A 144,179-nucleotide genomic window follows, 5' to 3' on the forward strand; every position below is an offset into this window, starting at 1 on the left:
CTGATGCAGCCTCGCCAGTGCTGGGTCTCAGATGTGAGCCACCTGTCTTTCACAGGCTGGGTAAGGACACCAGCTGCCAAGCCTGACAATCTCAGTTTGGTCTCCAGGCCCCAGATGGTAGGGAGAACTGAAAAGGGGGGCTAGTTAAGTACGATTGTATATTTTGGTCAGCATCACACCTATCAGATGTGTTTCTGTTTTGTGTGCTGTCACTTCCTGCTCTGCAAATTCTCTAATGCAGTTTCCATTTTGTTTTATGTTTGTTTGAGTCAGGGTGTCACTATGTAGCCCTGCCTGTCCCGGAACTCACTATGTAGACTAGGCTATCCTGGAATTCACTCTGTAGATCAGGTTGGCTTCAAACTCAGAGATCCACTTGCCTCTGCCTCCCTAGTGCTGGGATTACAGGTGTGTGCCACTATGCCCAGCTCTGTTTTTTGAGGCAGGGCCTCTTGCAACCCAGGCTAGCCTTGAACTCCTAATCTTCCTGCCTCCACCTCTCAAAGTGTATTTTTGTCTTCCTATACCTTGGGTGTTTTATCTCTGGGTCCCTTGCCCATTCGGATTCCTACTAGGAGGGAAGCTGGGTTTTCCTAAGCTGGCAATATGCAGTCAGCAGGTGGGCTCAACGGCTTCTGCTGACACTTGGTTTGCACATGGTATTGAGGAAGGGGTCTTGGATGACACCTTGTAAAGAAATACCTACCAAAACCAAGTGCAGAGCAGCCTGAGCAGCCCCAGTGAGGTGAGAGCTACCTGACTTGCAGGCTGAAGGTGCTGGAGCAGCTGTGGTGAGGGGAGCAGAGGGAGTTAGAAGCAATTACAGGGATCTAGACGTGCTGGGGAGAGGACGACTTCCTGCCTGATTGCTGGGACCAAGTACCTTACAGGCAGCCAATTGATCCTCACTGGAAACTACTTCACGGATTCCCTGGGCTCAAGACACAAGCCCACAACTCCATTGCTGCAGGGTAAACACATGCAGTAGGACACACACCTGACTGATGAGCTGCACCCCACCCCAAATATTTTAAAAGTGCAAATAAAAAATTGCAAACAATCCAAAAGAAAAATCAAGTGGGTGGTCCAAATCTTCTGCCTAGCACGACTCCCATTGGGGGTCACGGCTGTTGGGGAAGAGTGCGCCTACCCATGGCAAAGACAGGGAAGGACTTCACTTATGCAATAGTAATTATTATTTAGTTCTAATAACATCCAGTCATTATCACTGAGTCTGTAGATCAGACTAGCCTCAAACTTGCAATTCTTTTGCCTCAGGCCTGTGCCATCCTCAGCGGCTGGAGCTGTTACTTTTGGGTGATGGGATTACAGATGAGTTTTATTCATTTTCTTAATCTAAAAATGAGGCAAGAAGCTGGCTGGCCTTACCACTCTGTCCATCCTTGGGCAGACCTGTGCTGGCAGGTGCTGCAGCTGTCTCTGATGTGTGGTTCCTGCTGAGAACACTGTTGGACAGGGAAGGACAATGGCTTATGAGTGATGTGTGAAGCAGGAGGCTGGACAAAAAATCAGACCAGCAAACCCCACACCAAAAGAATGCTTCAGTCACTACTGCAGCGGGCTTGGATAGGAACTCACAATAACTTCCCAGCTCATTTGGAAATCGGCATTAGCTACCAAATGTAAAGTATTAGTTTTATTAAAATGCAAATCTATCAACTAATCTGCCTTTCTAGTAACAGCTGAATTGCAGGATCCGTGTCAATTAAAATAGTTTCCAATTTATTCCTGGCTGGAAGGAGGGTGGTCTTCTGCATTTTAAAATGCACATCTCCCTTTTAGTGAGAATTCTCTCCCTTCTTGTTCCATCTCTCCTGTCTGTCTAACTCACTTTAATTGAACTTGCTGGGCTCCAGATATTTTGATCTGTCTAAGCCTTCTTCCTTTCTGGGTTCCATCAGTTGCCCACGAGCTAATGCCCACACTGTTCATTGAGCAGTGGCTATGGTCCTAGGATGGACTGCCTGGGCTACCTCGTATTTTAAAAAGTGACCATTTGGGAAAAGGCCTGTGCATGTGATTACTGATGACTTACCTTTTGAATTTCTGGGGACAGCCTAAATTTATGCATTTCCTTGACAGCCAAGCTTAAGGTGCCTTGGGATCGGTGTGCAGAGGCACCATGAGGAAGAGATGGAAAGCCCTGCCCTCTAGCAGCTCCGTCCACAGCGTAACTGTGGCACACACTCCCCAACACTCTCTGCTTGGAGCTTGGCCCATTAGTACCAGGCAGCAGTCCCAAAACACATGTGGGATCCTGTACAAGAAACTTTGTCACTGGGCTACACTATCCAAACCTGACTTTAAAGATGCCTGGTTATTAACTGAACCTGAACCCTGGTTTGCAGCCATTATCTCTTCTGGTCAATAAATCCCCCTCATGGGGATTTAATTTCCAGTGTTTGACCTGTGGATGGAAAACAAGTGAACCACCTCCTCCTGCCGGATTACACCAGCTAAGTCCAATGGGGACAGAAGGGCCTGAGGGATTTTTCATTTGGGGGGTAGGAAGGCCTATCTAAAAAGCCCTGGCTATCTTAGAACTCCCTCTGTAGATCAGGCTAGCCTTGAAATCAGAGATCTCCCTGCTTCTTCCTGCTGAGTGCTGGGAAGAGGCAACAAGAGAAAAGTCAGGATTGTCTCCCTGCTCCCTAGCAGGAAACTTGTCAAGTAGGGATCCTCAGGGGCCGGCTGTGGGCGTAGGGACCCTGTACTCTCAGGGTTTGACAAGCCAGTGCTCATCTACCCAAAGCAGCACAGGTATTTCTTTCACGGATTTAATAATTAACATTTTGCATTTGGTACTAGAGATGGAACCTAGGGCCTCTATGCTGGGCAAGTGCTCTACCAATGAACTACACCGTGTCCCAAATTGTTATTTTTCACTGAAAAATCCTGTGTTGGAGTAAAATTATCATACACGGGATAGGGATGACAGGTTAACTTTATTGGGGAGAAATCACTTACATGAGAAACCAATAACCCAGGGTCAGCGCTCCAAGCATCCAATCTCAACTGCCCTCCAAGACCCGACTGGAACCCCAAGAGTGAGCCTGTCCTCCCCTCAGGCCTAAATCCCACATGCCATGTATGCACTGTGGCCATACCCAAATGGGTGTGATCAGCACCACAGGTACCTAGTAAGATCTCTCCCTACATATATATTCATGGTCTAAAGCATGACATTCTAGATGTACACAGCATGAAGTGGCTGAACTGAGCCCTGGACAGATCCAGTGCCACACTGATCACATTTTTGTGATGAGACATCTAGAATTTATTCCCATTATTCTGGTCCTCAAAGCTCACTCCACCAGCCTACACAACTCCTTATACCCCATGACCAGCAACTCCCTATCCTCATCCGTCCCCCCCTGGCTGCTGGCAGCCACCATCCTACTCTTCATCTGGGAGGTAATTGTGTCAGACTTTACTTACAGCTGAGATCTTTGTCTTTCTCTTTCTGGCTTACTTCACTCACCTGTCCTCCAGGCTTATCCATGCTGTCACTGAGGAGAGACTCCTTTCTTGGCTTACAGTTGGACAGAATTCCTCTGTGCACACATGCATCCATCCATGCAAAGAACAAACATCCACACTGAAAGACTTCTCAAAAGAAGATATGTAAATGGCCAAGAGGTTCACTAGAGAATGCTGTACGCAATTGCTTATTAGGCAAGCGCAAATAAAAACCACACTGAGGCATCACCTGGTAAAATGGCTTTTACCAAAGGTAAGTAGTGACAAATGTTGGCAAAGCAACCAAGTGAGCCTTGAATACCATTTGGAGGTGAAAGTTAGAGGAGCCATTATGAAGCACAGCATGGAAGCCCCTTCAGGGGCTGGAGCTAGAGATGGCTCAGCAGTTATGAGCAAAGGCTGCTTTTCCAAGACCCAGTTCAATTCCAAGCACCCACATGACAACTCACAACAGTCTGCACTCCATTTCCAGGTGACATGACACCTTCACACAGACATACATGCAGGCTAACACCAAAGCACAGAAGGAGGATCAGGAGGAAGGAGAAAGGAGGAGGAGGGAAGAAGAGGAGGAGGCAGCAGTAGCAGCTCTTCCAAACACCGAGAAGGGGCTGGAAAGCAGAACACAGAGCATGTGAAGTCCTAGGTACTGAGCACTGCACGAGCACACAAACACACATGGACACACAAAACAGAACCACCATCTGCCTCAGAAGTCTGTTTTGCCAGTATCAAAGGGAGTGGAAATCAGCAGTGAAAGTCAGTACAGTGAGAGTCAGAACAGTGAGGGTCAGGACAGTGAGGGTCAGGACAGTGAGGGTCAGAGAACAGTGAGAGTCAGAGAACAGTGAGGGTCAGAACAGTGAGGGTCAGAACAGTGAGGGTCAGGACAGTGAGGGTCAGAACAGTGAGGGTCAGGACAGTGAGGATCAGAGAACAGTGAGGGTCAGGACAGTGAGAGTCAGGACAGTGAGGGTCAGAACAGTGAGGGTCAGGACAGTGAGGGTCAGGACAGTGAGGGTCAGAACAGTGAGGGTCAGGACAGTGAGGGTCAGAGAACACTGAGGGTCAGAGAACAGTGAGGGTCAGGACAGTGAGGGTCAGGACAGTGAGGGTCAGGACAGTGAGGGTCAGGACAGTGAGGGTCAGGACAGTGAGGGTCAGAACAGTGAGGGTCAGGACAGTGAGGGTCAGAGAACAGTGAGAGTCAGAGAACAGTGAGAGTCAGAGAACAGTGAGGGTCAGAACAGTGAGGGTCAGGACAGTGAGGATCAGAGAACAGTGAGGGTCAGGACAGTGAGAGTCAGAACAGTGAGGGTCAGGACAGTGAGGGTCAGGACAGTGAGGGTCAGAACAGTGAGGGTCAGGACAGTGAGGGTCAGAGAACACTGAGGGTCAGAGAACAGTGAGGGTCAGGACAGTGAGGGTCAGAACAGTGAGGGTCAGAACAGTGAGGGTCAGGACAGTGAGGGTCAGTCAGAGAACAGTGAGAGTCAGAGAACAGTGAGGGTCAGAACAGTAAAGGTCAGGACAGTGAGGGTCAGGACAGTGAGGGTCAGAGAACAGTGAGGGTCAGGACAGTGAGGGTCAGAACAGTGAGGGTCAGAACAGTGAGGGTCAGAACAGTGAGGGTCAGGACAGTGAGGGTCAGAACAGTAAGGGTCAGATGATCCAACAGTTACCACAGCACCATTTACAACAGTCCAGATATAGAAATAACCTGAGTGTCCATTCAAGGATGAATGGACAAGAAATAGAAGGCTTTTGTTTTTGTTTTTTGAGACAGGGTTTCCACATAGTCCTGGCTGTTCTGGAACTCGCTCTTTAGACCAGGGTAGCCTCAAACTCACAGAGTTCCTCCTGCCTCTGATTAAATCATGCATCACCACCGCCCAGCAAGAAATGGAGTTATATACTGTATGAGTAGATCATTTAACTAGAAAAATACAAACCCTTTCAACAGGCGTGTCACTGTGCAGTTTAACTCTAAACCACTTCTTCTAGCAGAACTCACAACATATTTCTTTTAAAAGGTCTCTTAGTTTTAATTGCATGACTGAGTGGGGTGTGTACACACCTGAGTGCTGGAGATTACAGAGTTAACAAGATGGCACTGAATCCCCACCCCCAGGAACTGGGTCAGAGGCTGTTGTGAGATCCTGGATGTGGGTGCTGGGAACTGAACCTGGGTCCTCTGCAAGAGCAGTCAGTACTCTTGAGCCCCGAGGACGGCTCCATCCCTGCCAGTGTCTGTGATGTTAATTGATGCAGAGGCTGAGCTTTGTACACAGGTATGTGCTCCCAAAGAACACCCTCCCAGGGACGCTGGGTGCTGCATTCTGAAGTCATCTATCCTTGAAGCAGCCACGTGGGTCCTGGTGGGGTCAGTAGTCTGGAGTGAGAGGATGATGACATCAGTCCCCATGGTCTATGTCAGGAGGGTTGAGCTGGCCGAAAAGAGATCGATACAACTCGGTCCTAGGAAATAAAGCAAACTGGTTAACACAGTGCTTAACTTTTCAAGGTTAAAGAGAAACCAAGAAGCTGGGAAATACCTTTATCTGTTTCTTCAATTGAAAACACGGCTATGTAATTAAGAACCACATCTCGGAGCACTTACTCACAAATACAAGGGAAAGAAGAAACCCAGAAGCAGCCAATCACATAGTGAAATATGTAAATAGTCCAGTGTGGCTGGATACCCTGTCTCCAGGGAATGAGTTTTCTATAAGTTTGCCCTTTACAGACAGGCTCTTCAAGTAAGAAAACAAGATTGAATATTTTAATAGGATATATGAGTCTGGCATGCAATGAGAGGATTCAATCAGACATGGGATGTAGGGGATATAATTTAGTTTTCATACATTTTCTAGGACTTGGCAGTACTTGAAAAACAATGAAAACGACCCAGCAACAAGATTCCAATTATGATTATATGTGCAGAGGTTCAGAACAGAACCAGGGTTCTTCCCCTCCCCCAGCCCCCTTTCTCTAATCTCAGTATAAGAAATAATTTAGTTGGCTAATTTATTTTTAAAGTTGGATTTTAAAAATTAACATTATTGGGTGAGGAGGTGGCTCACTAAGTAAAATGCTTGCTGTATAAGTCTGAGTTCAGATCTCCAGTGCCCATGTAAAAAGCTACATTTAGACTTGCACTCAGTGACCTCTGTGTTGGGGGCCGAGAGAGGAAACAGGAGGGTCACTGGGACTTGCGGGCTATCCAGGCTAGCTAGAAAAACTGCAATCGAGGTTCAGCAAGATGAAGATGGCTGGCTCCTCCTGTGACCTCTGTAAGGGCCTGAATACATACATGTGCACATGTATATGATACATACCAACAAAATAAAACCAGCTGCCTGTGTGTGCACGTGTGTGGGTGTGCTAGAGACTTTCTTTAGGAGTGTCCGGCTGTGTGCTGAGACAGGGCTTCCTTCTCTGGCCTGTGGCTGACTGGGCAATATGCTCTAGGGATCCCCCTGTCTCACCTCCCCATGCTGGCTTCTTATGTGGGTGCTGAGATCAAACACAGGTCCTCATTTATACGGAAGGTGTTTTACCAACTGGGCCATGCCTTAGCCCATTACAGTTCTGAGACAGGGTCCTAGTGCCTCTGCCCTTCAAGTGCTGGGATCACAGGTATGTGCTGCTACGCCCAACTGTAAAGCTGAATCTACACATTAAAAATATGGTGCTGGGGCTGGAGAGATGACTCGGAGGTTAAGAGCACTTGCTGCTCTTCAAAAGATCAGTGTTGTTTCCCTGTACCATGTCAGGCAGCTAACTATTACCTGTAATTCCAGCTCCAGGCAACCTGATGCCCTCCTCAGACAAACATAAAAACTCACATACACATAAAGTTCAAAATAAACCTTTAAAAAAAGAGCAAACGACCATTGCAACTTCTATTGTTGTTATATGCACCACACCTGGGTCAGCAGGGAAATGGCAGCGTGCAAGTTGGGTGGGAGCCTTGTGGAGCACTTTCCTCTGTGCATGGGGAGAGAGCTGCCCTGCAGGAGGAGGCTCACAGCCCCAACGGGCCAGACCCACAAGATGTGAGCTCCTGAGACCCAGGAGGCAGCCCTAGGGGTCACACCTAACTGAGGCAAGGGTCCATATCTGCTTTTGTCCACAGAACAGTGACTGCCCAGAAACAGAGCAGCCAGACAGGGGAAAACCACACCAGACTGACACCTTCAGATCTAGCCCTCAACAGCCTGCCGTCATGTTAAGAAAATGGTTTTTGTTGTCTGATGCAATAGAAGCCATCTTTGCAACTGTTCTTGGTCTGTCTAATACGGTTCTGTCTGGCTCTAGTTTGTGGCCCGTCTCCTCTGCCACCAGTGCTGGGATTACAGGCGTGTACCATGATGCCAGCTCAGCTTTTCAGCACTTGCTGTAAGAGACACTTACATGGAAACCCCAGCAGTTAGAACTTATCAGTGTGGAGGAGGGAGAAAAAACCTGAAAGGAGAAGCCAGATGTAGACCAGCTCTGTCATGAGGGGACCACTCAACAGGCAGAGAAACTGTGGACAGAAAATGACAGAGGGTCCCCAACTCTATCACAGGCATTTTATAGTCACAAGAATTTGCTGGAAGCCTCATCCTAAAGTGCCAACCAGACCTGAGCCCCACACACTCCTGCTGCTCTCTAGCTCTAGGCATCTGTCCAACCGTACAAAGGTGAAAGGCCTCACCTCAAATGCGAACAAGCACCCGCGTGCTGCCCCTGCAGATTCCCAGCAGCCTTATCCAGCCTTCAGTCCTTGTACTGTGGCCTGAATATCTGCCCACACACAAGCCTCTCTAGCCATTTCAACCAAGAGAATTAAACACCAAGGAGAGAGCTGAATGACAAAAAGGACAGCATGACTTCAAGGCGACGATGGCTGAGGAGAGAAACAGGCACAGTGGTCTTTTACTCTTTTACTCCCTCTCAGCCTCGCCCTGCTGGCCTAGGCTGAGAGCAATCACTGTCCTTCGAATGGACTTTGCAAAACTTCACCCACTGCCCTTGGCTGCTTCAGATGAAACGATCTCTTACCAAGGATACAGAATGACCCCTGTCTTTCCATCCCTTCCAATTCAGCTCTAGACACCCAGCAGAACCCTTCCCTGCAGTCCCAAAGCACCACAGGGTCAGGCCCCTCCTTGGCCAGAGCTGTTGGGCTCTGCCTTACCCTTTCTATACCCCACCCCAAAAAAAACCCAGGGCTTCAGCTATACTGGACTTTGAACACATAAGTGACTCTGGCAAAGCCAGAGCTCAGCACTGCAGAAAGAATAAAAAATTCTGCACCCCATCGCATATTTTAAATAGCCATTAACGGATTTTTGGGTGGTATTTTTGTTTGATTTTGTGTGTGTAGGGGGGGTGCACATTCCTGGTTACATGTGGAGGTCAGAGGACAACTTGTGGGAGTTGGTTCTCTCCCACCATCACGTGGGTTTAGGGTATTGAATTCAGGTTGTAAGGGTTGGCAGTAAGTGCCTATACCCCATGAGCCACCTTGGCAACCCTATTTAAAGGTTTCTCAGTAAATTTAAACAGTCCCACCTTCAAGCAGGTGTGAGATCTGCTGTCAGCGGAGGGAGAGGTAGAAAAATCTGAAAAGAGGCAACACACCCACATCTTTTACCCACCTCGAAGAAAACACGAGAAATGAGACTGCTGAAGTGGCCACAAGGCAGCCCCAAGGCCTCTGTTGCCTTCCCTGCAGTGTCCTTCCTAGCCAGAGCTGTCTGTGCAGACAGATCCACGATTAACGCTGCAGATTAACCCTGTGTGTTTCTCCCTGTACATGCAGAATTGAGACTGAGGTCCCTGTTGGGCTCTGCACAATGAACTTGGTGAGCTATTGTTGCAAAAACAGAATCCTGCTCCTGATCACCATCAGGAATAAAGATGAGCGTCTCTGATGTGAAACGCTTCTCTTCTTTGTTTCTATACCCTGCTCTGGGTGGCCAGTGGTAATGTCCACTGTAGAACACATATGAATGCTGGAATTACACAGGAGAACAGGCAACAGAGTAATTACTAGGACTTGGACCCCGGGTGGAAGGGTCGATGGCAGGGGCTCTTCCTGGAATTAAAATTTAACTCACCCTTTATTACAACCCACAAAAGCAAGTAATGAGCACGAACATTTTTATTTCTTTTAAACTGTCATTTAGGCTGCAGAGGGGATAATTACCTATCTCTAGTGTAGTAAGGTTTTATAACCCTTAGTGAGGCATTTTCTAATTTAATATTTTTACTATATTATCATAAAACCTGTTTCTGGAAAAAAATTATCCTGCAGTAGCAGCCTTTTTCCATAAAGACAGAGTGCACGTGCGTGTGTGAGCAAGGACGTGGCTTTGGCTGAGAAGCACACGCAGAACACTGGTGGGTGAGATTTACACGGCCCTTAGTGCACGAGTGTGTGTGCACAACACACCCCCAGCTCCATGTGTGCACTCCTCACAGGACTGCAACTCAGATCACTGTCTGCCATGATGCTATTTGGGTAAACAGTAGAAAGCAGCGCAGTAAACCTGCAGACGGCCTGTGCAGGGCTTTCAATTTGCTAGGTCAGTAGCTTGCAGCATCCAGCTATGAACTCTTTATCTGCTTTCTGGAAGACCATGTTTTTCCTACTCTGGCCTGGATACCCCAAACTCCAAGATATACCCAGCTCCCACATGCTGTACCTGGCTGCTTTTGTGGGCAGCACAAAGAAAACAGCTGACCCATGGTTCCCTGAAAGAATCTGTCCACGCTTTAAAACTAGATCATGGTCTCTAAATGAGTCACACATGTTTCAAAGGCACACTGGACCTTATTATGCCCTTAATCTGAACCAGGCATGGTGGTACATGCCTGCAATCTCAGCACTTGGGAGGCTGAGACAAGTGGGTCCCAAGTTCAAGGTTAGCCTGAGCTACATAGCAAGAACCTGTCTAAAGTTAGGAGGGATGGGGGAGGGGAGGAAGGGAGGGAAAGACAGCTCCAAACATACATACTTGTCTTTGATTAATCTGGAATTGTTCATTTATTGCTTTCTCAGGGGCCAGGCAACCCTAAATACCATGGTGTACTTAGAAGGCACTGGATTGCCTTTCCTTTCTGCTCTCCTCCTCCCCTGAACACTGCAGACCTTAACTACACACTACAGGGCAGCAGCCTGAACACGGCCCTCTATGTACTTTTGAGAAGCAGGGACAATGACAACGCACACAGGCAGAAGACTAAATATTCCACCAGTGTCATGCTGAGCACAGTCCAGAACAAGTTTAAAACCTTGCAGGAAGGCTCCAAGTAGACATGTGGAGACTGCTTGTATAAACAAGCACACTGGTGCCTACAGTACCCTGACCAAACAGTGTTACTGACAATACCTTTTCCTATTTGTATTTTGACAACAATTTTACTTTGCAGATTTTTGTTTGTTTGCATTTGTGTATGAGACAGGGTTTCTCTGTTCAGCCCTGGTTGTCCTGGAACTCATTCTGTAGAACAGGCTGGTCTCAAATTCACAGAGATTCTCCTGCCTCTGCCTCCCAAGTGCTGGGACTAAAAGCATGCGCCACCACCAATTGGCTACTTAGCACTTTTGGAAGCTTATAAACACATACTAGATATGCATATTCCTTGTCCTCAAATACAACACACAATGTGATAAATTAATAAATGTTTGAATGCCAACCTGAACTTCACTAACTATTGTGGAGGATAACAAAGAAATTATAGGAGGCCGGAGAAAAGCCTCGGCTATTAAGAGTTCATATTGCTCTTGCAGAGGGTCCAACTTTGGTTCCCAGCACCCACTTAGGTGGTTCCCAACTGCCTACAAATCCGGATTCAGAGGATCTGAAGCCTTCTTCCGACCTTTGCAGGCACCTGCACCAATATGCAGATCTACACATATACATACACATTTTTAAAAATCTAAAACCAAAAAACAAACACCCCATAAAAAAACAACAAAAACTGAACAACAAATCCAAACAAAAATATGACAAAAAAAAAATACCCAAAGGGACAGCAGAAGTCAGATCAGAAGGGTGGCTATTTTCAGTTACCTGCTCTGACAACTACTCCACTTAAAAGGATCCCACAGACAGAACTCTGCCATTCAATGACTAACGACTAACCCACTGGCCCTCATCCCCAGAGCCAGGACAGAAGCAAGGTGGATGGCTGTGGCTTACAGAAGGCTACTCTGTTTCAGACCCTCAGCTCTCTCCACTGATGCTGTCAATCCTCCTAGTAGAGTGTCTGAACCCTAAGGCCCAATCTGCCTTTCTAGGTAAGGCCCTCAGACCCTTTTGTCAATCCCAGGATTGTGTCAACTGTAGCATTGCTGATGGAGTCCAGATAGGTCAGTGTGAACAGAGGACTCTCTGTCTCTGTCTCTCCTTCCCCCCCCCCTGTGTGTGTGTGTGTGTGTGTGTGTGTGTGTGTGTGTGTGTGTGTGTGTGCTGGGAGCATATCCAGGGCCTTCTATATTGCAGGCAAGAACTGTAACACTGAGCCACATCCCGGGCCAGCCTCCTACATTTTGAACACTTATATCCCGTGCCTTTAGAATTCTACTCTCTTCTGCTCTGTCAACCAATAGGCTCAGGCATTCTAAATAGCTAGTGAAAGGTGTCTTCCAATTAACACTTGGCACGTGACAATGGCAGTAAATAAAGGGTCCTCTTCCAGTAAAATGCCTGCATTCTAACTGCCAGATTGTCCCAGAGGACAATGGTTGTGTACTGCTTTTTCTTTTTAAAGAGATACATTAGACCAAGGGACAACTGCTCACTGTCTTAAATATCTAAACAGGAAAAGTGAGCATAGCAATAGCCTATAGCACAGTATGAAATGGTGTTCGGGACTGCAACCTGCTGTCATAGCTGGTTCCCACCTTGCCTGAATAACATGTAGCTTCTTGAGCAGTAAGACTACAGCATCCTCCATAAAATGCTGTCTCTGGAACACAAAGCAGTGTCTCCTTCACACATGTATGAGGAGCAACTGGCTGCCTTGACACCTCACAGTTGGTTCACAATAACAGTGAAGTCATGAGGGAGAAAGTTTTTGACTCCTGTGTACAGCAAAGGAGGTCAAAGAAGACTCCATTATTCTCCTACCACCACCAAAAGTGGCTCACAGACTTCCTTCCTGATCTCATGCTTGACACCAAACCCAACCCAACCCAGAAATGAAGCCCCCCCCCAAGGGAGAGCAACAAAACAAAGTGGCAACTTCCCCACAGAAGACCCACTTCTCTGTGTCTTTATCCTTACAAATATTCCTGGGAACTATTCGATGGAATCAAAGCTAGCAAAGTAGAATGTGACCCAGAGAATCTCTCTTATATCACTCATCACCAGGTCTGGATGCAAAGTAATCTTAATTTGTCCCTGCTTCCCAAATAGCAAATCGCAGATTTGCCAATCCACCACAAGGTGGCAGTACACGACTCAGTTCAAAGGGGACCGGGAGACCAGGAGGTTTGGAGCCCATAAATTACCCAGGCTGTCAGCTCTCATCACCATCCTCCCAGAGCTTGAAGGAGACTTGAGGAGGGCTATTCCAATGTACTCTTTCGCTCAGGTCAGAACTAGGTCCTTCAAACCCCTGCAGATGCTTTTAGTCCTACAACTCTAAATTACAGCTGGTGACATGTGGCCTCTGGCCTGTCTCCTAAAGATCAGACAGACTCGAGATTTATAAATGTTTAAAGAAACAGGTTCAGGTCCCAAACAAAGGACCTGAAAAGATGGGGAGAAGGAAGACGGGAAGGACAGTGGTAGGAATCTGTAAAAGCTTTCTCCTTACATGTCAGTTATAAATGCACTGCACAGTAACAAAGATGAAAACACCCAAACTCCTACCAGGAGCTTGAAGTCTTTCATATTCTTTTAGAGAAAATTAATTTACTTTATTGGACTTGCTGGGGTGGGGGTGGGGGTGTCTCCGGACAAAAGGAGCCCTGCTCCTTGCTGCTCTTGTGTGTTAATATTCCATATTCCTGGGATGATCTCTACTTTCACAGTTTGACTGTTTTATAACAGATTTGATGTGAGGGAAGGCAAATGGCCTCACAAAAGAAAGACGACAAATCACCTCATTGTTTTTACCAGGTTTTCCCTATTTTTATTCTGGAGTTGGGCACAAGGCACTTTGCCTTGCTGGAGATGTTAATATTAACATTAGTCCACCACGATCCTGGCAATAGAGTCGGCTGTTGTGTTTATGGTTTCATGACTGGGGCTTCAGGAAGACGAAGCTCCCTGTTCAAACAGGCGCCCCTCCAACGGCTCCTGTTAAAAGCCCGGAGATAGTTCGCTGGTTAGACGCAAACCACTTCCTTTCAGGCAGAGAAGGCGGAGCTGGTGCCCAGGCACACTGGCATTCACATCAGGACTGTGGCCCAGGGAGACACAAGGCCTGGGGCTGCACAGGATGTAGCTATCACTCCACGGAACCTCAACTTCTAAGCAGTGAGAACACGTAGAAACTGGCCAGGAAGTTCATGTCAGCCAGAGGTCTGAGTCAGGCCCAGTTCTTCCCTTTGGAAGAGCCAGCACGCTGGCCGCCATCACGAAGCCCAGGGCCCAGCTGGCCTGGCTGCACGAGCCCCTTGCCCTGCCTGTCTTTCAGCTCCCCTGCACCTCCACCCTCAGCTTCCCTTTTGCATCTGGATACTTTACCTGCTCTCAATCTCAGGTCTCTTCTGTGTGCAGGACACTGAGTCTCCAGAGCTGCTAACCTGCATGGAATCAACCGCACTCCCCTTTGCCCTGCAAGGCCATTCTGTCACCCGAACCCATCACTGTTTACAGTGGCAAAAATTCTTTTATTCATATTCCACACTAAACTGCTTACTGGCAGCAAGCTGTAGTTGAATTTCAGATATCGGTGCCATCTTTTAAAACAATAATAGAGAAGACTCTAACTTCAGATAGGGCCACCACTGCATAGTCCAGGGTGGCCTTGAGTTTACAGTGATCTTCCTGCCTCAGCCTCTAGAGTATGGAGATTATGGGCTGCCATGCCTGGTTTTCTACAATAACTGAAAAGATACAGGGTCTCTGCTAGGTACACTTCCTGTCAGGACACACCCAAAGAACCCTCAGCCCCTACAGCAGGGCACCTTCCCACTCCAGCTGGACCAAACAGCTCCTGCAGTCAGCAGTGTGATTACCTCAGCCAGGGTTATGACTGGCTTTTTAGGGAGCTTACTGCAAAGAGAATGAGGAGTTGTCCTGCCTCCCCTGGAAGCTGGTATAGCCTGCTGGCTTGCATAGCTGTGCCTCCCCCTGCAGGATCGAGCTGTGGGAGAGGTGGAGGGTTGCCATGTGTGTGTATGAGAAAATGTGTATTGATTTCTGCTTTCTTAGAAAGGAGCACAAAGCATTGAAGAACAATTGCTCGTCTTTGCAGCATTTCACACTCCACACAAAGGCCCAGCCCCCACTGCCCAAAGAAACAAAAAGGAAAACTGCCCGGGACGACAGCACAGCCCCATCTAGACCCCACCTAGCTAGCCTGTGCTCAAGCCATTTCTTTCCCTGGCTGGTGTTCCTCATCTGTATTGGAGAAGAAAGAGCCTTCAGTCTTATTTACCTTTTAAGTAGAAGTGCCCAGAGGGTAAAACGAGTTAATGTTTATAAAGTGCACTGCTTCCCAGAGGGAGCCGTGGACAGAATACATGGTGTGGCTGCTGCTCACTCAAAAACTCATCCCAGGAGGGTTAGTGACATGGCCCTGGACATGGATGTCCCCTTTCTATCCTTTCTTTTCATACCAGCACCAAAATAACAGAGGTAACCAGATTTATGATGCACAAACAGGATCTGCTCTACTACTTTTTTCTTCTTAAATGGACAATTCTAAAAGCAGTCTATATCTCCCACTAGTCATCCAGAGTCTCTCTGGAGCTCATCACGTCTCCACAATAACCAGTAATTTGGAGGAGGTCACCAGAAACTCAATCTGGTATAAAAATCATAGTCAAGATGGTCAGGAGAAAAAAAAATCAAAAGTAGAATACAAAATTCAAGAAGATGTGGAAAAATGAGTGTTTCTGGAGATCTTTCCCATAGTAAAATGACCTCAAACATTCTCTAAACAAAGGCTAGGTGTCAGAGATCCCCAATATTGGACCCCCATCTCAGGTTTTTCCAACATGGCTGTAAGACATGAATAAAGTAATCAGGTGGTGGCAAGCAGTACAATGTTCTAGAATGGAGACATAATTAGAAGGCGACATGGTGGTGATGGATCTGAAATACAGATGTGGGGAGTGATACAGGAGAGGACAACCAGTGAAGGAGTCAGACACTTCAGAGGAGCTTCAATAATGGAGTCCATCTTACAGTGCTACTCTCACAAATGATCTTACTGGCCGCCGTGCACAGAAATGTAAGAGCAGCCTTCACAGGCACTCTGCAGAGGAAGCCCAAACTATTCGAAGTTGGCACAGAGATGGAAACGGCTGTGCCTAGGCAAAGCAACAAGGGCACACACAGATGTGTAAAAACTTCATTTATTTAAATATTACCTATAAAGAGTGCATTTTAAATAGTCCTCTCTAGAAAGAAACTAATTTTAAAAAGGCATTTCATTCTTTAAAAAGGGGGTGGGGCTGGAGAGATGGCTCAGAGGTTAAGAGTACTGGCTGTTGTTCCAGAGGTCCTGAGCTCAATTCCCAGCAACCACATGGTGGTTCACAACCATCTGTAATGAGATCTGGTGCCCTCTTCTGGCTTGCAGGGATACATGCAGACAGAACACTGCATAACAAACAAACATATAAATGAACAAATCCGACTGTTTTCTCTTTATAAAGAAAAAACACTAAGACACACAGAGAAACTATCTCAGGGCCACACCACACATGAGTGCTATAATGGACATACTCCCCTCCAGTCAGTCCTCTGGCTTTGATAGCACCGAGAGTGACTCAGAAAGCCTTAAATAAATAGTCTTCCAAATAATACATGAGCCACAAAAATGCTTTCAAATAGACAGAATAAAATTAGAATTAAAACATACTATTCTGGGCCAACACCTTGACAATACCTACTCTCCTGTGAGTTAATGTTCTTAGCAATAAATACTACAAGACAGTAGCCAACAAGATGGGGAATGGCTGGGAGAGAGAGTCGCTCCCTCAGAAGGGATAAGGGAAGGCAAATGCTTGAATCTCATGACTGGACACTCCCACAGGGCAAAGTGTGAGAATGTGTTTTGGGAGGCAGTCCCACATTGGATGGTGGTGTGGAATAATCTTTTGAACACTGTGAAGAATTGTGGCTCAAATTGGCTTAATAAAAAGCTGAACAGTCAATAGCTAGGAAGAATTTTCTGTGTAGAGAGAATGCTGGGAAGAAGGCAGAGTTGCCGGTCAGACAAAGAACAAACAAAATATGAAGGAGGGGAGGTAATAGCCACGAGCCATGTGGCAGCACAAAGATTATTAGAAATGTGTTAATTTAATTTATAAGTTAGAAACAAGCCTATGCTTTTGGTCAAGCTTTCCTAATTAGTAGTAAGTCTCAGTGTGATTTTTTTGGGAGCTGGCTGGTGGGATAGAGAGAGAGCATGCTACTTCAATATAGGACAAGGACACAGGAAAGGAGACAAGGCAGACTAAAGTTCATTCTACAGGTAAAGAAGAGTATATTGCTTCCAGGGAATCAAGGAAGGTTGAGTGTAGAGCCATGCAAAGCTGGTACAACTACTGTGACAGTTACATGGTCATATGATGGGCACCTGAACTCAAAAAAGCCAGAGCCAAGAACTGGAGAGAGAGCACTGAGCAACATTCTATATTAAACAAAGCTCTGAGTGTGAGCAGAGGTCAGAGAGAACCAGAGGACATGGGGACAACTCCTGAGATGAAGGGAGGACAAAGAAACAAAACTGGCCAATACAGTTTCACAATCTGATGTCAGCTGGGGATCACTGAGGAAACATTAGTAACATGTGTGGATGGCAGATCCAGACAAAGGGGGAAAGCTCAGCTACATACTTGGAAGCCACTTTAGTTATGGTTAATACAGTACCTGCAAAATGCTACATTTAGAATCTCATAATTTTAAAACAAATCTTTAAGAAAAAAACATCTAGAACCACTTTAAAGAAATGCAATACCCTTTGAGGGAAAAAAGGGAATTTAAAATTGTGAGGAAATGCTGAAAACATGGCTACAGATGAGAACTGCACCCTGGAAGCCCCATGTTGAAGGATTTATCTGTTTGTGTCCACAGTTCGATTAAGAAGATGCACTTTTATCACTCTCTATGCTGCTTGGAACCAAACTTCAATTCGACAGTTCAAATTCTCTACAGTGAGAGGCCAAATAGTAGCTAACAGGAAAAGCAAAGACACAACAGTAGAATTTTCTTTTCAAGCCAGCTTTGAGAGTCTGGACCAAGTCTTGAACTTTAGAGTGTTCCTTTCGTACTTTCTGCTGTTACTGGAGGAAGGCCTGGATCTCCTGCCTGTGCTGGGTGCCATCTTTAATGATGATATATGAGGGTCCTTTCCCTTCAGCACTGCTGGGGGAGGTCAGGCACGTGGCAATGAACGCCTGGGTATCAACAAGTGAATTACAAACTATGTCAATCGGAGTTAATGCAAAGCTGTAATCCTCTTTAACAGAGATCAAATCACTGCCGTGAGTTATGTTTGCTCTGCAATCTGATAAGGAAGAGAGGGAGCGACTAATAAAAGAGTAATGGGAGCCTTTAATGACACTGGTAAAAGGTAGCACCAGTTAGAGCAGGCTCTTGTTCTGCTGATTAGATCAATGTTGCATATCTGCCCAGACTTGCTTCACCTGTCAGAATAACCCATGTCTTCTTAGGAGATAAGCAGCCTCGGAGAAAACATCTGTATTTTAACCATTCTTGCCTGAAATTCTTACCCAACAGAAAATTCTGTGTCTCCTGGGGTCATGAGCAGATGAGCTCTCAATGCCAGGCAAGCTATAGCACAAAAGCTCACCAAGCCCGCTCTATCGAATGAAAGCAGCATAGGAGGTAGGAGTGCTTTAAGAAAGCCAGGACTACGGGCTGGGGACAGGACTGAAGAGTGGTAGAACATGCCTGCATGTAAGTTGCAGACCCATACACAAAAATGACAAGCCAAAGACAAATTGCCTGTAGGAATTCTATTATATCATGGAACCTCAGGAGCAACATGGTCATGATGTTGACAAAGCACTTTACAAGACAGGCTTACATTTGTACACTTCTTAAACTCCAGATGTAAAACAATAATGTGCTCAGTACACAGTACTTATCAGGATCCTTCCTCTCCTTGTTCTTTTTAAGGCCAGCAGCTTTATACAAGTGGGAAAGGTGATGTTTTATTGAGGGGGAGAGGATGAGGCTGCTGTTCCTACTAAGAATTTGGGTTTCTTGTTTGTTTTGTTGCAAGGAACCTAGCAATGTTAAATGTTGATGCTGCCATTATGTTTGTAATAAGAGAAAGTTACACAGAAAAATGCCATAACCTGCATTTATAAGGGTCAGTGCCAGAATCAATATGGTGGGAGAACCGTCTTAGAAGTGGCAGTAAATGCAGCCATGCCACTTCTCTCTGGCCTGTTCCCAGCTGACTGACATTGCTTAGCCCACTGTCCCTGCCAAGAACAGAAACCAGAGTCAGTGCAGCTTGGCCATGGACCCCTTCTCAGCAAGTCTTAGGGTCTTGCCAAGTGCACATGACTGACCTCTACCTACACCATAGACAGCAATATGCAGCTGATCTCCCCATCTCCCAGTGTCTTGCCATCAGCAGTGGCAGAGGAAGGTCATGAAGTTTAATGACCATGGTAAATTCCCTGGGGTCAGTACTCACATAAGGTGAGGTGCACTCTGCTTCGCAAAATCCTTGACCAGCTTGCAAAGACCTCTTCTGCCCATAAGTCAGAAGGGAAATGAGAACTTGCAAAGAGTGGCAGCACATGCCTGTTCTCCTAGGCCCGCAGCTAGCTGTCTTTAAAGACCCACAGGACTTTTTGCCTCTGGCAGACAAACCAGAGTTGCTCAGTGCAGAGTGTGGAGAAGCCAGGCTTGTTTTCAGACTCATGGTAACCCTTTTGTAAACACACAAAAATTATTTCAATTCTGGATATGTATGCTAGACACATGAGTCTCCCTCAGAGTTGGGGTGCACACCGATTGGACTTTAACTAATAGAAGTGCCCTGAAAGCACTTAAACCAGGATCCAAAGTGAGCCTCTCCTAAAGGGCATGGCGACACAAGAACTCAGTGGGGCTACTTTGCATTTAAAAAGGGTTTGTTGTTGTTTTAAATAGATCACTTGAAGACAAATATTCTTAATGTGAGAAAAGAATTTGTATCAGCAAGAATTAACTAAAAGAACACTCCACAGGGGACAAGATGGGGATGCCACACTGCCCTTCCAGAAGCCACTAGGATATTCAACTCCCTGTCTTGTATTCCCATTCAGTCCAATCTACCCATACAAATGTACTGAGCTCACACTGGACAGGGACATGGAAAAGTCAAGGAGGAACACTCAGAGCCCCCAAATCTACTGGGTATGAATCTAATTTAGGCTTATTTGCAAACAATAACCTGGAGTCACAGCACACCTGCAGAGAGATGAAGACAGCCCCCAGACCTGGACCAACTCAGAACTGTGGGGGAGCTGCTTCTGGGAACAACACATCAAGAGCTCAGGGAATTCTGAGTTGCCTATCTACATTATACCACAACTGGGGAGGGGCGCTTGAAAAGAAGTAGCTAGGTGCCACAAAATCAGGGTTTGGTAGAAACCACCAGGGAGAGACCATCTTTCACTTTGCACACTCCAACAGAGGAATATCAGAACCTTCCCACTGTATCCATAGTTCATATATGTCATTTCAAAAATGAAAATAGCTTTTGTTGTTGTTACAATGCAATACAAGCTTATTGTAGAAAATTCAAACACTACAAGACACACAATAGAGGAAAAGTATCATTTAGTTCATCCCCAGACCCCAGCAATAAACACCAAAGGCTTCTCACCTCTTAATAAGATACAGCTTGAGTTCTCTCCTAGAGTAGGTTAGGAATGGCCTAGAGGCAGGAGAAATGTAGCACCGCTGGTCTCTTCACTCCTAGTCATCCTGTCCCATCCCCACTAGTAAACACTGCAGAGACTCTCTTCATACTTCACACACCAGGATACCATATGCCTGCTTACCGGTTTAACTTTTACAATTTAACTTATTCATTTTATTTTATGTGTGTTTTGCCTGCATGTATGTATGTATGTACACTATGTGAAAGTTCACACTGCATGTCTGGTATTGGTGGGGTTCAGAAGAAGGCATTGGATACCCTGGAAATGGAATTTCAAATAGTTGTGAACCACCATGTGGGTGCTGAACCTAGGTCTTGTACAAGAGCAGAGTGCTCTGAACTACTGAATCGTCTCTATAGCTCCTTAGTTTTTATTTTAAAAGTAGAAGGAGTGCTATAAGTACCTTCATCACTATCCTGGAGAGCTTTTGTATGGCAGTAAAACTGGTTCAGTCTTGAGTTTCTTGTTTCTTTTTTTTTTTTTTGCTACTTTATAAATGTTGGATATCACCAATATGAAAATCTTTCTATTCATCCATTCATTTATTTGGTTTTCTGAGACAGGGTTTCTCTGTGTAGCTTTGGAGCCTGTCCTGAAACTCTCTCTGTAGACCAGGCTGACCTCGAACTCACAGAGATCTACTTGTCTCTGCCTCCCAAGTGCTGGAATTAAAGGTGTGTACCACCAAGGCCCAGCTCAATATGAAAGTTTTAAACTTGTGCTTTGTTCTGTTTTCAAAGTGCTATGAATGGAACTTTTAGGAATGCTACGCAAGGGCTGTACCATTAGATGCATCCTAGCCCCTGAAATCTGAAACTTTGAGTACCAACATGCTGCTCAAATAGCTGAACATTGCACCACCTTTTCAATTTCAGATTTTCTTATTTGGGAGGCAATTGGTAAAGTCTATGCAAATATCCAAAAACCTGGAAAACGGAATCTTCCAGTTCTGAGCATTTTGAGTAGAGATGCTTGAGTCCAATGGTTGGCAGAAGTTTATGCAAATGCTACACTGTTTACACAGAACTGAAGCCTCTGTATTGGTGCCTTCCCCATGGATGCTTAGGGAGACAGTTGTCATTGCAGTGGTGGGTTCTGGTGTCTTACGGGAAGGGTAGGCGTCCTGAAGCCAGTCTGCCATATGTACTGAGGGACCACTGGACTGTGCATTCATCCAGTAGCATTCTGCCTTGGGTCTTGTTTGAATGCCACTGTCTCCTCACACTACCTTTCCTCAAGTGAACAGTTTAGGTTTTGCTAACTTACAAATAAAATCAGTCTTGCCAGAGTATGAAAGAACAGAGATTTAAACAATAACTTTTCTTGTTTGGCTGCTTGCTTGCTGTTTGTTGTTGTTGTTGTTCTTTTTTCTAATGATTTTGAGTTAGAGAAGGACTTTATAAGCATGGTTCAGGGACCAGAAATCCTAAGGGGAAATGTTAATAAACCTGAGCACATGGGTCCTGCTGAGAAAGACATCAGAAACAAGGTCCATTGGCAAATGACAAACTAGAACAAGTCAGACAGTGCTCTGCTGTGACTAGAGTATCTGCAACTTCCTCATATCCCAGTAATCATGGGGAGCATGTGTCAGCATGAAGGGCTGAAAATTATACAGTAAAAATGTAAAGAAATGCAAATTAAGATAAAGAGGTATCAGTTTTTCCTTTTGCTGAAAACATTAAAAGGGTTGGTAACCTGCAATGATGGTGTGAGAAGTGAACTTTCATTGAATGTGAGACTAGCAAATCCTTTTGGATGTTTATCAGTTAATGTTTAAGTGTGGGTGTAAGGAGCTTTTGTTCTAGGATCTCTATTGCAATATTGCCTATAATGTTGAAAAATAGACAACCATTCATAGGGAACTGGTTAAATAAAACTTTTGATGAAATTATAAGCAATTGTTGAGAAAGAAGTAGAGTTGTATAACATAATAGTGGGAAAGGTAGTCTACAAAACACTTCTATTATAAATCTATTTTGCGTTAAAAAGGTAACAAGTTGAGTCTCCATTATCCAAAACAACAGCAAAATATAAATGTTCAGTTCTCCAGCCATAAGACCATTGTCAGCTTCCTTACCACAAAGCTAACTGACTGGAGAAGGATGCTAGTAACCATAATCTAACAAAAACAACAAAACATCTTTATTCTCCTATAAATAGAGAATGTTACAGGCCTGCTGCCCAAGCAACATGATCCTAACCCTTCTCCTTTGCTGTTCTATCTGAAGTAGCAATGCATCACAGACCTGGTTAAGGGAATACAAGGGAAGATTGCAGCAACAGATTCTGGGGACACTTTTACTCAAAACAAGAGCTCAGAGATATGGCTGGCACCATTCTTTCCTCCTCTTCCTGTCTCAAGCAGATGTCAGCTCTAGCATTACTGATTGTGGTAAGAACCCAGACTGATTTGCTCTGCAATCACTTCCTATGCTTCTTAGGAATCCAATATCAAATGATTCTTAATGGTAGCACTTGCTCTCAAACACTTATTTGTTTGTTTTAGTTTAAGATGAGGGTCTCGCTGTAAGGGACAGACTGGCCTTAAATTCTTGATCTTTCTGGTTCAACTTCCTAAGAGCTAGGATAATGGGTAAGTACCACCATGCCTTGACTTTTCAAATAATTTGTAAGTGTATCATGTAATACATCATCAAAAATGATAAGTATAGAAAAGGTTCTGAAAAATAAAGAACCTCTGAAGTACTAGATAATAAAAGAAAAATCCAGGGCTAGAAATTCAGCTCAGAGGTTAAGAGCACTGGATGCTCAAGGTCCTGAGTTTAATTCCCAGCAACCACATGGTGGCTCTCAGCCATCTATAATGAGACCTGATGCCCTCTTCTGGCATGCAGGCATATATGTAGGCAGAACAGTATGCACATAATAAATAAATAAATCTTTAAGAAAGAAGGAAGGAAGGAAGGAAGGAAGGAAGGAAGGAAGGAAGGAAAGAAGGAAGGAAGGAAGGAAGGAATTCAGCTCAGTTGGTATGGTACTTGCCTAGCATGAATGAAACCCTGGGTTCAATCTCCAGCACTGAACAAAAAATGCATGGTGGTACACACCTGTAATTCCAGCACTCAGTTAAGTGGAGGCAGGAGGATCTGAAGTTCTAGGTCATTCTCTGCCATATATCAAGTTTGAAGTTAGTGTGTGATGCGTAAGAACTTGGAAAGAAAGCAAAAGAAAAGGAAGAAAGGAGGAAGGTAGTCGGGAGGGAGGAGGGGGAGAAAAGGGAGCTCCTAAGAAGTGGAAAACTGGACTCTAAATGGTTTCATAGTAATATATTCAAAATAATTCATTACTATTTATTCATTTACTGCCTGAGCTAATGATATAACCCCAAGCTGGCACAGTGGGACATCATTGTAATGCTGGTATTTAGGAGGTAGAAGCAGGATACTTTTAAGTTCAAGCTACTCACAGGAAGCCTGATTCCAAAATAACACCTAGCTTTCTTAATTTCTGTATTATTCAGACAGGTCAACAAATACACAATTTACTTTGCAACTTTTGAGACATGGTCTCCATGTAACTCAGGCTGGCCTCCAACTCACTATGTAGTTGAGAATGGCCTTGAATTGTTTTTTGTTTTTTTAAGATTTGTTATTTTACTTTTTTAAGTGCGTGCGTGTGCGTGCATGCACCTGAGTGCAGATGCTTTTAGAGGTCAGAGGCATCAGAACCACTAGAGCTAGAGTTAGCATTACAGATGGTTGTGAGCCACCTGATGTAGGTGCTGAAAACTGAACTTCAGTTCTCTGCAAGAGTAGTATGTGTTCTTAACTGCTGAGCCATCTCTCTAGCCCTCTTTTTTTTTTTTTTTTTTTTTTTTTTTTTTTTTTGGTTGTTTTTGAAACAGGGCTTCTCTGGCTGTCCAGAAACTCACTTTGTGGACCAGGCTGGCCTCAAACTCACAGAGATCTGCCTGCCTCTGCCTCCCAAGTGCTGGGATTAAAGGCATGCACCACCACTGCCTGGCTCCTTTCTAAATCTTTCTTTCCTTCTTTCTTTCTCTCTGTATTTATTTATTGTGCATGTAGGGTTATTGACAATTTGGAATGGTTGCAATCCATCCATGTTTTAAAATAAGATTTATTTATTTATTATGTATACAGTGTTCTGCCTGCATGTGTGCCTGCAGGCCAGAAAAGGGCACCAGATCTCATTACAGATGGTAGTGAACCACCATGTGGTTGCTGGGAATCGAACTCAGGACCTCTGGAACAGCATCCAGTGCTCTTAACCTCTGAGCCATCATCCCTCCAGCCCAATTTACTTGTGTTTTGTTTTTTGTTTTCGGAGACAGGGTTTCTCTGTGACTTTGGAGGCTGTCCTGGAACTAGCCCTTGTAGACCAGGCTGGTCTCGAAATCACAAAGATTCTCCTGTCTCTGCCTCCCGAGTGCTGGGATTAAAGACGTGTGCCATCACCACCCGGCTTAACAAGTGTTTTGCCTGCATATATATATGTGTATCACATACGTATCTGTGTCCACAGAGGCAACAAGAGGGTGTCAAATCCCCTGGAAAAGTTTTAAGTCATGTGTGGGAATCTAACCGGGACCTCTAAAGCACTGAGCCATCTAGTCCAAAGATTTACCTTCATATTAAAAAATTATGTGTATGTGTGTGTGTTGTGTGTAGGTATGGGCATGTGAGTGCAGATGCCTGAGGGGGCTGGAAGAATTGGATGCCCTTTGAGGGGGAAGTTCAGGCAATTGCCATCCATCTGACGAAGTTGCTGGGAATTTAACTCAGATCTTCTGGAAGAGCAGTACATGCTTCCAACCACTAAGCCATCCATCTCATCACTGGTTATCCCATCCCCCTGAATTGTTGATCCTTTCACCACCACCTCTCAGGAGCTGGGATTACAAGTGTGAATAACAACACTCAGTTTTCACTTAGGAACTTTCAAATGACTAGATCCAAAACCACAAAAAATGACTTAGCTAGGCAGCCACTCCCAAAGCACTTGAGAAAAATGTGGTCACAAAACAGACACAAATGTACATAGGATTATTTACAAGCTGCCTTGTATTTATACAAACCAAAGGATAAACAGCCAACTGTGTTTGCCTACACCTATAGATCTACTATTTTCAGGCAAGAGGCAAAGTGATCTGATGAGGTTTGGTAGCAAGTCAAAAGACTACACATGACTTGAGAGGCACCTGGCAAAGCCATGCCAACCTATAGTTGACCAGTGACTTCATTTGACAAATGTTTACACTAAAAAGATTACCGCAGCATTATCTGTGATAAAATAATGTATCTACTAGTCAGTGAACAGTTAAATAATATAAAAATATTACAGTTACTTGAATTTTGAAAGGTTTTTAACAACATAAAAATGCTCACAGGCCAGTAGATCTCTGTGAATTCAAGACCAGCCTGTTTTACAGAGTTAGTTCCAGGACAGCAAGGTTACACAGAAAAACCCTGTCTCAGAAACAAAACAGCAACAACAAAACCAAAAACCAAAGCCAAACAAACAAACTAAAAAGAAAAAACAATTTAGAGCAAGCACAAGGAAGGTATTAGATAAGCTTTGAAAGGCCCAGGATGGTGGAGGCCAGAGAGGGATATATAGTGAGACACTATCTAAAAACAAACCACCAAACAAAAAGGACAAGCTTTAAGTATCACGTGCCAAAGAATAAGGAAATAAAGAATGTTGGGGTCACACCAAAAGGATACAAGCCAGTTTGAAGGAGCTTCCACCAATCTATATAATTTTAATATCATGATAAACTATTCATTCATTGAGTAAGATAGGAAAGCAGGAGTCCATGCTGCTATAAATGAATCCCTCAATGGTATAAGTACAAGGAAGGGGAATCTCTTCATTAGAGTGGAATGCAAATTATTAAATAGAGAAGAGATAATTCATTCCCCTTTTCTACTCCCTTCTTCAATGGGAACTCACTATGCAGCCCTGACTGGTCTAAAACTTGTTATATAGACCAGGCTATTCTTGAACTCACAGAGACACAATTGGCTCTGCCTTCCAAATGAAGGGGGAAAGATGCATGTCACAGCAGAAGAAATTATTCTTTAAAAAAAAAAAAAGTGGCTATGTGATTGTAAACACCTGTAATCCCCTCACTTGGTAGAATAAGGGATTAGGACAAGTTTGTCTTGAGTTTAAAGCCAGTATGGACAACAGAGTTCCTATCCAGCTTGAGCTAAGAATCTCAACAAATCAAAATAAATTAAAAACAAAACAAAAAAGTAATCAAATAAAGCAAGGCATTATAGCACATATCTTTAAACCCAGCACTTGGGATTAAAAGCAGGCAGATCTCTATGAGTTCTAGTCAGCCTGGGCTACATAGTGAGACCCTGTCTTAAAACAAACAATAATGAAGTGCTATCTCTGGAAAACAATGAGCCCCATACTTCCCCTCTATATATCCTATCATTTCAGCTTTGTGAACACATACTTCTTTTATAAGAAGAATCTGTAATCTCCAACAGCAGCTTTCACAAACACAACAGAAGCTACACTCGCCCTCACTGAGTGCTGCACAGAGAGCATATGCACACAGCACATACAGAGCACTGACTGTGGTATGGAGGAGCTCAGATGACTCAGGCAGGTGGACTAATGCTGAGACAAAACAAAACAAAACAAATCACTAAGTGGCAATGTTGATATCTGTGGAAATTTTGATTTGACTTTATAGTAATCATGGTAGTAAACACAGGGCAAAGACCTCGTCCCAGTGCCAACGACTGATTAAAAAAAGAGGACAATAGTCTGTAGAACTGGTCAATACCGGGCTCTCATGAAGCCACTTGAGACATACAAGTAATCTACTGCTCACCTGGCATCATCATTCATTGCAGTGTGGTCAATAGGTGCCATGAAACTCAGGAGCTTGCTGAGGACATGAAACCTAAAGAAAGAAAGAAAACAGACAGCAACATTAGTAATCATTATCTCAGCAAAGAAAACATTCTACCAGTTGAACTCCATGACTGATCCCATGGACGTGGGTTCCAGAGTGGAGTTGGGGAAGTTCACAGGCACTTCAACTCTATTCTCTGTTTCACCGTCTGGTAATAGAATAGTGAAAACAACAGTTCAACATAGACAGACACATTTAGATCACAGATAAATAGGTGGGGGGAAAAAGATACACTTGTGCCTTTGAGCATGCATAAATCTTGAAACAACATTCCAGATAAAAGTCGATGAGGACCCAACTATCTTAGTGTCTTCCTCTGTGTGCACCTTAGTTTTCAGTGCCATCAAGTCACCTACTAGCAAGAAGACTGGCAAGAGAACAGGCAATGCCAACACTGTCACTCACTGGTACTGTTTCACCAAGCCAGGAAAGACTCCTACAACCCCATCATCTCCACAGGAACTCTGCTGGGCCTTTCACAGCTAAGTTCTGAAGAAGCACAGCTAAGTTCTGAACAATTTGGAGGTCAATTTTTAGCTTGAGATGTCATGAAATTTAAGCTGCCGAAACACCTGTACTTCCTGCCAATATATAAAAGATATTTTGTGTGCAGTCCTTTGAAATTTCCAAGTAAAATGAAGTAACTATACCACTTAATAGAAGTCAAATTGCTTCTAAACTACCAATAATAAATATCTACATCCTTCTCAATTAAAAATGCCTCTAAAAAAATTAGACCTATCATCAGGAGGATCTGAGTTTGAGGCCAGCCTGGTCTAACAACAGCGCTCAGAGAAGCACAAAAGCAGCATATTTCAAAAAAGTGGGAAAATTCTAACAATTTAGGCTGAAATGTAAGCAAAGTGGCACCTCCTGAAGCAACATTTCCTGGTGAATCTTGTTAAATCCCAAACAAGGTAAAGTGATTATGAAATCTGCTTTTGTGAAGTTTGTTTTCTTCCTCATCTCAACAGGGTTTTGCTAGTAGCCCAGGCTGGCTTCCAACTTACAATACTCTTGACTGCACTTCCTAAGTGCTGAGGTTAAAGGCATGCATCATATGAAGACATTGAAAAGTGAGACAGATCCATATTTATGTAAAGGAAATCTAATAAGAGAGGCTCTCTAGTGATGTAGGATTAGTTATTTGTCTAAAATTATATATATACACATATATATGTATGTATGTATGTGTGTGTGTGTGTAGATATGTGCACATATATATAAGACTAAATATATGGTTTTTTTTGTCATGCACCTGAACTAATAGCTGATGTTTTGTCAGATGATATTACTCTACTCTTGCCCTAGGCTATAAATCTAAAAGTCAAGCAATGTCAGTTTCTACTCTCTTGCTGTCTTGTATCCATATCTTTCTTTTTTTAAAACATATTTCTATTATTATTTATGTATGTGTACATGTGTACATCTATGTGAGCTCAGAGGGGCATCAGATCCCCTGGAGCTGTCAGATACAGGTGCTGGGAATCAAACTTGTCTTGTGCAAGAGGAGTGTGTGCTCTTTCTTAACCACTGAACCATCTCTCCAGCCCTGTCTGTACCTTCCTTTAGACTTTCATATGTCAAAAATACTTATTTTTTTCCCATAAAAATTATAAACTTCGTCTCAAGGAAGTACATGGTTAACATTTTTGAAGTCTTTCACTTTTGTCTTTTTAAAGCTAAAATAATCATCTTCCTTAGTTATTTCTTTCAGGGAAACATTAACTGATTTTTATATACCCATTGACAACAATAGAACAAACATTCAATAAATTGTATTTCCCTTTTAGAGAAAGAAAATAGGGTCATAAAAACACCTGCACATCATTTTGTTATGTTTATCATTCATAAATACAGAATTGTGAGCAATGGGTGTGGCAGCAAATGCCAGAATATTAACACTCAAGAGGCTCAGGCAAGAGCGCTTTTCTTTCAAGGTCTAAAAAAAAAAACAACAAAATCAAGACTAAAATAGTCAGGAGAAAGAAAGACAGGACAATCAAAATAAAAGAGAAACAACAGACACACCTTGTTCATTTGCTTCCCACAAACTTACCGAAGCTTCCTTCCTTTACTGGCTTTTCTATCTACCTTCTTTCGGATCTTGCTTCGTAATTTCTGGATTGCAAGCCACTGCCTGGGAAATTCACAAGCCATGTTATGCATCATCACCCACAGAAACAGTTATGGATATTGACAAATTGGAATTTTTCTCACTAACAACCCTGCAGAAAGAAATCACCAACCTACATCAAATTCCTCAAGATAGTCTTAGGCCAAAGTGACTAATCAATTGGAGAGGATTTGTGCAATGGTAAAAAAAACAAATGGCAGCTGGGAAATTCTACAGCAAATCTGGTTAACAATGCTCCTCAGTATGTGGAGTTGCTGTGACAAGCACTCAATCTGCCGGTCTGCAGAAAAGCCCACAGAGCGTAAGCCACTTGGCTCAATACTGCAAGTGCTGGTTGGTCTGAAAGCATCAATTCATTTTTATTTATATTCTCATCACTCTCCCCTCTCTTATGGTTTCTTGAGACCGAGCCTCTCTATGTAGCCCTGGTTCTCCTTGAATTTACTTCTTCCTCCCAAGTGCTGAGGTTAAAGACACCACCACCATGCTTGCCTTAATTCTCTGACTCTTATCTTCCCTTTTCTAAAATTCAACATTTTTACTTCTCCTTTCTAATTAAAAAAATGTACACTTATTTATTTATCTGGGTGGGTGTGTACTCATTTATGCATGCTCACACATACTACAACACATGTACAGAGGTCAGAGGACAACTTATGGGAGTTTCCTTTCACCTTGTGGATTCTGAGAACCAAACCTGGGTCATCTGCAAGAGTAGCAACTCAGATCATCAGACTTGGCAGCAAGTGCCTTTACCTACTGAGTCATTTTACCAGTTCTCCTAGTTGTTTTTTTTTTAAGATTTATTTTATGTATATTAGTGTTTTGCTTGCATGTATGTATGTGGACCACCTGTGTGTCCAGTGCTCATGGAGGTGAGAAAAGGCTGTCCGATCACTGGAACTGCAGTTACAGTTGGATGTGAGATACCATGTGGCTGCTAGGAACCCAACCCTGGCATAAGCGAGAACTACAAGTGTTCTTAACTGCTAATCCACTTGGCCAGTCCCTACCTTCTAATTTTTAATAATTATCCACTAGCCTTATAGTTGTTTAATTTGTATTCTCTCTGTATATAGCAATATTTATATTCTATCTAGAATACTTAAGCTTGTGTTAATAAAAAGTAAAGACTCTTCTTCCCCTTCCTCAATATAATCTCTTTTATTTTTACTTTTTAAGACAGGCAGACTAGGTTGACCTCACACTCACAAAGATTTTCCTGCCTCTGTCTCCTGGGTGCTGGGATTAAAGGTATGTGCCACCACCTAGCCTCAATATAATTTTAGTATCATTATTACACCTTAAAAAAAATCCAAGGAACCTTAAACAATACATAATATTTACTCTCAAATACTCATCAGTCTCAAGCGCCCTATATTGTCTCTTTTTCATAGCTGTTTTATGTGGATCAAGGTCTACACAGGATTCACACATTTGTGGCCATCTTAAGTGTCTCCTGGGAACTTAATTTTTCAAATAAGGGATTTGAAAGCAAGCTAGAAAAATGTCCACAAATTGTACCTGTGAACAAATGCAAAAGGGAAATTGCAGTAACAGCTAGTCATCTTACCTGACTTATACAAGGAAAACAACACGAGGGAGGAGGGGGGAAATCTAGGGAAATCCAATTACTGTAATCTTAATATAATCTTAATTACCATAATCTATTTTATTGTAAAGTTAGATAAATGTACAATATAATCACCACTTAAATACAATTTGCTCTATCACATTAACTATATGGTATATGCCCCTACAACATCCCAAAGATACAGAAAGTATCGACAATATGCTGTCTCAAAATTCAAATAAAATTCGATTCAAAATTACTCCATCAAAGCTAATTTTTTATTGCCTACTCAAAATGCTGCTCTGCCCAGAATCTCATTCTGATATTCGCAGCTTTTGTTTCTTTTCACGCTTTTGCGAATTATGGCTCATGGTTATTTAAATGCACACCACTCATTAGGCAGCACTCTAAATGCCCTTCTTATTTTCAAACCACAGGATAAAGCATAGGAACAAGAGTCTTCCTTCACTACTTTACATTCTACACTGACATCTGGTAATGCTGCCACATTCCATTTCCAATTGAGCTGAAGCTGCTACTGAAGGGGTGGTGGTCTACAACAGGACAAATTAACAAAGCAGATTCAACTGAGCCAGGAACCTGTTGCACACACTACCCATTCTGACAGCTGAGAGCACAGGTTTAAATAGAAGCCTTTATACACTGGTCAACAGTCGCTATGGATATAAACACAACCCACACTAAGGATAAAGAGCATAAGAAAGACTGATAATTATTGGACCAGTCACTGCCTTGGTGGAAGAATTAAGAGTGCTCAGTGGGATAAACTACTACACAGGCAGCTTGAATGAACAGAAAACCATATTTAAGTTACCTTCCCATGGCAACCTGATCATTTGGATCCAAGGAGCTGGTCTTCCTCTCTATGAGTTCTCGAAGGAGCTAAGGAAAAAGGATAGCAATTGAGTTATTATCATCTCTCAGCAGCAACTGGCTTAAAAAGGCACAGAAGAAATTCTGAAAGGCATAGTGACCACTCTTAAGCTACAACCAATAAGGGAGAATTTTCATTAGCCCTTTTACATTTAGTTTTCAAAGATAACTACTGCAATAGCTGAGAACAGATGTCCATTTGGATGACTTTATGGTACTATGTGGGAACACCAGACCTTGAGCAGAGACCCACTTCCCCTTCTGCCTGGGAGTAGGCAGCTATAAGACAATGTTTAGTAAAAACATGTTTACTAAAAACGATACAATAAGTTCCTGGCCACTTCCCCTTCTGCCTGGGAGTAGGCAGCTGTAAGACAATGTTTAGTAAAAACCTGTTTACTAAAAATGATACAATAAGTTCCTGGGAAAGGCCTTCCCACGGAAACCGCCCTGACCTCGACCTTGTCCAGAGACTAACCGCACCTTCAAAAACCCACACACATCCACCTCTGGTGTCAGAGCAGAACCAGCCAGGGTAGAGGAGGGAGCAGAAGCTTCTCTGGTGGGAGCTTTTCTTAGGAAGTTTTTCTTGAACCTTTTTGGAGCCTGTTTAAAGTTTTCTTTATATCATTGAACGAGTCTCTGTGTTTTCAATACCCGACACCCTCCGCACGTTCTCGGACACAGGCCGCGCAGCAGACGTGACAATTGGAGGTTCCACCGAGATACTACTCTGGATACTAGGAATGCTCACCGTGATAAAGATCCAACCATTGCTGAACACTCAGGTAAGGGAAATATGGGCGTTGGTGAGGATTCCCCCCCCATGTTGATGCCAGTTAGTCATTCCAGCTCCCTGTTCATCCATTTTATAACACCAATAATACATTGGAAGCGGCTGCTGCCAATGAGATTAAAAAGTCAGAAACTAGACATTCTGAGTTTCCCCCTCCTAAGCCTGATACCAGGGTCAGGAAGTAGGGGAATCCAAGAGATTCCCAGCGGCATACGCTTTTAATCCCAACACACCTTTATGCAAGTTCCAGGACAGCCTCCAAACAATACAGAGAAACCCTGACTCAAAAAAAAAAAATTTTTTTTTTGGTAACAGTAAAGAGGTACTGGTATTAAGTAAAAAAAAAAAAAAAAAAGACAAAGACAAAGGTATATGGAATGGAAAATTTTGTTTACATTTAAGTTCTATTTTGTGAGTCATCTCTAAAAACTTTTGGCCAAAAGCCTGGCCTCTCTACCTTGCATCTACAGAGTTACAAGGAGTAGGTACGGCTGTACCCCATGACTGTAGCTCAAATGGAGGAATGATAAAAACATATAGGACTTTTTAACCTTTTTAGTTCAAGGATTGGCTGGAGTTGTTCTTTTACATAGATTTCAATTAAGGAAACTTCATTGCAACAGACTAATCATGACCTAGGGAAAAAGGATGACTAAAAGATGCATGTATGTTCTGAATGTATGGTGTGGCCACACCGGTATGTATGAAATGTGATTGTGAATGCGTGAGTGTGAACTGATTATATGATTAAAAGGATACTTAAATCCCTTCAAAAATAATTAAGAAGCTACCTAGATTGCGTTAAATATAGCCAAAAGGAACATCCAGCCAGTCTGTTAATGTTTTAACAGAAAAATTTAAGATACAAGTGAGGCCTTGTCAGCTAGTGAGAGTTCTACAGGTTAGATTGGGAAAGACTGCTCACAGACTTCAAATAATTTTCAAAAGTTATTTAGTAAGCCCAATTTACCTAGATAGTTAACCAAGGAGGGTAGACAAATCCTTCTACTGTTATGGTCCAGCTTCAACAGTTCAAAAAAGAAAACTTTTTTTAGAAAATAAAAAAGGGGGAATAATGCCCCCAGTCCCCACATGACTCATCAAATAATACACTCCTCATTTAAAAATTTTATAATGTGAATGCCAGTGAGCTTCAGACAGATTCTGGCATGATGGAACTTGAGCAACCATTGCTCAGGTCAAATGGAGACATCCATACACTAGACAGTGGAGAAGACCCTAATTTGGGGTCGAGGGCATGTTTGTGTTTTCTTGCAGGAAAAGAATAAAGCTTCGGCAACTGTCAGACCATTTAGTGAGATGCATGGAGCAGAGAAAAACTGGACCTGAGACCATGGGAGCCTACCTAAGCCAGTTTGAGTGAGATCTCCTAAATCAGTGTTCCTGATCCTTGATGTCATCAAATCTAGAGCCCAAGAAAGAAAGAAAACAGTCAGTTCGAGATTTCCAGTTTCTCAACAGACCTGCTACATCAACTTTCCGGACCCATGAATTTTCATCGTGAAGCCAACAGAGAAAAAAGGACCCAGTTAAAGCATTTGGACATTGGTATGGACTATGAGTGGCAAAAGCTTCTTTTCAGTATTTGAACAGGACATGGTCACTTAAAATATCAGACTTGGTGGTTCCTGTTTCTGGAATCACGACTAGGCCAGTGTATTTTTCTGGAGAAATGCAACTTGTCCTAATGCGACAACTATTGTTCATATTTTTCGTAATGCTACATGTGTAACATCAATGATTGTGCCCAATGTATCTGTGCAAGTGCACTTTCTAAATGCTTTCCTGAGCAGATCTTGAAACGATTGGAAACTTTATCAAATTGTAAATGTAAATCACATGCGGGTTACCCTTGTAACAGATGAAGGCTGGTAGAATGTTATGGCCCAGATCTGGTGATGGGTATGGTGATGGAGAGGCGCTATGTCAATGGGGGTCCTGGAAATGGTGGCAGTGGCGGTAGGCATTCTGGCTTTATGCCAAGCTCAAACGTGCCTTGTTCCAGAGACAAGAGATCCGTAACCAAGTATTGCTTAGCTTAGCCCATGGCAATCCCGATAGCCATGAAGGTTGGTTACAGATGATTTAAGGTTGGGGTATCTCCGATGACGGGCAACCTGTGGGGAAGACCCCTCCCACCTAAAACAGGGGTTCAAGGTCCCCCAAAGACGGGAAAGGGAGGGTGACCCTACTTGACCTAAGCCAGGAGTGCCTCATTTGAAAATAAAAAGGGGTGAATTGTGGGAACACCAGACCTTGAGCAGAGACCCACTTCCCCTTCTGCCTGGGAGTAGGCAGCTATAAGACAATGTTTAGTAAAAACATGTTTACTAAAAACGATACAATAAGTTCCTGGCCACTTCCCCTTCTGCCTGGGAGTAGGCAGCTGTAAGACAATGTTTAGTAAAAACCTGTTTACTAAAAATGATACAATAAGTTCCTGGGAAAGGCCTTCCCACGGAAACCGCCCTGACCTCGACCTTGTCCAGAGACTAACCGCACCTTCAAAAACCCACACACATCCACCTCTGGTGTCAGAGCAGAACCAGCCAGGGTAGAGGAGGGAGCAGAAGCTTCTCTGGTGGGAGCTTTTCTTAGGAAGTTTTTCTTGAACCTTTTTGGAGCCTGTTTAAAGTTTTCTTTATATCATTGAACGAGTCTCTGTGTTTTCAATACCCGACACCCTCCGCACGTTCTCGGACACAGGCCGCGCAGCAGACGTGACAGTACTACCATTTTGTTTCAAATGAATCAAAGAATGTACAACATTCCTTTCACTACTTTCATAACCAGTTTTGCCTGTGCCATCAACAAAGGGTACTTTTTAAAAGGCCAGATGGGAAGGGCTGTGGACAGAAAGGGAAATGCATCAGCTTCCAACCAAAGGAATGATGGTGCAAAGTTAACTTCAGAACTATAACTCCAGCAACCAGAAAGCCTTCCCTGAATGAAAGTCTTGACTGTCAATAATGAGGAGTGTGGACTTCATCCTCTTGCTTATAATCATGCTCTACCATGCTGGTGGTACCAACTGACTTAATCAGACATGACACAAACAATACACACTGCCACCAAAGTTTTGAGGAACCAAAAAGAAGTTATTTGTGTTCACTCCAAGTATAATAGAGAGTGGATCTCTATCCTCTCTGATTACTCCATGGGGGTTCTAACATTATTCTTCCATTTTCTTCTTAATCCTGGTACTCCACTGCATCCAATAAAAAATCTCCATCTATACCTTTCACACACTTAGGAATTTGCACAGGACCTTAGAATCCTCAGTGTAAAGGTGTGATGGCATTTAAACATTAAAAGGGAAGAATTTTAAGTTGCAAATAATCAAATTTGGTGTCATCCCTCATATATAAGTGCTACAAGCAGAGAAATGACAACAGAAATTAAGTTTCCAGACATCTCACAGAAATCTAAAATAAACTACTTCCTGATAAACACTCATCAATATAGGTTTGCCTTTAAAAGTTGTTCTTCACAAAAACAAGCAATTATTTTGTAGGGAAGGCATAGTAGTAATACAGATATCTTACCAAATTAAATAGCTGAAGCCTGCGCCAGGATGGAGAAGAAATAAATTCCTATGAAAGTAGTTTGCTTTCTAATTTTCATTTGTGCACATAGGTAGACACTGAAGAAGTAAAATGTATAAAAGCAGTTTTACTGCACAAAGGAAAGGCTATCTCAGTCGCAATTAAAAATCCTCCTGTGAAATTTTCTCATTTGCTTATTTTGGGCATTATTACCACAGCAATTACCTTTAAAAATGCAGGGACCAGAGGCCACTGGTTTATTATCACCAGAAAACAGCAAGCTATTTCTCTACCCTGCTTATCTGATTGATTCCCAACATCTTCCTGGCAGCCAATCTATCAGTTTATCTCTCCTACTTCATCACAGTCACTTCTGGCAGCTAAATACAAGATCCAAATCCAGTGCTACACAGACACACGACATGGTAAACCTGTGTAACGTGGTTGCTGAGTAAACAGCTGCCCTAGGGCTCAGCGCAAATGGGTTCTACTTCCTAGTCATTGTTCTGTAAGAAGCAAGGTTGGAGAATGGGTGAGAGGAGAGGTTAATAATAATTTTTTAATGAAGAGAAAATACTGAAATGACTGCATTTTACTGCCCCTTCCTTGTTCTAGTCACGTAAGAGATTACAACCACCATTCCTGGTTTTCTTAATCACCTCTAACCCCTTGAGCCTGGACAGTCTTGACCGCTGGGGAGCAAGTGCTCATGGAAGGTTACTCCAGCACAACAGGCACTTCCCTTTCTGGAAGAGAGCAGCACACGGCCCGACAAACGCTGGGAAATGGAGCTGCACAACTGCAGAGGATCGGCAGCAGCTGCCTCTCAAGTACCAAGTGGACGCTGTGTTTGCTTTCAAGAACTCTGTGCTCTACATACCCTGATCAGCATCCTCACTCTTGATGGAGAAAATGCAACCCTGGCTAGTTTATTGGGTCCAAAATTTCATAAGAAATAAAGAAAATTTATTTCCAATATTATCCATACATAGTCATTTAGTAAGGTAATGAATGCAGCACTTGCTTCCAGACACCATAAGAGTAAGAAGCCATATCTTACTCTTGTGTGAATATGCATGTCCCTGATGACAAGCCATGTGGGACCTCTTCTTGTATTCACTGGCTATCCCTGTATCTTCATGGAGAAACATCTATTCAGATTCTTTACCCATTTTAAAGTCAACGTGGTGGGCCTGGAGAGATGGTTTGGTGGTCAAAATGAGATCCTGACTCAAAATAAATAAATAAACCCAATTAGCTCTAAAAGAAGTCACTTGTGATATTTTTCCAATATTTCTATTGATTATTTGAGAATTTCACAAAATGTGCCTCAATCACACTTGCTTCCCATTCCTCCCAGATCCACACCTCCCACCTCTCTCCTTCCCCTACAAAACAAAAACACCAATTTGTACTGCCCATATACTTACTGGAACATGGTCAAACTCCCAGGTGCCATCCTCTTAAAGATAACTGAGCCCTTACCAACCTTTACAACCCCAGCCTCCACCAGAAGCCATCAACTGTGAAGAGCTACACTTCAGTATCCCTAACACACACACACACACACACACACACACACACACACACACACACACATACACACACACACACACACACACACACACACACACACACACACCCTCCCCAACAGGGTTTCTCAGTAGCTTTGGAGGCTGTCCTAGAACTTGCTCTGTAGACCAGGCTGGCCACAAAGTCACAGAGATCCGCCTGCCCCTGGCTCCCGAGTGCTGGGATTACAGGTGTGTGCCACCGCTGATCAGCTCCTTATCACAATTTTTAAGAACTCACTTCAATGGCTTCTTGTCTAGACGTTCTTCCTTTTCTGGGGGGTGGGGGTTAAGGGTGTCAAAGAATCCTTCAAAGTCTCTCATTCTTTTTTTTTTTTTTTTTTTTTTTGGTTTTTACGAGACAGGGTTTCTCTGTTTTGGAGGCTGTCGGTCCAGCCTGGCCTCGAACTCACAGAGATCCACCTGCCTCTGCCTCCCGAGTGCTGGGATTAAAGGCGTGCGCCACCACTGCCCGGCTAAAGTCTCTCATTCTTAACTATGAGTCTGTAGTCATCGATACAACTGCAAACGAAGCTTCCTTGCCCATAACAGCCAGCAGGAGTATGGATCATGAACTTCCACATGGATTCCTGTGACAATACAAACCACAGACACAAACCTGGCCTGTGCTCACAGCATGGACCATGGAGGTCTTTTGAGAAGACCCAATCCAGAAAATGAACTGTTCTCTCATCTCAGACATCCCACCATTGCTCAAACCCAGTTCTGTGGCTAGGCAGCACTCTGGGGACAGAACCTGTGCAAGCTTCAGGTTGCTGCACACTATCTTGCCCTACTTGGCAACAACAGGCTCTCCAGTCACCACAGCCATGCTCCCACATCTGATGCTTCCACTACCACTCTCTACCAGGCTCTGTTCTGACATCTTTCCTATTTCTCTATCACATATTTATTCATCAAAGTTGCATTACAAAATGCAGTGTATCCACAGTGCATATATGTGTGCACACGCGTGCGCACACACACACAATGTATGTATGTATGTATGAATGTATGTATGCATGTATGTATATTTTTTTTCTGCCTAAACAACTTTACATGCAAACTTATTACAACAAGTCATTGGTCTGGTTCAAAGTTTCTAGTCTCTGAAGCACCACAAATACTGAACCATTATTGAGACTCATCTCAGATACCCTGTTGTTGTCCAGAGTCAGGGTGATTTTGTGGCTGAGCAGTGCATTCCCAGGAAGGATCTAAAAGAGCTCCAGGCAGCTACACACCTCTCTGCCCTTGGTGCTGGCCAACCTTCTGGTTCATTGAGTACAACCATTGTGCTTATAGCTATAGGGCTCAAACTTCTCCTTCCCTGACCAGGGTGGTAGCACAGGCTGCAGTGGTGGTTTCCTGCTGCAGACCATACTGGCCTGTGCCTCCAAGTGGGCTGAAAACAGACCCTATTCTACCACAGCATGCTCATTTGTCCACTGTGGCGATGCTCCTATAACCATCACTAATCTGTGTCGCCACCACATCTCTCTGTTCTGACATCTTTCCTTCCAGTTTCATGAGATCACATCTTCCCATAAGAACCACCCTTCTTTAGTGGTTCCAGAGATACTACAGGGTCTGCAGACTCCTCCTAAACCACCTTGTCTCCTCTTGGAAACTCTCAAATGCTGTCACTTGTGATTTTTACATCTTGAGGCTCATAAAAAACAGATGTGCATATAATTTCAAATATTTGGGAAGGAACTTCTGTATGCACCTGCAGTGTACATAAAATGATTCACTTCCCATGGGGTTTATGTTTCTCTAACTTTTTCCCACAAGGTTCACTTACTCCTCAATTAATTCTACCACCTAATATTTCTTCTTCCACTATCCTACTAAAATGAATGCTACCCTCCTTCTTCCAAGAGCCTCCTTTAGTTTTTTTTAAACCATTAGTAACCTCTCCTTCTTCTGTAATCTTTATAGGCCCTCACCACCAGTAAGCATTTCTGTTGTTTATATCATCTTCTTTACTTGGCTATCAGCTTCTTGAGGGCAGGAAATATAGTTATTCAAATTCTTCCATATATCCCTGCAAGAACACCACCCACACATTATTATTCAATGTATTTTGTTGAGTCAAGTAGTAAATAGTGATCTTAGAAACAAGTATTTAAAAAGCACTCAGTTTTTAATAGGAAAACTACATTGGGAGAAAATTAACAGAAAATAGAATAGAAGGAAATCAGAATGAGTGGATAAATTCTAAGAAACACCTTAATTCTGAAGTTAAAAACTATTCCCCTTTGGTTACTAGGGCAGAGAATGAAGTCTGCCCAAGTCCCTCCCTGTCTCCATCTTTGAGAACTCGGTTACCTTTCTCTACTTTTGACCCAGCTGGGTTGCACCTGGACAGATTTTGGAAGGATGACAAGTTTAGACACCAAATGAAGTAGCTCTGTTTAAGCTTACTTGACTTAAAATTTACTAGTCTTTCCATACATTTCTTTAGACATAATATATAATGTCTTAATGTCTAATAATTTACTAGAACTGTAAGAAAATCACTATCAGCATCAGGCTCTGATATATGAACACAGTAAACTGAATGCTAGAGAGCTTCTTAACAATTTTGCTTTCCCTTTCTTCTTACTACAAATAAAAACAATTTAATAGTATCAACCTACTCTTTCGAATCTTTGCTAAAAGTAACAAGAGAGTGAAGGTACTGTCAGATAAGTTTTACAACAGTCCCCATTGCAAATATTCTGGCCTCTTGGTCCCCAGACATTTTTTTTAACCTGTTATAAAGGTAGGGATATCCTTTGGGTTATAGCTCAATTGATATTTCTGGGCACTATAGAAATATTTCTTTTAATAGTATCATATAATCTATTATTTGTGTTGAAAGAATAGAGAAGTCACATCAAGCTGGAGGATTCACAGTTAAGAAACTGGATGGAGAACTAATTTGTGTTCTGTAATTATGTTCTGGTAAGGACTAAAAGCCTACCAGAAACAAACTCTCTTTTCACAGCCCCCTCTAGCATTCAGATGCCAATAATTCTTCAGCTCCACTAAAATCAATACTCTATTGACTCTGCCATCTTTTCAGCATCCCTCATCCTCATTCTCCCCTCCAGTGCTCACCTTCTTTATCAGGTAGATAATGATCCCATGGTTCCTCAGGACAATTTCTCCTGGTATACATCCTCTACTCTCCTACAGGTTGTGCCTTTGTTATACAGATCCACAACCTCTTACTAGGGATAGAATCTTGGAGTTCAAAAGTTTTAGAATTTTAGCAAGGAAACAAAATAAAGTGCATGTAGTATAAATGTCTGGGCAGCACCCCAAAGTCAAACATGTGTGCATTTCTGGGTCTGAGTTACCTCACTCAATCTGATTTCTAATTCCATTTACCTAAAATTTTCATGATTTCATTTTTCTTTATAGCTCTGAATAGTATACATGTACCACATTTTCATTATCCATTCATCAGCTGAAGGACATTTATGTTGTTTCTGTTTTTAGGCTATTGTGAAGAGAGCAGTAATGAATATGGCTAGGATGCCAAGAAATGTGATATAGATGGGTCATACAGTTGACCCCCCACTCCCAAGACAGGGTTTCTCTGTGTAACAGTACTGGCTGTCCTGGAACTTTCTCTGTAAGCTGGACTTAAACTCACAGAGATTTGCCTGTGTCTGCCTCCTGAGTGCTGGGACTAAAGGCATGTGCCACTACCACCCAGAACAGTAGATTTATTTTTAATTTTTGAGGCTTCTCCACACTAGTTTCTAGAGTAGCTGGACCAATTTGCAATCACGAACAGTGAATGAGGGAATGAGATAAGTAGGATTATGGATTCAGAACCATCCCAGGAAGGTGCTGTACCACAGCAAGCTTAAACATAAGAGCTAGTTAGCAATAAACCTGAGCTATTGATCAAACATTTGTAATTAATATTAAGCCCCTGAGTGATTATTTGAGACTGGTTTGGGACAGGAGAACTCTACCTACAGTAAATTCTAGGATAGCCTATACAACATAGTGAGATTGCTTTGAAACAGCAACAACAAAACCCTTGTTTCGTTAAATATGGCTACTTCATTGAACAACAGCCTAAAAAAAGAGGAATTTCCCAATAAACACACAGTAAATAATCAAATACTCGAGTACTTGCTGAATGAATGAATGAATGTGAAAAAGAAATTTGAAGGCATTAGTGTTTGTTTGTTTTGTTGGGTTTTGTTTGTTTGTTTTTTTTGAGACAGTTTCTCTGTATTGTTTTGGAGACTGTCCTGGAATTCACTCTGTAGACCAGGCTGGCCTCGAACTCACAGAGATCCGCCTGCCTCTGCCTCCTGAGTGCTGGGATTAAAGGCGTGTGCCACCAATGCCCAGCTGTTTTGTTTTTTAAGACAGGGGTTTGCTATGCAGCCAAGACTGGCCTCAAACTCAATATCTTCCCAACTTAGGCTCTAGAGTACTGAAATTGCAAGCATGTCACTATACACAGTTCGTCGGGTTTCCTTTTTTTTTTTTATTACAGAAAACTCAAACAGCCAAAGGTAGATAACAGCATAATGGACCCTCTCATGACCATCATCAATCTGAAGGCTCTTCTTATAGCCTGGTTTCCAACAATGACTACATTCTTGAAAATAAAAGAATTAACTAGTTATTAATTAAATACAGAATCTTGTTATGTAGCCCTGGCTAGTCTGGAAGTTTGCTATGTAGACCAGGCTTTGAGCTCAGAGATCTACCTGACTCTGCCCCCTGAATAGTGGGATTAAAGGCATGCCTGGTTTTCAGGTCATACTTTTTTTTTTTTTTTTCAGACAGGGTCTTGCTATGTATACCAGGCTGCCCTCAAACTCGTAGAGATCCAGCTGCCTCTACTACCATGTACTGGGATTAAATGTGTGCACCACCTCACCTGGCTCAAGTCCTATTTTTAAAGAGAAGCTATGCAACTAAACAAAATTAGAGAGAACCCTCCTTGTTAGAAAATCCTTGGGAAGGGAATTTCAACAGATTAGCCTCTACAAATCCATCATCTGGCACAATAAATGTTAATGGAATGGTCATAATTGCATAAAAGTGATACATGTGCTCAAGTGGCTTTTCAAATTTGTCCAATCAGAAGACAGCATAATGCACTACAAAGAAAATCAAGCTGGAATTAAGAACACTTATGTTTCAATGTTCTGATTCAGTGTGAGGGCTAATCTCTTCCAGTCACTCATTGGGGCTAATTATGTTCAATTTTAGATCTATAATGCACACACATTTTGAAAGATCTTATTAACTTACCCTCTTCTTTGCTAGAACATTCTCCCTATAAGTTACTTTGAGGGAAGAATAAATTAAACAGAACTTAAGGCACCAAATCAATATGAAGAGGTAGTTTCTTATTCCTTGAGAAGTACCCAATTCTTCACTTGCAGCTAAAAAATACTGCTGGGATCCTACGTTTATTTACACTCTGCCAGTATATATTTAACTTATTACTACAAATCAGGCAATTCTGGCTACACATTTGCTTAGTAAACTTTCATGGTACCATTTATGTTTAAGAAAGTTTCGTCAACAGTTCTAAGCTAATCCTTCTTCTTTCCTGCCTAGTCCAATACATTTTATTGCTTAAAGCTTTGTTTTAATGAGTAAAGCAGTGGTATGTAAGTCAGCATCTAATACTTTTTAAAGCAAAGAACCAAAAGAAATGAAGGTACTAGGTATGGTGGTACCCTCCTTTAATTCCAGCACTCTGGAGGCTAGGGCAGGAGGATCTCTGTGAACTCATGACCAGCCTGGTCCACATAGAGAATTCCAGGCTAGCCAAGGAAATGTAGTGAAGCTCTGACTAAGTCCCAGTCATGTGCCTTCTGTTCACGTTGCAGCTTGATCAAACTTCTGAACTTGGCATTTAAAATCTGGTTTTGCTGGGTGTGGTGCCACAGGCCTGTAATCCTTATACTTGGAAGGTAGAGGCAGTAGGATCAAGTGTTCAAGGCCAGCCTGGGCTACATGAGACTCTGTCTCAAGAAAACAAAACTGAACTCAGTAAAACATGCCTTTTGTTCTTCTATTCTGCAACAGCTTCTATGATAACCCAAGCTAGTGACCAAAGGCTGGTGCTGATGCCATACTTGTCTCTCAATAATGACAATAATAATGATAGCATTTTTAGTGCCAAGTGTCTAAAGAGTCAGCCTATACAAGTTACCATGTATTGAAAATAAAATTCTTACACATGAGACATAAAATAATCTTGTGATAGTTATAATTTAATTAGACTAAATTACTAATTAGTTATTTTAAAACATTATTACTATGTCCCCCAAACTCAAAATGGTTAGCTCCTTGCTCTACCTTCAGTCATAATGTCAATTTTCAAATTTACTTGCATGTTCTCTCTAAAATCACCTAATTTCATTTGACTTTTAAGAAATCCTATCCAGATCCCAAATACAAACATTTAAAAATAAAATTAAAAACAAAAGATTGCTTTTGTAAAAGGCATCTATTTTCCAGTAAGAAGAGATTCATATCAGACTTCCTAACATGTTAATAACCATTAGCTGGGGCCACTGGGAAGTTACATGTCAACAGTAAGAATATTGCATTGCTATTAACTTCAATGATGGCTTAAGACGCTACTTATTCTCACTTCCATTTAAATGCATAAAATTAAAGTCACCACATCAACTGTCCATATTAATCACTCACTGAGTTAATTAAAGAAAACCATCTTGTCAGACAGCCTGCCGTTTCTCTACTTTTCAACACAATCAACTTTTAATAGTTTACCAATTAGTAATTACTTGTTTATGGCATTATCAAATATACTGGATATAGAGGTCTAGCATATGGCAAGGTCAGTTCTAGACATATCCTGATAGTAAATAAAAGGAAAAAGTTAATCCACCAAAATGGTAGCCAAAAAAGCAAAGCCTATTATGCTTTCCTCTAGATACTCCTGACAAGATTCAAAGTGACAAGGCAAACCAGATCAAAACTAAACAGAGCTGGAAGCAACATACAAAATCCTAATGAACCCTTAGGATCTGGATATGGATCTGTCAACATCTAAGTTCAGTTCAATTAGAGCTTTCTGAACAAAATAACTCACGAGGTGACAAGAAACTAGTCTGAGGTCTGGGATATGAAAAGCCCAGTCACTTCATATAGCTATTGTTAAGGTCAATCACATCACAACACCAAATCTTATAAGGATTAAATAAAGATGTCTGTCAACCACCTATCTACACTAGGCAACTAGGACATAAACACTGTTCAGAGAATACTTGCTCCCAGATCATTAAGAATTCAGGTTTACCAAGAAAAACTACCCAGGCTTTAAAAAAAAAAAAAAAGGAAACAAGGGCTGGAGGATAGCTCAGCCGTTAAAGGCTAGGCTCACAACCAAAAATATAAAAAAGGAAACAAAAGAAAAACCTTAAGTGGTGGCGATACAGGTAACACATCTTTAAAAAAAACAGAAGTCATAAAGTAGCAGAGAGAGTCATGAGGATGAAAATAGGTACTGAGACATTGCTAAATGGCCATCACTCACGGCCACTGATGCTCTGTGAAGTCATCTCTAAGGATGAGCTTGCACAAGAGACAGACCAAATGCAAACCAAGTCCATTGGAAAGTGAAACATATACTGCTTTCCTGCAGCAGGGACTCACCTTTCATAAAGCCCTCTTGTTAGCTACACCACACCTTCAGCAATCCAGCTCCCACACAAACCAGTATCAAAACTATAAAGCTAATTTTTTTCATTAGAATTGTTAAGTAACAGGAGTTCAATAAATCATTTGCCTTTTAAAAAACAAAAATTTACTTTCTAACAATATAATATTTCTTCCAGGCCTAAAAAAAAAATGAAGCTTATTTATTTACAAACTGAAAGCCGTAAAGCTATAATTTTTTTATGGCTCAAGAATGAAATATTTAAGAAATAAAGATACATCAAAAGAACAAAATTTGGTCTAGGCAACCTGGAGATTGTTTCCATTCGCTGTGTGGTTTTTTTTTTTTTTAAGGAGGTTACTTAAGTTTTAAAACTCTATTTCTAAGTCTTTCAGCTCTAAAACTGCTAAGACCAGGAGCTGGCAAGATGGCTGGGTGGTGAAGGCGCTTGCTACCAAGCCCAACAACGTGAGTTCACATGTACAAACCTGTACTTAGTCACCTATGTGTGTGTACACTCACTCATACACACAAATAAACAAACAAACAAGCAAGCAAGACGGTTCCGGAAGTAAAGGTGTATGCCACCAAGCCAAGTTTAATGATCTGAAGTTGATCTCTGGGATCCCCATGGTGGGAAGAGAGAACTGGCTCCTGTGACTTGTCCTCTGACCTCCACATGTGCACCATGCATACACACTCACACAAAACCTACACACAGATACAAAATAAATAAGTAAACAATTGCAATAAAAATGTAAACGATCTAACCACTGATGAAGCTGAGATAGGAGGACTAAGAGTTCCAGGCTGGGCTACACAGTGAGACTGTCTCAAAAAAAAGATGATCAGAGCCAGTGAAATGTGTCAGTGTTAGGTAAGGGCACTTGATATAAAACTTAACTACCTGAGTTCTATCCCTAGTACTCACAAGGGAGAGAAAACTGACTCCTGCAAGTTGTCTATATACATGCTTGTAGTACATAAGCACACACATACTAATAATAAATTAGTATTGTGGTAGCTCCCCCAAAGGCTTGGACATTTAAGCATTTGATTTCGTGAGGTTTCAGGTGTAGCATTGTTAACAGGAGTACATCATAGTTTGCTCTACTCCATGCTTGAAATTAAGGATGTGAATGCTCAGTTTCCTGCTTAGCCTGCCTGCTGACATGCTTCCTTTACATAATGGACTTCCTCTCTGGGACCAGAAACCCAAATAAATACTTTCTTCTATAAGATGCTTTCAGTTCACTCAGTGTTCTATCACGGCAACACAGAAAAATAATTAATACAAATACAACACTTTCTAAAAAGTCATTTTAAAAAGCAATTAAATAAAAATTAATCTGTCATGGGGAAGCATGTCCTAGAAGTTAGGAGGCAGAGGAAGGAGGATCTCTCTGAACTTCAGGCCAGCTTGGCCTATAGAGTGAGCTCAAGATAGCCAGGACTACATAAAGAGACCCTGCCTCAGATTAGATAGGAAAGTAGATAGGTAGACAGACAGACAGACAGAAGGACAGACGAATCAATAAATGATTTATGAAACCCCTCACTTCACTCATTCTTGTATGTATAAATACACATGAGTGTATAAGTGTGTGTGTGTGTGCGTGTGTGTATGTGTGTTTATACCTGTACCACTATTGTTAAATAAGTAGGCATGCTTTTAAAGTTCAATGACCACTAAGAAACAGAGTGGAAGCAGAAGTGAAGGTGTAAGCAGGTTGGGGGAGGGGGCAAGCTGACCCTATACATCATCTTCAGTAGTTAGGGCACTTACACAGTCTCATAATACCTGAATTAACTAAGTAAGCCTTTAAATCCTCACAATGGAACATTAAAATTCAATGTGGCTATAATCTCTTCCTTACAAAACATGGACCCAAAGAGTTTAGCCTAAAGTATGTTAAAAAAGGTGTGTGGGGAGGGGTGATTATAGTCACCATCTACCTCATCCACATGACCATATTTTAAAAAGACAAAAGAGAAAAAAAAAATAAAAGAAACTCACGGGCCTATTGTAACACATTGTACCCCTTCTGAATGCAACACTTAGCTCAGGCTCACTACCCTGACAAATAAGGAAAGGACTTTATGAAGCCAATTTAATTGGGAGGTGACAGAAAACATACAGCCATTTTCTTTAGCCTTTATCACTGAATTGGCTTCAGTTCCAATCTCTGGTAAATCCCACTCAACAGAAGAAATTAACCAGGTCAGCAGAACAGGTGCTACGCTGTGTCTGTCAAGGGCCTGGCATCACCAACCACAATTACTTGCACACAATGAAGCAGTAATCTTTACAGATCATCTCTTCCAAGCAGCATATTGGGGAGGGGGAGGAAAACAGAAGGGAGGAGATCAGGGGAGTAAAGGGGCAGTGAGTAGAAGAGAAATAAGAAGAAATGAGAAAGGGCAAGAAAAGAAAATGAATGTGCAGCTGCCTGGCGGCTCAGCAGATGTCAGGGTGTGATGTACGAGGCTAGGATAAGCTGTCGTAGCCTGCTGCCAAAGAGGGGTAAGTGATTAAAGCTTGCACAGTTCTAAGCACCATATTTAGAATCTGTGGGGCTTCAAGACTTGCACCCGTGCCTCGCTGTGCCACCAGATGTTGGCAACTGGTCCAGTTCCTACCGAGTGTGCAAGGATGGCAGCAGTTGGTACAGAAGCAAAGCAATCTGGAGTGTTTCCGGAGACGCTGTACATTAACAAGTGTCACCCATCATTCACCTTTACAGAAGGCTGAAACAACTCCAATTTGCTGCCACTTCCCTCTTGGGAAACAGCCAAGATAAAGTTGTGCCTGGCAGCCCCATTTGTTTCACTCAGGTGTTTCAGCTGCCTTACTGACCTCTATTAGTTTAAGTTTTAATTTAGATTAACCTCAGCACCCCAATTAACCAGCAAGGGGAAAAGCTAAGATGTGGCTAGTCATAACTCCGAAATCAGAATTTATTAAAGTTAAAATTATTAATTAGGATGAAGGACCAATCAAGTAATGCTATTTCTTCAACAGAATTAAAATAAATAAAGAAATAAAAATAAGGGAAGACAAAGAAATAAGGAGGAAAATAATTTTCAAGACTCTATGATTTTGCCAGTGGAATCGGCTTCTGTATATAACTTCAGCAAGTTCAGTTTACCTTCCTCAGACTATTTAATTCATGATGAACTTTTATTCCAGCAATGTCACTTCAATTAATGAGGACTAGAACATTTTTGATTGTCTCTCCTGATCTCACACAATTAGAAAGCATTAATGTCCTGTATCAAGACTCTCCAGAACGTTTCCTGTCCTTCTGATAAATGGGTTTAAGAAGAAGAGAAAAGGAAAAAAATCCAGACCCTTGACTGGAGCAGCTGAGGCCAGTACTCTCGATCCTTTATCCTCAATATACTTTTCACACTCACTTAGGGCAATAATTTTATCAAGTACTAAAAATGATGGGCTAGAGAGATGGCTCAGCACAGTAAGAGCAGTTGCTGCTTTTGCAGCAAACTGTGGTTTGATTCCTAGCACCTACATCAGGCACCTCACAACCACCTGTAACTCTAGTTCCATGGGATCCAATACCCTCTTCTAGACATGGACACTAAATGCACATTGTAAGTGTACAGAAACACACAAATAACACTCTAAATAAATAAGTAGATAGATAGATAGATAGATAGATAGATAGATAGATAGATAGATAAAAACCATCACTGGTGAGGAGCATTTCCACTGGGCAAAAAACCACATTTCATTAATAATACAATTTATCAAGAGAGTCAAATATAAAGTTACTGTAGCCTTTTAGACTATCTCAAACATTTAGTTCCTCTAACCAAGCACCAGGGTTACTAACATTGTCAGGAAAATTGGGGGAACTCTCCTGAAGATACAAGCACTGGCACACCCCAGTGTCTCACTTAGCACATGGGAAGTAAAAGCAGACAAACTGCAAGATAAAGGCTAACACAGTGAGATGCTTTCTCAAAAAAGCCAAAACAAACAAACAATTACAACAAGAAAATAAAAACTTGAAAACTGGACCATACATCAATTTTTTACCAATTATCTCTTTTAGAGTATTAGACAGACAAATGGAAAAATCAACAGTAGCTTACATTTTAATATACACGAGGCTGATTAAAATATACAACAAAAATATTCAATGAAGGGGCTAGAGGTGGCTCAGTGGTTAACAGCATTTACTGCTCTTGCAAAGGAGCAGGAATAAATTCCCAGCACCCATGATAACTGTCTATAACTCCAGTTTCAAGGGATCTGATATTCTCTCTTCTGGCCTCCTTGGGAACAAAGCATACCCCAAGACATACAAAGAGGAAAATAAAAATAAATAAATATTTTTAAAATAAATCACAATAAAAAAAAAGACTGAATTAGGTTATAGAACCAGAAATGCAACTCAAGAACTCTAAGATCCCAGTTCTTGTCTAGCATGTACAAGCCTGAGTTTGCCTAGCACATACAAGGCTCTAGGCTTGATGCCTAGTACCTGGAGCGGGAGAACAAAGTTAGACTGAACTAGTGTGGTAGTACACATGCGATTCTATCACTCAGGAGACTGAAGGAGGGATGCCAGTCCGAAGCTGCCTTAGGCTGCTGGTACACAATGAGACCCTTTCTCAAAAACTGAAAACAAAATAAACAAGAAGCACCCAGCAGAAGAAAAAGAATAATTGACACAAAGAAGTTTAAACTGTTTTACAGACAACTTAGACCAGAGCAGTGTCACTAAATAGCTGCAACTGTTTTCACCTCAAAAGGAAAATGCAAAACCAATAATCCACAATGACACCGTCTAAGTCAATCCAGATTACAAGGATTTCTACCTCCTTTTTGACTCCAAAATAAGCCACCTTTTTATTCAAAGAATGCTATCAGTGGACTTAAGATTTAAAATCTTGGCTTGTTTTAACAAAAGAAGAATGTGTAAAATTCATACCTGGTGGTAGAAATCATCATCATCAAATATTTCTTCATCCAAGTCCTTCAGGTGAGCATTGGCAGGAACTTGAGGAGGGATCTCCTATGTCAGCAGGGTATAAAAGGGCATGAATCCCAGCGATTCTGTCAAATCCATCTTGCTACCCAAAGTACTACATCTAAAGGTCAAAGCACATTCTGCTTAAGATATAAGTTCTTATAAGATATAAAAACTCCATCCATCCATCCATCCATCCATCCATCCATCCATCCATCCATCCATCCATTCATGTTTGGTTTTTCAAGACAGAGCTTCTCAGTATAGCTCTAGCTGTCCTGAATTCCTTCTATAGACCAGGCTGATCTTGAATGCAGAGTGCTGTAATTAAACGTATGGACCACTAAACCCAGAAAAAACTCTTAAATATATATTTTTTAAATGAAAAAAAAGTTCAAGAACAATCTGAGCACTATAGGGAGACCAGGTCTCAAAAAGGATGGGAGGAGGGAAGATTAACAGGTAGTGACAGAACAAAGAAGCATAAGTAATCATGAAAACATTTATGCTCATTTTAATGAAATCCACACAAATTCAAGTTAGAAAATACTATTTCTCACCTTTCAGACTGGCAATATCAAGGACTTGGAAAACAGTTAGAGGGACTGGAATTATTAGGAGTCTTTTGTGAGGTAATTTGGCAACATCTATCAGGATGCAATGTATTTTCTTTAACATTTTTCACTTTTAAAATTTCATCCATCCATACATTCATACAAACAAATATTTAGCAATGTTTCCTATAGTTTGTTTCTAAAACTGGAGACATCAGAAACATCAAGGTTTTTGTTTTTGTTTTTTTGTTTTTTCGAGCCAGGGTTTCTCTGTATTGTTTTGGAGGCTGTCCTGGAACTCGGCTCTGTAGACCAGGCTGGCCTCGAACTCTCAGAGATCTGCCTGCCTCTGCCTCCTGAGTGCTGGGATTAAAGGCATGTGCCACCAACACCTATCTAGAAACTTATAGTTTATAGTCACACAATGAAATTCTTTATTTTTTTCAAGACAGGGTTTCTGTAGACCAGACTAAACACATGCACCACTACTTCCCAACACAACTTACAATGGAATTCTTTACAGACAGAAAAATATAAAGTAAATTTCCATGCTATGATAAAATATCTAGGATACAGTATATTTTAAATTTATAATTTTTTAAAATATTGTGACATTTTGATTATTTGTTTAAATGCAAATAATAATTTGATTTAATTTTACAAAAGAACCCCTGAGGTGTTATAGGCAGTTAATAACTGTTCAGGAGATGAGAGTGATATTCTTCAGTGCTAAATTGTCCTTGCTCAAGAAATAATCTTCCACCCATAGTCATACAGGCACTAATTAAAAGCAGTGGGCCACGTCAGGCAGCGGTGGCACAAACCTTAAATCCCAGCACTTTGAAGGCAGAGGCAGGCAGATTTCAGTGAGTTCAAGACCAGCCTGGTCTACAAAGTAAGTTCCAGGACAGCCAGGACTATTACACAGAGAAACCTTGTCTTGGGGAAAAAGAAAAAAAGCAGTGTTTCACAAATAAGCAGAAAATGAAAGTAGGAGGAGACTGGGAAGAAGGAAAAGTTTAGTGGGAGGAGGAAGGGGATAAGAGACAATATGCTTAAAGTACATAGTGTGTATGTGTAATGAAAATGTGGGGGGGACCCTTAATGATTTAAAAGGGGAGCAAGAGATGGCTTGGTGGTTAAGTGCATGTATCACTCTTCCAGAGGATTAGAGTTCAATTGCAGTGTCTCTGACCTGCACACACATGCACATACCCGTTCATGCGCGCACACACATACAAACACACACACCCCTAAAAAGAAAATAAATATTTCAAAAGGAAAAGAATTTTCATATATTATATATATATATGTTGTATATCTTACATACATATATATGTCTTTATATATAAGTACGTATACCTACATATATAAATATGAATATATAATTTATATATGTTACATATAAGTCATATGCATAAAGCCTATAGAAACAATATCATGATTGGAATTTTCAGAGTAGAAAAAAGTTTACATTTAATTTTAATTCTATGAAATTAAAAAGTATTGAGTAAACTTTTCGGTAATTAAAAAATAAAAATGTGTAACATGGAAGGGGAAAAATTTCAGTCTTATCCACAGACAAATGGCTGCAAGGAGAGGGAAAATTAACCTCTCCAGGGGTAAGCTCCTTTACTGGTTATCCAATATGAAGTGGAAAGCCCTGAAACCATATACACACAAACAACAACAAAGACTCAGCAGGTTGTATTTAGATAATTGTGTACACATATACACGTATATGCAAAAAAATAACCAAAGAAAGAGAGGCTATCAATTTGAGTGGAGGGCATCGAAGGGGCTGGAAGGAGGAAAGGGGGGAAATAATGTAATTCTAATATTTTTTAAATTTATTTTTATTTCATGTGCGCTCATGTTTTGCTTGCATATATGTCTGTGTGATGTTGTCAAATCCCCTGAAACTGGAGTTATAAGTAGTTATGAGCTGCCATGTGGGTTCTGGGAATTGAACCCAGGTAGAGCAGCCAGTGCTCTTAACCACTGAGCCATCTCTCCAGCCCATTAACACTGTTTTAAAGAGATCTATAAACATAAAAAAAACATAAACTACAAAATTAAAATATGGTGGGCTTAAGAGATGGCTCAGTAGTTAAGAGCACTTGCTGGCCAGGCAGTGGTAGTGCACACCTTTAATTTCAGGGCTTGGGAGACAGAGGCAAGTGGATCTTTGTGAGTTCGAGACCAGCCTGGTCTACAAGAGCTAGTTCCAAGACAGCCTCCAAAGTCACAGAGAAACCCTGTCTCAAAAAACCAACAAAACAAAACAAAACAAAACAAACCCACTTTGTTGTTCTTACAGAAGATCCAGGTTCAGCACCCACATGATGGCCAATAGCCATCGGTTAACTCCAGTTCCAGCAATACCCTCTTTTGGCTTCCAAAGCACTGGATGCTCACAGTGTGTGCACAGTCATACACGGAGGTGAAACACTCACACATATAAACAAACAAACAAAACAGGGGTTAGCTGGGCAGTAGTGGTGCATGCCTTTAAACACAACAGCACTTGGGAGGCAGAAACAGTCAGATTTCTTTTGAATTAGAGGCCAGCCTGGTCTACATAGTGAGTTCCAGGTCCGCCAGAAATATGTAGATAGAACCTGTCTCAAAAATATCCCCCTCAAAAAAGAAAGTTTCCTTTTAAACAAAAGAATTTCAATATTCCACGCTCAGATCATTTAAGGCAAACATTAAACAAATGTCCATGTTGTCATTTCTACACAGTAGCATTGAAATTAAATCTTAAGGTCTGCAGTGCAGGACAGTAGTAGAGGGTTTGCACAGCATGTGGAAACCCTGGGTTTGATCACCAGATCACAGAAACAACCACAACCATCTAAATCTTAAAAACTGGATTTTAAACATTTCTTCTACCAAACTCCTGTTATCAAATGCAAAATCAGGAGATTTCTGAAGCCTTCTACTAACAATCCAACAGAGCAGTGCTGCTTCCTTTCTCATTAACTTCTCATAAGAGTTGATTCCACATTTAACTAGCCCCCAGAGACTGTTCCAATAAACTTATGTGTCCCAGAGTTCTTACCGGTTCTCCTGGCAAACTCTCTGCTACAGGCTCAGGGGCTGGCTCAGGTTTGCCAAGAATTCGGTAAACGGAGCGCTTGGTTTGAGTCCTTCGAAGTAATCTTTCTTTGTCCATCAGAATGTGATCAATCTGAGTCAATATAGAGCGTTCAAAGGCACCGAAACCCTGCAATAACATTGACCAGTGTTAGGGAATGCAGGCTAGTGGTAACAGCAGCTATGCTGGCTTCTCTTTCTGTGTCAGCAGAGAAAGAAAGCTGTCTTTGCAGGTGGGTTATCTGTAAAAAGCTGAGTATGCCAGTAGTTATGACTATTCTCAGAAAAATCTTAGTCTTAAGCAGTCACCACTTTCTTCTGTTTCTTTAATAAAGTTTTCAAATCTGCTTATTTAAGTATTTCATACTTTATCACCTGAACCAGACTTTCTTTACAGAATAAAACATTCTATGAAGTAAAATCAAATGGTACAAATTCCAGTAGTAGTTCAGTGAATCTGAGAACAGAAATAATTGCTTGCTATTACACTGCATAAATAAGCTATATTTCCTATTTCTTACAAATGCTTCAATTGCAACAGTGTCTCACACACACACAGATACACACACACACACACACACACACACACACACACACACACACACACACACACACACACACACACACACACACTGTGATGGTTTGAATAGGTATAGCCCCCATAGACTCATATATTTGAATGCTTAGTCTATACGGAGTGGCACTATTTGGAGGTGTGGCCTTGTTGGAGGAAGTGTGTCACTGTGGGGGTGGGCTTTGAGGTTTCATATGCTCAAGCTATGCCCAGTGAGGGACACAGTTGCTTCTGCTACTTGCAGATCAAGATGTAAAACTTCCAGCTCTTCTCCAGCACCATGTCTGCCTGCATGTCTCACCGTGATGATAATGAACTAAACCTTTGAAACTGTAAGCCAGCTCCAATGAAATGTTTTCCTTTATAAGAGTTGCCAAGCTCATGGTGTCTCTTCACAGCAGTAGAAACACACACACACACACACACACACACACACACACACACACACACACACACACACACACACACACACACACAACCTTGCCCAGTTTTCCAGAAGCAAGTTTGGTTTTATCATGCCACTTCTGCAGTGTACGGTTCCTGTAGACTGTAAAGTCAGCAAAGCGCTTTGCCATGAAGCTGGGATAGTTCTCCATCTCTAGCTTCCTCTTTGGTGGGGCTTTTCTTTGCTTCTTCTTCTCTTCTACTAGCTCATCATCTTCACTAGAAATCTCCTCACTAGAAAACCAGTAAGACCATTAAGTTCAAAGTAAATATTACTTAACTAACAGATTAGATTCACATTAAGTATTTAGATACTATCCACTATAATTATATTATATCAGAAAGATGAGGATGGCTTTTTGTATGTTTGAAAAGAATGTTCACAGTGCTAGGGAGAAAGTTCAGTGATTAAGAACACTTCCAGAGAGCCTGAGTTTGATCTCCAGCACCCACATGATGGCTCACAACTATCTATAATTCCAGTGCCAGGAGGATCTGACACCCTCTTCTGACCTCCACAAACATTGCATATACATGGTGCACAGACATACATGTAGGCAAAACACCTATATGCATAAAATAAAAATTAAATTTTTTTAAAGTTCTCAAGGACAATCAAAGACTCGTGGAAATTTTCAAATAAATATCAAAAGCACCTGTGTTTAATTTTTTTAATGGTAAACACATTATAAAAAGAAATAAGGTCATAAAAACATTACTAGAAATGTATATGAAGCAGGCACATACTGTTACAGGAGAGACTTTAAAACTTTAAAAATTAAACACATACTCACATTCCTGTGATTCAAAAATCAATAAAAGAAACATATTTCCATAACCAACTGCTAAGAAGAGGTGACTAATATTAACTGAACCAAATGAAGAGAAGCTGAATATGAAAAAAAAAAAAGCACTAACCTGAAACACAGATCAAAAACAGCAGAGGAAGTTCACAGATATTCCAAGCATGTGCAGGTTTCACTTTTTCCATTACTTTCTAAGCAATCTACTTAGTATTTACGCTGTGTAATTGGTATTAAAAGCAATTCAGGGATGATATAAAGTCCAAAGAAGGATGTACACAGAACTCAACATCTGCAGATGTGGGTATCCATGAAAGGTTTCAGAGCTAATCCCCCTTGGATACAGAGGGACAATTGCATATGTGATGAAAACCACTATGAAAATATACTATAGCCTTCTACTACTTAGCCAACTACACTCACTGTAGTACTGGATTCAACACAGAAGTTGCTCAAGGAGATGATTTTGACTGAGTCCATTGTATGAGCAAAAATATTTCATAGCATTAAACATTAATATCTAAAACATGATTTTAATATACTAATTATTATAGACCAAAAGAGAAGGCAAGTATTTTGCCTAAGGCTACAAAGATAAGCAGGCACAACAAAGTTAGAACCAACACTCTAATATCCATCATTCTGTTCTGACCAACAGTTAAATACAAAAAATGGTTCTACTTTAACTATTACTAAATTTCATATCTATCTGTCTGGGAAGGACATGGCTTTCTTTTTCATACAGGATAGGAATCTGTCCAGATGAAAAGAAAATAAGCAAGCCATGGTTCTGCTTCCTCCTTACCTCTCCGTTTTGGGTTTCATCCCATTTACTAGGTATCTAGTGTCTGGGTACTGGAAAAGCAACTCTTCCTGAAGATCCACCAATGACCTTAACAATGCTTTAAGTGCTTTGTGACCTAGGATAGAAATAAAGCATAGAAAGGGAATAATTAGTCATTTACAACTCTCTACAATGGCAGATGGCTGTCACTGACTGTCTCCTGAGCAATTCTGGCTGGGACAGAGGCAGGAGACAGTCAGTACTCTCTGAAATCAACACCATGGATCATCACAGTGCCTGTTTCACACGGTAGTAAGGAACAAGCAGGATAGCATGTGGGAGGTGCTTAGAACTGTGTTTGCAGATAGAAAGTCTTCAGTAGCCAGTTCTTAGTCATTAACTTTGACATACTTCTTGCCTGTTATCATAACTAATACAATTTCCCCTTAATACCAAGGTCCTTGGGTTTATCTTACAGGCTACCCACAGATCTCTTGGGTGACATCTCTGTCAAGCAATTCCTTCCAAAGTCATGTCTCCTGAAGAATACAACTCAGTTCCCCCTTCCCCCGCCCCACCAGATCTCATCTGCCTCTGATATGAGCTGCAAATCAGTCTCTCAATCTCCAAACATATCCTACAGGAAGATTCTGTTCATATACAAAACCCAAGCTAGGGGGCTGGGGACATGGCTCAGTGGGTAAAGCATTTGTTGCATAAGCATGAGGACCAGGGTTCAGATTTACAGAAATGTCAGGCAAGCATGGTGGCCCACTAGGAATCCTAGCTCTTGGAAAACTGACATGGCATCCACAGAACAAGTTGGCCAACTAGACTAGCCAAAAGAGCAAGCTCCAGTCTTAAGCAAGTCTGTGCCTCTCGAGAACAACCAAGGAAAATGCCTACTTGATATTTGCCTCTGGTCTCCACATGCACAAACATACATGTGCACCCATACACAAGAACATGTGTACACATATGAATGCACACCATAGACAGACAAAAACCAAAACCAAAAAACAAACAAAAAACCAAATTAATAATTTCTAACTTGCAGTACTGAAATGTATATTAATTTATACATGGGCAGAATTTGGGAGGCTCAGGTACCAGGCCATTTGAGACTACACAGCAAAGACCCTACTGGGGAAATGGGTTTACTCAACAGAGACAATATTCTCAGTTGATTCTTACATTCAACAGAATGCATCTGTAATACAGTTGGTCAGGATTAGATAGGACTAAGAACTTAAAAAAAAATCTGGGGTTGTGACTCAGATGGCAGACTAACTGCCTAGCATTCACAAGGGCTCTGGGTTTGATACTCAGCACCATCATAAATTAGGTTTGGTGACACACCTGTAATCCCAGCACTCAGGAGGTGGAGGCAGGAGTTCAAAATTATCCTCTGTACTACAAAGAGCATTTGAAGTGAGTCTGGGCTAGAGACTTTGTCTCAAACATACCAAAAACATTAAATACTGGACCTCTGCTGGGCATGGTGTCAGACACCTTTATTCACAGTATTTGGGAGGAAGAGGCAGCTGAATCTGAGTTTGAGGACAGCATGATCTACAGTGAGTCCCACTACAGGGCTACCCAGAGAAACCCTGTCTCAAACAACAAACCCCTCAGACCTTAACTCTTGTCTTCTGTATTAGAGTATCCCTAATAAAGAGTTCACCAAATATCTATAACCAAAATTTATTTGTTGAGAGCACTCAGATTTTCTCTTTGATAAACCAAATTCCCACATATTCAGTAACTGCCAGACAATCTCTGCCTTAATACCCTATCACAATTCATACCTTCCATCTCAACAATAGAACTTTCTTCCACCTCGTATCTCCCCTTTGACTCTATTTCGCCCCCCAGCACTGTTTCCACATATCACTGATATTTGGATGTCTGTAACTCTATAGACACAATTGGCTATGAATTCCCATATTTCCCATTCATATTATCACTAACAACTGTTCCCCTCTGGCCATGGTTCAATAACTTCTTTCCTCTTTTTTAAGCTATAATCGCACAAGCATCCTTATTTTCATTCAACAACCTTTGCAGTTACTCCACACTAACTTCGACACACACAAACTTTTACTAAGTGATTTTCTTTCTTTAGCCTTATTTTATGTTTCTTTCTGTCTCCTTCTTCCCACCCAACACAGGCAGCCTTTTAAAATTTTCTATCTTAGCTGATTCATCAACAGATTACCACCAACACATATTAAACAATAGCTCTATTCAGGTCATTCTATTTTAACATACAGCCAAGAGGCTAAGCAATCTGAAAAGGCCTTCCCAGACTAGCCAGAAGGAACTCCATAACCCAAAGCAACTTTATATACCTTTAAATTATCTGCATATAAAGTCATATAAATGCAATTTCCTTACTTAGATGAGATTCTTGATTATCTTTTATAAATTCTATATTTCTTTCATAACAAGGGTATATTCATGCCACTTGAAAGAATTTGCAAATATATAAGTATTTCCTAAAAAAGGAAAAAGAAAAAAAAAACAACAAATGTCTTGTGTCCCAGATCAAAATTATCAACTGGTTACACTCTGTCTCTAGAAACAAAATAAAACAAAAATGAAAGTTTTCCACCACAGAGATGAAGAACAAAAAAAAATTTGAGCCCAGCAGTGGTGGTGGCAGTGACAGCAGTAGCACACACCTTTAATCCCAGCACTCAGGAGGCAGAGGCAGGTGGATCTCTGTGAGTTCAAGGCCAGCCTGGTCTACAAAGCTACACAGAGAAACCTTGTCTCGAAAAACCAAAAGTATAAAATAAAATAAAAATAAATAAATAAACTAGAGCCAGAAATGGTAGCTTATACATATACTCAGACCACCCAAGAGAATGAGTCAAGTCAAGACTGACTGGCAAGCACAGTGGGCTAGTTCATAAAAAGAAGCAGGTATAAGACTCTTGTACAGATAAGACTCTGCCATTTTTCTGTAAATCAGCTTTTGGGAAATGTATAGAGACAAAATGAGAATAAAACAAATCTACTATAAAATGAGCAGTAGCATTTTTTAAAAAAGGATAAGGATATAATAATTTTAAAGGCAAAAAAACTTACTAGGAAAACACTCAGTGTTGTAATTTAAGAAAATCAGGTTCAAGAGAAAGATGTCATGAGGCAGGGTTCAAGCAGAGGGGTTTTTTGTGAGCGAAAGGGATCATAAAAAAGGGAAAGGGAGGGAGGAGACCTGCCTCTGGAGAAGGAGCAGCAGGAGAGAGGAGAGAGGAAAGAGGGGGAGAGAGAGGAAAGGGGAAGGGAGAGAGCATGTGGAACAAGAAGAGAGAAGAGGATGGGAGGTGGGCAGGGCCCTTTTAAAAGAGAACATTGTGAATATGCACAGGTGGTGCTCTTCATGGCTGCAGCTGAGGACTCATCCTGTCAGAACCCCAAGGACAGTCCAGTACAGATGTCTGAATACTAATACTCAGAAAGGAGCCCATGAAAACAGAGATGAGCAGGGAAAATACATCTTGCTTCAGCACTATTTTACCTTTTTTTCTAGAAGTAGTTAATAAGTTTGGTATTGTTTTTGTAGGATAATGCATTGTGTGAGCACTCATGCAATCATGGAAGTGTGTTTGTTTGTTTTTCTGTGCTAAAGATTTAAGTCTAGCGGCTGGAGAGATGGCTCAGCTGTTAAGAGCACTGACTGTTCTTCCAAAGGTCCTGAGTTCAATTCCCGGCAACCACATGGTGGCTCACAACCACCTTGAACGAGCTCTGATGCCCTCTGCTGGCATGCAGGCAGAAGATTGGATACATAATAAATAAATAAAATATTAAAAAAAAGATTAAGTCTAGGGGCCTGGAAAGATAGCTCAGAGGTTAAGGACACTGGCTGCTCTTCCAAAGGTCCTGAGTTCGATTCCCAGCAACCACATGGTGACTCATGACCATCTGTAATGAGATCTGGTGCCCTCTTCTGGCATGCAAGTACACATGCAGGCAGAACACTATATATCATCATCATCATCATCATCATCATCATCATCATCATCATAAAGATTAAGTCCTAGGGCTTCACTCACTGCTAGGCAAGTATACCACCAATGAGCTGCATCCTTAACCCAAATAGTTAACTTGAAAGACAGAAATCCTATTTCCTAAAATGAAACCACAAATCCATTTTGTTTCTGAAAAACTGATTCAGTCGAAATCATGAATTTTGCAGGTAAATGGGTGGAACTAGAAAAGATCATATTGGCTGAGGTACCCCAGACCCAGAAAGACAAGTGCCACATGTTCTCTCTCATCAGAGGCTCTTAGCTCCAAATCTTTAGATGTGAGTACACATTCTGGAATAACTGTAAAAATCAGAAAAGTAAATAGGGGCCATTGCCAGGGTGGGGAGGGGGAAAACAACAGAAAAGAAAATACTAGGGTACATTTAGGGAAATGGTAACAAAGTAGGGCTCAAGTTAAGGAGGAAGAGGATATAAATACAGAAGGAAGAAGAGGGCAAAATAACACTAAGGATGTCTGGTGCAGTCATAAGGAATCATACTATTAACTTTTTACCTAAAAAAAACAAAAACAAAATTTAACACATGTAAGTCCAAATATAAATACACATATACAATTTGAATTAAACTTTCTCATTTGGGTTCACAACAACAACAAAAAAAAGTTCAGGACTGTCCAATGGTCACCCAAAACATACAGGCTACTGCCCTTGGTTCCCCAACCCCACCCAGGCGGAGGTTAAGAAGCTATTGCTGAAGACATCATGCACTTCACACCCATGCCTGGTACTGGAAACCCATGACCAGTAAAGTCATGGATCTTGGAGGAGAACCTACAACTACCAATTTACAAACAAGCATAATTCCTAACTACTCTCTAAATATTTATTTGTCTTTACTCCTCACCCCACATCAAGGAAATTTCTCTTTACAACAGAGACGATTATAGAAAATCACAACCAATCAAAATTCAGAGATGTGGAGCCCAGTCCCAAAGGATGTATTTACAAAATAATTCCTAAATCTAAAGCTCAGGAAACAAACATTATGGAGGATAGAGCAGAAAGTCTATAAGAGCCAGAATAACAGGGAGTTTGCTATGAGATTGTGTCAGAAGCTACACCCATAAACTCTCACCAACATGGTTGCCTAATCATGAGAAGAACAAGTTCACTGAAAGACATGTCAAAGAGAACCAAGGAAAGTCTATGAGGTCTCATCCCTATACAAAGAACTACAGGCAAATAAGGAATGCTGAGAGCAGAAGAAAGTCTTCTCCAGAACAACACGCCAATTAACCAATTGGTTAATAACAATCCAATAACAAATGGTCAACATACATACATAAATACATATAACAATACACAGACTGAGAAACTAATATTTAACTATACATACACACATATCTGCATGTAACAATAATTAATGAAAAAAGAGGTCATACATTTGAAAGTGAGCAAGGAGAAGTAGGTCTATGAGAGGGTTTGGAGGGAGAAAAAGGAAGGGAGAAATGATGTAATTACATTGCAAATTGATAGTTGTAAGTTCTTAAAGAAAAAAAATTCCTTGGACCAACTCAGCACAGAGAAAATAAAAATGAAGAAACAAGACTGGTGTGGCAGTGCCTGCCTGTAATCATTGTACTTCTGAGGTTGAAGTAGGAAGATCACAGATTAAGAACAGCCTGGGCTAACACAGCAAAAACCAGTCTTGTGGAGACAGATGAACAGATCACTAGACTAAACCTTGAAAATATTGAGTTAAGTAGAATATGCCAGCTGTATGAAAGAAACATAACTCCACTAACATGAGGGAACTAAAATACTGCATTTCATAGAGAAGAGAGGAAATGGAGAATTAATGTTTAATAGTACAATTTAGGGTGAGAATGTGTTGTGGAGACAGTGGTAGGTAATGGTTTGTACAACGATGTAAATGTACTTAATGACACTGAACTGCACACTTAAAATGTTTTAGTAAAGGTAGGTTTGTATCAAAAATAGTTAAGGCCTTGGGTTCAAACCAGCACCACCATCCAAAACAAACAAACAAAAACCAAAAAACCGATGACTTAAAGCCCAAAACCACAGTATCGTAAATAATCTTATCATTCTAGTCCATCTTTGTAGGGAAAAAAATACTTACAATATTTCAAACTGAGTTTATTTTTAAAAAATTGGGAAAACTGGAAGATTATCTAGACTTTAAAAGAAAGTGAAGTATGGCAGATGTTTTAACATAGATGACCCTTGGTAATCCCTAAGTAAATCAGCAAATAAACAAACAGAAAGTATGATCCATTTACATTAAAATCAGTGAGAAACCAACCAGCGGTGCTCACACCTTTAGTCCCAGGCAGAGACAGGCAGATCTCTGGGTTCAATGTCAGCCTGAACTACAGAGTGAGTTCCAGGACAGTCAGGGCTACACAGAGAAACCCAGTCTCAAAAAACCAAAGAGAGAGAAAAGGTGGGGAGGGAGAAGGAGAAGAAGGGAGAGGGAGTAGGAGGGAGGGAGGGGGAGGGAGGGAGGGAAGGAACGGGAGAGGGGGAGAGGGAAAGAACAAAGGCAGAGAGGGGGGGCGAGAGAGCTCCCAAGCAAGCACAGGGCATGATGGGGCACACACCTCTAATCTCAGCAGTTAGGACTGTCTGGTCTACAAGGTGAGTTACATGGTATCCAGTGCTATGTAGAGAGATCCTGTCTCACCCCACCCGCAAAATAAGTAAATAAAAATAAAATCAGTGATCGAGAAGAGAATGGCTATTGTCAGGAGTTTCAGGAGAAGGAAATGAAGACTTATTTAGTGGGCATAGATGAAGAAGTTCTACAGAGATTGGTTGCACAAAGGCATGGTTTATTTATTTTGCACTGAGACAATGTATTACTATGCAACCCAGACTGGCCCCAAACTTGTGATCCTTCTGCCTGCTCTGAGATTAAAAGCACCCACATGGCAGCTCACAACTGTCTGTAACTCTAAGATCTGACACCATCACACAGACATGCATGCAGGCAGAACACCAATGCACATAAGGGCAGAAGACACTTAAGGAAATGCTCAACATCCTTAGTCATTAGGGAAATACATACCTGAGATTCCATTTAACACCTATCAAAATGGCTAAAATCAAAAACACCAATGACAGTTTATGCTGGAGAGCATGTGGAGAAATGGGAACACTCCTTCATTGCTGGTGGGAGTACAAATTTGTATAACCGCTGTGGAAATCAGTATGGTGATTTCTCAGAAAAATAGGGATCAACCTACCTCAAGACCCTACAATTCCACTGTTGGGCATATACCAAAGAAGGCACATTCACACCACAAGGATAAAGAAAAAATGTGGTATATTTACACAATGGAGTACTACTCAGTAGTAAGAAACAATGACATTCTAAAATTCGCAGGCAAATGGACAGAACTAGAAAAAAACATCCTAAGTGAGGTTATCCAAAACCAAAGACAAATACAGTATGTACTCACTCATAAGTGGACACAGACATAAAGCAAAAGATACCCAGCCTACAATCCATAACCCCAGAAAAGCTTGAACCCTCTTCCAGGAACAGATGGAAGCAGATGCAGAAATCAATCCACAACTAACTAATAGGCCAAGGTCCTGGAATACAATGAAAGTGACGGATGAGTGATAATATGAACAAAGGAGTCAAGACCATGATGAGGAAACCCACAGAATCAGCTGACCCAAGCTAGTGAGAGATCACTGACTCAAGTCTGACAAATGGGGAACCTGTATAAAACTGAACTAGATTTCCTTAATATAAGTGACAATGGTGTGACTGGGACAATAATATATGAGGCTACTGGAAGTAGGTCCAAGATCTAACACTAATGCACAAACTGACTTTGTGGAGCCCATTCTTTATGGAGAGATACCTTGCCCAGCCTAGACACAGGGTTGTGGCTTGGTCCTGCCTCAACCAGAAGATGGGACAGACTTCCTAGGGGAGGCCTTACCCTATCCATGGAGCAGATGGGAGGGGGGGAGTATGGGGAGCAGGAGAAGAGAAGGAAAGGCAAACTAGAATTGAAATATAAAAAATAAATTAATAAAAAAATATTTCTCTCCAAAGATAAGGTCTATATATAGCCCATGCTGGCCTCAAATCCCTTATACAACTGGGAATGGTCCTGACCTTCTCTGATCCTCCTCAAGTATGCCCAGTCTACGTGGTGCTGGGTATCAAACATAGGGCATGCTACCAAATGAGCTACATTCCACACCCCCATTTATTTTATTTTACCAGTTTCCCTCAATTTTTTATTAATTTATTTTTTTACCCAAGCTACTAAGAGATCACTGACTCAGGACTGACAAATGGGAAACCTGCATGAGACCAAACTAGACTCCCTTAATATAAGTGACAATGGTAGGATCCACATGGCAGAAGGAGAGAACTAACTCTTGTAAGAGGTCCTCTGATCTGGACACACATGAGCACAGCATCCACACCAACACCCCCTCACAAAGAAAGAAAGGAAGAAAGAAAGGAAGGAAGGAAGGAAGGAAGGAAGGAAGGAAGGAAGGAAGGAAGGAAGGAAGGAAGAAAAAGAAAGAACTGGTGTTTAAAACCTACAGACACAATGGAGCAATTCTTTGCTGAAGGTGAGAGGCTTTCTCAAAGCCACGGTTGACAAGAGTAAAGAATCTGGAAACTCAAATTCAACAGTGAATTCTTCAAATTCTTCTCATGCAAAACAAATAAATACTCTCTTTATTATTCATATAGGACTGAATTCTATTTGTCCAACACTATGAATAATAGATAGACTGAAATCAACAGTTTCTAATTCACCTCTAATTTTTCTGCCAATGATTGGAGTTAAAAAGTTAAGAGAAGCAGTGAAGACTCAGTGCTCAAATTCTCTTGGCATATGGCCACAAAACAAATGGAGACTGTCAAGGATATCTGTGTTTAGTTCACCCCACATGGTCCATTCTCCAGAAGTCTTTCCCTTAAGAAGAGATTAAGAAGGGCATAAGCTTCCCAACACTAGCAAAAGTTAATATAAGCATGTGACTACCATTGTTAGGAAAGAGCACTTTACTGAGAGTCCAGAACCTGAATTCTGTTACTAACTAGTCATGTTATGCTGAGCGAACCAATTTAATCTCTTTGAGCTTTAATTTTCCTTACCTATGAAGTGTAGGCAATTCTTTCCTTGTTGATCTTATAAAAATAAGGCAAAAACAAGAATATTGTCTACTGACATATTTTGAATATTTTTCTAAAAGCTTTAGAAGTAGAAGGTCTTTTACTTCAAAACCATCTCCCACATGCTAAAATCTTTTCAGAGTTGCATATGTTGAGCTGAAGAACTAAGACTGGACTGAACTGAACTGGTATTCCACTGATCCTGACAATCATTTACATGCTACTCATTTGCAAGCATTTCTAAATGTAAAATGACACCAGTCATATATCCTCTTCACCCAACAAGTTTACTTTTCCCAATTCATCTAGATTGCCCAACACTAACAAAACTGTAGGCACAGAATCAGTTCGGACATGTGCAAATTAGATTATAAACTAGGAAGTACATTTTTGGCAGCGGAAGGAGGAGAAATGAGAAGGGTATGAATGTGTAAAGTAAAATGAGGTTTGCCTTTCTACTTTTTAAGTGTTTATATAGTTATTATAAATAAATATGCAAACAAACAACTATCTACATCCAAATACACACAAGTTCTCCCTCATCACCCTAGACAGAAGCATTGAACTGGAATGTGCAGATTATAAAGAGTGTCTTTTTTTTCCTCCATCAAAAGTAACTCCAGAACTAGAGCTAAAGTACAGGTCAAAATGACACAGGAAAGACTGGCCGAGAACAATACTTCTCATTCAAATCCACACAAGCCTGCCACTTGCACTAGTCATCCCCAGCAATTAATCCCCCAAGAAAGACGTTTGATTAAATCTTTTCAAGCAAATCCTTTGCTTTGCTTTTGTTAGTTCACTTCTTGTCAACATCTATTAAAATATGCCTTTAATTCTCCCACAATCTTAAAAAACACCGATTCCACTGTCTTCAACTTTAATCAACTGTATGGCCAGCATTTTTCATTTCATAATAATGTGCTGCTTGGAATTCAAGAGGCAGGCTCAGCATCAATCATCTGGTAAGAATTTTTCCACTGCAATAAATATGCAAATGAGGAGAGCCAGTCAGTCGTATTTCAGGCCCGACTTGCTAGTGTTTTAAAAAAGACACAAATTTATTAATTGCCGGTGGCCAGAGGAATCCTATTACTTTGGGCATTGATTACAAAGCTGTGTGAGTGATTATTGTGCAACTCGCGGGCTACCCAGGCATGAGGAAAAATTATTAAAGCAAGGCAGAGATTATCAACTCAGAATAACAATAAGCCTTAACATTTAGGCCCTAACTTCTTCAACAAAGAATTACGTGAAGGTTCCACTGTATCATAATTCTGAATTCTGTCAGTATGACTGTTTGGGCTTGTTCTATATTCCCCAAGCAGAATGGCGTTACCAGTAAGAAAGAGGACTGCAGGTTACAATTCCTCAACAACCACCTTTTAGATGAATGGCTATCATTTCCAATGTATGTCCAAATAGGATTTATATATTTCCATGTAAGAGTGCAGATACTCAGGCATGTGCATTCTTACATGTAGAGATTTAGACAAATGGGCTGCTATGGCAGGGGCTGTAGCTCTGACTGGACAGTGCAGGGAGAGGGGCACTCCTGTGCTGGCTATTTCTGTGGACCAAAAGAACAATTTTCTTAATGGTATAAAAATAACAAGAATAAATTTTTCAAGCAGAGTATGGGGATTTATATTCTAAAATCATGAAGGCTAAGCCATAAGCAGACTTGGGTTTTCACACCTCAGAGGGCATGGTTGTAGAAGACGTGCAGTCTATGGAAGAGGCCATGGAGAAAACAGCTTGATGGGCTAATTCAGAATGCAAAGTGTTTTTGTGAGAAACATTCAACTCAAGATATATTAAATAAAATAAGAAAGAGGACTCAGTGGACAAAACTTATTTTTTTTTCTGTTTAAGAGAATAATATGGGGAATTGAGGAAGTGAGTAGAAGTTGAAAAAAGGGAGAGATGAAGAGACATATGGTGAAATATATGCTGAGTGAGCCCCTGTGCTGAAACAAACAAAAAAGAAAAAAATCCTCAACATTTTACATTACTGCCACACTAAGTAACATGATAAATAGAGTGCATTTGAGTTCTGTGGAGGGACATCCCACTCAAGCTGTAATTTCTGACCAGGCATGAATTTATAAGGAAGAAAAAGGAACTGCAGAATTTCTTAGGTTTCCCTGAATACTCTCTCAAATACCTTGATGAAGTGTCAATAAATCCTTAAAAAGCCCTATAGGACACAGCAATCTAACTGATCAATGTATTTTCAGAAATCTGCGACAGTTACCTTCCTGCACAGGTCCTAGACAGCCTACATTGCTCTTGAGTACTTTCCCAAGAAGGAAAATTCATTTCTGCCCCCTTTAAATAGAAAGAGTAAATATTCAGAATACAAGGTACTTAAAATCGCAGTTTATTTACAAGTGATTATTTAAACTGCCTAGCAGCAGTTACCCAGGAAGAGTGGGGATACCATCATTTGTACTGGATATACTTTTGAACTGTTTGAATATTTTATAAGCATATATTACTTTCATAATTTAAAATTTTATTAAAATTTAAAGCAAACTGCGAAGTGAGGAAAGTTATTAAAAATAAAATTAGAAGCAAACCTACACAAGTCTCTCGATTCCCGTAAAACAGTCTTAGAAGTCCACCAGTCTAGTGGACACTGGGACTTATGCTTCTACAAAAAGGATGACTCTTTCCTACTGTAAAACTGAGCCTGACTAAACTCTCAAAATCTTATGGGTATATAAATAAATTCAATGAAAAGGGGAACTTGGAAAGTACCTTTTTGGGTTTTTTTGTTTGTTTTGTTTTGTTTTGTTTTTTCGGTTTTTTGAGACAGGGTTTCTCTGTGTTGTTTTGAAGACTGTCCTGGAACTCGCTCTGTAGACTAGGCTGGCCACCACCGCCTGGCCGGAAAGTACCTTTTTGAAACATCAGAATTTCGTGTGGAATTAGTCACTCTTCTCTCAGGGTCATCCCTATCATTGATAGAATCACATTGCACTAAAACATGAATTTTAAGTAACTTGCATTCTGAATATTTACTCTTTCTATATAAAGAGGGAAAATGAATTTTCCTTTTTGGAAAATTCATTTTTCTTTCTATCCTCCCCTCACTCCCCAGCCTGGCCACACTGGTTTTTCGAGACAGGGTTTCCTCTGTGTAACCCTGGCTATCCTAGAATTCTCTCTATAGGTCAGGCTGGCCTTGAACTCAGAGATAGAGATCCATCTGTCTCTACCTCCCAGTGAGGTCTCATTTCAATATGTTCAAGCTGCTTCAGGTCAGAGGCATAACTCATCCTGTCACTCCAGCATTTAACACATCATCTTAACCAGAATGAATTCTTATGAATGTTTTCATTTTGGAAAGTCAATGGCAAAATATCTGATCACACTATTATCTCTAAATCTAAATGCAAACAAAAGATGAATTCTTGAGGATGACCATGAACTTTTGATCCTCCTGTTTCAACCTGCAGAGTACTGGGATTACAGGTCTGCAGTCGCATACCCATTCTGTGCTGGGGACTGACCTAAGGCTTTTTGGCATGATAGACAAACACTGTACCAACTGGACTATATTCCCAGCTCCAGGCTTCAGAATTTAAAATCATAAAATAGGTACATTCTCATGAAGACTTGGTAATTGTTAGTTAGAGCTTACTAAACTGAGTCTTAAAAACTCAAAAATAGCCGGGTGGTAGTGGCGCACACCTTTGATCCCAGCACTTAGGAGGCAGAGGCAGGTGGATCTCTGTGAGTTCCCAGCCTGGTCTACAAGAGCTAGTTCCAGGACAGCCTCCAAAGCCACAGAGAAACCCTGCCTCGAAAAACAAAAAGCAAAACAAAACAAACAAACAAACAAAAACCCTCAGGCACTACATGCCCCAGCTTCCTAATCTTCCACACACATAATTTTTATTTAATGTTAAATCCAAGATATAAATAACTTTACATATAGTCTAATACTTATTTACATAGTCTTTTCAAGAAGAAACAAATACTGTGGCCAGAAGCTTATATACCCTAAGAAAAGACTCCACTAACTCATTTAAATCTTTCCAGTAACCAAGAAAACATAGCTCATAGTAATGAGCTTTAAAAAAAAAAAGCTTGAGGATTATGTATCAAAACTACATGGGGAACCAAGTGCAATCAAATTTTCAGTTACTAATTTGCTGGGGGAATGACTCAGCTATACAGCACTTGCCTGGCATGCACAAGGACCCTAGTTTAATATCTGGCACAGGTTAAACAAATAAATAAATTATCTTAGTTACTTTCTTTCTGAGACTGTGTGACTTCATTACACATTCTAATTTCCCTACAAATTCTTCTTTAAAGCTTACTAGTATTTCATTTTATATAAAAATATAAAATTCCATTCTGACTACACAGAAACTCCCTGAATTGTAAAGTCTTCAAATCTGATTAATTTCAGTATGTGATTTCTCTTCAGCAGCATTGTTATAATCAATTTTAAAATCATAATAATTCCAAAAGTACATTAAGATTAATTTAATTATGAGTATGTAGGGGAAATGTACATGAGTGTGGATAGGTACCCTTTGGGGGCCAAAAGAGGGCATCAGAGACCCTTGAGCTAGAGTTACAGGCAACTGTAAACCAGCATTAGTGCTGTAAACCCAACCTGGGTCCTCTGGAAAAGCAGAAAGCATTCTTAAATACTGAGTCACTTTCCCAACTCCCAAGATCTTTCTTCAATTGCTAAAAAGTGGTAAAATCTTCCTATTCAATACCAGCACTCAATAAGAAAAATATTACATCCAAATTTGGCTCCCACAATTGAAAAAATAATGAAGGATAATTAAAGAAAGTCCAAATCTTAACAAAGTCTGGCTAAGAGGAGAAAAAGGAACACATGCATTCTGTAAGGACAGTGCTAAGAAATGGACTAATAAGTCTCAAAAATTCAAATGGCCAAACACAGACAAAATGCTTACATTTACACTTAAAAATAACCAATTTCTTGATCTAGGGATGAAGCTCAGAGGTGTATAGTACCTGCCTAGAATGTGCAAGGCCCTGGGTTAAATCCCCAATACTGAAAAAATATACATTAATAAAATACAATATTTTTCTGATAATTCTTGATGGTGTCAAGAATTTAAAGAAAGGCCTCCTTTCACAACGGATAAAAAAAATTAGCTCTGCATATCAAGAAAGCAGTCAGGCAAAATGTATCAGAATTATACACATGCATGTTTCCTTCCACAGCTAGAAATTGATCATAAACATATTTCAAAGCAAAGAGATAGTACAAAAAGTATTTCTACCATTGTTTATAATAGGTTTAAAAAACCCATAAATGTCTTTGTTTCCCATGTGTAAGAAACTGCTTAATTTTAATTTAATCAGAAAAGTTCTTGGGCAACCATTAGAAAAGGTAAGTATAAATGGAGCTTGGTTTAAATAAACCAAACCATTAAAAAAAATTAAGCAATCTAAATATGGAATGGGCATGTCACAAAATTACTGGGACTACTAACTTGCTTATCTGACTGCATAAGAAATGTCCTCATGCTGGACATTGGTAGTGCACGCCTTTAATCCCAGCTCTCGGGAGGCAGAGGCAGGCGGATCTCTGTGAGTTCAAAGGCAGCCTGGTCTACAGAGCAAGTTCCAGGACAGCCTCCAAAACAATACAGAGAAACCCTGTCTCCAAAAATACAAACAAACAAACAAAAAAAGGATGGAGAGGTGGCTCAGAGGTTAAGAGCACTGGCTGCTCTCCAGAGGTCCTAAGTTCAATTCCCAGCAACCATATGGTGGCTCACAACCATCCATAATGAGATCTGGTACCCTCTTCTGGCAAGCAGATGTACATGGAGGCAGGATGTTATATTCGTAATAAATAAATAAATCTTAAAAAAAAGATCAAGTGAAGAAAAATTTGTCGAAAGGGGGGGAGACGGGGAAGGGAGAAAGAATAAGAGGAATAAGAAGTAGTCTGAATAAGGGCAAATCGACTGACAATGACAGCAACCATCCCTAGAACCAGTTTAAAGTTCTTTCTATTTGATTTACAAAAGAAATGACAAGGGCCAATAACTATAAGGTAGAAAATGCTTGCTCTCATTAAATACTGTGAAATGTAAATTAAAATAAGCACACCATTTTCCATCTATCAAAGCAGCAAAGATGAAACAAAATTACAATACCCAGTGTTGACAAGGATAGGAAACTGATGTTCTTAAGAATAAGACAAGAATGTAAACTGATAAAAATTTTCTGGAGAGCAGGTTGGTGATAGGGATCAAAAGTTCAGTTTCGTGCCGGGCGTTGGTGGCACATGCCTTTAATCCCAGCACTCGGGAGGCAGAGGCAGGCAGATCTCTTTGAGTTCGAGGACAGCCTGGTCTACAAAGTGAGTTCCAGGACAGCCTCCAAAGCCACAGAGAAACCCTGTCTCGAAAAACCAAAAAAAAAAAAAAAAAAAAAAAAAAAAAGTTCAGTTTCAACTATCCTGGGAAATTCCACATCTAGATTTATTTTCTGTAACAAGGTGACCCTGGACATAAGATTCACTAACAAAGATGTCTGTTCATCATTTAGGAAAATGAAAACCTGGAAACAATCCAAATGTCCAACAATAAAGAACTGGTTAAACTATCCAGATGATGAAATTCTATGCTGTTAGAAATAATGCTGTAGAACCTTTAATGACATGGAAAAACAGTCATGATCTCTGTTACACAGAAAAAAGTCAGATTTCAGAACAATTGAGAATATGGTCCTATTTTCAAACTATATACACAAAGAAGAAACATGGAGAAAAGATAAAACCTCATACCAAAATACTGAAAATACTTCTCTCTCTCCTCTCCATCCTTTCTTCCCTTCCCCTTCTTCTCTCTGTCTATCTCTCTTGGGCTAGATTACATGCTTGAGCTGCCATGCTTACCTTTAAAGCACCTGCTCTTAACTGCTAGAATCAGAAGACTATTGCTTAATTTTGCTTAGCTTTTTCCAAATCTCATATAATAGATATATATTGTATTTATAAGAAAAAACACAAGGCTGGAGAGATGCCTCAGCAGTTTAGAGCACTTGTTGCTCTTGTAGAAGACCTGAGTTTAATCCTTAGAATTCACATAGTGGCTCACAACTCCCTCTTCTGGCCTCCATGGATACCAGGAACACACATGGCATGCATACATACATACATACATGCATGCATGCAGCCAGACAAAACATTCATACATATAAAATAAATAAATCTAAAAAAGAAAAAAACATACCCATTCACCACCTGAGAAATGAAAACCCACCTATGGGGCTCGCTCTCTCTCCCCCCCCCCCCTGCTGTCCTGGGAACTAGCTCTGGTAGCACAGGCTAGTCTCGAACTCACAGAGATTCGTCTGCCTCTGCTTCCCAAGTGTCACTTGAACTAAAGGCATGTGCCACCACCGCCCGGTTGTTTTCATTTCTTTAAGCTACGACACTTATTTTTGTGTATTTCCTCACACTTTTGGACAGGGAGGGAAAACTTTCAGGTCAGAAAGTTAACTATACATACAGTGACTGGAAGCTGTGACAAGAATAAAGACTGAAGTGAATAAAGAAAATCAGCTTCTGGTTTTACCTCTAATTAGTGAGGAGACTTTATTACCCACAACTTGATTTCCTCATCTTTACAGAGTTCTCAGTACCTACTTCACAGGCTGCTATAAGAACTTAAATGAGACTGGGCATTGGTGGCACACGCCTTTAATCCCAGCACTTGGGAGGCAGAGGCAGGCGGATCTCTGTGAGTTCAAAGACAGCCTGAGAAAAAAGAAAAATAAACTTAAATGAGAGGCTGGAGAGATGGCTCAGAGGTTAAGAGCACTGGCTGCTCTTCCAGAGGTCCTGAGTTCAATTCCCTGCAACCACATGGTGGCTCACAATCATCCTTAATGAAATCTGGTGCCCTCTTCTGGTGTGCAGGGATATATGCAGGTAGAATCCTGTATGCATAGTAAATAAATCTTAGCTGTACGTTGGTGGCACACGCCTTTAATCCCAGCACTCAGGAGGCAGAGGCAGGCAGATCTCTGTGAGTTCGAGGCCAGCCTGGTCTACAGAGAGAGTTCCTCTCAAAAAAACCAAAATAAATAAATCTTAAAAAAAAAAACTTAAATGAGACTGTACAAGCTTTCCCCATTACAGAATAAACTAGAATGAACCAATGAGAGTTGTTTTCATGACTTTTAATGTAGTGGTATCTAGTATTGCATTTGTACACCAAAAATAACATGAAAGTAAACTAAATGGTCTCCATTCTCAAAACATCCTACTTGATTTTTTGCTCATGTAATATTTTATGTCTTACTAAAAATAGAAAGATTTCTGAGTTAGCCCACTGGCTAAGGCCTCACAACAGCTGACTTGTACACAGTACTTATGTGTGACATTTTCATATACAGAAATCTAAGACCATCTGAAAAGCTCTTTTACCTATAAAGCTTTTGTTTATAGGAAGCAGGATATGAACTAGAAGCAGATTGCATTTTTCCAGATGTAAATTTACTCAATTTTGGGGGTGGGGCACAACAGAAAGTAGTAGATTTAAGAATATGAAGTAATACAATGCGACATGAAAGACATTTTGAGACAGGGTTTCTCTGTATAGTTCTGGTTGTCCTGGAACTAGCTCTGTAATCGAGGCTAGCCTCAAACTCAGAGATTCGACTGATTCTGCCTCCAGAGTGCTGAGATTAAAGGCATGTGCCTCACTATGCCTGGCTACATGAAAGACATTTAAAAAATGTGCATGGTGACACACACCAATAATCCCAGCACTTGGGTGGCAGAGACAAGTAGAGTTCTAGGCTAACCTGGCTATATACCCAGGACTTGTTTCAAAAAGGAAGGAAGAAACAAACTAAAGTCAAGGCAACTCCAACTATAACTTTCAAATGTGCCTATAATAGTTAGTTGGCAGAGTGCTTGCCTAGGATGCTCAAAGTCCTGGGCTTGATTCCCAGCACTGCTTAAGCCCTACATGTTGGAGGTAACAGGATCAGAATTCTAAAGTCTTCCACAGCTACAAAGCAAGTTTGAAGCCAGCCTGGAATGAACTGAGGCTGTCTCAAAATAATAGAAAAAGAAAGTCAGGTGATGATTGTGACACATGACTTTAATCCTAGCAATCAGAACTCACAGCAATGAGAGAGAGAGAGAGAGAGAGAGAGAGAGAGAGAGAGAGAGAGAGAGAGAGAGACAGAGACACAGAGACAGAGAGACAGAGAGAGAGACAGAGACAGAGAGAGTGTGAGAGAGAGAGAGAGAGAGAGAGAGAGAGAGAGAGAGAGAGAGAGAGAGAGAGAGAGAGAGAGAGAGAGAGAGAGAGAAAGGACTTTCAAAACTACAAACCTGTCTTCAGGCAGGTTATAAATATGACAATTATAATGATCAAAAGAAAATTATGTTGTAAAGGTGTTCAGGTAATCTGTAAGTAGCACTGTAACCTGGTTTAGTGATTCTCACTCAACTGCCTCTTTTGTCAAGCTGCCATTAAAACTTAATGTAAGGAGCTGGAGAAAGGAATGACCCAGTAGTGAAGGGCACTCACTGGCTGCTCTTCCAGATGATCCTGGTCAAGTTCTCAGTACCAACATGATGGTTCACACTGTCTATAACTCCAGTCCAGGAGAACTAATGCCCTTTTCTGGTCTCTGTGACACTGTACACATGTGGTACAAGACATACGTGCAGACAAAATACCCATATATATAAAATAAAGGAAAAATATTTTCAAAAAATTTCAGTGTAAGGTAAGTGTAGCTCAAAAGTAACATACAAAGCACAGGGATCTATCCCTAGCACTAAAAACAAAATAAAAAAATAGCAAAACAAAGAAATTACTTAATGACAAATTTTAAAGTGAGATAGTGGAGTAGGTAGGGGTGCTTGTTCACGCGTAGTTACCCATGTTTTGTGTCTGGATCCTAAGAGCTGAATTCCAGAGCTGTCCTCTGAACTTTGGTTTTCTCTTTCATGCTCTTCTGTACTGCTTGTTATTTCATCTATAATATTTCTAGACAAGATTGCTGGATGTCCTCCTTTACCACTCACAATGTCATTCCCTTAACACAGGGTCTCTCTGAACCTGGAGCTTGCCCGTTTTTCAGCTAGGCTGGTGACTAGCAAGCCCCAGAGACGTTCCTGTCTCAATTACCACCAGCACTAAGGTTATAGGCACAAATAGCCCAACTTCTACATTTTAAGGTGTGCTGAGGATCCCAACTCAGGTTCTCATGCTTATACAACAAGTGCTCTTACCACAATTCATCTCCCCAGTTCCCTTTTAAAATTTTTTGGCACAATCATGCAGCTCTGACTAACCTTAAATTTTTATTTTTTTTAGATAGACAGAGATAGAAATATTTTATGTACATGGATGTCTTCTCTTCGTGTCTATCTACAGACCTAGTGCAAGCCTGGTATCCATGGAGACCAGAAGAGAGTGTTAGATCCCCTGGAATTGTAGTTACAGACAGCTATGTGGGTGTTGTGAATTGAATTTGGGTCCTCTGGAAGAGCAGTCACTGCTCTTAACTGCTGACCCCTCTCTCTAGGCCCCTGAATGGACATGGACTTGAACTGACTATATAGGGGAGAATGATTATAACTCTCCATTCTTATACCTCTACCTCCCATGTCCTAGGATCATAAATATGTGTCACCTCCCCTGATTCTATTTACACTTCTTAAGATAAATGATAGTGTTGTGTGTGTGTGTGTGTGTGTTTTTTTTTTAGTTTTTCCAGACAGGGTTTCTCTGTATTGTTTTGGAGCTTGTCTTGAAACTCACTTTGTAGACCAGGCTGGTCTCGAACTCACAGAGATCCGCCTGCCTCTGCTAGGATTAAAGGCATACACCACCAACTCCCAGCCATTATGCGTATTTTTAACATAAAGGAAGAGTGGCCAGGATGAGGGGCTCCAATCTGTGATCTAGCACTCAAGGGGCTGAGGCAAGAGGATTACCACAAATGTGAAGTCGGTCTGAGCTATATACTGAATACCAGGTGTGAATGAGACACCTGTCTCAAGACTAGGAAAGGCAGGAAAGAAGATCGTAAGTACAATTGAACTAAGAATTGCGTCCCATTAAAAACCATGGGATTCTAGGCATGGTGGCACACTCCTGAAACTCCAACATTTGGGAGGCTGAGGCAGGAAGGCTGTGCATCAAAGCTAGTCTGTCTCAAATAAATACCTGTAGTCTTTTGGGAAATGTGCTGTAGTTTCCTATGGTATTTAGAGAAATGGGGGCAGCTAGTATCAGCAAACTATTATGACTCGGTAAGCATTAGCGATGTAAAACAAGAGGAAGAACAGGCTGAGATGGTGGTCTTATTTCATGTTTCTCATCAATATGCCTCTCACACATCAAGATGAGACAGCCACTAGCTTAGAACAATACTTCCAGAGCAACTGCAATAGAGCCCACATGCATATCAGCATCAGGCTCAAACTGATAAAAAGCCCACTTCACACAGCATATATATATATATATATATATATCTGTGTTTGTCTACACTTCTAGGATTACTTGGATTTTAAAAAGTAACATCATCATTCATAACTGGGTGGTGGTGGTACACACCTTTAATCCCAGCACTCAGGAGATACAGGCAGGTGGATCTCTGTGAGTTTGAGGCCAGTCTAGTCTATAGAATGAGTTTCAGGACAGCCAAGGCTCTAAAGAGAAACCCTGACTTGAAAAACAACAACAAAAAAAGTGCTTCATTTGTAAGTACAACTACTATTATAGGGAAGAGGCAATTTGAGAGAACACAGAATTACCACTCAACTCTATCACATTTCCTACTTTTATGCCAAGAGAGAACAACAAAACCAAACACATAAATTCTACATACTTTTTCAGGATTTGTGTTTTCCTTTAAACAAAGGATTTTCTTTCTAGTCTTCCTCCATAGCCCTCTCATTTGGATCATTTGTCCCTATTTTGGTACAATGTATCCCTAAGGAGTTTCAGTGAGTTGTGAAACAACTGTTATTCACAAGCAAAAAGAAAAGAAAGAAGAGAGCAAGAAGGCAAGGCTAACTGCAACTGCAGTACGGCTAAGGAGCTCGCTTCTCACACTTTCACCATGTAAATAATGCGCAGATCCTGCGGGAACATGCCAAACACCAGGATTCTTAATTAATGGAGCTCTTTAATGTGCAAATCAGGAACAAATTGCAAGTTCTGACTTGCATTGATTATGAAAACATTAATTGAATGAGCAAGACCTATGGAAGACAAAATCCCAGGTCTTCCAAGAGACCAAGTGAATACGAAGCTCTGGAAACCAGGCAAGTCTGACTGTCGTCTGAAGTGCAAACCTGCACCTGAGTGCTCTCCAGAACACACCAAATTAAAAACCAAGTTCAATCAGAAAACAATCACTATAAAAGCCTCTATCCCACTACCATATCACATTAAACAGAAAAATGGGTGTCTGCTCCTAAAGCTTACAGAGGCAACTTTAAGGAAAAGCAAAAATAAAAAAGACCACCAACCAACAAAATATGAGTGTGTGTGTGTGTGTGTGTGTGTGTGTGTGTGTGTGTGTGTGTGTGTGTGTGTGTGTCAGCGTGTGTATAGGTATAACAAAACAATGCTGTCTCTTTAAAAAGAAATTCATTCTATATAAATTATAGCCATAAACTTTTCCTGCAGTGCAGCCTAATTAATTCTTGTTCTATACACAAAGGGAAATGCTGGGTGACAAATGGGTGTGAAGCCAGAAAGCTGCCAGGTCTGCAAAACATTTTCTACTTCAATTTATAAGCAATTTTGCAGTAAATCATCAACCAGAACCTGGAATCTCAGGAATCTCTGAGTGTCCAAACCACATTATATCACTTATCAAAGAGAGAAGGAAAAATAGTTTAAAGACATCTCATTTTTCAGTTCTAACCCACATCAAAATCCAGAAGCTTTATATAATCTATTATTCTCTTCTGAGTAAGGTTTTAGTGCCAAAGATATATATTTCAAGCAAAAGTGACACTATAGGTTGATGTAGATCATCCCTCTATCCCTAGAAGCAGTGTATCATGTATCCATTACCATAAGAAATATTCCTGAGTTATCTAGTAATAAGCACACAACTATTTACACCCCCTCCTTCAATACAAGCAAAATGCTCACAATCAAGGCAAGCTGAAGGGTTCACCAGTAAACAGGTGGGAAACACTCCAAGAAAACGAGGCAACTAGAGAGGAAAATGGGAACTCATACAAGACAAAGAAAAAAGCTGGGCTGCCTCTTTGTAGTCAAACCCTTCCCCCACCCTTAGCCCACAGGCTGCCACTGAGCTCTTTCCCATAATTCCAACATTCCCCAGAACATCATATGAATGGAGTTTTAAAGTGAACAACCTTTTGAGGTTTTCAGCTAGCATAATACCACTAAGATTGATTCCTTTTTTATTGCTGAGTAATGTACCACAATTTGTTTATATATTTGTCCAATTTGTTTGAAGGACATTTGGGCTGTTTCCAGTTTCGCTGATTATGAATAATGCTGCTGTAAACATCCATGTTCAAGTCTTTATGTTAACGTGTTTTCATTTTTTTTTGGTGTGAGTGTGCATGCACACCACCTTATTTATTTGTTTGCTCTTTTTTAAAGATTTATTTATTTATTACATATACACCAGATTGAATTGTAGATGGTTGTGAGCCACCATGTGGTTGCTGGGAATTGAACTCATGACCTCTGGAAGAGCAGTCAGTGCTCTTAACCTCTGAGCCATCTCTCCATCCCCGTGTTTTCATTTTTCTAGTAAGATTTAACAGTGGGATTGCTACATCCAGATCATATGGTAAATACATGCTTAAATTTATTTTTAGAAACAACACTTTTTTCTAAGCTGTTTTCCCAAATAGATGTACTGTTTTGCATTCCAACCAGCAGCTTAGGAATCCCAAGTCTGTGGCAGTTGTCTGTTTTCCACACACTCTCATGGGAAAAAGAGGAATTCCCAGTGATGACTACATGAACACGACTGGGTAAGACGTCTTTCCATCTACTTATTTGCCATCATACATTTCTTTGGTAAGGGTTAATTACAATCTCTGTTTATGTTTTTATTTTTATTTATTTTTACATCTATTTCATTGTGTATGCATGTTCATGTACACAGCATGGTGTATGTGTGAAGGTCAGAGGACAACATTCAGGAGTGGGTCGTCTCTTCCCACCACTGGATCCCAGGGAACTGAATGTGTCTTCAGCATTAGTGACAAGCATCTTTACCTCATGAGTCATATTACTGGCCCTTGTCCATGTTTTGTTTTTTTTTAACAAATCATTCTTATTTTTTAATAATTTAACCTTTATTTTATGTGTATTAGTGTAAAGGTGTCAGATTTCCTGGAACTGGAGTTACAGACAGTTATAAACTGTCATATGGATACTGGGAATTGAACCCATTTCCTCTGGAAAAACAGCCACTGCTCTTAACTGCTAAGCCACCTCTCCAGCCTCTTGTACATGTTTTTAAATGAGTAATTTTATTGTTGTGTTTTTCTAGATGAACATTTTGGGGGCGGGGTCTGGAATATAATTTGCAGGTGTTTCCCCTCCCATTCTATAGCTTGTCTTTCATTCTGTTAATACAGAACAAAAGGTTCTAATTCACAGCACAATCATTAATTTCTTCTTTTATGAACTGCATGTATATCTGTGCACCACAAAAATACAATGCTCCAAAGGTCAGAAAGGGTCACCAGATCCCTTGGGACTGATTACAAAGGGGTAAGTCTACATATGGATTCTGGGAACTGAACCTAAGTCCTCTGGAAGAATATTCAGTGTTCTTAATCACTGAACCATCTCTCAGCCCCATGGACTGAACTTTAGATATGGTGTCTAAGAAATCTCTGCCTAACTCAAGGTCATAAAGATTTTACTCAATTGTGGTCTTGAAAACACATTATGGTGTTATGTTTTACTGTAAGTTAATAAAAACTAGTTTGGATTGATTTTAATATAAAGCAAGAGACATGAGTTGAAGTTCATTTGTTGTTTAAGACTATTCTCTTGTTTTTTATGGATTTATTTATTTTTATTTTATGTGTATTGTATGAATGTTTTGCCTACATGTAGGTATATTCAAGTAACTGCCTGGTGCCCTCAAAGGCCAGAAGAGAGCATGCCCTGAACTGGAGTTACAGATGGTAGTGAGCTACCATGTGGGTACTGGGATTCAAACATGGGTCCTCTGGAAGAGCAACTAATACCTTTAACCACAGAACCATCTCTCCAGCCCCTGAAGATTATTTTTTGCCTCTGTAAAGACTTTTATCTTTGAAAAAAGTCACCTCTGAACTCTTATACTCTAATGATTAATTTTTTAAAGCAACCCACAAAGGAAGAACAAAGACAGAATATATAGCAATTCAATCCTACAACCTAAAAAGACAATGAACTGCACAATTATTAGAACATCTAAAATTTTACACAGCAGCCAAACCAATTGTTTCTGGAAGATGGACCCACTGCTGGGTTCTAAAACAATGTGACCACTCTGGTAAACAGCTGGTTGTTTACATATATGTTTGTGGCAGATCTGTAACAGTCCCAAACTAGAAACCAGCTGTGGTACAAGCATTCAAGTGACTGCTGTTTAATAGTAATGGACAATGAACATTTTTCTGATGAAGAATATGGGTTGTGATGGCAGAGACAGATCAGTGGGTGCCTGCTACAAAGTCTGGTAACCTGAGTTCAATCCCACATAAAAGGAAGGGAGAGAACTGACTCCCTAGAGTTGACCTCTGTAGGTACTCTGTGACAAACGTAGCCCCACTACACCCTATGTACATATCATGCACATGCATACATACATAATAATGAATAAATAAAATTTTAAAGGAAAAACTATGGATTGATCTCAAAAGAATTAGGTTAAGTGAAAGCATGACAAAAGAATATAAACTTCCAGGTGCTGGGATATAGTACAAAAGACAGCTTAAATAGTATTCATAAGGCTCTGAGTTCCACCACAAAAAATGGGAGGAAATATTGAGCAGAACTTGGTGGCACACGCCTATAATCCCAACACTTGGGAACTGGAAGCAGGGGAAGAATTCAAAGTCATCCTCAGCTATACAGAGCATTCAAGGACAGCCTGGCTATGTAAGAGCCTGTTTCAAAAAACTGTGGTTGGTAGGGGAAGGAGAAAGAAGGGGAAAAGATTTTGAACACTGAAAACTCCAGCCTACTCACCTCCTGAACTACTGGTATCTAAACAGGAGACAAGAACTCCTTTAGAGGATAAGTCCATAATGGCTAAGATCCAACAAAGACACTAACAATGAGGACTCTTCCAAATAGCACAGACCACTTTACAAGAGGAACCACAGAGTCAGGTGGTAGTAGCCCACACCTTTAATCCCAGTACTCATGAGGCAAAGGTAGGAGGATCTCTGAGTTTGAGGCTAGCCAGGTCTACAGAACAAGTTCCAGGACAGCCAGGGCTACACAGAGAAACCCTGTCTTGAAAACACACACATACACCACCAACAACAACACAAAGCAATAGAAACCACAGACCAAAGCTATATCCAAAATTCAAGGCTTTTAATCAGCTTTTTGGCACCTTACTCTTAAAATTTAAGCACAAAGGGTTACTAAATACCTTAAAAAAGAATATTAACATTTCATGCTGGAGTTACAGCAAAAGGGGAAATAACTTCAAGAGAAAGAGTAGGAACACACTTCAGAAAATATGAACCATGGACATCTTCCAAGAAATAAGATGAAAATACAATCAAAGTCACAATTAAAAAAAAACTCATAAATGGGCATGAAAACAGGAAATGTCTTAGCAGACAAGAGAAAGTAAAAAAAGCTGAGACGAAAGAAGAAAACTATAGAGCACTCTAATGCCAAATGAAAGGTCTCCCAGAAGGAGCAGAAAACTGAAGGGAGAAGGAAAACCAAATAATTCCAAAACGATTTTCTAGAATTAAAAACTGAGTTTCTAGACATAAAGTCCTCTAACTAACCCTGTGTAATAGAGAAAAATATACCTATACTAGTCACATAATGACATTTCAGAACTTTGCCGAGTCTCCAGTGTCTGTGGAGCAAGGGAGCAAATAGTATCAGGAATCAAAATGGTTTCTTCCTTGTCAATACTGATTCGAGAATCTGGAGGACAAATGAACCCCTACACCCTGTCAATCAACTGTGATTGACTTGATAGACTTACAGTATTTGCAGATAACCAAAACCTAAAACAAACAAACCAAAAATCAAAGAACAACCAACTAAATAAAAAACCCCAAAACCAGAAAACTGTATCCTGTGTTACTTTTCTCATCAAGCATGAAACAGTTTCCTTTTCAGGAAGCCATAAAAGAAAGAAGCTACTGTAATATCTGGATAACAGTTGTGACAGATGCCAACATGACAGCTGGGCCCTAAAAAGGTGCAGATCACAAGTCAAAGGCTCTAGGAAAGACTTCTCTGAAAAGACAAACTAGCAAAATATTTGATGCATTAATTTTTTTCCTTAAATTTAATTACTTTATTTGTATGGGTATTTTGCCTGTATGTCTGTCTGTACACGAAGGAGGAAGAAAGTATTGAATTCTCTGGGACTGGAGCTATAGATGGTTGTGTCTTAAGTCAAATTTTAAAAAACAAAGAAAAGAAAAAAATCAGGGGCTGGATAGGATGACTCATATTTAAGGGCATTGGTTGCTCTTCCAGGACTGGGATTCAACTCCCAGGACCCACATGGCTGCTCACAACCATTTGTAAATCCAGTTCCAGGGGCTCTGATGCCCTCTTCTGGCCTCCTTGGGCACCAAGCACACATACTGTGCATAGACATATATGCAGACAAAACATCCATGCCCATAAAATAATAAAAAATGTATTTAAACAAATTCTTAAATCTTGTTGAGGTCTGGCTTTGATTCATCCTAGGATCAAATGATCCTCCTGTCTTAGTTCCTTGGGATGTACCAGAAGGCCCGACAAAATTTACAAAAAGCTGGGGAACTAAATCACAACATTTTCCAAAACCAGATGTGGTGAGTTCTTGTCATCACAGTGCTTGGAAGCTGGAGAACTGGCACACTGAGGTCAGTATGACCTACAAGGTGAATTCCAGGCCAGCCTGGACTTCAGAGTAAAACCAAAGATGCATGATGGATGGATGGACAGACAGACGGGCAAGTAGGTGGCTGGGTGAACAGACACCCTGTCTATATGGATGGGTGGATAGAACACTAACTCTAGAAATCAGCACAATGTATGGGAAAGAGAAATAATTACAGAGTGAATATTTCACATACATTTATTTTTAAAACATCAGCTGTGAAGCCAGGCGGTGGTACTCCTTTAATCCCAGAATTTGGGAAGCAGAGGCAGGTGGATCTCTGTGAGTTTGAGGGGTCTACAAAGCTACAAAGAGAAACCCTATTTCAAAACAAAAAACAAAAACAAAAACAGACAAACCAACAAACAAAAAACCTAAAAGACACCAGCTGTGAACAGTTCTTACACAGGTATGATAATATGAACAGTGAATATTGATCTAACCAATTACAATAGCCAGGAAGGGGCAAATAAACAGCATGGGCAGAAAGTATGTATGAGTGCAACAGGAGCAAGAACTAAGTCTTCACTTTGACATTTGAGAGTCAACAGACAATGACTAAAACTGAAGAAGGAAATCTGGAGAAGGAGATCTATACTTATAAAAAGTTTACTAAAAGTGTTAAAATTTGTAATTGATGTTACAGGACAGTGATTTATAGCAAACAGTCAGTACACATAGCAGATGAATGGTTTCCATGACAAATTCTGTAGAATGACTGTACTCTCACTCACATTCGTCTATGATTTGGATAAAAACTTATAGGAAAAAAATCCTTAACAAGTATGAAAACCTAATGGAAATAAGAACAAATTCTAGGAACTAAAATGAGTATAAAACAAAAGCAGGACAGCTTTAAATGTCCATAATATACTCTAAGTAAATTATATAGGGAAAGAGCATTCAGAAAATAAATGGCCTTTCAGAGATTCAAAATATAATTAAAACACAAAATAAAAAAGAACCAGAGGGGCTGGAACACAGCTCAGTGACAGAGCACCTGCCTAGCATATGCAAGGCCCTGCACTCCACCAAGGACCCCAAAAACAAAGAAAAATAGAAATAACTTCCTAATTCAGCAATCTTCCAGAGCATAGACAGAAAAAGTCAGTGAATGCAAGCAAATGTTAAAGGACACCTATGAGACTTGACAGTTGAGCCAGATGGAGGGAAAGCAACAAGCACTTTACCCATTGAGTCATCTCCCTAGGCCTTTTATGTTCTTTAAATTCACTATTTTTTTTATTTTTAGATTTATGTGTGTGGGTGTTTTGCCTGCGTGTATGTATTTGTACTGCATGAATACTTGGTACCTGCGGAGGTCAGAAGAAGGCACTGGATCCTCTGAATGTAAGCCACTGTGTGGGTCATCAGAATCTAATTCAGGTCTTCTGGAAGAGCAACCGGTGCTTTTACCACCAGCTTTTTTCCCAGACTCTTTGTTTTTTTTTTTTCTAGACAGGGTTTCTCTGTGTATAGACCAGGCTGGCCTCAAACTCAGAGATCCACCTGCCTCTGCCTCCCAAGTGCTGGGACTAAAGGCATTTGCCACCAACTCCCGGCTTCTCCATACTCTTTTTAAAAGATCTGTTAATTTTATGTGTAAGTGTCTGTATGTGTTTTGGTGCACCATGTGTGCCTAGTATCTCCAAGCCAGAAGAGGATATCTGATTCCCTGGTAGTGGAGTTATAGGGTTTGTAAACTGCCTGATGTAGGTCCTGAGAATTCAACCAGGGTCCTCTGTAAGAGCAGCAAATGCCATCTCTGTATCCCACAATGATATGTATTTTATTGATTATGAACACATTTCTAGGTTGAAAATTACTATCTTAGAATAAAGTATTGGCCTCATCTGTTTCCTTTGGCTATTGTAACAGATTACCAACTGTGGCAACATAACAGCACAGACTTTTGTCTTATTGTTCTGGAAGAGCAAAACTCTGACAAAAATCACTCAGAAATTCCAACACCACTGAGTACACCTGAGTGCTGTCTCTCAGAAAGGACAACAGTCTATTCTTCACCCCCAGAACACTTAGGGATGGCATGTTGTGACTTTATACATTAAATCCAGTTTATGAGAAGCTTACTGGAGTCTGTCTCCTATCTCTGTCTCTCCTCTACACACAGACTCCAGTATACACAGTCAACTGAGCTAGCTAAATATACATACATAGTTAAATATACATAGCACCAGGCTCCAACATACAATGGTCTATACTTTACTATTAATACTGTGGAAGAGTGACCCCACTGTGAAACACTAGCTACACATCAGGGCTGCTTCCTACCCCATGTCTCACTATTTCTATTTTTATTTAATAATGCTGGAGATTGAACTCATGACCTTGTATATACTACACAAGCACTTACCACAGACCTTCCCCCACCCTTGGGGGTAAAAATATTATCAAGCTGGGTAGCACATACATCTACTCCCAGCAGTCAAGACTAAGGATTACAAATTCAAGGCCACCCTAAACTTCACAATGAGCTGAAGGTCAGCCTGGGCTACATAGTGAGACCTTGTTTCTCACAAGGCTTTAATCACTCAAAGGTGGATCTCTATAAGTTAGAAGCCAGTCTAGTCTACATAGCAAGTTCCAGGCTAGCCAGGGCTACATAGTAACCTTCTTTCCAAAGGAAAAGTTCCTTCTGCCATGGAAATGAACTATCTGACAAATGTGGTTTCAGAACTTTTTAAGCTGCCCTTAGTTTTCATTGCTCTGTGATCAAATTGAAGCTCATCTTTTCAAAGTAGGTGGAATCAATGAATAAGAAACCAACACACCACACTGGGAGCAGGGACTATAACCCAGAGATGGAGCACTAGTCTAACATGGGTCAGTCCCTAAGGTCTGATCCTAAGAAGCAAGCGTGCGCACACGCGTGCACGCACACGTGCGTACACACACACACACGTGCGTACACACACACACACACACACACACACACACACACACACACACCAAACAGGGCTTACACTGCAAAACCAAGCCAACAGGCATTATGTAAATACCAAATGGAAAGTTATTTAAAAATGATTGCCTTCATTTCTCACCTACAGTTGAGGAAAAATTAAAGATCAATAATGCCCTGTGGTGGCAGGAGTGCAGGAAAAGGAATTTAAATTGTTATAATTCCTCTAAGGAACACCATGGCACTATAACCCAAAAACTTAAAAAAAGAAAGAAAGAAAACAAAAGTACAATATTTGCCCCAGCAATTGCATTTCCTAAGAGTAAGCCTTGTGCAAACCAATAGGCATCTCTAGCTACTTGTGATTTTTTTGTTGTTTTGTGATACTGATGACTGAACTCAGGCTTTTACTATGCTAAGCATGTAGTTACCAACCCAAAGATCCACCTGTCTGCCTGCCAAGTATCACCACACCTGGTGAAAATACTAGTGTTAATGGGGCAATTTTACATTTTTTCCCATATTATGCCTATTTGAAACATGTACATGTAGTTATCTACAGGATTAGAAGAAGGCAGCAGATTCTCTGGTACTAGAGCTACAGATGGTTTGTGAATCACTATGTAAGTGCTAGGAACTGAATCCAGGTCCTCTCCAGAAGCAACAAGTGCTCTTAACATCTCAGCCATCTTCTCAGCCCCTAACATAAAATAAAATAAAATAAATGACAGTGGCTCCAATATGGAGGAACTACCACCCATAGCTATGCCGTCAGCAGCTATCTCTGGGGCCTGCCACTTCAGGCCAGGAAGCAGTTCAGAAGCAGGCTATCAACTTCACAATGGTAGGCAATGTAGCAGTAGGGACAGCTTCTATCTACAAACAGTTACAGTCCCAATTTTCTAGTCCCTTGTGACTCTTGAATAATTTGAAAATGTTCAGGTAGGCTGGACATATTGGCACATGCCTTTAATCGCAGCACTCAAGAGGAAGAGGCAGGTAAATCTCGAGGCCAGCCTGATCTACAGAGCAAGGTCCAGGACAGCCAAGGCTACACAGAGGAAGGAAAGAGAGACAGAGAGACAGACAGAGAGAGAGAGAGAGAGAGAGCTATGGTTCATCCATTAAGAACACTTGTTGCTCTTTCAGAAGACCAGAGTTCAGTTCCTAGCACCCACATGGTGGCTCACAACCATTTGTGACTCCAGTTCCAAGGGATCTAATGTCCTCTTCTGACCTCTGTGGGCACTATATACCCAGGGTGTACCTACATACTCATAGACATAAAATAAATACATGTAATAAAAATAAAACTTCAGCCAGGAGGTGGTGGCACATGGCCTTTAATCTAGAGGCAGAGGGAGGTGAATCTCTGTGGGTTCAAGGCCAGCCTGGTCTATGGACCTAGTTACAGGACAGCCAGGGCTACACAGAGAAACTGTTCCAAAAACAACAAACTAACAAATAAATAAAATGTAAAGAGAATATTCAAATAAAAAAAAACAAAAAATACCTGTTAGTTATTCAGCAGGATATGATGGTGTATGCCTTTTTTTTTTTTTTTTTTTTGGTTTTTACGAGACAGGGTTTCTCTGTATTGTTTTGGAGGCTGTCGGTCCAGCCCGGCCTCGAACTCACAGAGATCCGCCTGCCTCTGCCTCCCCGAGTGCTGGGATTAAAGGTGTGCGCCACCACCGCCCAGCTGGTGTATGCCTTTAATCCCAGAACTCAGGAGGCAGAGGCAGGAGTATCTTTTTTAATTCAAGGCCAAACTGGTCTACATAGCCAGTTGCTGGACAGCTAGGGCTACATAGTGAGAACCTGCTTCAAAAAGCAAAATAAAACAACAAAGAAAAATCTATTCAAGTCAAAATTATTGAGGGTCTTTGGGGAAAAAAAAACACACAGAACAATGAGGGAGGTGTGACTATAAATGAGAAGTAGGAAAATGAAGAGAACACAGGAAACATACTTTACTAATAGTAGAATTTGCTTTTAAACTCTTAGGCAAGTAAAAAATTCTGACAGTTCCTCTACATTTAAATTACATTATATGTATTCCTGGTGTTTTGCTTATGGGAAATATCAAAATGTCAACCATTGTTTCTATTAAAGGTCTTTAATGATATTGCATTTTAGACCTGTAATGAAACATGGTGCTCACTGCAGTTTGTAATGCATCTCATTAAACACATTAATAACATGCATTTAACTAAAAGGTCAACTTACTATGGTTAAAGTTTAGCTTTCCTATAATCACTTCATTTAAAGCTGTATAGCAAACTCTGGGAAGACAACAGAGTGCCTCTTACAGAAATGCTCTCAATTCTCCCATCTGTCTAAGTCAGCCATTGTTGTTAAAAATTAACTGTCCGGCTAAGGTATAGCTCAGTGGCAGAACACTTGTTAGCATGCATAAGACCCTGGTCTCATTAACTAGTCCTGCTAACTCATTAACTAGTCCTGTTGAATAATGATTACAATATTAGTTTTTTTGAGATAGTGTCTCACTATGTAGACCTGACTGTCCTGGAACCTGCTATGTAGACCAAGTTGACTTGGAACTTGAAGATTCACTGAGATTAAATAAAGGTGGGAGCCACAGTCAGCTAGTAATAAGATTTTTAAGGCTGGAGAGACAGTTCAGTGGTTAAGTGCACATGATACTCTTGCAGGGCTAGGTTTCATTCCCAATACCCACATAGTAGCTCACAATCTAACATAATTCCAGTTCCAGTAGATCCAGTAGAGCCTTCTTCCTGCTTCCAAAGGCAACAAGCATGCATGTGATTCACATAATTATATGCAGAAAAACACTCAAACATAAAATGAATAAATCTTTTTAAAATCCTTATCTTTTAGCCATGCACACTAAAACTAATTTACTGAAAAAAAAAACAAAAACAAATACAAGAGGACATATATTATTTACTTCACAATGGTCCAGAAGAAAGAAGTTGTCAGTATAAAGGTAGATGCTGTAAGTTTAGCATGAGTACCAGCCAGGCAGTGGTGGCCTACAACTTTAATCCCAGCACTCAGGAGGCAGAGACAGTCAAATCTCTGTGGCCAGCCTGTTCTAACAGAGCAAGTTCCAGGACAGCCAAGGCTACACAGAGAAACCCTGTCTTGAATAACCATAAAAAAAAAAAAAAGATAGGTAGGTAGGTAGGTAGGCAGGCAGGCAGGCAGTTAATTACTTAAGCTAGTGCTATTAAGTGGGGGCTCACTGTGCTCACATTCCTACTGAAATATAAGTATAATTCATCTGGCAGGTTCTTATATAATCTGCTTTCTTCTTTACACATCATTGTCACCAATGTAAAAGGCCTAATTCCTGACGTTGTAAGAACTGTTAAATGAAAGTCAGAGGGGGAAAGCTAACATCTTTGGAGAAGTAGCTTTGTGTACAGAATATTCCTTAATTTTGTTAAGGTTATTCTGTGGCTTAACCTTAATATACACAGTCACTAACTAGGAAATCACTTCATAGTTCAAGAGATATAATTGTCAACATGTAACAACAAGATGACTGGAGACTAAGTGCAAGTATTAGGAAAGTCAAGGAAATATTTGTTACGTTTCTGAAAAGTAGATTTAAGTGCAGAATGTACAGACTCGATTCTCAGGGGTCTACAGTGCTAGAATATAGCTACAGGTCTGCTGGTTTTAAAACTATCAGAAAAACTCTGAGAGTAAACAAAGGTACAAAGAGAAAACATACTGAGCATACACAGCCCACAACCTAAGGACAGGATCCTGTATTCACTGCAGTTTACACTGGTAGAGAGAGGAGCTTAAAGGGCTGGTGAGATGTCCCAAAGGTAAAGAGTGCTTACCACTCCTATAGGACTGTCAGTTCCCAGCACCCAAGTGCTATAGCTCACAATTGCCTCTAACTCCAGCCAGGGAATCTAATATCCTCTTCTGGCCTCCAGAAGTACTTGCACTCATATGCACAAATATACACACATAATTTTAGTAATTAAAATATAAATAAGTAAATATTTATTTATTTAAAAAGCTTGTGAAGAGACCAGAAAGGTAGGAGAACCTAAGCAGTGTATTTGGTGTCCAAGAAAAATACTTCAAGTTTGGGACCAGAGAGATGGCTCACCAGGAAAAAGTGTTTGTATTGAAAGTTTGATGATCTGTAACCACATAAATGCAGGAGACAAGTTACTTCACAAAGTTCTCTGCTTCCACATATGGTCTGTTGAATGTATGCACATATGATTGCTAGCTTGATCTTGCCATGTTTTCATTCTCTCTCTCTCTCTCTCTCACACACACACACACACATATTACACAAGCACACACAAATAATAACTTAAAATGTTAAAAAACTTGATTGAATGCTTTTGCAAGGCAATAAGGAAATCACTTGAAACCTACCTTTTCATAGCAGCCTAAGAGGCCAAGGTTTATAAGTATTAAAGCAGACTATAACACTAGACAATAGTTAGCTTAAACTACATAGGGATTTGGAATACTAATAAGATTATAAAAACACTGAAGACGGTGGGGATAATAGTTATACCAATGAGAACCATCCACAGAGCTGAACACTGCCCAATGTCTTTCAACAGAAAAAGATAACCCTGGTACCTAATTGTTATGGTGGGATGTGTGCCAGACATTGTACAATTATGTTTTACATTGATTATGTCCTTTAATCCTCAGGACCATATTAGCCCTATCTTACTATGAAGTCACCTGCCCAAGACCACAGAGCTAATCAACTGCTGAGATGGTGTGTTAACCCAGGCAAGGTGTTAGGGTACTTGTACTCTAGACATGGTAGCACACATGCCTGTACCCCAAGTACTAGACAGATGGAGGCAGGAGGATCAGAAGCTTAAGGCTATCCTTAACTACAAAGCAAGTTGGAAGACACCCTGGGTACATGAGACACTGTCTCAAAGAAAAAAGAAAAAAAAAAAAGATTAATCCAGCATTTGAGAGTTGGAAACAGAAAAATTAGGAGTTCAAGGTTATCTTCTACCACACAGCTAGTCCAAAGCAACTAGAGTACAAGGGACCTGTCTAAAATTGAACAAACAAACATAGGCCAGCCGGGCGTTGGTGGCGCACGCCTTTAATCCCAGCACTCGGGAGGCAGAGGCAGGCGGATCTCTGTGAGTTCGAGGCCAGCCTGGACTACCAAGCGAGTTCCAGGACAGCCTCCAAAGCTACAGAGAAACCCTGTCTCGAAAAACCAAAAAAACAAAACAAAACAAACATAGGCAGTCTAACTTTAACTGCTCTATAAGACTAAGCAAACCAGGTGTGATAGCTCATGCCTATAATCCCAACACTCAGGAGAGAAGGGTGGGTCTAAGTTTGAAACCAGCCTGATCTACATAGTAATCCATGCCAGCCAGGATTATTCAGTGAGATTTGGTCTCAGTTAAAAAGATAAATAAAAATAAAAATAAATGCAAAAGCAAAATGACTAAGACTCAATAAAGGAGAGTAAATTCTGTTTGATCTGGAATAATTATCAATTCAGCCTGTTTCATACCAGCTATATACACAAGCTGGTTATTCAGAATAACATACCAGAGAAATTGTTATGAAAACTAGTCAGATGGGGTGTATATATCATATTAAGTCATACTGTCATAAGAGGATGAGAGCAAACAAAAACTGGCTTCAGATGTATAGAAATTCTGGTTATTAGATCCCTATCCTCTCAGAATGTAACACCAAATAAATACTCCTTCCTTCTCCCTCTTCTACCACAGACTTACAGATACCTGTCAGAATGACTGAGTTCACCAGGAGGAGGCAACTGGTTAAGTGCAAAAGATTAGAAAGATCAGAACTGGAGGGGAGGGCACGGGAGGATGGGAGAGAAAGGGAGAGGGACCTGGAACTGACTTGTGAAGCAACCTTGTTTCTAATCTAAATTTAAACTGAAAAATAAATAAATTTAAAAAAAAAAAGATCAGAGCCGGGCGTTGGTGGCGCACGCCTTTAATCCCAGCACTCGGGAGGCAGAGGCAGGCGGATCTCTGTGAGTTCGAGACCAGCCTGGACTACCAAGCGAGTTCCAGGACAGCCTCCAAAGCCACAGAGAAACCCTGTCTCGAAACAACCAAAAAAAAAAAAAAAAAAAAAAAAAGAAAGATCAGAACTGTTATAAAAGCAGAATTAAAGTAGCATTTAAGTGACTAAAGAAATTAAAAATGTGATGCTGTGGTGGTTTGAAAGAAAATGGCCCCCAAAGGGAGGGGCACTATTAAGAGGTGTGGCCTTGTAGGAAATGTGTCACTGTGGGGGGCAGGCTTTGAGGTCTCTTTTGTTCAAGCTTCCCTCAATATGAGTTTTAGTCCACTTCCTGTTGACTGCAAACTATAGGACTCTTAGCTATTCCTCCAGTACATCTGCCTGCATACCCCTATGCTCTCTGCCATGATGATAATAGACTAAACCTCTGAAACTGTAAGCTGCCACCTCAATTAAATGTTTTCCTTTATAAGAGTTGCCATGGTCATGGTGTTTCTTCACAGCAACAGAAACTCAAACTAAGACAGATGCTAACCCAGAAAATATCTGTATTTTAAAATGAGTATTTATAAAAAGATTCAGGTAAGAAGACTAACTCAGAGGTTAAGAGCACTGGCTGCTCTTTCAGAGGTCCTGAGTTCAATTCCCAGCAATCACATGGTAGCTCACAACCATCTATAATGAGATCTGATACTCTCTTCTGGTCTGCAGGAATACATGCATACATGCAGGCAGAACACTGAATATACAATAAATAAATAAATCTTAAAAAAAAAAGACCTTACTGTAAAATGTTTAAGGCAGCCAGGCAGTGGTGGCATATACTTTTAGTCCTAGTACTCAAGCGGATCTCTGTGAGTTTAAGACCAGTCTGGCCTATAGAGTGAGTTCTAGGATAGTCAGAGATGTTACACAGAGAAACTCTATCTTGAAAAATCAAAAAACAGGCCGGGCGTTGGTGGCGCACGCCTTTAATCCCAGCACTCGGGAGGCAGAGGCAGGCGGATCTCTGTGAGTTCGAGGCCAGCCTGGTCTACAAGAGCTAGTTCCAAGACAGCCTCCAAAGCCACAGAGAAACCCTGTCTCGAAAAACCAAAAAAAAAAAAAGAAAAAAGAAAAATCAAAAAACAAAAACAAATAAAGTTTAAGACATTTAATCTAGGGCAGTTTAGGTCTCATCCAAAGGCATCCTCAGAAATGAGAATACTAGGGCACTAAAAATAGCAAAGAAGTGCTCCAAAAAAATCTAAAAACAAAAGACTGTATTGTGTATTTAGGGAGAAGAGGAGGAGTCAGGAGAGGAAGTCAGTTGGTTTCTTTTCTTTTGAAGCCCTCACAACACACACTGAAAGGTTGCCCAGATTTCACAGAAAACAAACTTTGAGTATGGCAGGCCACAAAACTAAAAATTGTCCACAGGAAGTCATTCTAACCACATATTCTCCTACAAAAGAAATGCTTATGCCAGGAATGGTGGTGATCCCTTTAATACTGGCACTGGGGAAATAGAAGATAGATTTCTGTGAGGTCAGCCAGGTCTACATAGTAAGATCCTGTCTAAAAAGAAAAAAGAAAAGAAATCCTTGAAGTTGCACATACCCATCTTGAATTGTTTTCAAGTGATCCTATTTAAAGGCAGAACCAAACCAGATGTCCTCAGTTCTCTTCCAAATCTAACTCCATTCTATAAAGGGTTATTGTGGTAGTTTGAATGTAATTGGCACCCATAATCTCATAGGGAGTGGCACTATTAGAAGGAGTGGCTTTGTTGGAGTAGGTATGGCCATGTTGGAAGAAGTGTATCACTGTTTTGATAGGTCTTTAGGTTTCCTATGCTAAGAATACAGCCCAGTTTCTCAGTTGACTTCCTGATGCCTGCAAAATGTAGGACTATCACCTACTATTCCAGTACCATGCTGCTTACATGCCACCAAGCTCCCCCCTCAATTAAATGTTTTCCTTATAACAGATGCAGTGGTCATGATATCTCTTCACAGCAATAGAAACTCTAAGACAGTTACATTTGGCTTTCATGTTTTGGGGGGGGTAATCTGGCAATGCCCCTAAATCCCTAGGCACAAGGGATACTCCTCAGCCTCCAAAGTAACTGGGACTGCAGGCAGTGATCCAGCTTTTAAGTTTAAAAATACAAAAGAAACAACATCTCAGCGTACAGGTCAGGAATAGCCATGCCAACCAGGGTCCCTGTGCTCTGGCACTTTGCTGCCACTGGACACATAAGAGGCAATAGTATTCAAGGAAGACTACTAGTCTAAGAGGAAGAAAAGCTGGTATTTTGTGTCTGCTGTTCATGAGCAAACTCTAACTTTGGGTGAGCCACTGTCTCTGGTTTTCTCTTCTGTAGAGTGAAGGAATTAGGAACTAAGTAACCTCTAAATTTTTTTTCTCTCTAGAATTCTTTTGAGTTTATAGCTCAGTAGTTCTATTCCAAAATGTATTCTTCCCCTGTAGTCAGTCTCTTTCCTTTGTTACCCAAAAGAAAGATAGGAATAGCATCATTTAACTTGTTCTAAAGCCCTCCCTAACAGAGGAACACATCATTTAAGCATGTGATACAACCAGCATAAGGGCCGAGTTTAATTACTCATTCTCTCCTTCTTATTCTATACCTATAGGTTTTCAAACAGTTTCCCCTAAGAATTTAAGAAGTAACTCATCTAGGAGTGGTGGCACATACCCTTAATCCCAGCACTCAGGAGGCAGAGGCAGGCAGATCTCTGAGTTCAAGGCCAGCCTGGTCTACAGAATGAGTTCCAGGACAGCCAAAAGCTACACAGAAAAGCCCTGTCTCGGAAAAAAAAAAAAAAAAACCACCAACAAAAAAGAATTTAAGAAGTAACTCAAAAAGTCAAGGGAAAGATGTCAGTGATATCATGAAACAGACATGGCTCAAGTGCCTGATCTACTTTAAAGCTGTCTTCATTTAATAATGGGTTATACTGATATTCTTAAAAGAATTGCTAATTATTTAGATTTTTTGATAAGATCAAGTATAAGCAAAGAATTGGAACCAATATTCTATATTATAGTATCACTAAAAAATCTTTTTTTTTTTTTTACGTCCAACTCAGAATAACCCCAAATGATATAAGAATTCTTACTATTTTTTAGAGCACTGGTAAATTCTGGGCCACCTTTGTCCTTGAAGACTGGAAAAACATCTGGTTGAGGCAACTGATTGGTAGTCAACAGAGCTTTCTGTAATTTGATCCTTCCTTCCAAGAGCTGGTCCCACAATGCTGAAGAAAAAAGTAAAAGAGAAGTCCATCTCTGAGTCAAGATTCTCTCTGAGCTGGGGATTAAAGAGGGAGAGGAAGCAGTACCAATCTCTAAGCAGCATGTATTATGACTTTCATGTCATAGAAACATTCTTCATTCTAGAAAACGAATTCTCTCTCTTGGATGGAAATACATGCTATAAGAAAGGAAGACCTAACATGCTCCTCTTCAATCTTCCACAAGGCCTAGAGCAGAGTCTGCTAAGCAGTGAAGCAAGAACTGGTGTTCAGGATTCTGGGTAAAGAGAGGTATGTCACAGACTACTTAGAAGGGCACTGGACAAACAGAACAAAACCAAAAGCAGACTGATGCAGAAACCCTGAAAAACAAGCAAGCAGCAAAAGCACATACGCACCTATCTGATTCTTCACAGCTCTTCCTTTCTCCACTTCCTCAGAGACTTTGACACTGGAGAAGGTCATCACCACACCGTCATCCTCACTGTTTCTGTCTCCTTCCCCGTCTTCTTCACTCTCACCTTCTAAGTTTTCCCCCATGTCTCCTTCTTCCATGCCACTCTCTTCCTCCGCCTCACTGCTCCCCAGGTCATCCATTCCTTCTGTAAATTTCTCATAATCACTAATGCTCTGGAAACTGAAGCCTGGCATTTCTGTAGAATGCCTTCTGCCCTTCTTCTGAGCCAGACTGTTCTTTGAACCGTTGTCAGCATCCTCTTCCTCAATAGCACTTAGTTCTTCCTCCTCCTCCTCCTCTTCCTCCGATTCCTCCAGGCCCAGGTCCTCTGAATCCTCATCTCCAGATCCATCTTCATCAGATATTTCTTTGTCTAAATCATAAGCAAAAAAAAGGGGTGGGCGGGGGTTTGCCTAGAGAAAAATACCAGACCACATCTTTCATTTCAATTAATGAACTGTGGCATCTACTATGAAAGCAAACATGTTATTGTGCTCTATTCAACTGAACATTTACTATATATCTACTATCTCTAAAATGCTAAGGGGAAACAAAGACAAACAAAACATGAGTCCAACCTAAAGAAATACAGTAAAGACACAGACACAAAAGGTATAATACAGGAATAAAAAGTGCTTTGAAGCTGGGTGGTGGTGGCGCAAGCCTTTAGTCCCAGCCCTCAGGAGGCAGAGACAGGCGGATCTCTGTGAATTCGAGGCAGGGCTGGACCGATAGCCTCCAAAACAATACAGAGAAACCCTATCTCGTAAAAACCAAAAAAAAAAAAGTGCTTTGAAAAAACTTCGTGCCAGCCATGGTGGCTCATGACTATAATCTCAGCACCCAGATAACTGAGGCAGGACTGACTACCTTGAGTTTTTTTTTTTTAAGTGTTGGGATTTTTAAAGATATTGAGGACATTTTGGAGTTGGATTGTCTTTTATAATACTAATATGAGATTTTAGGGACAACACACAGAAAGTTATGGCTTAAAGTGATGTGTCTATATGTTAGGTTAACAAAGGGTAGATTGTACTGGTTAGTTTTTTTTTTTTTTTTTTTTTTGGTTTTTACGAGACAGGGTTTCCCTGTATTGTTTTGGAGGCTGTTGGTCCAGCATGGCCTCGAACTCACAGAGATCCGCCTGCCTCTGCCTCCCGAGTGCTGGGATTAAAGGTGTGCACCACCAACGCCCGGCTGTACAGGTTAGTTTTAAATGTCCATTTGAGAACAGGTATTGAAGAGGCATGCATCATCATGTCTTAATAAGGAATTATGAAGACCAGAGTGATCTGCAGACATGTCTAGGGGGGATTATTTTGATTGTTAATTGAAATAGAAAGACCTAGTCCACTGTAGGCAGCACCATTCCCTGGGCAGAGAGTCCTAACAGTGTAAGACAGAAAAAGAGAAAGCTAGCTGAGAGCAAGCAGGTAAAGGTGCATTCATTCTCTCTTTGCTCTTGGCCTGGATATGATACGACCAGCTGCTTCCAGCTCCTGCCACCCTTCTATGACGAACTAAAATCCAGAATTGTAAACTGAAATAAACCCAATTCTTCCCTAAGTTGCTTTTTGCCAAAGTATTTTTATTATAGCAACAGAAATGAAACTAGAATACCTATGGAGAGGAGTTCATTGTCTTATGGGAGTGATAGAAAAGGAGCATATAGAAAAGGTACCAAACTGGCACACACCTGTAATCCTAGCATTTGGAAGAGGCAAGAGAGTCAAGCAAGTTCAAGACCAGCTTTGTCTACATAGCGTGTTTCAGGCCCACCAGGACTATATATTGAGTTACTGCCTCCTCCCCACACTCCAATCCCCATCTTCCCTAAAATAAGAAAAGGAACCACCTAACCTTCCAGGAAAAGGTCAGAGATGACTTATGTGGAGACATTATAAATTTACTTATGAAGCATATCAAACAGTTCATCAAACTGAGAAAAGGTAAGGAAAAGAACTAAAGACTGCCCAAGAAGAAGTGGGGAGGGCTGGAGAGATGGCTCAGAGGTTAGGAGCATTGACTTCTTTTCCAGAGGTCCAGAGTTCAATTCCCAGCAACCACATAGTGGCTCACAGCCATCTAAAATGAGATCTGGTGCCCTCTCCTGACATGCAGGCAGAACACTGCATACATAATAAATAAATTTTTAAGAAAAAAAAAAGGAAGTGGGGAAGTAGAGGTACATGAACCTAGAGGGTTGCCAGAAAATCAGGACCAATCGTGTTGTCCTTGGGAAGGAATCTAAACTTAATTTTACAGCTGATGAGTCAGTTACAGCTCCAGGTTTTGCTTATGCTTGTGTCATCTGACATTTAGAGATTTTGTGCTGTTCATCTAACCTCTTCTGTAGGAAAACATAAAAGTGTATCAACCATGATTATTAGATATAGTAAACAAGTTTGCAATAGCCAAGTGAAATAAAGAGTTTATGAAAATAAAGAGTTCTTTCAAGAAATATGCCTAAATTTGCTAGGTATGGTGGTTCTCATCTCTAACTCCAGCATGGTCGACATAGCAAGTTCCAGGCTAACCAGAGTAACACAGTAAAACTCTGTCCTAATTTTGTTTGTTTGCTTTTGTTTTGTTGGAGACAGGGTCTTACGTTTAACTGTGGCTGGAACTTGCTTTGAAGACTAAACTGGCCTTGAACTCAGAGATCCACCTGCCTCTGCCTCCCAAGTGTTTAGATTAAAGGCATGTGACTCCAGACCCTTCAAGACACTGCCTCAAGAGAAAATAAAAAAGACACATACATACACACATACACATACACACACACACACACACACACCCTTAAGTTTAAAGTCTCAGATAGGCTGTCAAAATTAAAAACACAGTAGAACAACCCTTTAAATTTAACTAATTCTCAAACTAAGAAATTTTCCTATAACACAGTGTAGACAAGTGCATCTCTGGTGCCTACAGAGGAACTGGAGTCATGAATGGTTGTGAGCCTCCATACAGGTGCTGGGAATCTAACCTGGGTCCCCAAAAAGCAAGTGCTCTTAGTCACTGGACCAACTCTCCAGGCCTTATGGTGATATCTGGGGGGGACTGTGTCCCAGGCTCTCAGAACTTAAAAAGCTAACTACAGTGGCTGACATATGGTGAGAACTCAATAAATTTTATCATAATGGCTCATGGATTAGCCCTCTTAAGTCTCTAGCATGTTAAGCTCCTAGAACTACATCAACGACTGAATCATACATATCATAACCCAAATGGTAGTTCCTGGGATGTTATCGGTGGAGTCTCAACATGACCTTCCTAAAAGAAAATAAATGGCATCCTCTCAATATCCATATCCAGAGACTTCTTCCATCTTGAGAAACTTACTATTGCTTAAACTATAAACTCACATCCTAATTCTTTCTCAGAAAAAATGAAAGCATCATTATTATTTTTTTTTTTTTTTTTGGCTTTTTGAGATAGGGCTTCTCTGTGGTTTTGGAGGCTATCCTGGAACTTGTTCTTATAGATCAGGCTGGTCTCGAACTCACAGAGATCTGCCTGCCTCTGCCTCCCGAGTGCTAGGATTAAAGGCATGCGCCACCAATGCCCAGCAAGCATCATTATTTTTTTTTATAATGACAAAAGGTCAGTTTCAAGAATAACTAATACACAGAGAATCCATATAAGACCTGAAAAACCAAAAGGGTCAAAATATAAAAGCAACACATGTATCTGACTTTTTTTTTAACTTATAGCCCTGCCAAAAACCTAGTACTGACTCATTTCACTGATTTTAGGGTGAGCTATTAATCTGAACTTGGTAACTTGAGTTTTAGGTTTCTTTTTAATTTGTTCTTTTGAGACAGGGTATCAGGTGTAGCACATGCCAGTACAGAACTATGCAGGCAGCGTTGAACTCTGACCCTCCTACTTCAGTCTCACCTGGTTCTGAGATAACAGGAACATGCCTAGCTGAGCTTTAGGACTCTTTTAAGCGAAGTGGTGACCTCTAAGGCCCTTCCTAGTACCAAATTAACGGTCGCTCCTAAAATAGAGACGCACAGACTTCCAGGAGGCATTCGGAAACAGCACTTCAACTCTACACAACTAGGGTTAGAGAAGAGTTTCCTTATGTCTACTCACCAGAAGAACCTGGCAGAGTCTGTTCCCAGTGGTCTTCTTTCCAAGCTTTCCTAGAAGTGGTCTTTCCAGAATACCTTTTGTCTGTGTCCAAGAGGGAAGATGATGCCAATTTTCTAATGTTACTCACTGCCAGATCACCGTCTTCCACTTCTCCTTCATCAAACCTGTCAATCACTTTGGCTCTAGTAGCTGTGGGGGAGGGAGGAAAATAGAATCTTAGGTTAAAAAAAAACTGTAATAGGAACCCAATTAAGCAATTTCAACCCCACATCCTACCTTTCTGTGCTAGATAAGTAGTACTCTTACCAACTGGGCTACATCCCCAGCCCTCACTTCATTAAGTGCCCTCTATAAAGTTTCCACTAACTTACAGGAATGGGGAATTCATTTCTGGTTTCTACAGAGACTACTATCACATTGCTTTCTGTTTCTGAATAGAAAGCTAACTCCCTGCATCTACTAGAAGACTGTTCCTATGCCTTGGATACTATAAATCTGCTCTGATTCTTCCTTCCTTTTCCATGGTGTTTTTATCTGTTTCCTTTTCTTTTTTGGAGGTTCTGAAGATTATATCCAGGGCCCAAGTATGTCAGCTACATGCCCACAGGACCTTAATCCTTCCTTAATATATATGACAGTCACTCCAATATCAATCAATCATCAAGTTCTACAGTCACCTCATGCCACCTCTCCAGTTAGCTTCACTTACCCTGGCTTAAACAAACCCGTTTCCTCACCTGATGTTCCTACACCACGACTCCTAATCTCTTCTATTATTCCTTCCTCACAACTCCTGAAGTCTAAAGCCCAGCTAGTCTCAGAACAGGCTTATGAAGAATGTGTCTGTGAGCACGTGGGCAAATATGGTTTTGTTTTGTTTTTTGGTTTTTTTCGAGACAGGGTTTCTCTGTATTGTTTTAAAGACTGTCCTGGAACTAGCTCTTGTAGACCAAGCTGGCCTCGAACTCACAAAGTCCTGCCTCTGCCTCCCAAATGCTGGGATTAAAGGCGTGCACCACCAACGCCCAGCGGGCAAGGATCTTTAAGGCCTAATCATGCACTTGGCGGTGGTGGTGCACACCTTTAATCGCAGCACTAGGGAGGCAGGGGCAGGAAGATCTCTGTAGGTTCGAGGCCAGCCTGATCTACAGAGCTAGGTCCAGGATAGTTAGGGCTGTTGCACAGAGAAATCCTGTCTCAAAAAACAAAACAAACCAAACATGCTTCAACAGCACCAGAGAAGCCTACTTTTTCATTTTCGAAGCAAGTTTCTAAGGGGGTCCGTTTTAAACACACAAAAATCTGAAACTCATCAGACATCTTTATCCTTTCTAAGGTAATACCAGAAAGGGCATCCTCAATAACTGCCAGTCGGTTGCAAGTAGCTCCCAGCAGCAACTCCCAGCCAGAGTCCGTGTGTCCAGCCCACCCCTAAAGTCTGGAATGCCCGTTTACAGATCATGTCACCCTCCAGCCCTCCAGGGGTCAACCCTCCCGAGACACAGTTTTCCTTAGCGCAGAGGAAAGGCGAGCAGGCCCGGGAGCCACCGGCTCGCCCCGACCCACAGTTCCGCACGTGGCCGGCCCCAGTCAGGCCTCACCCTCCTCCGGGTCGGCCTCAGGATCCGCCTCACGCGGTCTCGGATTCAACAACTGTTCCAGCTGCAGAGCCAAGGGCTGCGGCCCCGCCATCGTCACCAGGTACAGTCGGCGCTGCGCTCGTGAACGTGCAGCCCAGAGCCCCAGCCGACACTGCGGCCCGGGTGCTCGTGACCGACACGACTGAGTACCACAAGCAGACACCGTGTGGGGCCGGCGTTCAGCTCCCCGGCAGGCAACTTCCGGGAGGCGCGCGCCGGAGGGGCGGGGCCTCGCGTCACCACTGGCGTTGCTAAGCTGGAGACGCGGGCCCGAGAAACTTGACCTAACGCGCGTGCGCCAGAGTCCAGGGGCGCGCGGCGGGCGACACGGGAGCGCGCCCAGGGCACGTGACTACCTCTGGGGAGGCACATTGCCTTTCAAGCTTCCAGAGTCCCCTAAGCACAAAATAACGCCTCAAGCTTTGTGCGCGGTTGGTTTAGGAATGAAGCGTAAAGTACTTATGCTCACGGTGGCTGGCTGATTTGTGAAAGGAGTAAAGAATAAGCTTCTCGTACCTCAGGTACACGAGCAAGCACAGAGATTCAAAGCAGGGCTTTTCTCAATGTGGAGGAGACTGGGACCGGGCACACACTTTCCATCTCTCAGCAGCCAGGATCTGAGAGGCCTGTACTTGTAAATGTGCGGCCAAGTGTTACCTTTATTAATAGGAATAATTAGGTTTTGCGATGGTTGTACCGCAAGTCAAGATCCGTTTCTGTACCTTCTTGTACCCCCTTGCCAGGGCGAGCAAATGGGTGCAAGGGGTTTAAATTACTCTACTACACACTTCTCGATATTAATAGCATTACTGTTTAAAGAGTGACTCCAACCCCCGAAACCGATGAACAAATGCAAAAAAAGAAACTTTCACTCAGTTCTAACATTAGATGGTTAGACGTAAAATATAAAGGCCTTAATGAGATCAATTTAATTGCACCCAGAAAATGAAGATATGCAATCATGTTACATTCTCTTTCCTTCATGGAGCGTCCCTTGACTGCCCACTACGTGGCAGGCATTGCTAGATGAAATGCAGGATGAGTAAGTTGGATTCTCCACACACTGATCAGCCCAGAAGAGCAGCAAACAAGAACTGAAACGATGGGCTGGAGAGATGGCTCAGTGGTTAAGAGCATTGACTGCTCTTCCAGAGGTCCTGAGATCAATTCCCAGCAACCACCTGTGGTTCACAACTATCTGTAATGAGATCTGGTGCCCTCTTCTGTCACTCAAGGATACATGCAGGCAGAACACTGTATACACAATAAATTACAAAAAAAAAAAAAGGGCGTTGGTGGCTCACGCCTTTAATCCCAGCACTCGGGAGGCAGAGGCAGGTGAATCTCTGTGAGTTCGAGGTCAGCCTGGTCTACAGAGTGAGTCCAGGACAGCCTCCAAGCCTCCAAAGCAATACAGAGAAACCCTGTCTCGAAAAACCAAAAAAAAAAAAAAAAAAAGGGACTTTCTTGGAAAGACATAAGTAGACCCAGCAGTGGTGGCACAGGCCTTTAATTGGGAAGCAGAGGCAGATGAGGATCTCTTTGAGTTCGAGGCCAAGCTGGTCTACAGAACAAGTTCTGAAACAGCCAAGGCCACCCTGCCTTGAAGAAGAACACATGAGTAATACACTGTGACATACTTTGTACCTATTTATCCATTGACACAGTTTCTAGTCCTGGCTGACCTCAAATACACTATGCAGCAGCTGAGGATGGCCTTGAATTCCTTGATCTGCCTGCGTCCGAGCTTTGTGCAGGAACTCTTACAGTTCTACACCCAGCCCAGTGCCATTTCTTAATTATGCTCCTGGTCTGTTGGATCCCAAAAGGCAGATCAATGTAGGCAACTGGTAGCTCCTAGTGGAACCCACAGGAAGACAATCCCTGACTCAGAGTCTTCAGAGATCCTCAGAGTCAGGCAAAAGAGACTACTCCTTTGGTGTAGCCTGCCCCATGTCTCTGTCCTAAGTGACTCTTGAGTGAAGATGACCAGAGCTTCAAAAGAGAGACAGAGACTGTCTTAGGGTAGAGCCTTTCAAACATGGAGAGAAACGAAGGTCAGATCAGAGACCGAGGCAAAGAAAATCTCTGTATTACTGAATACTTTAGAGGGCTTGCTTTTAAGTGTGCTGTCTGTGAATGCTGTCATGTCGTGTGCCTATATCAGAGCTTCCATAGCAAAAATAAAACAAAAGATTTTAAAAAACATAAATGTGCTCCTGGGGCTGGAGAGATGGCTCAGAGGTTAAGAGCACCAACTGCTCTTCTGGAGGTCCTGAGCTCAATTCCCAGCAACCACATGGTGGCTCACAACCATCCACAATGAGGTCTGGTGCTGTCTTCTAGCAGGCAGGCATACATGCAGACAGAACCTGAATACTTAATAAAGTCTTTAAAATAATTATTTAAAAATGTGCTCCTCTGTCCTCTACAGGGTACCATTGCCATGAGCATAAAGAACAAAAATGTTCTCCCACCCCACATTTAGTAAATTGCACCCGCCAGGTCCCCTTCTCTTGCTATTTCAGACTCTAAGAACCGGTCCTTAAAGGTAAAGAGAAAAGAGTTAAGTGAAAAGGGAGGCAAGGCAGAGACCATCTTTTTTTTTTTTTTTTTTTTTTTTTTTTGCTTTTCAGACAGGGTTTCTCTGTATTGTTTTGGAGACTGTCCTGGAACTCGCTTGGTAGACCAGACTGGTCTCGAACTCAGAGATCCACCTGCCTCTGCCTCCCAAGTGCTGGGATTAAAGGCATGAGCCACCAATGTGGGGCTGGAGACTATCTTGAAACTGTTACGCATGCAGGATACTGCTGGCCTATTTGTGGCCAGCCAAGCTAAGCAAACTCAAGCATAAGGTGACACAAACCTACTTACCAATTCCCCTGCCCTCGCTGTCCCTGACTTATTTTTAGGAAGGAGTCAAGAGCACTTTACTCTTGCCACATATATCCTAGGCTCCACAAAATTGCTACCCCCGCTTTCCTGCCTCATGAATTTCTGGAGGGAGATGAAGAAGACCAATGATAACGCTTAAGGTACAACTAAGGGAAGTTGAGGCATAGATAGGGCAAGAGAGAGACCATTCAAATTATCTGGAACTGCTTCTCCAGTTGCATTCTAGTTTTGAGAGGTGCTTGAAGGTCTCCAAACTAGGGAAGAGTGGGATTGGAGATGGGTGTGTGTGGGGAAGGGACCAATATAGCTTCCTAAAGAAATTTTAGCCTTTAAGAGTTCTAGGATGGAGATCAGATAGTTTGAGCTGAGGGGCGCTTAAAGGTGAGCATTTTGTTGTCTGGAGAAAAGACAGAAGGGGTTTGGGATTTGCCTCCCTTGGTCTGAGCTGCAAAGTGGCATCAACGGTCATGGATGGGCAGAAGTGATAAGTTAGACACCTCCCTCCAATGGTCAGAAACAACCAGTTTCAAGAGTTTAGAGAAACCAGATTTTGACCTGTCAATCATCTTAAACAACATCAGCCTCCTGTCCCAGACCCCTGACAGAGCCTGTCTCAGCTCTCCACTAAATCACCTGCCTTCTTGCCTGGCCTTGGCATCAAAACACGGGAGAAGTTGAGTAGGTGAGCTTTGAGTCCTTTCTCAGCTTAGACAGGAGCCCCCTCAGACTGGAACCCTGATTAGAGGTACCTGGAGGCACAGAAGTGGGGGCTTTAAGATGGCTTGAGGAAAACAAGTGCTTGCCAAATTCAACTCGAGGAGGGTTCCCTCTCAGATGGGAGGAGGCAATAGGGGACCAAAGGGCACTTTCCTCCTTGCTGGCAGTCTCTCCAGGAATGGCTCCGGGCACCTCTGAGCCAGAGGCGCTGCAGCGGTTGTGAAAGCAACCCAGCCACTGCCATTGCTCTTCCTCCCCAGGCACTGGATTCCAGATTAGACTGCTGAGCACTACCACCTGTTCCGGTATTCACTGGGTTTTACAATGGCCCGCCAAGGGAAACGACCGCGCCACTGCCACGGAGTTTGAAGAATTGAATCCACGCTGCCTGCTCAACTCTTAAAGCGTTTCTTATCAAATACTCCGTTAGCACAATAAAGCTGCTAAATAATTCAGTACCCTTGATAGGAAAATGCCACTTCCCGATGAGCATACGTTCAGTTAAATGAATGTCTTTAAGGGGGAGGGTTCCAGGGTGGTGGCTATAATGAATGTTAGCTATGATTTGAAGTTTATAAATGGTAAAAGGGGAAAACACGCAGACCCAGTGATTTCATATTAAGAAAATTCGCTGTATGCAGCGGCTAGGAGTTTCCAAAATCCCCCTTGTATTTTATAAATCTTTATTTCTGAAAGAACACTGCCAGATTCTTCCCTGATAGTCTGTAGTTAGATAAACCATCGAAGGGGTGCTGTGAAATATTGCGCACTCTAAAGCCTTTTCTGCGGGAAAGATAAACTTGTATCTGTCTTAACAAAATAGGGATAGCGGTACTGGAAATTGTGTACAATTTAATGTAAAATGCTTGATTTTTTTAAAATAAGGAATAATTCGGACTGAAACCTAGGCAATATGAAGCCTAGGAAAAAGAAACCCTGGGGTCCTGATATTAAAACACTCATACACCAACACATTAGTATTTCATAGAAGAAAATGTTCATATTTCTTCCATTTCTAAGGAAGGTTTGTTTGGATGGGATTGAACTAGTCTCAAGATCCTATATCTATTGGCAACTCCCAGTTGCAATTTGATTCCTATATTAGTTATTTTTGTTCGTCTTCTGTAGAAACTTAATATGTATCTTATGCCAGACAAAATAGTTTTCCTTTGGGGAACTTCAAATGTAGCAAATACCATCCAATAACAATTTCATATCAGTTTTGTGAAAGGGATTAAAGTATTTCTTTCCTAGTTATACTTTATTTTCGTTTTAGGTTATTTTCAACCCACCAAATTAGAAAGCAGGATTATCTGTGGAAAATGAGTTGAGGCTCTGAAAAAGACCAGGTCTAACTATATATTTGCAAGTACCTGACATTCACACGCCTGGCTTGCAAGAGCAGGGAGGAGATGGGGTGCTTAGGCTCTCTCACCCAATCACAGACCCACACCACGCGCTTTTTAGTCATGGATTTGATTTCCAATTCTATATTAACTTAATAGCAAATATCTCTTTAACTCCATCAGAATGCAAATCTGCATTTAGTAACAGCAGGACGCAGAAGAGAGCTTGGCAGAGGGTTTCAACTAGTCAAGGTGAAAACAGATCACCCCAGTCTTGTTTGCCTTCCTACTGGCTTCAGCACTCTATTGGGACTTCCGTCCAAATGCTGAAAACATGGAATACCACACCAATTATCTAAACATCAGGTTTTCTATTTTTATTAAAAACTCACAAATTTATTCAACATGTTTTCTTTCATACAGTGAATGGTCTAATATGCACTGGAGGTCACACAAGCTTAGGTTTATTAGAACAATAAAAGACATATGAGAAATTTAATATATAAAGAAAAAAGTAGCAGCTGTTGACTGCATATTTGACCATAAAATTTAAATATTTTGGACTTTTATTTTAAAGACACAAAAATAAAACCTGTGTGGGTCTATATAAGTCATATTAACAATTTCATGAATGTTCAACAGGACTAAAAATTAGCAAAGATGTTTTTTTAACCTTGTAACACTTTTTTTTAAACACTTTCTCAAGTTGCTGGTGCCAGGCACCATTACAGTATTTGTGCTATAATTTATTCTATTTGGCAACTGTCTGAATATCATGGTTTTCCTTTGCCTCGTGTAAACAACACCTTTTTTTTTACATACTAGCACAGTGAGCCGAAAGCCCTGCAAATCAGTCAGAACATCTACAGGAAAAGAAAAGGAACAATTTTGGTTGATTGCTCAAAACATTGTTTTTGAACAAGAGGTTTCAAAACAGGATATATTAGTAAAACACTGAACTCCTGAATTTAACATTATACGTAAACAGTTGACTGTTTTAGTTCAATAGTCTTTTTTTTTAAACTTTCATGTGAAGGTAGAGTACATTTTTTTTTTTGTAGAGGTGATGTTCAAGTCATTTTACTGAGAGGTGTGGCTGGAGCCCATTCTGTGGAGTGAGTGAGTGTGAATGAGTGTGTGTGTGTGTGTGTGTGTGTGGAGAGAGAGAGATCAAAGAGATAGAGAGGAGACACAGAGAGATTTGTGAAGGTAGAAGAGTTGATACTGAGGGTTTTACATTTAGAATTTTGAAATTTTGGCAAAAACAAAAATCAAAAACCCGGATAGACAAAAAATATATATATATATAGTCCCACCTGATGCACAGCAGGTCGGTGTTTCTGAAGCTATTAAGAGTTTGTTGTCTTCGCTGAACTCCCAGACAACACTAAGATCTCCCAGAACTAGGACTCTCTTGACTGGACCGCCCCTGACAGCTTCTCCTCCCTCACCCGGCTGAGTGCCTCTAGGTTTCCCTCTCTAGGCTCCTGGTACTATCCAGGTCTGTGCGTGCGGGGCTGCAGCTGTCGAAGATGTCTTCCCGCTAGCAGAGGAACCGCCGGTGGAATCTGTCCACGGATCCAGACCCAGGTGGAACATAGGGATAGCGGAGAACTCCCCTTCTGGAGCCTCAGTTTTGCATTTTGCCAGCCAGTGTGTGGATATCCCAGGTCTTCCGTGAGGCGGATTTTGGATCCAATTTTGAACCCCCTTTGCCAACCAGTCTCCACAAACTGAGAATGGTCCCCGAGGCTGGAAGAAGTGGAGCAGGAGGCTTGCCTTTTTTTTTTTTAATATAAGTTTTTTTTCTTAAATAAAAGCTCGTCTCTGTACAACCACGAGCTCCCGTGGCCCACGCAAGGCCCGCTACCACACGGCTGCCTCGTTCATTTCAGGAGGATGGGACAGGTGGTTCCCGTAGCTGGCCCCGCCATTGACCGACAGAGATGAGAAGGGTGGACTGGGCCCGAAGACCTCCGCTGACATGGAGTGGAGAGGCCCGGGCAGACTGGGTTCAGGACTAGGCGAGTCCCCTGGGGGATGTGCCAAGATGTCGGTGAATCGCTGCGCCTCGCTGGAAGGGTGGTGGCCAGGCAGCGGGTGGTCCAGACCTCCCAGCGGCGTCCCTGAAGGCCCAGATGATGGCACGAAGGGTAGGTCCACTGGTGTCTGGGCCTGCGAGGACGGTGGTCCTTGCGGAAAGAAGTCGTAGTTGCCCCCGGGACCATAGTACTCGCTCTGGTAATCTGCCAACCAGTAAGGAGGGAAGGGAAGGATGTCAGAGAACCACCCCCGGTCTAGTGAGACCCACAGGGCAGGAAGGGACTGCCAGCGGGCATCTCAAGGTAGCTCGGGAAAACTGGCTGTTCATGAGACGCCGGAGCAGGAAGGAGACTTGGCATAAAACTCGGAGCTGCTCCTTACCGGGACCCTCTCCTTACCGGGGTTGGGACTTCCGCCACTGCCCCTGACTTGCTCCTGGCCTTTGCCCCAACACCTCAATAGAAAGCCAGAGATACCTCTGGCGCTGCTACCCGCTTCCAGCGAAGCCCGTTCGTCCTGGGCCTCGCCTCGCCACTCGATCACACTCACCTCCGTAAAAGGAGAAGGGGCCGTTGGGAATGAGCTCGCCTGGCTCCAGGCGGTCCACCAGCGGTCGCATCCGGCGAGGACTGCGGAAAAAGGCGTGGCGCCGCGCGCCCAGGGCGCTTAGCTGCTTCATCCTTCGCTCCTTGGAACGTCGATTCTGGAACCAGACCTGGAGCACACAGGCATGCAGTGAGACCGTGGAGACCCCACTGACACGCCGGCGGTGTTCAACGGGGTCTAGTAGGTCACCCCTCCGCTGGCTGCCCTGATAACCCTTGGTGTGTGTGTGTGTGTGTGTGTGTGTGTGTGTGTGTGTGTGTGTGTGTGTGTGTTTCTGAATAGGACTGGTGCGCAGGATTCCCAAGAAGGGGATCTGAGAAGACTACTGCTACGTCTAACTTTTGTATTCCCACTACTCCCAGAAAACACACTCTTAGCTTTATATTATCTTAGAGATCATAGATACTGAAACTCTTCAAAATAGTGTCACATATACAACTTCCCTTTCAGAGTCTCTTGTTGCTCCTTATCCCCATATCACGATAGTGACAGAGACACAGAAAGTCTCTTGCTGATTGTTTCCCAAGGGTAGTGACACTAAAACCCACAATCTCCTTTTCACACCCACACAAAATCTCGAAGTGCCAAATATACTTAGCCACAGCCTCTCATCAACAGTGAGTGACACAAGCCCACATTCATAAGCACAAGTCCACACAGCCTCCCAGAGTTACCCTTGTCCAACACTTGGACACCCTCACCAGGTCTCCAGGAACTTTGATTAGACACACAGTATAGGTATGGGCAGACTCCTGGTGTCTGAGACACACTCTATCTGGTCTCTTCCCAAGCAGAGACCCAGCTCTCTGCAGAAGGCTTAGTCTCCTCATTCTGTTCCAGGCTGCATCTAGGCAGAGTCAACTTCCCACAAATTCAGGGCGCCCCGTCTGCTTGGGGAGGGCAAGCCTCTGCTCTGGAGGTTTTTAAACTGGGGCACAAAACTCACAACTTTGGGGTCGGGGAATTAGAGGGAGAGCTTGCTGTGCAGAAAGCAGAACTGGATGACTCTGGAACCCACAGCCACCTCTTGGCTCCTTGACGAGGGTGAAAGAGGGACAGGGTGTGTACAGAAAGATGGATGCTGTTGTCATTGTGATGTTGGACACTGAGCTTTCCGCCAGCTTTAGTCTGTGCTCCCAAGTCACTCCCTTCCCTTTAGCCTCTGTGGGCTCTCCTCTCACATTCCAGTGTATCAGGGCAGCCCTTTCCAGTCCCACTCACTTCTTCCACTACCCTCAAAACTCTGCGCTCTCCCAGGCTCAGCCTAGGTTCCCTTAGCGACCATGGGAATCTTTGGGTGGCAGGCTCACATGGCAAAGTGGCAAACTAGGGTTCTGACCTGGATTACACGCATGTTGAGGCCAGTCTCCTGGGCCAGTTGCTCACGGATGTGTCGCGTGGGCTTGGGTGTAGCTGCAAAGGCTGCCTTCAATGTCTCCAGCTGCTTGGCTTTGATCGTGGTTCGGGGTCCCCTGCGCTTGGCACCTAGGTTCTGGTCATCATTTTCATTGCTTCCGCCTTCCTTGTCTGACACGTTGGCACTTTCAGAGTCCTTGGCATCATCCTGCGATGGGTCTTGGGAATCGGGCGATAAACTAGGGTCACTGCCTGTGGTGGCTGGGGAGAGAGAAAGGGCTGGTGAGCAGGGACTTTGGATGGCTTTCCTCCCCCATACCCACCCTCTAGCCAGTTGGGAATCCTGGCCTCACCAGAATGGAGGCTGTTCTCTTTGGCGACACTGCTGTTACTCAGGTAATCCTCTTTGCAAACGAACTTGTTCTCATCGATGATATAGAGCTCCTCTCCGGTGGAGAGCTGCTTGTTACACATCATGCAGGTGAAGCAGTTGAGATGAAACACCTTGCTTCGTGCTCTCCGAACCAGATCGCTTGGAGAGATGCCCTGCGCACAGCCTGCGCATTTGGTACCGAAACATCTTCATAGGGTGGACCGAGGTTAGGGAGAAGTACAGGAGACCCGGTGAAATAAGGACCACGAAACGAAGAAGTTGAGGGAGAGGAAGAGAAAATTAATACAAAAATTATTAAATATATATGAATATAAAATTATTAAATATATATGAATACTAAACATAAATAAAAAATTAAACAAGTGAGGAAGCAGGAGAGAACACTGAACATCACGGAAAAGGGAGGGAAAACACGAACTGCCCCCTACCTAACCTTATGCCTAGACATCCCCGGGCAAAAAGCGACGAGAGAAAAGGTTTCCAAGTGGCTACAAGAGCAGAAGGGAAACCGAGCACCCATTTCCCGATTAGATTCAAATTCGAGTTAAGAGCTCCGTAGAAATGTCCCGCTCTACGCTGCCTGTCCTTCACCACAAAAGGACCTGAGCACAGGTGGGGGGTTGGCAAAGTCCGATCCTGCCGTGAGTAAACAAACACTGACTCTGAGAGCCTTGGTGGCTGTAGTTGGGCAGTTGCCATGTTCGTGCGCAAAAGCCTGACAGATTGGCGCAAGTGGGAGTCGCAGCCGGGTTGAGGAGGCTTAAGGTGCCCTGCTGAGCTTTGCCGCTAGCGAGGTTTTGAGAGCCCCAGAAGCCGGCGTAGCTTGCGCTCTCCTGCTCGGATCCAGTCCGCGCAGAGTGAAAAACCCGAGCAGTCTGCGGAAGCCCTAAAGCTCGGCCTTTCCGCAGTAGCGGCTCGCACCGCTCTTTGCTTCGCAGTTCCTTCGCAAACACGAGCCGCGCATCCAGAATCACTACTGGGCCTTTGATCAAAGGAGGCCCGGTGGCTTCAAACTCTTTCCCAGGTTCACTCAATTCTCACAAACCAAAACTAAAATAGCGGAGTAAAGTGTGGGATTTCAAAACAGCGGAAAATACAATTTGCATTTGAGGTCATCTTCTTTTTGAGTTGTGATTGTGGCAAATAATAAGTTTAATAAAATACAAAGTAAAATAGTAAACAGAAAAGAATTTTGCTGGCTCTAACGAGCCGCGTGTTCGCCAAGAGGTGGCTTTCCTGGTGGGGCATGGGCTGGAAAGGCCACGAAGAGCGGTGCGGGACACTGGGCCGAGGCCAGCACGGTACGGTTCTCCCAGGTCTACCCTTATAGGCCAATCAATGTTTGTAGACCCCAGGCACACAGGATTGACCTCAAGAGCGGGCTCTTTATTGCGGCTTTTTAGGCCACTGGGACTCCGCAGTTCGGACAAGACCTCTCAGAGAAGGAAAAGGCAGTGGCAGGAATAAGGCTGGAGTTTTTAAGCTCAACTTGGAGGAGCAGCTATGTGGGAGGCCCGGAAAATGTAGTTGGTTGCTGGAGAGCTTGGCTTCGGGAAAAGGCAAGCGAGAGCTACAGACTTGAGACTGCTCTACCTCTGCCGCGACTTGGAGGGGTATCTGAGACGGCTCAGACCCTTTCTTCCCAGGCACCTGCAGCCAAACCCGGACCACACTTTCCAGCACCAAGTAGGACAAATATCTCGGCAGGCCAGCTTCCTAAGAGGTAGAAGACGGAGGAACTGGCTGCCCGAGTGAAAAGGCAGCTCCTAACGCAGCTCCTGCCGTGGCCACGCTGACCTCTGATCCGAAGCTGGCCAGGAAAGGCCCGTGGGGAGGAAGCAGCGGAGGCACGGGAGGGAAGAGGGAAGTACTCACCGGAAGAAGTCGTTTTTACAGTAGAGCTTGCCTTCCCGGGAGAAGCACTTCTCGGTCAGATTGCATTTACATTCACAGCACTGGACGCACTTGACATGCCAGGCCCTGTCCAGCACGTTCAAGAGGAAACGGTCCAGGATGGGCCTTTTGCAGCCCGCACAGTGCACCATGGTCTTTGGTTTGGTCCGGTGAGGCTCGGATCGGCGGGGCAAGTGGAATCGAGGGGATGATTCCTGAAGACAACCAGCCTGAGTTCCCCAGCTCCTCCAAAAAGAAACCCGCTCAAGCCGGGCAAGCAAAAGCCCGCATCAGCAAATCAAAAGGGGGGCAGACCAGGCTGGTAGGGGGCTGCTTGAGAATCCCAGGGCCGCGGTGGGGTGGAGCAGCGCCACCTCAGCTCACTGGGAGAGGAAAACCAGTCTCAAGCGGGCAAGAAAGCGGCTCTTCTGCCCAACGTCGGAGAAGGAGTGAAGGTCACCGAGAAAGGCGGCGGGACAAAAATAAATAAAACTGAACTGGCTAAAAGGAAGACGCCAAGAGCTCGGGATTCGAGAAAGCGACGCTGGGTTCTCTCCGGCTTGAGGTAGAGCTGTCAGAAGTCAAAGTGCATCGGTTTTGTCGAAGTATGAAGGCAGGCTGTGTGTGCGCGCCAAGACTGCCTACCACCGGGTTTTTCCCTTTAAAAAAGGAAAAAAACAAAAAACAAAAACGGAAAGAAAGGAACACAGGAGTAGAAAGCTTTGGATCCTACATCTTCGGCTTCTTGCAGAGGCGGGACGGTGTGGGCGCCGCGCTGGGCCTGGGGAGGGGGCGGGGGCAGGCCGAGGGGTGGGGGAGAGGGCAGGTTGGGTAGGAGATTTGTTGATTGTAGTTGATGTTTAGGTTCCCCCCACCCTTTGGAAAGGGTTTTTGCCACGCAAGAATGAAAAGGGACAACTTCGGGCGGATGCAGCCGGGCGCACTGGATCGCTCCCCACCGCCCCAGCCCTGTCACCTCGGCCGTTGGCCTGCCCAGGCGGCCTTCCGCGTCCTCGGAGCGGCCCTCCCTGCGCCTGGACGCCTTCGGGGAGGCAATGTAGTCTGGCTCTTCACCGCGCCTGGCCGAGCATCCTGCCTTCAGTCACAACTCGCGGCCGCTTGGGCGCGCAGCCCCGCATCGCTCGGCCCACGCTCCCGCTGCCAGCGTTTCAGCCCCACAGTCGCTCGACTTTTTTTCCTCCCTCCCCCTTTTGTTGTGGTGGCAAGTCAGTTTTTTTCTTTCTAGTCTCCTTTTCCCCTCTCTTTTTCTTTTCCTCGTACAACGGGAGGAGTCAGGGGAGGGGGCGTCTTGAAGAGCTTTAGAATAATGTCCTGATGCAGCGGCTACAGAAGGCCAGCGGCTAGAACAGTTCGGCGCGGCTAGCCGGTGTCGCTGTCCGGCCCGCGGGTTCCTTGTTGGCTCTCCCAGGGCGCGAGTCCCTCGTCTCCGGTCTCCTGGCCCAGTCCTCGGCGCGTCTCTCCCCAGCTCCAGCGGCTCGGTCACTGCTCCTGGCTGTTGACTGAGCCCTGGAAGCCCCCTCGCCTTAATGCAGCGCCCGCCGACGTCACGGCGGACTGCGACCAATCAGCGCCTCGCGGTCCCTCTGTAAACCATTCTGCATTCCCCCCCGGCCGGGGAGAGTGCGGGGACACCGCGTTTAGAGGATCAGTGGCGGTGGCCCCGCGCGGTGCCGGCGACTGGCAGAGAGATGTCCTAGTCCCTTCCAGGTTGGGTAAGGCGTTGGCTTCAGTGTCAGGGATTGAAAGTTGGCGGGAGGAGGCCCGAGTTCGGTGGGAGGGTAAAGTCAAAACTACCCCGTGTCCCCCCAAAAAAGCCTTACTGGTGTTAGTGTGCAACTGGATCTGGAAGCTTGGGGGGAGGGCCTAGGTACACAGCTTTGCAATTCAGGTGTTGATAGCCCGGCCCTTCTTGCTCGTTTGGCCTGGAAATTGCCCCCGGCACAGCTCGAGTCTTTGGAAAGGTAGGGGGCGCTTGGCAGTTTAATCTCCCTTCTGTCTCTCGGCGCCCCCTCCCCCAGTCCATCCAAAGTCCACCCGGCAGGGTGTCTGGGAGACACGAGTGTGGATCTCCCGCTGCGCTGTCTTGGAAAGTTGAAGCGGGCGATTTCCTGATGGGGGTGGGGGAAACCGGAGGCGCGGCGCCAGGGTGGGAGAAGGAGTGGGTGGGGAAAGCGCTTCGGGTGAGGAGTTGCAACTCTGGCGAGAAGTTGTGAGAAAATTGTGATCCGGAGACACCTTTTACAAACAAAAACAAATGACTAGGTGGGAAACCGCGGGGCTCCCGCAGCTGGGGGAGGTGGTAGCCGCGGGGGACTGCACCTTGGCTGCAGGGAGGGAGGCGTGCAGCGCGCTGGCAGAGTAGCCTGGCTCCCAGACCTTCCCTTTTCTGGGCTTCCAGCTAGTTCGTTTTCTTCACACATCTGCGGACCATACCTACCCGAGTACACTCTTTAGGAATAAAACACGTTCCTAATTTTGTCCGAGTTATAGCGTTATAAACTCATGACCGCCGCCTACGGGGGCGGGGGCGGATCTGCCTAGGCGTGTGAGTCGGATGATGGTCCTGAGGGCTTGAACTTTTAAGTCATTCTGGTTCCCAGGAGCACTCAAGTTAACTGTGGCGACTGAATTTTTTCTTAAGCTTAATCCAAATTGATCTCAAAGCCGTGCTACTTTTGCTCCCTATTTGGGGGAGATGCTAGGAAGACCCATTTGATCAAATTTGGGAGATAATAAGGGTGTCCCTGCAGCCATACCTAGATGGTATTTCAGAATATGTCTTTTAAGTTACTTCATCTATACACCCGACAGATCTTTCACAGGGCTAAATTAGGAGAAAGGGGCGCGGAAATGCAGTTGAACCGGCAGTGAATCCGGGTCCACACACAGAATACCCTCTTCCAGCGAAGAGAGAAGCTGCCACGAATTTGGTTTGTGTTGGATGGCATTGTTAGTTTTTAGGGCTGAGCTAACGTCCCCTTTCCTGCTTTCTTTCGCACCTACCGGCTCTTCAACAGCTCTGCCTTCCCACCGGCATGATCTCTGGTTTGTAAACCCAACCCGCCAAGGCCTTCCTCACACGCCTCCTCGGCGATCTGCCCCCACCGCCACCTCTGAACATCAGACCTCAGTGCGTTCTCCGTACCCCATACGCACTCGGGTGGAGCAGCAGTGGACCAAAGTAGCTCAGTCAGGCTGGTTAACTCTCACACAACAACCCCTGTCCTGTTTTTTTCTAGGCTTAGACTCAGGGCTGAGCCGGGGTTAGAAGGCGATCCTCCCACCTATCGGGCGGGCTCTGCGGGTTCGACTGGGGGTCGGGATCTTCCTGCGCACCCGACACTTCCTAGAACAAATCGACCAGTGTCAAGAATTGTGACACACTCACCCACCCCGGACGTGCCGAGTGCAGCGGAGTGCGGGATCTCTCTATTACCCCGACTCCCAAGCGGCTGCCAAAAAGAAGGGACCATCGGTCCCCAAGCTCTCCACCCTCAACTGCTCGAGAGCTAGAGCTGCTACCGCCCGGGACTCAACCGCCCCTCTCAGGAGCCTATAGTCGCCCAGGTCCCGGGTGGCTCACACTCGGAGCGGCTGGGCTACTTCACATGAAAAGCAGAGGGACCCGGGAGGGGGCAACTAAGAAATTATTGTGGCGGGAACCTGTGGGGCGCCCCTGGTCTCCGTTGCCCGCCGTTTCTGACTCGCATCCTCCTTCGGTAGTCGGGGAGAAGCTGTTTTATTGATTTGGGGCGTAACGACGTTGAGGCCATGGTGTGGGAGGAAGGACCTCTTTTAGAGGACGGGAGTTGGGCGAAGACAGGACTCTGGTTCTAGGGCATAGTGTTCTGCATGTCTCGGTGTCCACATGCTGAAGGAAACCGGTCGCCGATCCAATTCCGGCTTCTGGGATGTGTGTGTGTCAACGAGCGAGCGCAATGCAAGACATGGCTCTTGGCTCCTTGATTCTGTTTAAAATTCATATTTAACGCTTCTGCGGTGATAGCACACAGGACTAATGGTTTCTTTTTTCCCATCGTTTCCATTGAGCTCTTATTTTGAAACTGTAATCAGTAGTGGAGACAAGGAGAGAAAACTGAGCTAGTATTCTAAATCCACCATCTCTGATTCCACTGAGCTCGGCTCTGCGTGTGTATACATGACCTCTGAAGATTCCCAACCTTCCCTCCTGACCTACACCACCGGGCAGTCCACGATCTCAAGTACACCCGTTTTACTACCCTCCATCCTTCAAAGTCACATAGACCCTCAGCCACTTAGACCCTGGCGTCTGTCCTGAGATTCAATTTGGACGACTGGCCATCATTCAGCGATCACAAAATCCGTTCCACCCGACTCCCAAGACACCGCAGGAAAAGGTCCCAGAGGGTCCAAATAGTGGCTTCCACCGTCCAGGTTTGCCTTCCTAGAATCAGCTCGAATAGAGGTCTCTCCCTCCATTCCAGCCTTTCCTGCTCACACATCCACTGATCTCCCTTGTCTCCTGGGTCCAGAGCCCTTGAACCCATACCCTCCACACCCAGTCCCCCAGTCTGGGGTGTTTCCCACCAACCAGGGGCCGCTACCGTTCTTTCTTAGTCACTGTGGGTTGCTATTTAATTCCCAGCGCAGCCGCTTCCTTCCTCTGGTTCAGACCATGATCCCCAGAAAAGGGAGAGGAGGCCGAGCCACAGTAGGCTTCTAGGGCTGCCAGTCACAAAACCCGGTATATCCAGCAGCATAGGTCTAGAGGCGAGGAAAGAAGGAGCCGGCTAACTGCACCTTAGACCCTTGCCATCTGAAGCCACACTAACTCTGCACAGACCCGTGAAGATCCAGCTTATGCAACTCGGGAACAGCTCTGCTGGAGCCTCCTTCCCTTGTCCTCCCTCGAGGTTCATGCTCTTAATATGCAGTACTTTTCTAGTTTATATTGCTGTCTCTCCTAAATAGCATAGTAAGGGAGTTGTAGAAGGGGGAGACAGATTTTTATTCTTTACACTTTCCCAGACAGGAACACCAATTCAAGCAAGGGCGCCTGCTCCTATCACCGTATTACTGAGGGTGAGAAGTTGCGGGAGGTGGGCCTTTCAACGGTGCTCCAGGGCGCACTTGGCTCCGGGAGGCTGAGCTTGGGCAATGATAGAGGAAAGGGATGTCACGGTGTGCACCTGGCCTAGGGAAACCGGGCTTCCCACGAGGGCTGGTGTTGTGTGTGGATTCTAAGCACGGGGAGGGGGCTGGTTAGAGGTGAGCGTCCCGATCTCAGCCGCTGAGCAATGGTAGTGGTGCCCTGATGGCGACAGAAGTGACCAGAAGAGGCAGGAAGGAGAGAAAGCATGCAGAAGGAGCAAGAGGGTGTGAATTGAGGGAAGATGTGTCAAGAGAAACACATGGAAGAGTGAAGCACGAAATGAAAAAGACACCCTTTGTGGTGGTTCACTCCTGTAGTCCCCCTACTTGAGTTCAAGTGGTGTCCAGGCAAGCCTGGGCTACAGAATAAGACAGTGTCCAAAAAAAAAGTGTGTGGGGGGCTGCGAAGCTGAGAATCCTGAAGCTTCCAGGCAGGGCCTTCCATTGGGACCTAAGTGTGTAAGTGTGCTGTGCGTGTGACAGGCACATTCCTGGGCAGGAGAAAAGGAGGTTGTAGCCTGTTTGGTAGGGAACTTAACGCCTATGGAAAGCGTGTGAGCAGCACTGGGCAGGAATCCAACAAATAAATAAAACGTCTAAGACAGCGTGACAACAATGTGTATTTGGGTGCATGCCCATGTTCCTCTGTTTGAGCACACACACACCCGGAAGGAAGACAAACGGGGCTCCTGCCTCAGAGTAATTAATCCTGTCACTAATTGACTCTCTCCCCTTACCTAATGGTGGTGGTCACTGCTGATATCTGGAGAGATATCAAGTGGGAAGGGAGGGAGGGAGAAAGACCCCAAAGCTAACAGCCTTTGGGACTGAGGATGCGTTTGCTCTGAAGTTGGCTGCTCTAATCCGTTATCCTCAGCACCTCACTCATTGTTGGATGCAGTTCAACAGATGTGACTGCCTTGCCTGTCCAGGTTTGGGGCAATGTTCGCAAAGGTCCTCTAGGCTTAGAGAGACCAGATCATGCACACCGAGGTCCTTCTGTAGCTCTGAAGCTGGGACTTACAGTTTCTCAGCTGAAAGCCACTCACTACCCCTCTACTAGACATGGCCCACATGGGAGCCTGTAACCCTGACTCTCTTGGTCTCCCCCAAGGGAGATCCTGAGCCACCTACTGTCACCTTGTATTCTTCAAGGCCCTAGGACGGATATGTCCTGCAGTCCCCGGCAGCAACAGCGCTGGAGAGCTTTAGGCCATCTGGGAAACTGCTTGAGAAGGATGAAAAGAGAGTAGTAAAGGGATGAGCTAGGCCAAGGATGAGGAAAAACTTGTAGAGTTGCATAAACCTGCTCAGACACGCAAGTCCGCAGAGTGGTTGTCTTGTGGCAAGGTTGAGGTCTCTGGGGACAAAGGAGGAGTGAATCGGTTGCTGCTGGGTAGGAGAGAGTGTGTAGTGCGTGGGAAGGCAAGTGGGCAGCTATGCTCTGTGCCTGTGTGACAGTTCTAGTCTGCGGGGGCATGGAAAAGGCTCAGTATGCGCCCCCACTACACACCCTTAGGTCTCAGGACTGGGGAGGAGAAACAGATCTGTCTTTTGGTAGCTGAGTTGGTTGAAGGATCCAAGGCCCACAATGTGTCTGCTGATGAAGCATCCAGCCTTTGGGAGGTGAGTGTCAGCTGTCATCCCTGTGAGGTAGTCATTCTGTTAGCCTCCTCAGAGGCTAAGTAAATAGATTCAGGGACTGGTATGGAGAGGACACAGCTTCCAAGGGAGTGGAACAAAACAAAACAACCCAAAGCCCCACTAAACACAATTCTTAATTCCCCCTTGGGGGCATTTGTACATTTGACCAAAACAGTCCCCAAGCAGTAACAGTGGTATTACTTACAGGGGCTAGAGGTCCAGAGGGAGTTTGAGGGTGATGGGCAGACCAAGAGAGGTGGCTGGCATGTTAGAGAAGGTGAGATGCGTGGCTTCTTCTCAACATCACTGTCATGCTTTAAGAGGAAAAAAAAGAAGAAAGAAAGGAGAAACAAGCAAAAGGAATAAAATTTCAGGGCAGAGAAGAGAAGGGCATATAGAAGGCAAATAGAAACCAGAAAGGAAAGAAAGTGAAGAAGAAAGAAAAAATGCAGGGAGGTGGAGAGAGACCATAATAAAAGAGGGTGAAGGCGGCCCCAGGAGGCTGGGCCTCGTCCCAAACCATCCGTCTTCATTGTCTCCGTGTGTGCAAAGGCAACTCCAGCATAAGGAAAAGCCACTATTGGAGCCGCGGCTTTATTTTATATCCTATACATCAGGAGGGAGGCAAAGCTTTATTTTCGCCAAGAGACAGATATTTTATTTCTCTCTTACGGTTTTATGTGTGAGAGATGTCAGGTTGCCACAATGGATGGCTAATGCATAGGCAAGAGGAAGCCGTGTTGGCATGCTGTGTGTCATGGGGTCTGGGGGGGTGAGCGGGCCTGGGATTTAGGGCTGATGGGACACTCTGGGGGATTTCTGCTAAAACATCTCTCTTCATAAATCCACAAGCATGGTCAGCTCAACAGGGAGAAGAAGGAGTTTTAGAGGGAAAAGAGTTGGGCTTAGTAATAAATGAACACACAAAGGAACCGCTTACCTTCCAACTGGCTTGGGCAATGGGGGCAGACGGAAGTTCTAGTGACAGGCAAAGGGAGACTTGTTTTAGAAGGTGGATGAAGGGTGAGAAGTGATGTATTAAAAACCTGGAACCCAAAAGTGGTGTCTTGCACATTTATAAATGCATCTGTAAATAGACCAGGCATCTGAGGACCAAAGCAGTATTATCTTTTAAATTAAGAGTCCCGGAAAGCTGAGGAAGAAGGCTGGACACATGTGCTGTTCACAGGGATGTGTGTGTGTGTGTGTGTGTGTGTGTGTGTGTGTGTGTGTGTGTGTGTGTGTGTGTTCCTGGAAGAACTGTGTTTATATGGGCTTCTTTTGCCCTATATATATTTTACGGTTTCTGTCTTTTATCCACATGTCCCCTTCTTCAGAAAGCTTTTTTTTTCCTTCTTAGAGCCTTGGAGGAAAAGAACTATTAATTTGCAAATTATCCTGTACAAGGTCAAGATGGGTGTTTTTTACTGCTACATCTACTGATTTGCGTGGACACACACATGCACATACAAACCCATTATGCTGTGAGCCCTCCGTTGTCAGTGCCGGATTAGAATTCAAGAAAATCTCCTTCGTGCCAGTGTGCTCCACATTAAGCCCCGGACCTCAAAGTGTATAATGTTCACATTTTAAACCCCTGGAGATGGGGATGAGCATAGAGACAGTGGCATGGGGGGAGTCTTTGGATTAACATGTCCATCTGGACTCACCATCTCCCCTCCTTGTAGGCCTCTCTTCTTACCCCTGCAGAGACCACTGCTTCCAGGAGTAGCTTTCTTTCATTTTCAAGTCTTGTTAATTGTTGTTTTTATGTGTTACGTAGCAAAAAGCTAGTTATATCCTTCACTTCATTTCAGAGGATCTCAGGCAGCACAAGAGTTCTAGACAATGAGCAGGGCTACCTGGCCACACTGCCCCCTGCCTTTGAAGAAGCTGTTCAACCTTTCTGGGCCTCAGTTTCCCCTCCTGTATGCAGGGGATTGGGCTAAATGATTGCCAAGGTCCGTTCCAGCTCCGACTTCCTCTGACCGAATGAGATAATGTGTGAAAACACTTTGTAACCACTAAAGCCGGACGAATGCCAGGGATTATTATTACGATTCTAATCAATCCTCTTTTCTCCACATGGATCTTGGCTGTTTAGCGCCAGCAAGCAGGCTAAAGAGGGCCCAAGTGAGAAAGCTTAGCAGAGATGGGAAGACTCTGCTGGGGACAGAAAAACCCTGCACCTCTGTCTCTGGAAGCCAGGTGGGCAGTGGTGGGCCTGGAGAAGCAGCAGGATGCACCAGGACACATTTTAGTCTGGGCAGGAGCAGAGGGTGTCTTTCTTCAAAAGCATTATTTGTTTCCAAGTGACTGACATAGGAAGGCGATTTGCATTTTTTCTCTTTCCAGGGAGAAAGGAAAGAACAAGGTGTAGCTGATTAGCAAGTTAATTATTTCAGTACCCCAAGGGTTCATGCGTGGTGGTAAGTTGTCCAGCCCTGGTGTAATTTCACAGTCTGTGCGTTTCTTGGTGAACACCTGGGGTGCCTGAGTCTGTCTCTTTCTCCATCAACCTGCCTCATGTTGTCCCGATGCACCTGGGGAAAGGGGCAGGGCCTGGGGTGAAAGTTGGTACTATATCAGTTGAGGGGAGACAGAACTTGTGAGATGCCCTCTACCTCCACTGAGTGCTTAGTTACTTATCTCTTTCCTCTTCACTAACAGCATTTTTTAAAATTAATATTAATGAGGTGGTTATCAGTAAGTGGGGTGGCCGTGAGGTGATATCCCAGATCTGGTCAGGACATGAACTGTGATGGGGGTTGGAGGGAGTCCTTGCTTCTCACCTCCTCCTGCCAGGTCAGCTCTCCAAGCTCTGTTTGATTTCTCACCTCTGGCCACCACTTGTTCTGGAGCAGCCTCCTCCAGCCTGACCTCCCCTGAGGGAGGGGAGGGAGGATTGTGTGAGCAAAGGGATGGATGCCTTCCCCCAGAGAGATAACTTGGAGATGTGAACATGAGCTGCAGAATTAACAGCTTCGGCCTCTCTGCCACTAGGCTGGCTTCCTGCTCTGACGATGGGAGGCCAGACCCCTGCCTCTCCTTTTGAGCCCGGCAAAGGGCGGGGGTGCTCTCCAGTTTACTTAAGAGTGGTCCCATCTGCTCAGACTGGCCTTTCATAAGGGGAGGGATTTATGCAGTGTCCTTGTGCTTAGACCTGGGATTTGGCTGAAAACCTTGGGCCTCTGAGAATTACCTAATGCTGCAATGCTCAGTCATGAAGATGATTCATGACTTTTGTCTTTGTGGAGTGAGTGTGTGTGTGTGTGTGTGTGTGTGTGTGTGTGTGTGTGTGTGTGTGTTACTTTCTACTGTTCGAATTTTGAATCCAAAATCTTCTTTTCTATATTGTCTCAGGAGACGGCCTTGGAGGGCCAACTTCTGGACTTCAGCAGTGTGAGGACGACACAGTACTCACTGGTGCTGCCATTCAGCTGTTCTCACTCAGGCTGGCTGCCACCCCTGCTGATGGAGAGAGGCTGGAGGCTGTCTGAGAAGACAGTGCCGGTGACTAGTTAGCTGCTAATGATAGTATTTGTAGAGTAGGGGTGAGTCCAGTTGTTGCTCAAATGAGGTTTAACCTCCCTGGCTGAGATGTAGGACAGAAGGTCTTGTGAGGAACTTCAAGGGCAGGAAGATGGGCAGAGGGAGGAAGGAGCTCCATGGGTGATAGCAACAGAACATCAAGGAGATCGTTGAGGTTCCATGTGGAATCCTGGGCAAATTTGGAAGGACCTACAAGTGTCTTTTATTTATCTTCTCTGGGATAAAATGTGACTTTTTTTTCAGGGTCAGTGACTGCTAAGCTCCTCTCTCAGTGCTTTCTTTCTTTCTTTCTTTTTTTTTTTTTTTTTTTTTTGGTTTTTCGAGACAGGGTTTCTCTGTGGCTTTGGAGGCTGTTCTGGAACTCGCTCTGTAGACCAGGCTGGCTTCGAACTCACAGAGATCCTCTGCCTCCCGAGTGCTGGGATTAAAGGCGTGCGCCACCAACGCCCGGCTCCTCTCAGCGCTTTCTTATACTGGAGTTTGACCTTACAGATGGAGACCCTGCTTTCCCAAGTAGCTAGATTTGCTTTGCCTCAGGTGATTAATAATGGAGATGGAGCCAGCATTCAAGTCCCCTGACCAGCCTTCCTTCTTTCTTTTTGTTCTTCAGAACTCTGTAGGCCCACCTGGGATTGAAGGTGTGTGCCACCACACCTGGCTAAACCTTCATTCTTTTTTGTTGTTGTTTATTTTGAAACTGGTTCTCACTATGTAGCTCTGGCTGTCCTGGCACTTACTGGATGGACCAGGCTGGCCTTGAAATCACAGAGATCCGCCTGCCTCTTTCTCCCAAGGAATGAGATTGAAGGTGTGCACCATCAAGCTGGGCCTTCAGCCTTCATTCTCAAAGGTGAGCTGGTCTGTGCCTGGGTGCAAGCTTGTTCTCATTTGGGCCACAGCAAGGATTTAGCTTCTTCTTAAACAAAGAATCAGGGACCTCAGTTGATGAATCTTCTCAGGAAGGATTTGCCACTAATTTAATAAATGCAATCTGTTTTCCCTCTTCTAAATGAGTAACTTGGTCAGTCAGGCTGAGGGCCTGCAGAAGTGGAAAGATGCCTGCCTTGGTCTTCCTGTGTTACTCACACTGGGGTTTGGGCTTGCTTCTGACAGACTAGGAGGAGCAGACACATTCCAGACCCAGAGCCTGGAGTGTTATCTCTCTCCAAACCCTAAATCCTTACCTCCCTTTCTTTATTTCCCTTTACCACAGATGCAGAGGTCTCCTAGCAAAGTGTGAAGGGATGGCCCTCCTCCAGGGTTGAAGAAAGAAAGAAAGAAGGGGAGCCCAAGGAAAGGTGGGGCCGTTGGGATTCCTAGATAACACTCTTCTGCTGGTATACTTCTCACATGTTGTATGCTATAGTCTCCAAATTTCACATTTATTGTGGTAACCTGCAGTGTATAGGCACCAGCCAAATGCAGTTTGGCCAAAACAGTGTTAAATAAAACTGTAAGAAATGCTACCAGGGCTTTGCATGGATTATTTAATTCTATCAATGACAAACAACACTAACACGCAGCATCTCGCCCGGCACAGTATCATGTTTCATTTATATATGCTGAGACATATTTAAGCATGAAAGATACTGTTTCCCGACACATACATTTCCCAGTGATTACTTAGAAGCGTGATAGAAACGGCAAAACCTCTCTCACACATAAACCTGCACCATCATGCACACGACTGCCAGTCGCAGTCACACAGCTAGCCTGCCACACACATGTCTTCATCTATGTGCTTTATCACAGGTAAATGTAAATGTGAATTCAGCTTTATATATTGTATACCATTCCAGGTCCATGTGCCAGTGCATGCCTAAGGTGCAATTTCAGAGTCTTTAATACATTTATACACATTTTTTTCACACACAGACTGTCACATGAACATCAACATGGGTATGAAATCACACATGGATCTTTTACCATACATATGTAAATATTCTCACTGCTCTGTTCTGATCGAAGACTGTGTGCTGCATATAGGAGGGCCTCTGCACACGGGTGCCTATGTGCCTGTATGCATGTGTACATCACCACCGACACCCCATGCTGACATTCATTCTCCTGTTTCATCTAGTCAAGGAGCAAGGATTTCCCTGGGACCATTGGCAGCTGGTGACAGCTCTAGGGTGGGGAATTTCCCATGTTTTTCCTGCAGTAATCCAGAGATCTTTAGGATGGAAAACTTAGAGGAGCAGGTTAGAAAAGTCAACCTTTTTGGGCTCTGACAAAATCATGAGAGTGCAGGGGTGGAGGGTGGAGTTGGGGGGAGCGTTGGTTTCTACAGACAAATGCACTCACAAGAAGTCTCAGTTTCCTCCCCATCCCCTCATCCCTTCTCAGGAGGTCTTCCTAAGCACACCGGGTTGACCTAGACTTTGTGCAGAGGTACTGATAGGTCTGTACCACTATGCCCGCCTTAGCATTCATTCACAAACGTCCCAGAGAGACATAGAAGGGCTGGGATAGCTGATTGAGCCTCCGACCTCTGTTCTGCTATCAGTCAACTGTGTGTGAGTCTATCTGTAAAGTGAAACACTGGTCTACACAGGTCGTTCGCTTCCCTGGCTACAACAGTATAATGATCATGGGAATTTTTTTGTTTTTGTTTTTTAAAACACCCCGGTACCTGGACTCCAAACCAATCCAACCGACATCGTTAGAGGCGGGTCCCTAGCATCTTATTTAAAAACCAAGGAATACTCCCAGGGGATTCCATATTTAGCCAAGGTTAAGAACCTTTGGTCCGGATGTTCTCTGAAGTTCTACCCTTAAAACTTGTATGTCCTTAGGATATGTATGTATATATGTATGTATGTATGTATGTATGTATGTATGTATGTATGTATGTATATGTTACATATACACTGTGTGTGTGTGTGTGTATTTATAACCATACTCAAGCCTAAAATCCTCTGCAGGCTATTCTAAATTCACTTGGAGATCACAAAAAGTCATTAAAAGTATTCTTGTTTTGTAAGAATACTCTGTGTAGCCTTGGCTGTCCTAGAACTATCTCTGTAGACCAGGCTACCGTCGAACTCAGAATGATCTACCTGCCTCTGCTTCTGGAATGTTTTGATTGAAGATGCGCATCACTACTGCTCAGCTAAAAGTATTCTTTCAATTTAGAAAGAGAATCACTTTGTAAAAACTATAATTGCCCTGCAAAAAAACAAAACAAAACAAAACAAAAAAACCACATACCTGCATCTCTAGTTCTGGTAGACCTTCTGTCTCTCTGACTCACTCACTTTAATGATACGACACATATGCAAATGATGTAAGCCGCTGCCTGCTCAATGGGATTGATATCTTTGGCCAGACACATATTTCCTGATTCCTCACTAACCTGTTTTGATAACTGCTATTTTTAGCAGGAAAAATGAGAAGGCATGGATTCTGGGTGGAGCGATCTTTCCCTCCCCCAACTGGGATTCAAAGAACAGCAGCCCCCAGGTTCATGGCCCAGTTCTGATGCTGAAGGAAGCATTAAGCTGTATGTGTCCTGGAAAGCTGCTCTCAGACCTGGGCCATTGGGAATCCCACATTAATATTCTCTGACAACAGTTCCTGTTCCCCTTGAAAACAAATCCACTGGAGGAGGCTGAGCTAGGCTGAGCCTTGGAGAAAAGCCCTGCGGGCTGACCAGGTAGACCCCGCTCTCTATTGGAGGGCATTTAGAGGAAGGGGTAGCAAGAATTCATCCTGGTGGAGGGTACCCACTGCTCCCTCAGTGTTAGCACTACCTTGGGTTGAGTTTCAGGTCCTCTGAGACTGGTTCTCTTTCTCACTGCCTCCTTTCTCCCACTGGCCATCCTGTCCAGACATTCTAAAGCAGTGTTTACATTTCTTTTTCTTTTCTTTTCTTCTTTCTTCCCCACTTTCTTTCTTTCTTCCTAACTGGGGATGAAAATCAGGGCCTTGCACATTCTAGGCAAGCACTCTACCACCTGAGCTACACACCCAGCCAGAGCCACTTTTCTTCAGCAACATTGTACCAGCATGACTCCTTTGTGCAGGTGAGCACTGGGTTAGTGGTCAGGCCTGAGCGAGGCTGTGGTAGGACTGGGCTGTGAGCTTTGGCGTGTGCTTTTTGCATCTGTCCATTCTGTTTGCCTTTTCATTTATCTTTTCTTCCTTCTCTTTCATTTTATCTGCTCCCCTGATAATACTCTGAATCAGGCTTTGGCCATAGGAACATCTCAACCCCAGTAGCGAATAGTCCCTCTTTTCCCTTCTTGCCTGTTTCCTGCTACTGAAGAGGGAGTCCAGATACGGTGTAGAAAGCTTGGATCCCAAATCCTCATCCAGAGAGTCCCTTCCCAGCCTGCTTCCCTTGGGCCTGGGGAGCATCACACCCCAGGATGCCCCAGAACATGATGGATTCCCCAGGTACCTTCAAAGGGCTCAGCATTTGTTTGCAGTGTGGACCTTGAATCTTGCTCTGGTCATAAATGTTGTTTATTTTGACGAGAACCTACTGAAAGGGGACTGTGGGGCAGGGAGGGCAAAGAGAAATCAATGGGGGAAGATCATAAAGCCATTAGCAGAGTAGGGCTTGTAGGGGTCATAGGATCACAGAAATTTTCTGACTACAGGGAGCACAGGCCATCAGAAAGGTCATTATGTCATTATGTCATCAAGAGGCCTCTAGGGGCCACATGGGGTAGGGTAGGGTCCTGAGGCCTCTTATGTGGAGACTCTCTCCAGAAAATGGATGCAGGGTGTGGGGCATGACCCCCCAGTAACCTTCTACCAGGTGGGGGAGGTCAGGGGTTGCTAAACATGATGGATATGCCCTCCTGGAGAGAAGAGCCAACTGTCAGGCTATATAGCAGATTCTCCTGTTCTGGGAAATGGGCACAACTCCTGGGTAAAGAATTTTACCTCTACTGTTATTTATTGGACAACGAATATATATATATATATGTACTGCACCTGGTGTTCTTTCAGTACCCTATTTTACTCAGTCTTCCATATAATTTTGAAAAGATGTTAAGATGCTTTTAATATCCATTTTTAGGCTAAGAGAGGGGAGGTGACTTGTTCAAGGTCACACAGCAAGTTAGCGAGAAGGCTGAGGTTAGACCTTACACTTAGATTTCTTTCTTCCTCTCTTTCTGCCTCTGTCTCTTTGTCTGTGTCTCTTTGTTCCTCTCTCTCTCTCTCTCTCTCTCTCTCTCTCTCTCTCTCTCTCTCTCTCTCTCTCTGTGTGTGTGTGCGTGTGTGTGTGTGTGTGTGTGTGTGTGTGTGTGTGCATGCTAGGGTCTGGTAAGCTAATGTCACACTATACTATTAAGCTCCCAAACTTAGGATTCTTCAAACAGCATCCCAACCTCCACCACCTTCTACCATCCACTATGGTTCTCTGTAGCTTTAGAGACCAAATGGGTGTAGGTTCCTTCACGGGAAAGCACATGGTGGTTTACAGGAAGCTCAGCGACAAGCTCAGGGCAGGACAGCAGAGCCTCTATATCTTTCCGGACTCTGAAACAGACATGGATTATTCTGCAGAGACATTGCCCCCACAAGCCCACACAGGAAAACATCCTGCTTGTCTTGCCCTACTGTGTGACTCAAATCAAGTCACTTCACTTCTCTGAGCCATACTTCCTGGATTGACCTCCAGACCTTGTGGAGGGTGAGGGTTGGTAGCTGATTTCTTCTGAATCCCCTCCCCCGCCCCATTTTGTGTCAAAGCTGCAGGATGGGGTGGGAGATGAGACTTAGTTTTGCCTCTAAACCTGATTTGGATTACACACGCGCACGCGCACACACACACACACACACACACACACACACACACACACTCACCTTCAAAAACCAGCAAGGCAAACCTGCTCAGATCCCTGCTGAGAAGTGAGAGGCTGAGAGCCACAGTAGAGGCTGGGCCATGAAGCAGCAGCTTAAGCATCAGTTCCCCCCTGATCCCCTGACTGTGTAATCCAGTTGCTCACAGAACGGAAAATCCCCTTCTCCTCCCCCACAAAGGCCTCCTAAGAGGTCTGCTGGCTCTGGGGCTCTAATCTGCCCAGACATCACTCTGTGAGCAGGTTGCCAGGGTCCTCATCCCAGCTGCCCCTCGGTGGGAGATGAGGACAGTTGAAGCTGTGGTCCAGGAGCTAAAGGGCCTTGCTGATGAAGCGAGCTTCTGGGATGGCCCTGGAGCTCAAGATGGAGGGAGGGAGGCAGGAAAACTGGGTGCCCTGGTTGAGGTACCTGGGTGGGATTGCTGTTAAGCAGTCCATCATTCTACCCACCATTTTCCTTTCCTTTTTAAAGATGGTCCCTCCCACACCTTCACCTCCCCCACCCCTCACTTTTACTCATCCATTCCCCCAGCACTGACAGCTGCCCTGTGGGTGAACTCCTGATTCTCCTGTACTAAAGACAGGGCAAGGGCTCCGGCCAGAACCACCCCCCAGCCCGCCCCCCATCTTCATACATGTGTTTTGAGCTTCCCTGAATCAGACCAAAGAGAAGAAAACGAAGGCTATGAAGAAACAGTCAGGACCAGGAAGGGAAGACAAGGAAGAAATGGACTAGATTGTTTACTGTGCAGAAGCCCTGGGCTCAGTTCCCAGCAGAGGGAGGGAGAGGCTGTAAAAGAGGAAAAAGGGAGACATGGAAAAAGAAGAAACAAAGGACTCAAGAACTACCATAAGATGGAACGCAGAGGATAAAAGAGGAAAGAGTGAGGGACCAGAAAGTAGGGAAAGCTAGGCGGCATCCTCAGTGGCTGAAGATACTGTGTAGAGGAAAGAGAATGGGCGCTAAGGGCCTCTGGGGTACCCAGGGGTCTCTAAGTGCAAGGGCTGAGGGTTTGCTCCTACCTCAGGCACCCAGGTATCCCTGACCAGTCCCATCCCACAGACCATGGGAATGGTTGTCAGTCTGCAATTGGAGGATTTCTCCTTTGGGGTGGCCCTTCTCTGTAAGACTGGCTAGATGGAGCCCTTCCATCCCTGTGAGGGATGGTACCAGTGCCTTTGTACCTCTCTCTTCTCTCTTGCCCATTCACCTCCGTTACCATGGGGCATGGCTCTTATTAGTTGTGGGGTTTTCTACCACAATGGACTGGGCTTGCAGAAGGAGAGGTACGTACTCACAGACACGTTGTGAACTAACGAGGAGCCCTGCCTTTCTACCCTCACAGGAGAAGCTTGAGGGAACAAGCGGGGGGGGGGGGGGGGCAGGCTGATGTCATTTCTGCAGAGCCAAGCACTCAGTGGTCCCTCTGCTGGGAACAATGCCATAGGGTTTTGCATCCTAGATGAGGGAAAACATTTGCACTGTGTGATAGCTGCCATATCCTGAGGCATTACACACAGTAAATCTTCACATATACCCTATGGGGCAGTTCTTTGCTCCGCTTTGAAGATGATGTAAACTAAGGCCTAGAGAGGCAAAGTAACTTGAAGTCACTCAGCTAGGAATTAGAGATGGAATTCCCTCAAAGTATGTGTTGAATTCTTCTCCCTGTCTCCCACCCTAGGCATTGTAGGCAAGAGCTCTGACACTGAGGTACACCCTCAGCCCTGCTAGGTTCTCAGGCCTGCTAGGTTCTCAGGCCTGCTAGGTTCTCAGGCCTGCTAGGTTCTGTCTTAGGGTCTAATGGTGAATACTCTTTCCTCCCACACCTGCCAAATTTGAGACTCCCCAATGTCCTCTGGGACTGCTGCTGTCAGGGAGCATCTAGTTAGGTGGATCCCTCTGACTGTGTCACCTCAGTCTCCCCATAAAGACCTTACAAGGACAAGGGTAAGGTCCCCTGAGATGTCATCTGATTTATGTGACGATATTGTTATTTTATGGGATGGGCCAAAGAGGTGTCAGGAAGCAAGTTAGCAGTAAATCTCCCATCTCTACTCCCATCCCTCTGCATGTCCTTCCTGAAATTTATGGTGAAGTCTGTTCGGAGCTAGGGACTTGGGGCTTGAGTTCAGGCTTGGGGTAGGGAGGTAAAGGGGCAATCCATCCTCTGGGATCTGTTAAACACCCACATGAACATTACCAGCCCGCATTCCATCACTAGCCCCAGGTTCACAGTCCTTAGAATCCTTCTGCGGACCCCAAAGCGGTGGCGTGCAGACACTCAGTATGCGGATATGGCATGCTCACCTTACTCACAGGTGAGCCCATTGTTCACATGCCTCCACCAAAGGCGTGCTATTGGGGTCACTCAGTGGACTGGTGGCCCACATGCACTCCTTCACTGGTGGGCTAGAGGTTCTGAATCGAAACCTGGGAGTAGAGGTGAGACTCTCGCACAATTACCCTGGAGACGGTGAAGCTTCCAAGGGGCAGCAAGACAAGGAGCTAGAAAGGAAGCTACTTCTCAGTTCTTCTGAGAAGGGGCAAATAGATGGGTGGCAGCTCAGAAATGGACCTCTGTCCCCCAGCAAGCAGGTCCCCAGTCAGGTTTCTGACTGAGCACAGGCCACTTATAGGCAGTGAATGCAAATCTGGTACCCTCTCCCATTCTCTCCTCTCCTCTTGTCCTCATTGTCAGCACCGCTGTGAACTTTCACAGCTGACAGTTTCCTCCTGAGATGAACCCCACTGCTCGGAGGTCAGGACATGTGGGCGATAGTCAGAAGTCTGGAGGGAAGACAGATAAAGGAGGGCAGAACAGGGGAGGGGAGGACAGGAATAGGAGAGGCAGGAGGAGAAGACCCAACCACATCTCGCCAGACCTCTCCCCTGTTAAGCTACTCAGCCACTCCATTCCAACGACTGGTAACCATCTACCCTGGTGGCCTTCCTACTTACTAGCTGGCTGTTGTATGTACATTTCTCCATATAGCCTATGGCACTAGGAAAACACATCTTGGCATTTACATGTCCCTAGTCCCAAGTACAGTGTTCAGTATCTTGAGGAGTGCCCAGAGAATCTTAGCTAAATGAATGCAGGGGAAAAGAAGGAGGCAGCACCCCTCAAATGGCTACCAAGGGACTCCCCACCCCATCATCTTCATGCTGCCCTCCTGGCTGTGAAGCCGGGGCTGTGCTCTGTCTCATGCTGAATATATGGAATTATCTATTACAATACTTCAATATTTATTACATTGATTTCACTTTAAATGCTTTGTAAATCATAGCAAAAAATAATGGCCTTCCAACAGAGAGTCATATACCGTAATCAACTGGAAGAAAGTCGGCATTGTAATTTAAAAAAAAAAACCTTATGTGAGTCTCCCGCTTAAATTAAGAGACAGGACGTGCTTCAAATAATAAAACCCAAGTGAGGCTGCTTTTTCTTGGCAAATTAGCAGAGGTTTTAACTGGAACTGAAAAGGTGTTAAGGTGGAACACTGACCTCATTAGACCTTAATTATTTTCTGTTGTTACATTCCTGGAGTCAAGAGCTGCCCCCTCCTCAAAGTGTCCACATAAAGCCTCATCTCAGGAACTTTGGCTTTAGAGAGAAATCACTTCTCAAGAGGCATTAGTGGGATAAAAACAGACACTTCTCTAGTGACCCGATTCTCCATCATAGACTTTCCAAGGCACCCAGAATTGCTGGTTTAATGGCTGAGGAATCTCATCTTTAGAAGCTGAGGATCTCATTGGGCCTGGTGACACAGGTTTGTCATTCCAGCTATTCAGGAGTCTGAGGCCGAAAGATCACAAGTTCAAAGCCAGCCTGGGCAAATAGTTTGTGAACCCATTATTATAAAATAAAAAGTGAAAAAAAGGAGGGCTGAAGAGATGGCTCAGTGGTTAAGAACACAGACTGCTCTTCCAGACAACCCAGGTTCAATTTCCAGTACCCACACTACCTGTAATTCCAGTTCCAGGGGACCCAAAAACCCTCACACAGACATACACCCAGGCAAAACACCAATACACATAAAATAAAAATAAATTATTTAAAAAACAAAGCTCAGAAACAGGATAAGTGTATCCCATCCAGTGTCCCCAGTCTCTTTAGTATATGCCCAAGATTTCGAAGTCAGCATTTACCCAGCCGAGAAGGAGGAGATGTGTGTACATGTGGCTGCTGACTTTGGGGACACAGAAAGCATCTTTTGCTGCAAGCATTCTGCTTCACCTTCCATGGTCCACACTGTTGGTTAACAGTCCCAAAGTTAGCTAGGCTTAGTCTAAGATATCCACCATATGCAGAAGAAGATGGAGCCCATTTCAGCCCCTCTTGAAGATATAACAGAGGTGAGTGACTGAGCACTGTGTCTGACATGTAGTGGGCATTCTACAGTGGCAGTTTGACTTATGCTGGAAGGAAGGGCAGGTAGAAGGGTCTTTTCACTTGTTTCCTCAAGCTGTCCTCATTGGCATGGGTTGAGGGGCAGGAGTAGAGGAGAGACATCCATCTTAAAGGGCTCCAGTGTGGATGTCTGTTCCACAGTCCCAAGCCACCTTCCCCCATGACAGCCTCACCAAGCCCTCTGCCTCCAATGCTTCACTGGTCTCCAAGTGTGGGTGTGATCAAGGTGAGAGAGACATTCTAAGACAGTCTTTTGAGAATTATATCTGGTGGTCTCAGATAGTGACCATCATTTAGAGAGGAAGGTCACATCGAGTCAAGCATTGGAGGGGAAAGACTGAAGGCAGGTAGGAACAGTAAGTCACCACGGTTTATGGGATCACCAGGAAGAGAGAGAAGCCATGGTTTCTTGTGTTTGCCATAGAAGGTGGAGAATGTTAGGGTGTATTCTGTAAAATGGGGCTAATGTTCTACAGAAGACACCCCCAAATTCCAGGATACCATCTCAATAGACTCTCTTGCTTTCTGGAAGGATGCCGAGGCCATCTGAAATGACAAAAGACCTACTTGAGGGCACATAGAAAAACTGAAATAAGGGCTGGGCTTTGAGCAGAAAGCTGTCCTTTGACCTGGAGTGGCCTGGCTGGGGACTTGTGCAAAGGTACACCTTGGGTTTTGCAAGAGCAAGCCCATCTCTGCCTGGCCAATTGAAAGGACCCTTTCTGGATTCCACTTGTGTCTTTCATGGTTTAGAAAAGCTATTCAGATGAAGGAGGATGTCAGCATAGCTATCAGCATTAGGAGGCTGGCAATGCCGATCGCTCGGTAAAACTGAGACGAAGCCCAGTGTGGAAACTCACACTGCAGTCCCTGTACCCGGAAAGCTGAGGAAGACAGAGTGCTGTGTTTGAGGACAGAAAGACCGTGCTTCAAAAAACAAAAAACTGCGAAGTTCTGCCCAGATAGGAAGGCTTGTGTGGCCAGCCTAGATGGCTGAACCAGATATGGAGAGGACAACTTAACCAGATTTCATTTGTGGCCTCAGGCTGAGCTTCTGGTGTTTGCTTCCCCTTTCCTACCTTTCTTAATAGGTAAACTTTACTTTCCATTTTTCTTGTTTGTGTTGGGTATTGAACCCAGCACCTGTGCATGCAGGACAAGCACCCACTCCACATGGACCTGCACTCCTAGTTCTGACGCAGATTTTGTCCCTCTGAAGAATGGGACAAGGAGGAAGTGTAGTCTTTCTTATCATGTGATATGAACCGCTGCAGATGCGGTGCAGTTGGCAAAGAGCACACAAACACTGGACCTGAGTTCAGATCCTCGATGCCTACATAAGAGCAGGATATGGGAGCATAGAGGAAGGCTGGTCTCAGGAGCTCCTTAACTAGCCAGCCTTGCCTACTGGTAAGCTCTCAGTTAAGTGAGAGACTTTGTCCTAAAAGATAAGATGGAACTGGAGAGATGACTCAGCAATTAATAGGACATACTGCTCTTGCTGAAAACCAAAGTTTGGGTCCTGGTATTCGTCTGTTAACTCCAATTTCAGAGACTCCAACTCCAATTCCAGGGAATCCAATGTCTTTTTGCCTCTGAAGGCAGCTGCACTTATGTACACACACACACACACACACACACACACACACACACACACACACACACACACATACACACACACACACACACACAGGCATGCACACACATACACACACCTATAAATAATAAAAAAATGAGGAAGCTAGGCATGGTAGCTCAAACCTTTACTTATTTTTATTATAATAAACCCATTATATTGTATAATAAAGTAAGTATCTTGCATCCATGTCTGTCTATGCACCATGGTACAGCTCTGGTGATCAGTAGAGGGCTTCAGAACCCCTGGAACTAGAGTTTCAGACCATTAGTGGGTGCTGGGAATTGATCACTGGTCCTCTGGCAAGACCAGTCAGTACTCTTTTTTTTAAAGATTTATTTATTTATTATATATAAATTGTTCAGTCTGAATGTATCCTTCAGGCTAGAAGAGGGCACCATATCTCATTATTGATGGTTGTGAGCCATCATGTGGCTGCTGGGAATTGAACTCAGGACCTCTGAACCTCTCAGCCATCTCTCCAGCCTGAGCTGTCAGTGCTCTTAACCACTGAGCAATCTCTCCAGCACACTGCCTGCCTTTAACTCCAGCAGTCAGGAGACAGAGGCAGGCAGATCACTTTGAGTTTGAGGCCAGCTTGGTCCACACAGTTTGTTCCAGGACAGCCAGAGTTATATAGTGTGATCCTATCTCAACATAAACAAGCAAACCAAACATAAAAAGGTGGAGAGCAAGGGAGGAAGAAGATACATGATGTTTGCCTCTGATCTCTACAGGTGTACCCCCATATCTACACACACACACACACACACTCACAATGATAATTATAGTCCTGTTACAGATAGGCAGCTGTTGAGACACCCAGTCAACAATAAATATTCCCAAATAACAAATATCACCTGGTTGGACATTTTGGTGTAGAAAATTGACTTGGGAGTAAACAAGGAACTGGGTGATTGACTGGAAATTTTCTGTTGGTTTTTTTGAGACAAGGTTTCTCTGTGTAGCCTTCGCTGTCCTAGAATTCATTCTGAAAATCAGGCTGGCCTCAAACTCAGAGATCCTTCTGCCTCTGCCTCCCGAGTGCTGGGATTAGAGGCATGCATCACCACAACAGGCTTTTTTTAAAAAGGTTTGTTGCCTTTTAAAAATGTGTGTGTGTGTGCTCATGTACATCTGTAATGGCATGGTGTACACGTGGGGATCATATGACAACTTTGAGAGTCAGTTCTCCCCTTCTCCTTGGGGGTCCTGGGGATCAGTTTTTACCCACTGAGCCATCTCTCCAGCCCTGGATCTTGTCAGTGTTTCACAGAGGGTTTTGTGCAGTGTGTATTTCAGGGAGTGTGATCCATGCCAGTCCCACCTAGCTGTTTCTTTTTCTTTTCTTCTTTTATTGACACAGTGTCTCATTATGCAGCTCAGGCTGCTTGGAACTCACTATGTCACCTTTGAAGTGCTGGGATTTCAGGCATGCACTGTCATGCCTGGTTCTGGTTGTTTCTCTTTCCAGATACCAGCATGGCAGATGTTTGGGGGGAAAAACCCTACAACTAAAATTAAGAAATAGGAACACAAAGAGTGAAGTGAAACCTTTGTTGGTATGTATAGATTATATCCAAACTGTTTTATAAGGGGCCATTGAGATGGTTCACTGGGTAAAGGTGCTTGCTGCCAAGCCTGATAACCTCAGTTTGACCCCCAGGACCTACATAGTAGAAGGAGAGAACAGACTCCTGTACATTGTCTTCTCATCTCTATTCTCACCATGGGAGGAACATACCTATCCACAAACAATAAAACCATAAATGTAGTAAAAGTCAATTACATTAAAAAATGTCATAGGCATAAGTGTTGTCTTGCTCTTTGGATAACCTCTTGGGATGACTTAAGAAACACTGCCTGACTCCCTCTGACATTTTTTGTGGTCTTAGAAATGGAACTTTGTATATGCAAGGTAGCTTCAGGAACCAGCTTTTCGTCCATTTTTTACTGACCTCTTACCTCGGACTATACTCTGGATTGAGGCCTGGCAGGTTCAGAAATGCCCATGGATGATTCCTAGATCTTAAGAGCATGCCCAGACCAGGGCCCTTGTTTGAGACTTTCCTCTAAGCAACTAGAGGCAAGCAGGTACACAGAAGGTTGCTTGGCCCTCTTGTGCTCTTTTGCTATTCGCTCTGGTCTCTCAATCTTGGTGTCTGGAGGATCCCAGTCTTGCTGAAGGTCAGCCCTCTCTGCTCCCTCTCCCTCATCCCTGGCCCTCCACACTGTGCAGCTCCCCTGTCGGAGTGAAAAGGTGCGAGAGGGAATCCAGAGATTCTGTACTGTTTGTTTTGGGTTCAATGGAATCTCATTTACACGTGTTAATTGCAACTAATTGGCACTAATTGGATGAACAGGAAACCCTCTGGGAGCACTCATACCTTTAATTTGTAGTAAATATCATTAATTAACATATGCTAATTAGAGCCAATTAACATTGATTAAGGGTTGCCAGCTACTTGGAAAGTACAACTCTGTGTCCTCCTCCCTGGGTTGTCTGAAGTCAGCACAAAACATGATACATAGAGTCTGGAGGGGGAAAGGACCCTACAATGCGCGGGGCACCAGCTACACAAACACAGAACTCCAGCAGCCCTTACCCCAGTTGACTGCCTAGAGGTGGCACCCTGCCCTGCCTACCCTCCCCTGCTCAGTGCAAAGGGCTGTTAGGGAGGGCACTGCAAAATCAGCACTGTTCAAGGAGCTGGGGGAGAAGACTGGGAGGTTCCAGGGTTGAACCTTTCTGCCGTTGACCAGCTCCAGGACAGCAGATGTCATCCTGAAACAGTCTGGAATTCCACGATCAGGATGGCCAGGGGAGGGGGCACTCCCTCCAGACGTGGTAGATAGCAGGTCCCATTCATCCTGTCCAACTGGGAGGGTGTGCATGTGTGAACAAACCAATCTTCCTCCATCAGACACTCATGGAAGGGGAAAGTTCCATGTGACACCAGGGCGATAGGTGGTAGGACCACTCCCATCAGAAAGCCCCATTGTTCACTGGGGGATACATTATTACAAGACCTAGATGCTGTTCAAATTTCCCAGGGTATTGGTGTTGGATTAAAAAAATCAGTGAGGTGTGGTGCTGGCACATACCTTTAATCCTAGGATTTCGGCTGCAGAGGAAGGCAGGTCTTTGGGAGTTTGAGGCCAACCTGGTCTATATAGCAAGTTCCAGTTCATCTAAATAGTGAGACTATGTCTTTAAAAGAAAATCAGGGCTGAGGGGGTAACTAGAGATACAGCATATGTCTAGCAGTGGGAGGCCCTATGTTTATCCATAGTATTAAACATTTTAAAGAAAAAAAATCATTGCCTAAAAGCCAGGCTTTTAGGGTTATTTTTGTTTCTGTTACTAACTGGCCATGGGCTCTTTATATATATATATATATATATATATATATATATATATATATATATGTTTTAGTCTAATTATAAAGAAATAAATGAATGTTTATTACATTCCTCCCTGGCTGCCTCCTCTCAAACAGCCTCCCAGACGCCCTGCACAGGGCTCCTGCCTCTATAGCCATCATTGGACCATCTCACTTCCAGCATTCATGTTGTCTTCTTTTATCAACAACAGCAAGTCCCCTAAGGCAGGATTCTGCCTGTCTTTTTTAGCTCTCCATGGGCACAAAGAGTACTTGCTGTACAAATGAAGACATACATGAGATTCAAACATGGGGAAAAGAACAATTTTTAAACAGTGTCAACAATTAAATGCAGTGTTTTATACATGTTATGCAAGCACTCTATCACTGAGCTACACCCCTAACCCCTAAAATTTTATTATTAAAAATTCTCAAGATATGGGGATGGAGAGATGGATCAGTGGTTAAGATCACTGGCTGCTTTTCCAGAGGATTCAGGTTTGATTCCACCACCACATGGCATCACATAACTACCTGTAACTTCAGTTCCAGGGGATTCTATGACCTCTTCTGGATCCCCCAGGCACCAGACATACACAAGGCACACAGACATACATGCAGGCAAGATATCCATACATACACATAAAATAAAAGTAATACAAAATTTAAAAAACACATGATAAAATATGTAAGAGAAATAAATAATTATGTATAAAAGTCTTTACATTTTATGTATATGAGTGTTTTGTCTGCATGTATGTATATATACTATACGTGTACCTGTGGAGGTCAGAAGAGGGTGTCATATCTCCTGGAACTGGAGTTTAAAAGATGTTGTGAGCCATCATGTGGGTGTTGGGAATAGAACCTGTGAATTTATGTGTTCCACATGCATGCAGGAGCCCACTGAGGCCACAGGCTGGCATTGAAGCCCCTGAACTGGAGTCACAAGCAATTGTGAGCTGCCATGTGGGTGCTGGGAACCCAACCCAGGTCCTCTCCAAGAACAAGTGCTCTTAACCACTGAGCCATCTCTCCAGCCCCTATAAATGTGGGTGGGTTTTTTTATTTGTCTGTTTTTGTTTTGTTGAAGCAAAGTCTCCCTATTTAGCCTTGTCAGACCTGGAACTCTCTATGTAGAAGAGACTGGCCTGGAAGTTGTGATCCTTCTCCTGCACCTTATGGATGAAGGGATTAGAGGCATGAGGTACCACAGGCAGCTCCAAATGGTGGCCACTGGCTCTTCTGTTCCTCCTCCTCCCCTCCGCCTCCTTCTTATTTATTTATTTGTTTGTTTGTTTTTTGAGACAGGGTTTCTCTGCTGCTTTGGAGGCTGTCCTGGAACTTACCCTGTAGATCAGGCTGGCCTCAAACTCACAGAGACCCACCTGTCTCTGCCTCCCGAGTGCTGTGATTAAAGGTGTGGTGTGCGCCACCAACGCCTAGCTCCAGATGACTTTTTTTTTTTTTTTTTTTGGTTTTTCGAGACAGGGTTTCTCTGTGGCTTTGGAGGCTGTCCTGGAACTTGCTCAGTAGACCAGGCTGGCCTTGAACTCACAGAGATCCGCCTGCCTCTGCCTCCCAAGTGCTGGGATTAAAGGCGTGCGCCACCAACACCCGGCCAGACGACATTTTTAAAAGCTTGTAGTATTTGTGCTTCTGAAGTTGTCAAAGCCTCAAGCAGCACCAACCCTCTAGGAGCGTCTAAAAATGCATTGGCATTGCTTCTTGCAAACATGCATGCTTCCATAGGTTGTAGAGTGTTCCAGAACACAGATGCCATTTGATGTGCCTCATCTGGCTGTTTAACCTTAAGATGGCTTCCTGTGTGTTGCTATAACAAATAAGGCTGGGATTCACTTTCTTGCACCTACAACCTTGCATGCATCTTGGATCAATTCCGTGGGAGTCGTTCCCAGAGGGAGAATTATCAGAGCAAAGGGTCATTGGAAAGCTTTGCTGTGGCATGTGGCCAACCTGCCCTTCAGAAACAGTTCCGTCAGCAGTGAACACGAGCGAGACCTCTGTCCTGCTGCCAGGGTCAGGCGTCCTCTTTCAGACACCAACTAAGTCATGACGTCACGATGTGGGTTTCCTCTTTTGCGGTCTAAAACCAGTGAAGTCCCATACCTTTACTTCCAGGTGTGTGGGAGGACACAGCTCCTTACAGATCCAGGGAATTGTTCTTCAGGGGGCATGAGATGAGAAAGGTTTTACAGTGCTTCAGCTTTGATGGGAAGAGATGAAAACCTGGGTAGGCTGGAACCTGGAGAGACGTCTGTAGGGAAACCCTGCCCAAGAGGGGCTTCGGGTTCATTGGGGCACTGGAAACTGCAATGCTGAGGGTGCTGGAAAGTTCCCAGTGTGGGAAGCCCCTGCACGGTGACAGGCACGTTTCTGAACACACCCTATGCGTTCATGCACTTAAATGACTCGGGTGCCATTATCCCCATTTCACAGATGAAGTCTCTGAGGTCCAGGCAGGTTAAGTAATGTACCTTCACTTACACAGCTGCCAAGTGGCAGGGCTACTCTTGAACTTTCAGTTCTGAGCACACTTTGCAGGCTATGCACTGTATCATCCTGCCTGTGTGTTATGCCTTTGGCTCCCAGAAGCCCTGGCTCCTAGGAAGCTTCTCCTTGACTCCCAAATGCCCTCCTCGGAGACAACTCCCTGCCTTGCACTGGGTCCTCCATTCCCCCTCCCCATGGAAATCTGAGGTCTGAGAGAGAGAGAGAGAGAGCTGTTGGCGAGGTTCACAGCAGTTTAATTACCAAAGTGATTTTAATTTGTTTTTGTTAATTGAAATCTCATTAAGCCATAATTTACTCCAACACAGCTCAAGAGTCCACAATTCTATGGATGAGGAGGCGAAGGGGGCTTGTGGAATTTGCTTTAGCCTGGAATTGTGTTTCTTACTTGATCCTGTAGTTAGTTGGTTTGCATGAGTGTGTGTGTGTGTACACGAGTGTCCCATGGCAGGGGCCTCTACACAGTCAGGTACCTCCTTTCTTCTTAACATAAGCTCTTTTGTCCTACTGCCATGGGGACCTGGGTCTGCCTGTCTTGCTCTGTTCTCTGAATGATGAAGAAAACAACTTGAGTAATCCCTGTGCAGGGCAGGAGACAGACAAAACATACTGTATTGTATTTACTCATCTTCTTGCTAAGTACAACTCCAGACACTGGAAATGTTGAGAGAACAATAGGAATTCCATTATTTTCCTTCCTCTTAAAATTTTTATTTATTTTGTGTGCTTGGGGTTGGAGGGTGCAAGTGCCTCAGTGCATGTGTGGAGCCCAGAGGAAAAGTTGAAGGGGTTGGCTCCTTTTTTTTTTTTTTTTTTGGTTTCTCTATAGCTTTGGAGACTGTCCTGGAACTCACTTTGTAGACCAGGCTGGCCTCGAACTCACAGAGATCCGCCTGCCTCTGCCTCCCGAGTGCTGGCATTAAAGGCGTGCGCCACCAACCCCCGGCTGGCTCTTCTTTTCTACCATGTGGGTTCCAGGGATCAAACTCAAGCCATGTTACCAACCCTTGTTTTGTTTTCTGAGTCAGGGTCTAATGTACCCCAGGCTGACCTAGAACTCACTTTGTTTTTGGTGTTGTTGCCTGTTTATTTGTTTTGAGACAGGGTTTCTTTGTGTAGCCTTGGCTGTCCTGCCACTTGCTCTGTAGTCCAGGGTGGTCTGCTTGCCTCTGCCTCCTGAGTGTTTGGATACCTTAGTGCATAAGCCACCACTGGCGGGTACAAATGATACAAAGTATAATCCAAGTAATCCTAGAAATGTAGGCATAGAACTCACTTTGTAGATGCCAATACCTTGAACTTCTGATCTTCCTGCCAAGTGCTAGGTTTACAGGCATGTCCCACCATACCCAGTTTATTCAGTGTTATAGATTGAACCCAGAGCTTTCCAAATGTCAGAGAAACATGATGTCTAAACAGAGCTCTCTTCCTAACTCCAGCTCTCCCATTCTTACACACATCTCCGGCTCCTCCAGACCGTGTTCTGGAAAATGGAGGCAGTTTCTGGACTGTCTCCTCCATCCATATCACCTGTGCAAGAGCTAGCCGCCCTTCAAGCTTGTTCCATACCTCCTTCTTTACAAAACATCGTTCCAAACCCTCCTGGTCCCCTGCCTTCCTAGCTGCACAGAGTTCTCCTGAGCTCTTTGGACTCTATGGTGTATCAGAAGGATGAACTCCACTGGACCCTAGCCTTGTTCCTCTAACTGAGAGTACAACATACCCAAATCCCCCACCTGGGCACCTCCTGCTTCTGTCTGTCTCTCAGTGATTGAATGGTTGAGTTGTGTTCTGCCTGCACCTCACATTGCGGCTCTAAAGACATTTAAAAACTGTAGCGAGGCTGGAGAGAAGGCCCAGTGGTTAAGAGCACTTACTGTTCATGCAGAGATCTTGGGTTGGGTTCCCAGCATCCACATGACAGCTCACGACTGCTTGGGACTTCAGTTCAGGGAGTTCAATAAAAAACCTTTAAAAATTATGGTAAGCTAGGTAACCCCCCAGCTCTTGAGAGGTAGAGGCAGAAAGATCAGCAATTAAAGGTTACCCTTGGTTACACAGGGCTACATAAGACCCTGTCCCAGCAAAACACAAAACAAAACACCATGGTAAAACATGTACAATAAAACTTA

At 43.1% G+C, this 144,179-nt stretch overlaps 2 protein-coding genes and 1 long non-coding RNA gene across 4 annotated transcripts; 1 reads left to right on the plus strand and 2 right to left on the minus strand.

Moving 5' to 3' along the window:
• Nucleotides 1-2,947: 2,947 nt before the first annotated feature.
• Nucleotides 2,948-102,871, minus strand: Aatf (apoptosis antagonizing transcription factor). Its single transcript, XM_040749372.1, has 12 exons — nucleotides 102,624-102,871; nucleotides 101,023-101,211; nucleotides 96,863-97,294; nucleotides 96,330-96,467; nucleotides 56,992-57,106; nucleotides 55,419-55,617; nucleotides 54,331-54,495; nucleotides 50,674-50,757; nucleotides 32,061-32,128; nucleotides 29,575-29,655; nucleotides 27,432-27,503; nucleotides 2,948-5,979 (listed from the first exon to the last, which is right to left on the minus strand). Exons 1-12 carry the CDS (start codon nucleotides 102,712-102,714, stop codon nucleotides 5,916-5,918), a joined length of 1,698 nt encoding a protein of 565 aa, XP_040605306.1. The 5' UTR covers nucleotides 102,715-102,871; the 3' UTR covers nucleotides 2,948-5,915.
• Nucleotides 102,872-107,982: 5,111 nt separating this feature from the next.
• On the minus strand, nucleotides 107,983-114,075 carry Lhx1 (LIM homeobox 1). Of its 2 annotated transcripts, none has more exons than XM_040747898.1 (5): nucleotides 112,453-113,808; nucleotides 111,979-112,205; nucleotides 111,609-111,886; nucleotides 110,213-110,378; nucleotides 107,983-109,866 (listed from the first exon to the last, which is right to left on the minus strand). In XM_040747898.1, the coding sequence occupies exons 1-5, from the start codon at nucleotides 112,716-112,718 to the stop codon at nucleotides 109,487-109,489; spliced, it is 1,317 nt and encodes a 438-aa protein (XP_040603832.1). In that variant the 5' UTR covers nucleotides 112,719-113,808; the 3' UTR covers nucleotides 107,983-109,486.
• Nucleotides 114,076-115,415: 1,340 nt separating this feature from the next.
• LOC121141449 lies at nucleotides 115,416-125,728 on the plus strand. The gene is made up of 2 exons (XR_005878362.1): nucleotides 115,416-124,223; nucleotides 125,476-125,728. It is a non-coding gene; the product is annotated as an uncharacterized LOC121141449 (long non-coding RNA).
• The last annotated feature ends 18,451 nt before the right edge of the window (nucleotides 125,729-144,179 follow it).

The sequence above is a fragment of the Mesocricetus auratus genome, unplaced genomic scaffold (assembly GCF_017639785.1).
Source record: "Mesocricetus auratus isolate SY011 unplaced genomic scaffold, BCM_Maur_2.0 Super-Scaffold_100007, whole genome shotgun sequence".
In the NCBI taxonomy this organism is placed as follows: domain Eukaryota; kingdom Metazoa; phylum Chordata; class Mammalia; order Rodentia; family Cricetidae; genus Mesocricetus; species Mesocricetus auratus.

Coding starts and splice junctions, on each gene's coding strand:
- Aatf (XM_040749372.1), bottom strand. CDS start 102,714: ATGGCGGGGCCGCAGCCCTTGGCTCTGCAGCTGGAACAGTTGTTGAAT. Junction 96,468..96,862: donor AGCTGTGAAGAATCAGATAG/GTGCGTATGTGC, acceptor TTTTTTCTTCAG/CATTGTGGGACCAGCTCTTG. Junction 29,656..32,060: donor GATCAGGTTGCCATGGGAAG/GTAACTTAAATA, acceptor TGAATTTCCCAG/GCAGTGGCTTGCAATCCAGA.
- Lhx1 (XM_040747898.1), bottom strand. CDS start 112,718: ATGGCAACTGCCCAACTACAGCCACCAAGGCTCTCAGAGTCAGTGTTT. Junction 110,379..111,608: donor TCAACATGCGTGTAATCCAG/GTCAGAACCCTA, acceptor TGTGTGCTCCAG/GTCTGGTTCCAGAATCGACG. Junction 109,867..110,212: donor CCCCTTCTCCTTTTACGGAG/GTGAGTGTGATC, acceptor ACTGGTTGGCAG/ATTACCAGAGCGAGTACTAT.